This window comes from Oncorhynchus tshawytscha, linkage group LG29 (assembly GCF_018296145.1).
Source record: "Oncorhynchus tshawytscha isolate Ot180627B linkage group LG29, Otsh_v2.0, whole genome shotgun sequence".
In the NCBI taxonomy this organism is placed as follows: domain Eukaryota; kingdom Metazoa; phylum Chordata; class Actinopteri; order Salmoniformes; family Salmonidae; genus Oncorhynchus; species Oncorhynchus tshawytscha.
This window is the reverse complement of record NC_056457.1, coordinates 32,848,107-32,992,285: the sequence shown is the minus strand read 5'-3', so window position 1 is coordinate 32,992,285 and position 144,179 is coordinate 32,848,107. Positions and strand designations below refer to the sequence as shown.

The 144,179-nt window shown below is 44.3% G+C and overlaps 3 protein-coding genes, 1 long non-coding RNA gene and 1 pseudogene across 4 annotated transcripts; 2 read left to right on the top strand and 3 right to left on the bottom strand.

Moving 5' to 3' along the window:
• Positions 1–40,805: 40,805 nt before the first annotated feature.
• LOC121841317 lies at positions 40,806–44,160 on the bottom strand (annotated as a pseudogene).
• A 7,793-nt stretch (positions 44,161–51,953) lies between these two features.
• Positions 51,954–52,589, bottom strand: LOC121841348. Its single transcript, XR_006080321.1, has 2 exons — positions 52,423–52,589; positions 51,954–52,376 (listed from the first exon to the last, which is right to left on the bottom strand). It is a non-coding gene; the product is annotated as an uncharacterized LOC121841348 (long non-coding RNA).
• Positions 52,590–55,113: 2,524 nt separating this feature from the next.
• Positions 55,114–90,714, bottom strand: LOC112227618 (TLC domain-containing protein 4-B-like). Its single transcript, XM_042308897.1, has 7 exons — positions 90,444–90,714; positions 73,424–73,593; positions 70,985–71,074; positions 70,663–70,721; positions 69,076–69,170; positions 57,944–58,017; positions 55,114–56,127 (listed from the first exon to the last, which is right to left on the bottom strand). The coding sequence occupies exons 2-7, from the start codon at positions 73,576–73,578 to the stop codon at positions 55,812–55,814; spliced, it is 789 nt and encodes a 262-aa protein (XP_042164831.1). The 5' UTR covers positions 73,579–73,593; positions 90,444–90,714; the 3' UTR covers positions 55,114–55,811.
• Positions 90,715–91,401: 687 nt separating this feature from the next.
• alg14 (ALG14 UDP-N-acetylglucosaminyltransferase subunit) lies at positions 91,402–95,615 on the top strand. Its single transcript, XM_024392411.2, has 4 exons — positions 91,402–91,580; positions 92,688–92,839; positions 93,398–93,520; positions 94,969–95,615. The coding sequence occupies exons 1-4, from the start codon at positions 91,436–91,438 to the stop codon at positions 95,197–95,199; spliced, it is 651 nt and encodes a 216-aa protein (XP_024248179.2). The 5' UTR covers positions 91,402–91,435; the 3' UTR covers positions 95,200–95,615.
• Positions 95,616–101,352: 5,737 nt separating this feature from the next.
• On the top strand, positions 101,353–129,555 carry LOC112227620 (calponin-3). Its single transcript, XM_042308620.1, has 7 exons — positions 101,353–101,607; positions 120,155–120,276; positions 120,969–121,035; positions 124,273–124,410; positions 125,855–125,971; positions 126,508–126,654; positions 127,856–129,555. Exons 1-7 carry the CDS (start codon positions 101,551–101,553, stop codon positions 128,219–128,221), a joined length of 1,014 nt encoding a protein of 337 aa, XP_042164554.1. The 5' UTR covers positions 101,353–101,550; the 3' UTR covers positions 128,222–129,555.
• Positions 129,556–144,179: the final 14,624 nt, after the last annotated feature.

Here is a 144,179-nt window from a genome sequence, read left to right as displayed (position 1 = left end):
GCTAATGTCTTGGGGTGATTCCAGTTAATCCAGAGAGTGTACGGTCAAGGAAAAATGTTTATATTCAAGAAGTGCTTCAAGGTATGGGAAAATGATATTCTACTAAAGATAAGACATCTTTCTAATGTGATTTTTCAGTCTAGAAATGTATTAATTTACATAACAACAGCAGTGCCTTGCTCAAGGGTACAGAAAGATGTTTCACCTAGTTGGCTGGGGATTCAAACTAGTGACATTTTGGTTACTGGCTCAACGCTAGGCTGCCTGTCGCCTTTGATTCCAGATGTGTTGACAACATATTCAGTTTCTCTTCACACCTCAGAGTCAAAATGTTTGGCGTTGGTAAATGATACTCACATGAATATTCCGATACATCCCATGTTTTCTATTCTCAGTTCAAGAGAGAGAGAGAGAGAGAGAGAGAGAGAGGAGTTTGATTTCACCTCATTTGAACATTCTGTCACGAAGAGGAAATTTTCAACACAAGAAAAATGTCCCATCTCTCATGACAGACAATAAACAGAGTAACCTACCCAAACCTGCTGAAAATAGAAAATAGACCACACCACTCAGTGTGGAGAAAAGGAAGAGAAGACTGCACTTTTTAGAGGAGGAGGGTGGGGACTGGGCAAAGACGGAGGATTTATTAAGCTTGACCTGCAATTCAAAGTAATAAAATCTCAAACAAGAAATAAATAGCTTGCATATCTGAGGGCCAATGCCAAAATAATATGGGTAGGAAGTGTGAGAGAGAGAGTGGGGTGGGAGAGAGAGAGAGAGAGAGAGAGTGGGGTGGGGGAGAGAGAGGGGGAGAGAGATGGAGAGAGAGTGGGGTGGGATAGAGAGAGAGGGGGAGAGAGATGGAGAGAGAGATAGTGTGGGGGGTGAGAGAGAGAGATAGAGGGATAGAGAGAGACACAGAGTAGGGTGGGGGGGAAGTGGGAGAAAGAGAGAGCGGGGAGAGATGAAGGGAGAGAGGGAGAGAGATGGAGAGAGAGAGTAGAGTGGGGGGAGTAAGAGAGAGAGAGAGTAGAGAGAGTGTAATTTTCCCAAATTTGAAACCCTTATTCAAGGGGGAGTAAGAGAGAGAGCGAGAGAGTAGGGGAGAGAGAGAGAGAGAGAGGGGTCGGGGGAAGTGGGAGAAAGAGAGAGAGAGACAGAGTGAGAGGGGCCGGGGGAAGTGGGAGAGAGAGAGAGAGAGAGAGAGAGGGGTGGGGGAAGAGAGAGGGTAGTGGGGGAGATAGCATGTGAGAGAGAGAGTAGGGTGGGGGGATGATGTGTGATGGAGATGGAGATGGTGATGGAGATGGAGATGGTGATGGTGAAGGAGATGGTGATGGTGATGGAGATGGTGATGGTGATGGAGATGGTGATGGAGATGGAGATGGTGATGGTGATGGAGATGGTGATGGAGATGGTGATGGTGATGGTGATGGTGATGGTGAAGGAGATGGTGATGGAGATGGTGATGGTGATGGAGATGGAGATGGAGATGGTGATGGTGATGGTGATGGAGATGGTGATGGAGATGGAGAGATGGTGATGGTGATGGAGATGGAGATGGTGATGGAGATGGTGATGGAGATGGTGATGGAGTGGTGATGGAGATGGAGATGGAGATGGTGATGGAGATGGTGATGGAGATGGAGATGGTGATGGAGACGGAGTGGAGATGGTGATGGAGATGGTGATGGAGATGGTGATGGAGATGGAGTGGAGATGGTGATGGTGATGGAGATGGAGAGTTAAATGATGCTCGGACTAACTGGATCGTCATTGATTGATTCAACAGCCACTGTCCGGTTGCTGATGCATGATGGGTAAGGGCGCAGACCTCACAGACGCATACCATCCGTCAGAGGTAATTAGCGCAAGGTGTGTGTGTGTGTGTCTGTCAGAGGTAATGAACACAGGTCACTGGTGTCACATCACAGAATACCCACGTCTGTGTGAAAGCAGTTCTATTGACAGATCAGACGATGCACGTGACGCCATTGAGGCTATTTTTTTAACGCGCATTACCTCCTGTGTTTGCTGTTCACATGCAGGCAGCAGATTGTTCCTGCCTCGTGGTGCTAGTTACGTAGGACAGTTTCAGTTGGATGTTCCTGCCTCATGGTGCTAGTTACGTAGGACAGTTTCAGTTGGATGTTCCTGTCTCATGGTGCTAGTTACGTAGGACAGTTTCAGTTGGATGTTCCTGCCTCATGGTGCTAGTTACGTAGGACAGTTTCAGTTGGATGTTCCTGCCTCTTGGTGCTAGTTACGTAGGACAGTTTCAGTTGGATGTTCCTGCCTCATGGTGCTAGTTACATAGGCCAGTTTCAGTTGGATGTTCCTGCCTCGTGGCCGCTAGTTACGTAGGACAGTTTCAGTTGGATGTTCCCTGCCTCGTGGCCGCTAGTTACGTAGGACAGTTTCAGTTGGTTCCTGCCTTCCGCTGCCAGTTTCAGTTGGTTCCTGCCTCGTAGTTACGTAGGACAGTTTCAGTTGGATGTTCCTGCCTCGTGGTGCTAGTTACGTAGGACAGTTTCAGTTGGATGTTCCTGCCTCGTGGCCGCTAGTTACGTAGGACAGTTTCAGTTGGATGTTCCTGCCTCGTGGTGCTAGTTACGTAGGACAGTTTCAGTTGGATGTTCCTGCCTCATGGTGCTAGTTACATAGGCCAGTTTCAGTTGGATGTTCCTGCCTCGTGGTGCTAGTTACGTAGGCCAGTTTCAGTTGGATGTTCCTGCCTCGTGGTGCTAGTTACGTAGGACAGTTTCAGTTGGATGTTCCTGCCTCGTGGCCGCTAGTTACGTAGGACAGTTTCAGTTGGATGTTCCTGCCTCGTGGCCGCTAGTTACGTAGGCCAGTTTCAGTTGGATGTTCCTGCCTCGTGGTGCTAGTTACGTAGGACAGTTTCAGTTGGATGTTCCTGCCTCGTGGCCGCTAGTTACGTAGGCCAGTTTCAGTTGGATGTTCCTGCCTCGTGGCCGCTAGTTACGTAGGACAGTTTCAGTTGGATGTTCCTGCCTCGTGGCCGCTAGTTACGTAGGACAGTTTCAGTTGGATGTTCCTGCCTCGTGGTGCTAGTTACGTAGGACAGATCAGTTGGATGTTCCTGCTTCATGGTGCTAGTTACGTTTCAGTTTCAGTTGGTTGTTCCTGCCTCATGGTGCTAGTTACGTAGGACAGTTTCAGTTGGATGTTCAAGCCTCGTGGTGCTAGTTACGTAGGACAGTTTCAGTTGGATGTTCCTGCCTCGTGGTGCTAGTTACGTAGGACAGTTTCAGTTGGATGTTCCTGCCTCATGGTGCTAGTTACGTAGGACAGTTTCAGTTGGATGTTCCGGCCTCGTGGTGCTAGTTACATGGGACAGTTTCAGTTGGATGTTCCTGCCTCGTGGTGCTAGTTACGTAGGACAGTTTCAGTTGGATGTTCCTGCCTCATGGTGCTAGTTACGTAGGACAGTTTCAGTTGGATGTTCCTGCCTCGTGGTGCTAGTTACGTAGGACAGTTTCAGTTGGATGTTCCTGCCTCGTGGCCGCTAGTTCACGTAGGACAGTTTCAGTGGATGTTCCTGCCTCGTGGTGCTAGTTACGTAGGACAGTTTCAGTTGGATGTTCCTGCCTCATGGTGCTAGTTACATAGGCCAGTTTCAGTTGGATGTTCCTGCCTCGTGGTGCTAGTTACGTAGGCCAGTTTCAGTTGGATGTTCCTGCCTCGTGGTGCTAGTTACGTAGGACAGTTTCAGTTGGATGTTCCTGCCTCGTGGCCGCTAGTTACGTAGGACAGTTTCAGTTGGATGTTCCTGCCTCGTGGCCGCTAGTTACGTAGGCCAGTTTCAGTTGGATGTTCCTGCCTCGTGGTGCTAGTTACGTAGGACAGTTTCAGTTGGATGTTCCTGCCTCGTGGCCGCTAGTTACGTAGGCCAGTTTCAGTTGGATGTTCCTGCCTCGTGGCCGCTAGTTACGTAGGACAGTTTCAGTTGGATGTTCCTGCCTCGTGGCCGCTAGTTACGTAGGACAGTTTCAGTTGGATGTTCCTGCCTCGTGGTGCTAGTTACGTAGGACAGATCAGTTGGATGTTCCTGCTTCATGGTGCTAGTTACGTAGGACAGTTTCAGTTGGTTGTTCCTGCCTCATGGTGCTAGTTACGTAGGACAGTTTCAGTTGGATGTTCAAGCCTCGTGGTGCTAGTTACGTAGGACAGTTTCAGTTGGATGTTCCTGCCTCGTGGTGCTAGTTACGTAGGACAGTTTCAGTTGGATGTTCCTGCCTCATGGTGCTAGTTACGTAGGACAGTTTCAGTTGGATGTTCCGGCCTCGTGGTGCTAGTTACATGGGACAGTTTCCGTTGGATGTTCCTGCCTCGTGGTGCTAGTTACGTAGGACAGTTTCAGTTGGATGTTCCTGCCTCATGGTGCTAGTTACGTAGGACAGTTTCAGTTGGATGTTCCTGCCTCTTGGTGCTAGTTACGTAGGACAGTTTCAGTTGGATTTACTTCTCTCAGACATTGTAGAATAAGAGGAAGGAACGTAGTACCAATTATTTATTTTTAAACAGCATCACAGCAGACTAAACCGAGCCTTGTGTTGGAGACATCCTCCGTCATGGAAACAGTTAGAGACATCCGCCGGGGAGTGTCATGGAAACGGTTAGAGACATCCACCGGGGAGTGTCATGGAAACGGTTAGAGACATCCACCGGGGAGTGTCATGGAAACGGTTAGAGACATCCGCCGGGGGAGTGTCATGGAAACGGTTAGAGACATCCACCGGGAGTGTCATGGAAACGGTCAGAGACATCCGCCGGGGAGTGTCATGGAAACGGTTAGAGACATCCGCCGGGGAGTGTCATGGAAACGGTTAGAGACATCCGCCGGGGAGTGTCGTTTATTCTGATGAATAGGAAACAGAATGTGCTGTATTTATTCATTTCTCACTATCCTTTCAGTGGATTCAAAAGCCTCACACTTCTCACTGCGTGTTCATCCCTGTAGCGGATCCCTGCAGCAAACTGTTAACATGAATAAACAGCCTTTCAAATGGTGCTGTCTAGAAAAACCAACAAAAGAGAGACATACACAGGGACAGCGGGCCTCCCCGAGCACAGTCTCAGTGCATGCTGCATGGGTAAAACTCTCTAAGAAGAGGGGATTGTCACCTGGGAGTCAGTTGGTAGGGTTGGCTGGAGAAGCAGAGAACAAGGTGACATTAGTCAAGCCAGCCAGCAGGAGGCAGAGAACAAGGTGACATTAGTCAAGCCAGCCAGCGGGAGGCAGAGAACCAGGAGACATTAGTCAAGCCAGCCAGCGGGAGGCAGAGAACCAGGAGACATTAGTCAAGCCAGCCAGCGGGAGGCAGAGAACCAGGAGACATTAGTCAAGCCAGCCAGTGGGAGGGAGAGAACCAGGGGACATTAAACAAGCCAGCCAGTGGGAGGGAGAGAACCAGGAGACATTAGTCAAGCCAGCCAGTGGGAGGGAGAGAACCAGGAGACATTAGTCAAGCCAGCCAGTGGGAGGGAGAGAACCAGGGGACATTAAACAAGCCAGCCAGTGGGAGGGAGAAAACCAAAGGGAGGCAGAGAACCAGGAGACATTAGTCAAGCCAGCCTGCGGGAGATGGAATGAAAAAGAGTAATGGAAGAAATTAGATTGACAAACAGAGGGAGGGAGGGAGGGAGGGAGGGAGGGAGGGAGGGAGGGAGGGAGGGAGGGAGGGAGGGAGGGAGGGAGGGAGGGAGGGAGGGAGGGAGGGAGGGAGGGAGGGAGGGAGGGAGGGAGGGAGGGAGGGAGGGAGAACGTCAATGTCTGGATGTGGAAGACAGACAGCAGGCTTTTGTCCATTTAGAGAGAGAATTGATCTGATCCTCTTTCTAAAACCACAACAACGTACAACATGCCACAGCAAACACAAATGATTTAACCGTTAGAAGGCAATACAGCTCGAACCTCTTTGAGCTGTATTCCGTGTATGAAATGTCTATACAAATGACATTTATTAATATTATTAATTATTATTATTGTTTATCTTATTATACACCTGCATGTGACCCAGTTAATGTTGTGGTCTGCCTGAAAATGTGTTCTCAACAAAGTGTCTTTGTGTTTACTTGATAGCTACCTACACAAATAGCTAGCTAGAACAGAGTGTTAATAAGATAAATTCATTCAAAAAGATTAAAAGCAATACAAATAAACAGTGTTATAATATTAGAAATTAGAAATTACACATTTCATAAAATAACAAAGGTTTTGGCCAATGTTATTAAGGTATGCCATGACTGACTTGACAAGAGGAATAATGCACTGTCACATTCAGAAATTGCACCATGTGAAGTCTAAAATGACGATTTCCAGGGCACTACAGTTCGGGAACAACTGATGAAGCCTATATAATATATGAAGAGTAGAAACTATAATGACAGATAACTAAATAATATGAAAGTATGGTTCTTTGTTTGCCGCAAATGTACTTTGCATCAAGGCTGAAATAGAATGCAAATGGTGGCCATTCCTTAATCTCTTACACACACACACACACACACACACACACACACACACACACACACACACACACACACACACACACACACACACACACACACACACACACACACACACACACACACACACAAACAGCCCTACTCACTCGTTCCAGGGTTATTTAAAGAAGCCCAATTAAGTGTAATATTAAACATAATCTGTCTATCCACTTTTATCAAAGTTGCAATGAATTCTAAAATGAGTGCAGATCAGTGATGAGGGCGTCTCGCACATTGCACTAACCGTGGACGAAGGGCTCTCTCTTCTTCCACAGTCCAACACCACCCTCTGCTGTAGGTACACATCAGCATGTGACCCAGGCGTCTCGGTCTCTGGTTGGGGCTCTCAGAGCTGTATCGAAGCTTATCGTATAGAGGCGTATTACACTGGTATTACATAGCGTTCCGGAAACTATCTTTATAATCCGTTGCTAAGACAAACATAAATACTGTAGTGAGCATAGTCTGGTAGCTTTGTGCATTCTCGAACACCCTGCATAGGAACAATGAGCTGTGTCAAAGCCCTGAATATCTCAGCAGTTATAATTTTTTCAACTGTTCTTTTATCAAAGAGATTAATAATGAAAAATGAATTACAGAAGGAAAAAAACTTGATGGCTTCAATGAAATGAGGAAGGAGGACTTATAAATGGACAACAATAGATCAGTGAATGAAATGAGGAAGGAGGACTTATAAATGGACAACAATAGATCAGTGAATGAAATGAGGAAGGAGGACTTATAAATGGACAACAATAGATCAGTGAATGAAATGAGGAAGGAGGACTTATAAATGGACAACAATAGATCAGTGAATGAAATGAGGAAGGAGGACTTATAAATGGACAACAATAGATCAGTGAATGAAATGAGGAAGGAGGACTTATAAATGGACAACAATAGATCAGTGAATGAAATGAGGAAGGAGGACTTATAAATGGACAACAATAGATTAGTGAATGAAATGAGGAAGGAGGACTTATAAATGGACAACAATAGATCAGTGAATGAAATGAGGAAGGAGGACTTATAAATGGACAACAATAGATCAGTGAATGAAATGAGGAAGGAGGACTTATAAATGGACAACAATTAGATCAGTGAATGAAATGAGGAAGGAGGACTTATAAATGGACAACAATAGATCAGTGAATGAAATGAGGAAGGAGGACTTATAAATGGACAACAATAGATCAGTGAATGAAATGAGGAAGGAGGACTTATAAATGGACAACAATAGATCAGTGAATGAAATGAGGAAGGAGGACTTATAAATGGACAACAATTAGATCAGTGAATGAAATGAGGAAGGAGGACTTATAAATGGACAACAATAGATCAGTGAATGAAATGAGGAAGGAGGACTTATAAATGGACAACAATAGATCAGTGAATGAAATGAGGAAGGAGGACTTATAAATGGACAACAATAGATCAGTGAATGAAATGAGGAAGGAGGACTTATAAATGGACAACAATTAGATCAGTGAATGAAATGAGGAAGGAGGACTTATAAATGGACAACAATAGATCAGTGAATGAAATGAGGAAGGAGGACTTATAAATGGACAACAATAGATCAGTGAATGAAATGAGGAAGGAGGACTTATAAATGGACAACAATAGATCAGTGAATGAAATGAGGAAGGAGGACTTATAAATGGACAACAATAGATCAGTGAATGAAATGAGGAAGGAGGACTTATAAATGGACAACAATAGATCAGTGAATGAAATGAGGAAGGAGGACTTATAAATGGACAACAATAGATCAGTGAATGAAATGAGGAAGGAGGACTTATAAATGGACAACAATAGATCAGTGAATGAAATGAGGAAGGAGGACTTATAAATGGACAACAATAGATCAGTGAATGAAATGAGGAAGGAGGACTTATAAATGGACAACAATAGATCAGTGAATGAAATGAGGAAGGAGGACTTATAAATGGACAACAATAGATCAGTGAATGAAATGAGGAAGGAGGACTTATAAATGGACAACAATAGATCAGTGAATGAAATGAGGAAGGAGGACTTATAAATGGACAACAATAGATCAGTGAATGAAATGAGGAAGGAGGACTTATAAATGGACAAAATGGAATAGATCAGTGAATGAAATGAGGAAGGAGGACTTATAAATGGACAACAATAGATCAGTGAATGAAATGAGGAAGGAGGACTTATAAATGGACAACAATAGATCAGTGAATGAAATGAGGAAGGAGGACTTATAAATGGACAACAATAGATCAGTGAATGAAATGAGGAAGGAGGACTTATAAATGGACAACAATAGATCAGTGAATGAAATGAGGAAGGAGGACTTATAAATGGACAACAATAGATCAGTGAATGAAATGAGGAAGGAGGACTTATAAATGGACAACAATAGATCAGTGAATGAAATGAGGAAGGAGGACTTATAAATGGACAACAATAGATCAGTGAATGAAATGAGGAAGGAGGACTTATAAATGGACAACAATAGATCAGTGAATGAAATGAGGAAGGAGGACTTATAAATGGACAACAATAGATCAGTGAATGAAATGAGGAAGGAGGACTTATAAATGGACAACAATAGATCAGTGAATGAAATGAGGAAGGAGGACTTATAAATGGACAACAATAGATCAGTGAGAAATGAGGATGAAATGAGGAAGGAGGACTTATAAATGGACAACAATAGATCAGTGAATGAAATGAGGAAGGAGGACTTATAAATGGACAACAATAGATCAGTGAATGAAATGAGGAAGGAGGACTTATAAATGGACAACAATAGATCAGTGAATGAAATGAGGAAGGAGGACTTATAAATGGACAACAATAGATCAGTGAATGAAATGAGGAAGAGGAAGGACCAGTGGACTTATAAATGGACAACAATAGATCAGTGAATGAAATGAGGAAGGAGGACTTATAAATGGACAACAATAGATCAGTGAATGAAATGAGGAAGGAGGACTTATAAATGGACAACAATAGATCAGTGAATGAAATGAGGAAGGAGGACTTATAAATGGACAACAATAGATCAGTGAATGAAATGAGGAAGGAGGACTTATAAATGGACAACAATAGATCAGTGAATGAAATGAGGAAGGAGGACTTATAAATGGACAACAATAGATCAGTGAATGAAATGAGGAAGGAGGACTTATGAATGGACAAAATGGACAACAATAGATCAGTGAATGAAATGAGGAAGGAGGACTTATAAATGGACAACAATAGATCAGTGAATGAAATGAGGAAGGAGGAAGGAGGACTTATAAATGGACAACAATAGATCAGTGAATGAAATGAGGAAGGAGGACTTATAAATGGACAACAATAGATCAGTGAATGAAATGAGGAAGGAGGACTTATAAATGGACAGTGAATGAAATGAGGAAGGAGGACTTAATGGACAACAATAGATCAGTGAATGAAATGAGGACTTATAAATGAAGGAGGACTTATAAATGGACAACAATAGATCAGTGAATGAAATGAGGAAGGAGGACTTATAAATGGACAACAATAGATCAGTGAATGAAATGAGGAAGGAGGACTTATAAATGGACAACAATAGATCAGTGAATGAAATGGAGGAAGTGAGGGACTTATAAATGGACAACAATAGATCAGTGAATGAAATGAGGAAGGAGGACTTATAAATGGACAACAATAGATCAGTGAATGAAATGAGGAAGGAGGACTTATAAATGGACAACAATAGATCAGTGAATGAAATGAGGAAGGAGGACTTATAAATGGACAACAATAGATCAGTGAATGAAATGAGGAAGGAGGACTTATAAATGGACAACAATAGATCAGTGAATGAAATGAGGAAGGAGGACTTATAAATGGACAACAATAGATCAGTGAATGAAATGAGGAAGGAGGACTTATAAATGGACAACAATAGATCAGTGAATGAAATGAGGAAGGAGGACTTATAAATGGACAACAATAGATCAGTGAATGAAATGAGGAAGGAGGACTTATAAATGGACAACAATAGATCAGTGAATGAAATGAGGAAGGAGGACTTATAAATGGACAACAATAGATCAGTGAATGAAATGAGGAAGGAGGACTTATAAATGGACAACAATAGATCAGTGAATGAAATGAGGAAGGAGGACTTATAAATGGACAACAATAGATCAGTGAATGAAATGAGGAAGGAGGACTTATAAATGGACAACAATAGATCAGTGAATGAAATGAGGAAGGGAGGACTTATGAATGGACAACAATAGATCAGTGAATGAAACAACAATGAGGAAGGAGGACTTATAAATGGACAACAATAGATCAGTGAATGAAATGAGGAAGGAGGACTTATAAATGGACAACAATTAGATCAGTGAATGAAATGAGGAAGGAGGACTTATAAATGGACAACAATAGATCAGTGAATGAAATGAGGAAGGAGGACTTATAAATGGACAACAATTAGATCAGTGAATGAAATGAGGAAGGAATGACTTATAAATGGACAACAATAGATCAGTGAATGAAATGAGGAAGGAGGACTTATAAATGGACAACAATAGATCAGTGAATGAAATGAGGAAGGAGGACTTATAAATGGACAACAATAGATCAGTGAATGAAATGAGGAAGGAGGACTTATAAATGGACAACAATAGATCAGTGAATGAAATGAGGAAGGAGGACTTATAAATGGACAACAATAGATCAGTGAATGAAATGAGGAAGGAGGACTTATAAATGGACAACAATAGATCAGTGAATGAAATGAGGAAGGAGGACTTATAAATGGACAACAATAGATCAGTGAATGAAATGAGGAAGGAGGACTTATAAATGGACAACAATAGATCAGTGAATGAAATGAGGAAGGAGGACTTATAAATGGACAACAATAGATCGGTGAATGAAATGAGGAAGGAGGACTTATGAATGGACAACAATAGATCAGTGAATGAAATGAGGAAGGAGGACTTATAAATGGACAACAATAGATCAGTGAATGAAATGAGGAAGGAGGACTTATAAATGGACAACAATTAGATCAGTGAATGAAATGAGGAAGGAGGACTTATAAATGGACAACAATAGATCAGTGAATGAAATGAGGAAGGAGGACTTATAAATGGACAACAATTAGATCAGTGAATGAAATGAGGAAGGAGGACTTATAAATGGACAACAATAGATCAGTGAATGAAATGAGGAAGGAGGACTTATAAATGGACAACAATAGATCAGTGAATGAAATGAGGAAGGAGGACTTATAAATGGACAACAATAGATCAGTGAATGAAATGAGGAAGGAGGACTTATAAATGGACAACAATAGATCAGTGAATGAAATGAGGAAGGAGGACTTATAAATGGACAACAATTAGATCAGTGAATGAAATGAGGAAGGAGGACTTACAAATGGACAACAATAGATCAGTGAATGAAATGAGGAAGGAGGACTTATAAATGGACAACAATTAGATAATTGCGAGTGGGAGAGCTCAGAAGAAGAAAACAAGCTTCCTGTTGACCTTGTCAATGTCCCAAATGACACTCTATTTCCTATGCGCCCTGGTCAAAAGTAGTGCACCCTATTCCCTATGCGCCCTGGTCAAAAGTAGTGCACCCTATTCCCTATGGTCCCTGGTCAAAAGTAGTGCACCCTATTCCCTATGGGCCCTGGTCAAAAGTAGTGCACTATATAGGGAATAGGGTGTTTCTTGGGACGTAGTGCTCATGTCCACCAACTTTGACTGACCGCCTCAGACACATTTCAAAGCATCGCAAATACATTAATAAAACAGCCATTAATAGGACATTATACTGTTTTAATGTTCCATTTCACTCTAGTAATACTAGCTATAATATAGACAGTATCCTCCATTCAGCTATAATATATACAGTATCCTCCATTCAGCTATACTATAAATCATATGTAATTTTATTTGTCACAAATTTTATTTGTCACATACACATGGTTAGCAGATGTTAATGCGAGTGTAGCTAGTGTAGCTATAATATATACAGTATCCGCCATTCAGCTATAATATCTATCCTCCATTCAGCTATAATATCATAGCTCATCTGTAAATAGCCCATCCAACTACCTCATCCCCATACTGTATTTATTTATTTATTTTGCTGCTTTGCACCACAGTATCTCTACTTGCACATTCATCTTCTGCACATCTATCACTCCAGTGTTTAATTGCTATATCATAATTACCTCGCCACTATGGCCTATTTTATTGCCTTACCTCCTTTATCTTACCTCATTTGCACACAATATATATAAATACTTTTTTTTCTAATGTATTATTGATTGTTTGTTTGTTTATTCCATGTGTAACTGTGTTGTTTAATGTGTCGAACTGCTTTGCTTTATCTTGGCCAGGTCGCAGTTGTAAATGAGAACATGTTCTCAACTAGCCTACCTGGTTAAATAAAGGTGAAGAAAAAAAATTAAGAAGAAATACTGGCTATCATCCATTCAGCTATCCTGGCTATCATCCATTCAACTATCCTGGATATCATCCATTCAGCTATACTGGCTATCATCCATTCAGCTATACTGGCTATCATCCATTCAGCTATACTGGCTATCATCCATTCAGCTGTACTGGCTATCATCCATTCAGCTATACTGGCTATCATCCATTCAGCTATACTGGCTATCATCCATTCAGCTATCCTGGCTATCATCCATTCAGCTATACTTGCTATCATCCCATTCAGCTATACTGGCTATCTACATTCAGCTATACTGGCTATCATCCATTCAGCTAAACTGGCTATCATCCATTCAGCTATACTGGCTATCTCCATTCAGTTGTACTGGCTATCATCCATTCAACTATCCTGGCTATCATCCATTCAGCTATACTGGCTATCATCCATTCAGCTATACTGGCTATCATCCATTCAGCTATACTGGCTATCATCCATTCAGCTGTACTGGCTATCATCCATTCAGCTATACTGGCTATCATCCATTCAGCTATACTGGCTATCATCCATTCAGCTATACTGGCTATCATCCATTCAGCTATACTGGCTATCATCCATTCAGCTATACTGGCTATCATCCATTCAGCTATACTGGCTATCATCCATTCAGCTATACTGGCTATCATCCATTCAGCTATACTGGCTATCTACATTCAGCTATACTGGCTATCATCCATTTAGCTATACTGGCTATCATCCATTCAGCTAAACTGGCTATCATCCATTCAGCTATACTGGCTATCATCCATTCAGCTATACTGGCTATCATCCATTCAGCTATACTGGCTATCATCCATTCAGCTGTACTGGCTATCATCCATTCAGCTATACTGGCTATCATCCATTCAGCTATACTGGCTATCATCCATTCAGCTATACTGGCTATCAACCATTCAGCTATACTGGCTATCATCCATTTTGCTATACTGGCTATCATCCATTCAGCTAAACTGGCTATCATCCATTCAGCTATACTGGCTATCATCCATTCAGCTATACTGGCTATCATCCATTCAGCTATACTGGCTATCATCCATTCAGCTATACTGGCTATCATCCATTCAGCTATACTGGCTATCATCCATTCAGCTATACTGGCTATCATACATTAAGCTATACTGGCTATCATCCATTCAGCTATCCTGGCTATCATCCATTCAGCTATACTTGCTATCACCCATTCAGCTATACTGGCTATCTACATTCAGCTATACTGGCTATCATCCATTCAGCTAAACTGGCTATCATCCATTCAGCTATACTGGCTATCTACATTCAGTTGTACTGGCTATCATCCATTCAGCTATCCTGGCTATCATCCATTCAGCTATACTGGCTATCATCCATTCAGCTATACTGGCTATCATCCCTTCAGCTATACTGGCTATCATCCATATCATCCATTCAGCTATACTGGCTATCATCCATTCAGCTATACTGGCTATCATCCATTCAGCTATACTGGCTATCATCCATTCAGTTATACTGGCTATCATCCATTCAGCTATACTGGCTATCATCCATTCAGCTATACTGGCTATCATCCATTCAGCTATACTGGCTATCATCCATTCAGCTATACTGGCTATCATCCATTTAGCTATACTGGCTATCATCCATTCAGCTATACTGGCTATCATCCATTCAGCTATACTGGCTATCATCCATTCAGCTATACTGGCTATCATCCATTCAGCTATACTGGCTATCATCCATTCAGCTATACTGGCTATCATCCATTCAGCTATACTGGCTATCATCCATTCAGCTATACTGGCTATCATCCATTCAGCTATACTGGCTATCATCCATTCAGCTATACTGGCTATCATCATTCAGCTATACTGGCTATCAACATTCAGCTATACTGGCTATCATCCATTCAGCTATACTGGCTATCATCCATTCAGCTATACTGGCTATCATCCATTCAGCTATACTGGCTATCATCCATTCAGCTATACTGGCTATCATCCATTCAGCTAAACTGGCTATCATCCATTCAGCTATACTGGCTATCATCCATTCAGCTATACTGGCTATCATCCATTCAGCTATACTGGTTATCATCCATTCAGCTATACTGGCTATCATCCATTCAGCTATACTGGCTATCATCCATTCAGCTATACTGGCTATCTACATTCAGCTATACTGGCTATCATCCATTCAGCTATACTGGCTATCATCCATTCAGCTATACTGGCTATCATCCATTCAGCTATACTGGCATATTCAGCTATACTGGCTATCATTCAGCTATACTGGCTATCATCCATTCAGCTATCCTGGCTATCATCCATTCAGCTATACTGGCTATCATCCATTCAGCTATACTGGCTATCATCCATTCAGCTATACTGGCTATCATCCATTCAGCTAAACTGGCTATCATCCATTCAGCTATACTGGCTATCATCCATTCAGCTAAACTGGCTATCATCCATTCAGCTATACTGGCTATCATCCATTCAGCTATACTGGCTATCATCCATTCAGCTATACTGGCTATCATCCATTCAGCTATACTGGCTATCATCCATTCAGCTATACTGGCTATCTCCATTCAGCTATACTGGCTATCATCCATTCAGCTATACTGGCTATCTACATTCAGCTATACTGGCTATCATCCATTCAGCTATACTGGCTATCATCCATTCAGCTATACTGGCTATCATCCATTCAGCTATACTGGCTATCATCCATTCAGCTATACTGGCTATCATCCATTCAGCTATACTGGCTATCATCCATTCAGCTATACTGGCTATCATCCATTCAGCTATACTGGTTATCATCCATTCAGCTATACTGGCTATCATCCATTCAGCTATACTGGCTATCATCCATTCAGCTATACTGGCTATCATCCATTCAGCTATACTGGCTATCTACATTCAGCTATACTGGCTATCATCCATTTAGCTATACTGGCTATCATCCATTCAGCTAAACTGGCTATCATCCATTCAGCTATACTGGCTATCATCCATTCAGCTATACTGGCTATCATCCATTCAGCTATACTGGCTATCATCCATTCAGCTATACTGGCTATCATCCATTCAGCTATACTGGCTATCATCCATTCAGCTATACTGGCTATCTACATTCAGCTATACTGGCTATCATCCATTCAGCTATACTGGCTATCATCCATTCAGCTATACTGGCTATCATCCATTCAGCTATACTGGCTATCTACATTCAGCTATACTGGCTATCTACATTCAGCTATACTGGCTATCTACATTCAGTTATACTGGCTATCATCCATTCAGCTACCCTGGCTATCATCCATTCAGCTATACCGGCTATCATCCATTCAGCTATACTGGCTATCATCCCTTCAGCTATACTGGCTATCATCCATTCAGCTATACTGGCTATCACCCATTCAGCTATACTGGCTATCATCCATTCAGCTATACTGGCTATCATCCATTCAGCTATACTGGCTATCATCCATTCAGCTATACTGGCTATCATCCATTCAGCTATACTGGCTATCATCCATTCAGCTATACTGGCTATCTACATTCAGCTATACTGGCTATCATCCATTTAGCTATACTGGCTATCATCCATTCAGCTAAACTGGCTATCATCCATTCAGCTATACTGGCTATCATCCATTCAGCTATACTGGCTATCATCCATTCAGCTATACTGGCTATCATCCATTCAGCTATACTGGCTATCATCCATTCAGCTATACTGGCTATCATCCATTCAGCTATACTGGCTATCTACATTCAGCTATACTGGCTATCTACATTCAGCTATACTGGCTATCATCCATTCAGCTATACTGGCTATCATCCATTCAGCTATACTGGCTATCACCATTCAGCTATACTGGCTATCATCCATTCAGCTATACTGGCTATCATCCATTCAGCTATACTGGCTATCATCCATTCAGCTATACTGGCTATCATCCATTCAGCTATACTGGCTATCATACATTCAGCTATACTGGCTATCATCCATTCAGCTATCCTGGCTATCATCCATTCAGCTATACTTGCTATTATCCATTCAGCTATACTGGCTATCTACATTCAGCTATACTGGCTATCATCCATTCAGCTATACTGGCTATCATCCATTCAGCTATACTGGCTATCATCCATTCAGCTATACTGGCTATCATCCTTTCAGCTATACTGGCTATCATCCATTCAGCTATACTGGCTATCCTCCATTCAACTTAGTGAGTCGGAGTTATAGTAGTAAGGTCTTATTATTCAACTTAGTGAGTTGGAGTTATAGTAGTCAGGTCTTATTATTCAACTTAGTGAGTTGGAGTTATAGTGGTCAGGTCTTATTATTCAATAATCATATAAGACATTGCTCATTGACATTGCTCAACCTCCATATACAACATGAATTGTAAACCTAATTTACATAGGCGATCATATTGGTTGTCTGTATTCAGATTGTCTTAAAGTTGGCTATACTGGGTTTCCTTAGCGACCAACACATTCCCAACGTCAGAGTGTCTTAGTGACAGCGCTCAGCCGAACTCTGTGTTAATTGCGATGCCGTGCTTATTCGTCACGTAAGAAAGCAGCTAGTCTGGCGTAATTACAGGAGGCCTGCGTACCTCCCGATCCATTATTCCTGAGTGCGTGTCACGGCATGCTAATGATCTAATGTATTCTGTTATTGTAATTAGGAGGCTATGCTAATTAATGGAGGATGGAGGGTTAGCATTCAGGGCTCAGGGTGTGAGTCTCAAATGGCACCATATTCCCTGTAGTGAACCACTAGCTGACAGTAGTGCACGATCTAAGGAAATAGGCAGCCTCAGAGAAACAGAGAAACAGGTGGCTCTGCTTCGGGTCTGTGGGTCGCGGTAAAGAGGTTGTAAAGAGGTTGTAGAGGTTGTAGAGGTTGTAAAGAGGTTGTAGAGGTTGTAAAGAGGTTGTAAAGAGGTTGTAGAGATTGTAAAGAGGTTGTAGAGGTTGTAAAGTGGTTGTAAAGAGGTTGTAGAGGTTGTAAAGAGGTTGTAGAGGTTGTAAAGAGGTTGTAGAGGTTGTAGAGGTTGTAAAGAGGTTGTAACGAGGTTGTAAAGAGGTTGTAGAGGTTGTAAAGATTTTGCAAAGAGGTTGTAGATAGGTTGTAACGCGGTTGTAGAGGTTGTAAAGAGGTTGTAGAGGTTGTAAAGAGGTTGTAGAGGTTGTAGAGGTTGTAAAGAGCTTGTAGAGGTTGTAGAGTTTGTAAAGAGGTTGTAGAGGTTGTAGAGGTTGTAAAGCGGTTGTAGAGGTTGCTAAGGTTGTAAGGAGGTTGTAGAGGTTGAAAAGAGGTTGTAGAGGTTATAGAGATGGTAAAGAGGTTGTAGAGGTTGTAAAGAGGTTGTATAGGTTGTAAAGAGGTTGTAGAGGTTGTAGAGGTTGTAAAGAGGTTGTAAAGATGTTGTAGAGGTTGTAAATATGTTGTAGAGGTTGTAAAGAGGTTGTAGAGGTTGTAGAGGTTGTAAAGAGGTTGTAGAGGTTGTAAAGAGGTTGTAGAGGTTGTAGAGGTTGTAAAGAGGTTGTAGAGGTTGTAAAGAGGTTTCAAAGAGGTTGTAGAGGTTGTAAAGAGGTTGTAAAGAGGTTGTAGAGGTTGTAGAGTTTGTAAAGAGGTTGTAGGGGTTGTAGAGGTTGTAAAGATATTGTAGAGGTTGTAAAGAGATTGTAGAGGTAAAAAGGTTGTAGAGGTTGTAAGGAGGTTGTAGAGGTTGTAAAGAGGTTGTAGAGGTTGTAAGGAGTTTGTAGAGGTTGTAAGGAGGTTGTAGAGGTTGTAAAGAGGTTGTAGAGGTTGAAAAGAGGTTGTAGAGGTTATAGAGATGGTAAAGAGGTTGTAGAGGTTGTAAAGAGGTTATATAGGTTGTAAAGAGGTTGTAGAGGTTGTAGAGGTTGTAAAGAGGTTGTAAAGATGTTGTAGAGGTTGTAAATATGTTGTTGTAGAGGTTGTAAAGAGGTTGTAGAGGTTGTAGAGGTTGTAAAGAGGTTGTAGAGGTTGTAAAGAGGTTGTAGAGGTTGTAGAGGTTGTAAAGAGGTTGTAGAGGTTGTAAAGAGGTTTCAAAGAGGTTGTAGAGGTTGTAAAGAGGTTGTAAAGAGGTTGTAGAGGTTGTAGAGGTTGTAAAGAGGTTGTAAAGAGGTTGTAGAGGTTGTAAAGAGGTTGTAGAGGTTGTAAAGAGGTTGTAAAGAGGTTGTAAAGAGGTTGTAACGAGGTTGTAAAGAGGTTGTAGAGGTTGTAAAGATTTTGCAAATTCAAATTCAGGGCTATATAGGTTGTAAAGAGGTTGTAGAGGTTGTAGAGGTTGTAAAGTGGTTGTAAAGAGGTTGTAGAGGTTGTAAAGAGGTTGTAGAGGTTGTAAAGAGTTTGTAGAGGTTGTAGAGGTTGTAAAGAGGTTGTAACGAGGTTGTAAAGAGGTTGTAGAGGTTGTAAAGATTTTGCAAAGAGGTTGTAGATAGGTTGTAACGCGGTTGTAGAGGTTGTAAAGAGGTTGTAGAGGTTGTAAAGAGGTTGTAGAGGTTGTAGAGGTTGTAAAGAGCTTGTAGAGGTTGTAGAGTTTGTAAAGAGGTTGTAGAGGTTGTAGAGGTTATAAAGCGGTTGTAGAGGTTGCTAAGGTTGTAAGGAGGTTGTAGAGGTTGAAAAGAGGTTGTAGAGGTTATAGAGATGGTAAAGAGGTTGTAGAGGTTGTAAAGAGGTTGTATAGGTTGTAAAGAGGTTGTAGAGGTTGTAGAGGTTGTAAAGAGGTTGTAAAGATGTTGTAGAGGTTGTAAATATGTTGTAGAGGTTGTAAAGAGGTTGTAGAGGTTGTAGAGGTTGTAAAGAGGTTGTAGAGGTTGTAAAGAGGTTGTAGAGGTTGTAGAGGTTGTAAAGAGGTTGTAGAGGTTGTAAAGAGGTTTCAAAGAGGTTGTAGAGGTTGTAAAGAGGTTGTAAAGAGGTTGTAGAGGTTGTAGAGTTTGTAAAGAGGTTGTAGGGGTTGTAGAGGTTGTAAAGATATTGTAGAGGTTGTAAAGAGATTGTAGAGGTAAAAAGGTTGTAGAGGTTGTAAGGAGGTTGTAGAGGTTGTAAAGAGGTTGTAGAGGTTGTAAGGAGTTTGTAGAGGTTGTAAGGAGGTTGTAGAGGTTGTAAAGAGGTTGTAGAGGTTGAAAAGAGGTTGTAGAGGTTATAGAGATGGTAAAGAGGTTGTAGAGGTTGTAAAGAGGTTATATAGGTTGTAAAGAGGTTGTAGAGGTTGTAGAGGTTGTAAAGAGGTTGTAAAGATGTTGTAGAGGTTGTAAATTGTTGTAGAGGTTGTAAAGAGGTTGTAGAGGTTGTAGAGGTTGTAAAGAGGTTGTAGAGGTTGTAAAGAGGTTGTAGAGGTTGTAGAGGTTGTAAAGAGGTTGTAGAGGTTGTAAAGAGGTTTCAAAGAGGTTGTAGAGGTTGTAAAGAGGTTGTAAAGAGGTTGTAGAGGTTGTAGAGGTTGTAAAGAGGTTGTAGGGGTTGTAGAGGTTGTAAAGATATTGTAGAGGTTGTAAAGAGATTGTAGAGGTAAAAAGGTTGTAGAGGTTGTAAAGAGGTTGTAAGGAGGTTGTAGAGCTTGTAAGGAGGTTGTAGAGGTTGTAAGGAGGTTGTAGAGGTTGTAAAGATGTTGTAGAGGTTGTAAGGAGTTTGTAGAGGTTGTAAGGAGGTTGTAGAGGTTGTAAAGAGGTTGTAGACGTTGGAAGGAGTTTGTAGAGGTTGTAAAGAGGTTGTAGACGTTGTAAGGATAGTGTAGTTGTAAAGAGGTTGTAGACGTTGTAAGGATAGTGTAGTTGTAAAGAGGTTGTTACAGGTATTAAAATATCTAAGGTGTTATGTGTTACAGGGTCAAGGGTCAAGGGGGAAGACGGTAGTGATAGTAATAATTAGTAATAATAGTAGTAATAATTTCAACACTAAAGGCCTTTACCACCACACAATAATATTAATATGGCCAAATATGAAAATATTTTGCTAAGAAATGTTGCGTTGCGTTGTGCTCTAATTCAGTGGTGTTGCATGTGCTATGTAGCATTGGGATGTTCATATCTAAAATGTATATATTTTTCAATATCCTGTGATCATGTCGTGCCATCCCCCTATATCAGAAGGGTTCATTTTATTTAAATAAAATATTTAACCTTTATTTAACGAGCCAAGTCAGTTAACAACACAGTAGTTCAAGCAGTAGGAAGCTCTCACAACCATTTATATGCAGATGATATAGTCTTATTCTCAGCTGGCCCCTCCCTGGATGTTGTGTTAAACACTCTACATGAAAGCTTTCTTAGTGTCCAACCAGCTTTCTCTGCCCTTAACCTTGTTCTGAACACCTCCAAAACAAAGGTCATGTGGTTTGGTAAGAAGAATGCCCCTCTTCCAACAGGTGTTATAATATATATACCTCTGAGGGTTTAGAGCTTGGGGTAGTCACCTCATACAAGTACTTGGGAGTATGGCTCGACGGTGCACTGTCCTTCTCTCATCACATATCAAAGCTGCAGACTAAAGTTAAATCTAGACTTGGTTTCCTCTATCGTAATCGCTCCTCTTTCACCCCAGCTGCCAAACTAGCCCTGATTCAGATGACCATCCTACCCATGCTAGATTAAGGAGACATAATTTATAGATCGGCAGGTAGGGGTGCTTTTGAGCGTCTAGAGGTTCTTTACCTTTCGGCCATCAGATTTTACACCAATGCTCCTTATAGGAGACATCACTGCACTCTATACTCCTCTGTAAACTGGTCATCTCTATATACCAATACTCCTTAGCAGGCCCACAAGAATGGAATGGTCTACTGTATCAAAAGCTTTGGCCAAGTCAATAACAATAGCAGAAAATATTGCTAAGAATCAATGGCAATGGTGACGTCATTGAGGACCTTTAAGGTTGCAGTGGCACATCCATAACCTGAGCCGAAACATTATTGCATACCAGAGAGAATACTATAGACATCAAGAAAGCCAGTCAGTTGATTATTGACAAGTTTTTCCAACACTTTTGATAAACAGGGGGAAATAGAAATAGGCCTATAACAGTTAGGAGAAACAGGTTAAAAAGGTCAGAGATAGGCTTGGAGAAGGATCGGGACTAGTCGCATTAGAAGGGGTGGGAGATGAGGAAATGTTGGATGGGCAAGGATGCATGTCTGAGTCAAATAGGAATCCTGACGGGATGAGCGCTCAGCCATGTACTTCTTGTCAGTAACAACCACATCATCAAAATGAAGGGACAGCTGTTAGGAGGAGGGTTTATTCTCCAGGTCTTTAACTGCTCCTTAAAGTAACTAACTTTTGCCTTCCAGAAAGCCTGACTGGACTTATTTCTAATTTGCCTGAACGATAGCCAGTCAGCCTGAGTATGCGTGTGCCGAGCTTTTCGCCAAATGCAATTCTTGAGATGGAGTAACTCTGCAAGATCACGGTTGAACCAGGGGCTGAACCAGTTTTTAAATTTAAATTGTCTTTATGGGGGCGTGTTTGTTAACAATACCACTGAAAATATCAAAGAAGAAGTCCAAGCGTCTTTGACAGAGGGGATCAAGCTGATTCTATACCATTTTACAGAGGCCAGGTCATGAAGGAAGGCTTACTCATTAAAGTTTTTTGGCAAGCATCTATGACAATTCAGGACAGGTCGTTTCACTGAGCAGCCATTACGAACACAGGCTGTAAAACAGTGATCACTCAGGTCATTACAGAGAACACCAGGCTGATACCTATCAGGATTATTTGTGAGCATAACATCGAGAGTAGCCTTTTCTGGGTGAGATTGGTAATAATCAGAGAAAAAATTGGGGAGTCCCATTGCTTTAGGACTTGGTCAGGTGGTTTAAGCATGTCACGGTTTTGGTCACCAAGCAGGACAAATTCAAAGTATGCAGGACAGGCCAGGGCAGACGCCAGGGCAGACGGTGAACAGAGAGAGGGGAGGGTGGTGGAGGTATCTGTACCAGACAGGGGGAGACAGACCAGGGAGAGAGGGGGGAGTGTGGTGGAGGTACCTGTACCAGACAGGGGGAGACAGACCAGGGAGAGAGGGGTGAGTGTGGTGGAGGTACCTGTACCAGACAGGGGGAGACAGACCAGGGAGAGAGGGGGGTGAGTGTGGTGGAGGTTCCTGTACCAGACAGGGGGAGACAGACCAGGAAGAGGGAGGGGGGTGAGTGTGGGGTGGAGGTACCTGTACCAGACAGGGGGTGAGTGTGGTGGAGACAGACCAGGGAGAGAGGGGTGAGTGTGGGGGGGGAAGAGAGGGGGAGTCCTGTACCAGACAGGGGGAGACAGACCAGGGAGAGAGGGGTGAATGTAGTGGAGGTACCTGTACCAGACAGAGGGAGACAGACCAGGGCAGACGGTGAACAGATCGCCAGGTGGAATCCAAGCAGCATTGCAGCAGGCAATGGGATTAGGTGTCTCACCCACTTGGGAGAAGCTTTTATTCAGGAGGAAGATTTCTTGTAGAAAATGCCAGTGGATGGTCTCTGACCAGCAGGAGGGGGCTTCAAAGGATGCTTCAAAGACTCCTGCCACTTGTTGGGCCCAAAGGCCTCTACACCTTTTTCTTCACACCTTAGCACTAATTGAATTTGTATCTGGTCTGTCCTTGCAAGCCTGGGAGGCTTTACTCAGCACTCAGTCCCCATTTAAAATAAAATATATCATTGTAATGTACTTTATTTATTTTTCAGTAAGAGAACGTGTAGGAAAAAACAGCATAAGGTGATGTTGGATTTCATTAAGAGTTTACAGTTTCAACAAATCAGGTGTGGAATCCAATATGGTGACATTTTAAAAACGCTCTACAACATCGTTCAAATTGATGCAAATGCAGAACAAATTTATGAGAAGATGAATGAATCGGAAAACGCTAAAAAGGACAATCAAAATCCAGTGTCCAGGAGCTCTGTAAGAAACTTCAGGCCCTCAAATTTAAAAAAGCCTGCGGACCTGATGGCATCCTAAATGAGATGCTCAAACTCACTAGTGCAACATTTTATATTAGCTATATTAAAACTGTTTCATTTGATCCTGAATCCTGACATCTGGAATCAAGGACCCCAGTATTTAAGAACAGAGACAAATTCGACCCTAACAATTAAAGATGAATTTGTGTGAACCATAACCTGGGGAAGGTTTTCTGTAGTATTATAAATGTAAGAGTTCTAAACTAACTCAATAAACACAATGTCTTAAGTAAAAGCCAAATTGGATTTATACCAAAACGTTGCACGACCGATTATATTTATACCCTACACACCCTGATAGATAAACATGTCCACCAAAATAATACCAAAATATACGGTTGCTTTATCGACTAGTTAATAAAGTTTAAATAAAAATGTAATAAAAATGTTGATTTCTAAAAAGCATTTGATTCTATTTGGCAACCAGGTCTGTTCTACAGTTATTGAAAGTGGTGCAGGGGGTAATACATATGACATCCTTCATTCAACTTATACTGGTAATACGTGCAGCATCAAAACTGGCAAGAAAATAACAGAATTCTATAACCTGGGGCGGAGCCTTCGCCAGGGTTGCAACCTCAGCCCCGAGCGCTAAAATATTTACATTAACAAATTGGTCACAATTCTAGAAAAATCCTCAGCCACTGGTGTTAGTCTCCACAATTCAGAGGTTAAATGCCTACTCTTCTCAGATGACCTGTGTCTGCTGTCACCCACAGCACATGGCCTACAGCAGAGCCTGGACCTGCTAGAGCAGTACTGCCAGATCTGGGCCCTGGCAGTAAACCCCCACAGCTAGAGCAGGTCTAGGCTCTACAACACTTTTTTTTTTTTACCTTTTATTTTACTAGGCAAGTCAGTTAAGAACAAATTCAAATTCTTCAAATTCTTATTTTCAATGACAGCCTAGAAACAGTGGGTTAACTGCCTTGTTCAGGGGCAGCTTTGGGATTTGAACTTGCAACCTTTCAGTTACTAGTCCAACGCTCTAACCACTAGGCTACCCTGCCGCCCCATGGCCTACATACAGGCTGGATCTGCTAGAGCAGTACTGCCAGACCTGTTCCCTGGCAGTAAACCCCCACAGCACATGGCCTACAGCAGAGCCTGGACCTGCTACAGCAGTACTGCCAGACCTGGGCCCTGGCAGTAAACCCCCACAGCACATGGCCTACAGCAGAGCCTGGACCTGCTACAGCAGTACTGCCAGACCTGGGCCCTGGCAGTAAAACCCCAAAAAGACTAAAATAATGATTTTTCAGAGAAGATCCAGATGTCAGGGAATTAGACCAATGTTCTCAATTGGTACAAACTATATAGAGTACTGTACACACTACAATTACGTAGGTTTATATATATAGAGTACTGTACACACTACAATTACTTAGGTTTAAAAATATAGAGTACTGTACACACTACAATTACTGAGGTTTATATATATAGAATACTGTACATACTACAATTACTTAGGTTTAAATATATAGAGTACTGTACGCACTACAAATACTGAGGTTTAAATATATAGAGTACTGTACACACTACAATTACTTAGGTTTAAATATATAGAGTACTATACACACTGCGATTACTTAGGTTTAAATATATAGAGTACTGTACACACTACAATTACTTAGGTTTAAATATATAGAGTACTGTACACACTACAATTACTGAGGTTTAAATATATAGAGTACTGTACACACTACAATTACTGAGGTTTAAATATATAGAGTACTGTACATACTACAATTACTTAGGTTTAAATATATAGAGTACTGTACACACTACAATTACTTAGGTTTAAATATATAGAGTACTGTACATACTACAATTACTTAGGTTTAAATATATAGAGTACTGTACATACTACAATTACTTAGGTTTAAATGTATAGAGTACTGTACACACTACAATTACTTAGGTTTAAATATATAGAGTACTGTACATACTACAATTACTTAGGTTTAAATGTATAGAGTACTGTACACACTACAATCACTTAGGTTTAAAAATAAGCTCAACTGAACTGAGAAAGGGCATTCTACGGCAATAAAAACCCAATTCAAATTGAAAACCAATTACACTTTATGGCAGTGAGACAAGATTGCAAAACAAGATTTCACCCAATGGGACAAAAACCCCATTGAAACCCTGCATGCAGAGTTCTGTAAGCTTCCCTACATGTCCAGAGGAAAACTACAAACAAGGCCAATATAAACACAAATAAGAGCAATTACATTTTTGGAAACATCTAAAATACAGTGTCCCCCTCTCATATCATAACCAAGCCCTGCAATGCCAAGAGCTGAGTAAAGAAAATAGTCCCCTCATCCAGCTGGTCCTGGGGCTGAGTTCAAAGTACAGGCTCAGGGAGAACAGCCATGCCATTAAGAAAGGTAGACAGAGAACAACCTGTCTCCCTGTAGAGGAAAGGCTGGGCAACCACTGCACCACAGCAGAACCCGAGACAGCTGCATTTCCAGACAAAAAACAACAACTAGAGAGTGTAATTTCCTCAATTTTGAAACCCTTATTTAAGGTCTCAAAGACCTCTCTGATGAGAATAGACTATCCATCCTGTTGGGCGAAGAAGCAGATAACTGTGGGTTGGCAGTGCACTACATTGCTAAATGCCATAAGAGGAAGGACAGTGTCTGACAGACCAACCATGTCCTCTATGCCATTGTTATTGTCCATTGTATGGTTATTTTCGGTACTGATTGTCCCGTTGAAAATCTTGATTATTATTATTAGTTTTATTAGTAGTATTTTAATTATGTTAATATTGTAAATGAAATCACTTAATTTTGAAAGTACACTTTGACAATATGTACATTACTATATCATGCCAATAAAGCAAATTGACTGATTTAACTGAAAGAGAGAGAGCAAGAGAGAAAGATAGAGAACTAAAGAGAGCGAGAAGGACATATGCCCAGTCCGTGAGCAGAACAACAGGCCCAATACTTGGAGGTGGTCTTGAGGAGGGCCGACCAGGCTCTCCTCCAGATACGACGAAAGCGGCAGACAAACATCTGGGCAGAAGGCATGCCGACCTCCTCTTCCTCCTACTCCGGGAAGAGCGGGGGCTGATACCCCAGGGAACACTCAAAAGGAGATAGGCCCGTGGAAGCGCAGGGAAGGGTGTTGCGGGCGTATTCGACCCACACCAGCTGCTAGCTCCAGGAGGAGGGGTTGGCGGAGACCAGGCAGTGCAGAGTAGCCTCCAGATCCTGGTTGGCTCGCTCCGACTGGCCGTTGGACTGGGGGGTTCCCGAGAAGTTGGAGTGACCGATGAGATGGCGCTGCTAGCAGCTGGGTTACTGAGGGGCTGTGTGGTTACCACCGTGGTTGGCTGCCTCCCAGAGAACCCGTGGAATTGCTCCAGAAAAATGTCCAATGCCCGGGTTATGGTGTTCAGTCAACGTTTGGACCCCCTCCATAAGGCCACAAAGCATTTCCTCGTGCCTCCCGATGGAGGCTCTTTGGGAGATGGCATCGCTTAGTTGGCCCGGGTCAGCTGGGTCAGCCAGTACCAGTTCGTACTATAAGTGTCAGGTTTGAAGGTAAGACCCAGATGCATACTGTGTTGAAGTAACAATGTTTTTACAGCAACAGGGCAGGGAAATGACAGGTCAAGGCAGGCAGGGGTCGATAACCAGAGTAGTGGGGGCAAGGCACAAGACGGCAGGCGTGCTCAGGGTCAGGGGAAGGCAGAGTGGTCAGGCAGGCGAACTCAGAGACAGGACAGACAAGGGTCAAAATCAGGAGGGCGAGAAAAAGAGAGACTGTGGAAAAGCAGGAGCTGAGACAAAAAATGCTGTTTGACTTGACAAACAAGACGAACTGGCAACAGATAAACAGAGAACACAGGTATAAATACACTGGGGATAATGGGGAAGATGGGCGACACCTGGAGGGGGGTGGAGACAATCACAAAGACAGGTGAAACAGAACAGGATGTGACACCTAATGTGATGGTCCGGGCCTAAACCACACAAAAACGACACAAGACACTATGGAACACAAAGCTTTTACTATCTCATCCTGGAATATACAAGGTTTAAAGTCATCTGACTTTGCCCTAAAGAGCAGGAACCTGGACTTTATCAAAGAAATTGGAAATACAGACATCGTCATCCTACAAGAAACATGGTATAAAGGAGAAGGTCCGACTGGTTGCCCTCTAGGTTACAGAGAGCTGGTAGTCCTTCCACCAAACAGGAAAGAGACTCAGGGGGTATGCTAATTTGGTAGGGGGCTGACCTAACCCACTCTATTAAATTAGTCAAAACAGGAACATTTTACATCTGGCTAGTAATCAACAACAGAGAAACATGTCCTCATGTGTGCTACCTATATCCCCCAAATAGAATCCCCATACTTTAACGAAGACAGCTTCTCCATCCTAGAGGGGGAGATCAATCATTTCCAGGCCTAGGGACATGTACTAGTCTGTGGTGACCTAAATGCCAGAACTGGACAAGAACCTGACACCCTCAGCTTACAGGGGGACAAACACCTACCTGATGGTGACAGCATTCCCTCCCCCATACGTCCCCCATAGGCACAACTACGACAACCTTAACCAACAAAAACAGGTCACAACTCCTGCAGCTCTGTCGGACGCTGGGTATGTACATAGTCAATGTTTAGGCTTCGAGGGAACTTGTATGGTATTTTATCCTCATTTCTTCCCTCTCTTCTCTCCTCCTTTCTCTGAGGGGTTGATATATATTAAATAGGGATTCAGGCATTGTGTTAGTGATCCAATTGAGGAGAAACGAAGGGTATCGTTGTACAATATCTCCTGTCTCCTGTCATCAGATTTGATTTTTAAAAAAATGGTTGAGCCCAGCCTCTGTGTCTGCCAGTTGACTACACTATAATAAAATAATACCTTTATTTAACTAGGCTAGCCAGTTAAGAACAAATTATATTTTCCAATGACGGCCTAGCCCAGCTAAACCCTAATGACGCTGGGCCAATTGTGCACCTCCCTACAGGGCCGCCGAATCACAGACAGTTGTGATATAGCCTGGAATTGAACCAGAGTCTATAGTGACACGTCTAGCACTGAAATGCAGTGCCTTAGCCCTCTGCACCACTCAAGAGCTCACCTATCCAACCATAAAAGTCTGAGTCTCATTGCTCCAGATTGTGCAATAAGCTGAGTGCACAAATTGGAAACTGGACTGATTACTTCTCAATAGAAAACCTGACACTCATTTCACATTTACTTTCCCAATCCCTCTCTCGCTCTCTCTCTGCCCCTTTCTCTCCCTATCTCTGTCCCCATCTCTCTCTCTCTCTCTCTCTCTCTCTCTATCCTTCTCTGTCCCCATCTCTCTCTCTATCCTTCTCGGTCCTCATCTCTCTCTCTCTCTATCCTTCTCTGTCCCCATCTCTCTCTGTCCCTGTCCCTCTGTCCCTCTGTGTCTCTCTCTCTGCCCCTCTGTGTCTCTCTCTCTGCTCCTCTGTGTCTCTCTCTGCCCCTCTGTCTCTTTCTATCTGCCCCTCTGTCTCTTTCTCTCTGCCCCTCTGTGTCTCTTTCTCTCTGCCCCTCTGTCTCTCTCTCTGCCCCTCTGTCTCTCTCTTTGCCCCTCTGTCTCTCTCTCTCTGCCCCTCTCTCTCTCTCTCTCTCTCTGCCCCTCTGTCTCTCTCTCTCTCTCTGCCCCTCTGTCTCTCTCTGCCCCTCTGTGTCTCTCTCTGCCCCTCTGTGTCCCCTCTGTGTCTCTCTCTGCCCCTCTGTGTCTCTTTCTCTCTCTGCCCCTCCGTGTCTCTTTCTATCTGCCCCTCTGTGTCTCTCTCTCTGCCCCTCTGTGTCTCTCTCTCTGCCCCTCTGTCTCTCTCTCTCTGCCCCTCTGTGTCTCTCTCTGCCCCTCTGTGTCTCTCTCTCTGCCCCTCTGTGTCTCTCTCTCTGGCTCTCTCTGTCGCTCTGCCTCTCTCTGCCCCTCTGTGTCTCTCTCTCTGCCCTTCTGTGTCTCTCTCTCTGCCCCTCTGTGTCTCTCTCTGCCCCTCTGTGTCTCTCTCTCTGCCCTTCTGTGTCTCTCTCTCTCTGCTGCCCTCTCTGTCTCTCTCTCTGCCCCTCTGTGTCTCTCTCTCTGCCCCTCTGTCTCTCTCTCTGTGTCCCCTCTCTCTCTCTGCCCCTCTGTGTCTCTCTCTCTGCCCCTTCTGTGTCTCTCTGCTCTCTGCCCCTCTGTGTCTCTCTCTCTGCCCCTCTGTGTCTCTCTCTCTGCCCCTCTGTCTCTCTCTCTCTGCCCTCTCTGTGTCTCTCTCTGCCCCTCTGTGTCTCTCTCTCTGCCCCTCTGTGTCTCTCTCTGCCCCTCTGCTCTCTCTGTCGCTCTGTCTCTCTCTCTCTGCCCCTCTGTGTCTCTCTCTTTGCCCCTCTGTGTCTCTCTCTGCCCCTCTGTGTCTCACTCTCTGCCCCTTTGTCTCTCTCTCTGCCCTTCTGTGTCTCTCTCTGCCCTCTGTGTCTCTTTCTCTCTGCCCCTCCGTGTCTGTTTCTATTTGCCCCTCTGTCTCTTTCTCTCTGCCCCTCTGTGTCTCTTTCTCTCTGCCCCTCTGTGTCTCTCTCTCTGCCCCTCTGACTCTCTCTCTGCCCCTCTGTCTCTCTCTGCCCCTCTCTATCTCTATCTCTCTCTCTCTCTCTCTCTGCCCCTCTGCCTCTATCTCTCTCTCTGCCCCTCTCTCTATCAATTCAATTCAATTCAATTCAATTCAATTCAATTCAAGGGCTTTATTGGCATGGGAAACATGTGTTAACATTGCCAAAGCAAGTGAGGTAGACAACATACAAAGTGAATATATAAAGTGAAAAACAACAAAAATTAACAGTAAACATTACACATACAGAAGTTTCAAAACAGTAAAGACATTACAAATGTCATATTATATATATATACCGTGTTTTAACAATGTACAAATGGTTAAAGGACACAAGATAAAATAAATAAGCATAAATATGGGTTGTATTTACAATGGTGTTTGTTCTTCACTGGTTGCCCTTTTCTCGTGGCAACAGGTCACAAATCTTGCTGCTGTGATGGCACACTGTGGAATTTCACCCAATAGATATGGGAGTTTTTCAAAATTGGATTTGTTTTCGAATTCTTTGTGGATCTGTGTAATCTGAGGGAAATATGTCTCTCTAATATGGTCATACATTGGGCAGGAGGTTAGGAAGTGCAGCTCAGTTTCCACCTCATTTTGTGGGCAGTGAGCACATAGCCTGTCTTCTCTTGAGAGCCATGTCTGCCTACGGCGGCCTTTCTCAATAGCAAGGATATGCTCACTGAGTCTGTACATAGTCAAAGCTTTCCTTAATTTTGGGTCAGTCACAGTGGTCAGGTATTCTGCCGCTGTGTACTCTCTGTGTAGGGCCAAATAGCATTCTAGTTTGCTCTGTTTTTTTGTTAATTCTTTCCAATGTGTTAAGTAATTATCTTTTTGTTTTCTCATGATTTGTTTGGGTCTAATTGTGCTGCTGTCCTGGGGCTCTGTAGTGTGTGTTTGTGTTTGTGAACAGAGCCCCAGGACCAGCTTGCTTAGGGGACTCTCCTTCAGGTTCATCTCTCTGTAGGTGATGGCTTTGTTATGGAAGGTTTGTGAATCGCTTCCTTTTAGGTGGTTGTAGAATTTAACAGCTCTTTTCTGGATTTTGATCTATCTCTCTCTCTCTGCCCTCTCTCTCTGCCCCTCTGTGTCTCTCTCTGCCCCTCTGTGTCTCTCTCTGCCCCTCTGTGTCCCTCTGCCCCTCTGTGTCTCTCTCTGCCCCCTCTGTGTCTCTCTCTGCCCCCACTGTGTCTCTCTCTGCCTCCCTCTGTGTCTCTCTCTCTCACTCGCTCTCTCACCTCCAACCACAACCCATGAAACAGCGGGGTCTCATATGACAATATCTGACAATATCAGGTGGAGCAAAAATGCTAAAGCTTTTAAAAGCCTTAAGGCCTTTGTAGCTGGTTCTTTACAGGGCTTTTCATTGCCAACTATAGCTGCAGGGTGGCGATTTGACTACTAATATCACAACAGGGACGGACACGAGTGAACATTTTGCTGAGCCTGAGTCCACATCACAGAACATCAGCCCTCCTACATTGAACACAACAGAGGTAGTATCCCAAACAGCACCCTATTCCCTGTTGAGTAGTACTACACAGGCAATAGGGTGCTGTTTGGGATACTACCTCTGCTGTTGACCAGCGCCCATAGAGAATACCTAGGGAATAGGTTCCATTTAAAACAAAGCAGGGCACCCAGTTCTCGTTCCAGTTCTCTGTTGCCTGTGACTTGAACGAATTGCAAAAATCGCTGAAGTTGGAGACTTTTATCTCCCTCACCAACTTTAAACATCTGCTATCTGAGCAGCTAACCGATCGCTGCAGCTGTACATAGTCCATCAGTAAATAGCCCACCCAATTTAACTACCTCATCCCCATACTGTTTATATTTATTTACTTTTCTGCTCTTTTGCACACCAGTATCTCTACCTGCACATGACCATCTGATCATTTATCACTCCAGTGTTAATCTGCAAAATTGTAATTTTTCGCCTACCTCCTCATGCCTTTTGCACACAATGTAAATAGACTATTTTTTTTCTACTGCGTTATTGACTTGTTTGTTGTTTATTCCATGTGTAACTCTGTGTTGTCTGTTCACACTGCTATGCTTTATCTTGGCCAGGTCGCAGTTGTAAATGAGAACTTGTTCCCAACTAGCCTACCTGGTTAAATAAAGGTGAAATAAAAAAAAATAATAAAAAGATGCTGTTTCAGAAGACCTTTGCTCTAAGCAGACAGGATGTGGTTTTAAAGCCATGACAGATATATGCGCCTCAATCAATTTATTTAGCATTCTTAACATGAGTAACAATAACAATTCTAGCCTATGGAAAGATGACTAGGTTTTACTCCCTCAGCATGAATGCTAGCCTACGACACATTAACACTTTTCCACAGGCAAAAAAAAACAAACCAAAGCTATAATTTGCAATTCTATGCAGATGGAATCTCCTCGGAGATTAGGCTTCCCACGGTGCACCACTTTCTCCTCCTATGTTCTTTATTGAAGCCAACGTACACAGTGGACGACAACTATCAGCCAACGTCATGTTCCTCATCTGGTATCTGTTCTCATCGTGTCTGTAAAATAAGGGAATATATCGGAGGTGAACCAACAGGACACAGAGAAAACTGGCATTATGGAACACACTGTTTGTGCACAAACCACATTTCCACCCTTCAACATTTTGAATACTGACACTGGTTCAGTTGAAAGAAAGAGGGGATTCACAATGGACACAATCAAATAACAATATGCACACGAATACATACACACACGCTCTCTTTGCTGTGTGAATACAGACAGGAGAGACAAGAAAGGATAAAAAGTCCTTCATTTACTCAAATGCAACAGCTGACTGTACGTGCGGCAGGAACCCTAGTGGTTAGAGATTTGAGTCAGTAACCACAAGGTTGCTAGATTGAATCCTTGAGCTGACAAGGTAAAAAAAAAAAATCTGTTGTTCTGCCCCTGAACAAGGCAGTTGACCCCACTGTTCCTAGGCTGCCATTGTAAATAATAATTGGTTCTTAACTGACTTGCCTAGTTAAATAAAAGAAAAATGTCTGTACAGCTGGAATTGTCTGACACCCTGCCAAGCAGCTGCCCTGGAGGAAATGTTGGGAAATCCTAAAACCTAATATTGCATCCGTGGCAGAGCTTTGAGGGTCCACATGCTGGATGCTGGTGTGATGAGGAGCAGGAAAAGGCAGGCCATTCCAGAGCATTGGGATTCAAGCTGTTAAACATCCCGGACAACTGTTAAGGCCAGGTCCCAGTAGGTAAGACCCACAGTCAAATATTCTCTATTTTTCTTTCTACCTCTCTTGCTCTCTCTCAATCCTTCTCGCTCGCTTTCTCTCTCTCTCTCTCTCTCTCTCTCTCTCTCTCTCTCTTTCGCTCTCTCACTCTCGCTCTCTCTCTCTCTTCACTCTTTCCATCTCTCTCTCTCTCTCTCTCTCTCTCTCTCTCTCTCTCACTCTTTCCCTCTCGCTCTCTCACTCTTTCCCTCTCTCTCTCTCACTCTTTCCTCTCTCTCTCTCTCTTACCGTCTCTCTCCCTCTGTCCCTCTCTCTCTCTCTTTCCCTCTCACTCTCTCACTCTTTCCCTCTCTCTCTCTCACTCTTTCCCTCTCTCTCTCTCACTCTTTCCCTCTCTCTCTCTCACTCTTTCCCTCTCTCTCTCTCACTCTTTCCCTCTCTCTCTCTCACTCTTTCCCTCTCTCTCTCTCACTCTTTTTCCTCTCTCTCTCTCACTCTTTCCCTCTTTCTCTCTCACTCTTTCCCTCTCTCTCTCTCACTCTTTCCCTCTCTCTCTCTCACTCTTTCCCTCTCTCTCTCTCACTCTTTCCCTCTCTCTCTCTCACTCTTTCCCTCTCTCTCTCTCTCACTCTTTCCCTCTCTCTCTCTCACTCTTTCCCTCTCTCTCTCTCACTCTTTCCCTCTCTCTCTCTCACTCTTTCCCTCTCTCTCTCTCACTCTTTCCCTCTCTCTCTCACTCTTTCCCTCTCTTCCACTCTTTCCCTCTCTCTCTCACTCTTTCCCTCTCTCTCTCTCTCTCTTTCCTCTTTCCCTCTCTCTTTCCTCTCTCTCTCTCACTCTTTCCCTCTCTCTCTCTCACTCTTTCCCTCTCTCTCTCTCACTCTTTCCCTCTCTCTCTCTCTCACTCTTTCCCTCTCTCTCTCTCACTCTTTCCCTCTCTCTCTCTCACTCTTTCCCTCTCACTCTCTCACTCTTTCCCTCTCTCTCTCTCACTCTTTCCCTCTCTCTCTCTCACTCTTTCCCTCTCTCTCTCTCACTCTTTCCCTCTCTCTCTCACTCTTTCCCTCTCTCTCTCTCACTCTTTCCCTCTCTCTCTCTCACTCTTTCCCTCTCTCTCTCTCACTCTTTCCCTCTCTCTCTCTCACTCTTTCCCTCTCACTCTCTCACTCTTTCCCTCTCACTCTCTCACTCTTTCCCTCTCTCTCTCACTCTTTCCCTCTCTCTCTCTCACTCTTTCCCTCTCACTCTCTCACTCTTTCCCTCTCACTCTCTCACTCTTTCCCTCTCTCTCTCTCACTCTTTCCCTCTCTCTCTCTCTCTTTCCCTCTCACTCTCTCACTCTTTCCCTCTCTCTCTCTCTCACTCTTTCCCTCTCACTCTCTCACTCTTTCCCTCTCTCTCTCTCACTCTTTCCCTCTCTCTCTCTCTCTCTCTCACTCTTTCCCTCTCACTCTCTCACTCTTTCCCTCTCACTCTCTCACTCTTTCCCTCTCACTCTCTCACTCTTTCCCTCTCTCTCTCTCACTCTTTCCCTCTCACTCTCTCACTCTTTCCCTCTCACTCTCTCACTCTTTCCCTCTCTCTCTCTCACTCTTTCCCTCTCTCTCTCTCACTCTTTCCCTCTCTCTCTCACTCTTTCCCTCTCACTCTCTCACTCTTTCCCTCTCACTCTCTCACTCTTTCCCTCTCTCTCTCTCACTCTTTCCCTCTCTCTCTCTCACTCTTTCCCTCTCTCTCTCTCTTTCCCTCTCTCTCTCTCACTCTTTCCCTCTCTCTCTCTCACTCTTTCCCTCTCTCTCTCTAACTCTTTCCCTCTCTCTCTCTCTCTCTCTCTCTCTCTCACTCTTTCCCTCTCTCTCTCACTCTTTCCCTCTCTCTCTCTCACTCTTTCCCTCTCTCTCTCTCTCTTACCGTCTCTCTCCCTCTGTCCCTCTCTCTCTCTCACTCTTTCCCTCTCACTCTATCACTCTTTCCCTCTCTCTCTCTCACTCTTTCCCTCTCTCTCTCTCACTCTTTCCCTCTCTCTCTCTCACTCTTTCCCTCTCTCTCTCTCACTCTTTCCCTCTCTCTCTCTCACTCTTTCCCTCTCTTCCTCTTTCCCTCTCTCTCTCTCACTCTTTCCCTCTCTCTCTCTCACTCTTTCCCTCTCTCTCTCTCACTCTTTCCCTCTCTCTCTCTCACTCTTTCCCTCTCTCTCTCTCACTCTTTCCCTCTCTCTCTCTCACTCTTTCCCTCTCTCTCTCTCACTCTTTCCCTCTCTCTCTCTCTCACTCTTTTCCCTCTCTCTCTCTCACTCTTTCCCTCTCTCTCTCTCACTCTTTCCCTCTCTCTCTCTCACTCTTTCCCTCTCTCTCTCTCACTCTTTCCCTCTCTCTCTCTCACTCTTTCCCTCTCACTCTCTCACTCTTTCCCTCTCTCTCTCTCACTCTTTCCCTCTCTCTCTCTCACTCTTTCCCTCTCACTCTCTCACTCTTTCCCTCTCACTCTCTCACTCTTTCCCTCTCTCTCTCTCACTCTTTCCCTCTCACTCTCTCACTCTTTCCCTCTCACTCTCTCTCCCTCTCTTTCCCTCTCACTCTCTCACTCTTTCCCTCTCTCTCTCTCACTCTTTCCTCTCTCTCTCTCTCTCACTCTTTCCCTCTCACTCTCTCACTCTTTCCCTCTCACTCTCTCACTCTTTCCCTCTCACTCTCTCACTCTTTCCCTCTCTCTCTCACTCTTTCCCTCTCTCTCTCTCACTCTTTCCCTCTCACTCTCTCACTCTTTCCCTCTCACTCTCTCACTCTTTCCCTCTCACTCTCTCACTCTTTCCCTCTCTCTCTCTCACTCTTTCCCTCTCACTCTCTCACTCTTTCCCTCTCTCTCTCTCACTCTTTCCCTCTCTCTCTCCTCTTTCCCTCTCTCTCTCTCCTCTTTCCCTCTCTCTCTCTCACTCTTTCCCTCTCACTCTCTCACTCTTTCCCTCTCACTCTCTCACTCTTTCCCTCTCTCTCTCTCACTCTTTCCCTCTCTCTCTCTCTCTTTCCCTCTCTCTCTCTCACTCTTTCCCTCTCTCTCTCTCTCATTCCCTCTCTCTCTCTCACTCTTTCCCTCTCACTCTCTCACTCTTTCCCTCTCGCTCTCTCACTCTTTCCCTCTCTCTCTCTCACTCTTTCCCTCTCTCTCTCTCACTCTTTCCCTCTCTCTCTCTCTCTTTCCGTCTCTCTCCCTCTGTCCCTCTCTCTCTCTCACTTTTCCTCTCTCTCTCACTCTTTCCCTCTCGCTCTCTCACTCTTTCCCTCTCTCTCTCTCTCTCTTTCCCTCTCTCTCTCTCACTCTTTCCCTCTCTCTCTCTCTCTCTTCCGCTCTCTCTCTCCTCTGTCCCTCTCTCTCTCTCTCTCACTCTTTCCATCTCGCTCTCTCTCACTCTTTCCTCTCTCTCTCTCTCTCTCTTTCCCTCTCTCTCTCTCTCACTCTTTCCCTCTCTCTCTCTCTCTTTACCGTCTCTCTCCCTCTGTCCCTCTCTCTCTCTCACTCTTTCCCTCTCACTCTCTCACTCTTTCCCTCTCTCTCTCTCACTCTTTCCCTCTCTCTCTCTCACTCTTTCCCTCTCTCTCTCTCTCTTTCCGTCTCTCTCCCTCTGTCCCTCTCTCTCTCTCACTCTTTCCCTCTCACTCTCTCACTCTTTCCCTCTCTCTCTCTCCTCTTTCCCTCTCTCTCTCTCACTCTTTCCCTCTCTCTCTCTCACTCTTTCCCTCTCACTCTCTCACTCTTTCCCTCTCTCTCTCACTCTTTCCCTCTCTCTCTCACTCTTTCCCTCTCTCTCTCTCACTCTTTCCCTCTCACTCTCTCACTCTTTCCCTCTCTCTCTCACTCTTTCCCTCTCGCTCTCTCACTCTTTCCCTCTCGCTCTCTCACTCTTTCCCTCTCTCTCTCTCACTCTTTCCCTCTCTCTCTCTCACTCTTTCCCTCTCTCTCTCTCACTCTTTCCCTCTCTCTCTCTCACTCTTTCCCTCTCTCTCTCTCTCTCTCTCACTCTTTCCCTCTCTCTCTCACTCTTTCCCTCTCTCTCTCTCACTCTTTCCCTCTCGCTCTCTCACTCTTTCCCTCTCTCTCTCTCTCTCACTCTTTCCCTCTCTCTCTCTCACTCTTTCCTCTCTCTCTCTCTTACCGTCTCTCTCACTCTTTCCCTCTCTCTCTCACTCTTTCCCTCTCTCTCTCTCTCTCTCTCTTTCCCTCTCTCTCTCTCACTCTTTCCCTCTCTCTCTCTCACTCTTTCCCTCTCGCTCTCTCACTCTTTCCCTCTCTCTCACTCTTTCCCTCTCTCTCTCTCACTCTTTCCCTCTCTCTCTCTCACTCTTTCCCTCTCTCTCTCTCACTCTTTCCCTCTCTCTCTCTCACTCTTTCCTCTCTCTCTCTCTCTCTCTCACTCTTTCCCTCTCTCTCTCTCACTCTTTCCCTCTCTCTCTCTCACTCTTTCCCTCTCGCTCTCTCACTCTTTCCCTCTCTCTCTCTCACTCTTTCCCTCTCTCTCTCTCACTCTTTCCCTCTCTCTCTCTCTCTTACCGTCTCTCTCACTCTTTCCCTCTCTCTCTCTCACTCTTTCCCTCTCTCTCTCTCTCTCTCTCACTCTTTCCCTCTCTCTCTCTCACTCTTTCCCTCTCTCTCTCTCACTCTTTCCCTCTCGCTCTCTCACTCTTTCCCTCTCTCTCTCTCACTCTTTCCCTCTCTCTCTCTCACTCTTTCCCTCTCTCTCTCTCTCTTACCGTCTCTCTCACTCTTTCCCTCTCTCTCCCTCTGTCCCTCTCTCTCTCTCACTCTTTCCCTCTCTCTCTCTCACTCTTTCCCTCTCGCTCTCTCACTCTTTCCCTCTCACTCTCTCACTCTTTCCCTCTCTCTCTCTCACTCTTTCCCTTTTGCTCTCTCACTCTTTCCCTCTCACTCTCTCACTCTCTCTCACTCTCTTTCCCTTTCGCTCTCTCACTCTCACTCTCTTTCCCTCTCACTCACTCAGCAATCATCAACGATCAGCCCACCCTCTTTTCCTGACATCAGTTTAGTAGGCACTGTAAGTAAGTAGCTTGCTTACAATTTGTTTTGATGAGTGATTGTAGAAATAAATAGAGCTATGCTCCCCAAATAAAAAAACATTTTGAGAACATGCCTCCTAAAACGTCTGGCCCTGACACCCACTCTGCACCGGCAGGAGCACCGTGTTGGCCCTGACACCCACTCTGCACCAGCAGGAGCACCGTGTTGGCCCTGACACCCACTCTGCACCAGCAGGAGCACCGTGTTGGCCCTGACACCCACTCTGCACCAGCAGGAGCACCGTGTTGGCCCTGACACACACTCTGTACCAGCAGGAGCACCGTGTTGGCCCTGACACCCACTCTGAACCAGCAGGAGCACCGTGTTGGCCCTGACACCCACTCTGCACCAGCAGGAGCACCGTGTTGGCCCTGACACCCACTCTGAACCAGCAGGAGCACCGTGTCGGCCCTGATACCCACTCTGCACCAGCAGGTGCACCGTGTCGGCCCTGACACCCATTCTGCACCAGCAGGTGCACCGTGTCGGCCCTGACCCCCACTCTGCACCAGCAGGAGCACCGTGTCGGCCCTGACACCCAATCTGCACCAGCAGGTGCACCGTGTTGCTAATTTTCTCTTTATCCTCTCTATTCACCCTTCTTCACATTCAGAACAAGTTTTGAATGTGAAAAAAAAAATTCAGGTGAGATTAATTGAATTTCTGTAGTTTTTCTTAATCATATACCCTTTTCTTTCACATTCATCACACCGAGACCTGTACTTTTATGAATTGACAGAACTACGGGCTGGCTTGCAATGAGCCCTGCCGTGTATTGTGGGTAGTCGTGCAACGGAGCTGATACGGAAGAGGACGTAATCCTGGAGATATTGCTCCATCTGCCGTTCATATAGTCTAGCTACACTTTTATTTGAAGTAGTTTCATCACTAAACCAGAAGATGTTGCTCAAAACACAAACACATCTGATGCAGAAGAAAATATACACCCAATGGTTTCAGAGCCAGTAGAACCAAAATGGAGACCCAATGGTTTCAGAGCCAGTAGAACCAAAATGGAGACCCAATGGTTTCAGAGCCAGTAGAACCAAAATGGAGACCCAATGGTTTCAGAGCCAGTAGAACCAAAATGGAGACCCAATGGTTTCAGAGCCAGTAGAACCAAGATGGAGACCCAATGGTTTCAGAGCCAGTAGAACCAAAATGGAGACCCAATGGTTTCAGAGCCAGTAGAACCAAAATGGAGTTACAGTAAACCTAGTTTAGATGTCAGTATCCTACAGTTAACCTAGTTTAGATGTCAACATCCTAGTTAACCTAGTTTAGATGTCAATATCCTACAGTTAACCTAGTTTAGATGTCAACACATCCTACAGTTAACCTAGTTTAGAGGTCCACATCCTAGTTAACCTAGTTTAGATGTCAACATCCTAGTTAACCTAGTTTAGATGTCAACATCCTAGTTAACCTAGTTTAGATGTCAACATCCTAGTTAACCTAGTTTAGATGTCAACATCCTAGTTAACCTAGTTTAGATGTCAACATCCTAGTTAACCTAGTTTAGATGTCAACATCCTAGTTAACCTAGTTTAGATGTCAACATCCTACAGTTAACCTAGTTTAGATGTCAACATCCTACAGTTAACCTAGTTTAGATGTCAACATCCTAGTTAACCTAGTTTAGATGTCAACATCCTAGTTTAGATGTCAATCATCCTAGTTTAGATGTCAGTTAACCTAGTTTAGATGTCAACATCCTAGTTAACCTAGTTTAGATGTCAACATCCTAGTTAACCTAGTTTAGATGTCAACATCCTAGTTAACCTAGTTTAGATGTCAACATCCTACAGTTAACCTAGTTTAGATGTCAACATCCTACAGTTAACCTAGTTTAGATGTCAACATCCTACAGTTAACCTAGTTTAGATGTCAACATCCTACAGTTAACCTAGTTTATATGTCATCACCCTACAGTTAACCTAGTTTAGATGTCAACATCCTAGTTTTTTGTGTGGACTTCGTCGTAGTAATCGATCACGAAGCGGACTTCGTTCCCACAGCGGGTCCACGATCCAGTCATGACGGTCCAATGGCAACTCATATCTGAAGACAGATACAAATAAAATAAATCAAAAGATCTTATACTGTGAAATGAACTTTGTACGCTTCTCAAGGCACTGCTTCTATCATATCACGCTGGCCCTTTAATTCAGAATGTACTCTGCACATTTAACTTCTTCGCACAAACATTTCAAAGTAGAGGATTACAAAGTTATTGACAGCAATTTTCTCTCACCCCATCCAGTGATGCATTCGAGCCCTAGAAGAGAACTCCTTGGCTTTGCCCCCCAAAACGTTTCAGGGACGGACCGCGTGGACATTACCTAACAAGAAAAGTAAAATGTCAGCCAGAACGAGTCAAAAATATAGTTATTTCTTCCTCATTTCCTCATTCCTCATCAGTCTGTAACACAGTGAAAGCGCAGTTTCAGGGACGGACCGCGTGGGCATTCCCTAACAGGAAAAGTAAAATGTCAGCCAGAACAAGTCAAAAATATAGTTATTTCCTCCTCATTTCCTCATTCCTCATCAGTCTGTAACACGGTGAAAGCTGTTAGATCTGGAGGTCTGATGGGTTATTGAACATTTGGAAAGGCTTCTAAAAAGTATTCTCCATCAATTATGCCTAACTTAAACATAATTAACTATTTTTGATTTATTTAACTAGGCAAGTAAGTTAAAGAACAAATTCTTATTTACAATGACACCCTAGGAACAGCAGGTTAACTGCATTGTTCAGGGGCAGATTTTACTGATTTTTACCTTGCCTGCTCTGGGATTTGATCTATCAACCTTTTGGTTACCGGCCCAACCGACCTGTCACCCCTAACTATAACTAGCTATGACTATTTAATTTTGTACCTTTATTTTACTAGGCAAATGAGTTAAGAACAAATTCTTATTTTCAATGACGGCCTAGGAACAGTGGGTTAACTGCCTGTTCAGGGGCAGAACAACAGATTTGTACCTTGTCAGCTCGAGGATTTGAACTTGCAACCTTTCGGTTACTAGTCCAACGCTCTAACCACTAGGCTACCCTGCCACCTCTACACTCTAACCACTAGGCTACCCTGCCGCCTCTACACTCTAACCACTAGGCTACCCTGCCGCCTCTACACTCTAACCACTAGGCTACCCTGCCGCCTCTACACTCTAACCACTAGGCTACCCTGCGGCCTCTACGCTCTAACCACTAGGTTACCCTGCGGCCTCTACGCTCTAACCACTAGGCTACCCTGCCGCCCACTATGAATAACTAAATCCAGGAATGTCTATTTTCTCTACTCACCTGGCGTGGAGGGCCCCCCACTTCAGATTCTCCTGCCATGCCTGCTTGTTGTTGGTGTTGTGGATCTTGTCTTGTTGACCCAGGTCATCTTCCCTTCAGTGCCACCTGGTGGTGGGGAAGTAAATTGTTTTCTGCTGTTTTAAACCACAGTGCTGCACCATGTTGTCTCCTGCTTCTTGAAAGCACAGACATACAGGCCAACAGACTTCATGCCACAGTCTAGTGAATGTTTCCAGCAGCAACAACCAAAGCCACTCAGGTGACACATAGCAATTTTACATATCAATTTCATAGTCATGGCACGCTTTGTGTAAGAGATATTGAATATTGAAAGCTCAAAAAACCTAGAACAAAAACAATTATAACATTTCTACAAAAAGAAAAGTGTTGGATTCTTCCTCTATCCTCCTCTGATTGGTGATATTTCATTTTCCTAGTCATGGCACGCTCTGCGTAAGAGCTACATGAGAGATCACCATGATGTCACAGACTTAACAGAAAACATTGCAGTCAGAACACATCGCAAGCACTGTTCACAAAAGAGCTCTCCAGCCTTCAAAACAGCTTCTTAGTAGATTTAACCCTTTGTAAATAGCATGACTGTAGGACGATGTAAGCCTATCTAACATCATCAATGTACCCTTACCTTTCCTGAGCCTTAACCTTTCCTGAGCCTTAACCTTTCCTGAGCCTTAACCTTTCCTGAGCCTTAACCTTTCCTGAGCCTTAACCTTTCCTGAGTCTTAACCTTTCCTGAGCCTTAACCTTTCCTGAGCCTTAACCTTTCCTGAGTCTTAACCTTTCCTGAGCCTTAACCTTTCCTGAGTCTTAACCTTTCCTGAGCCTTAACCTTTCCTGAGCCTTAACCTTTTCTGAGCCTTAACCTTTCCTGAGCCTTAACCTTTCCTGAGCCTTAACCTTTCCTGAGTCTTAACCTTTCCTTAGCCTTAACCTTTCCTGAGTCTTAACCTTTCCTGAGTCTTAACCTTTCCTGAGCCTTAACCTTTCCTGAGCCTTAACCTTTCCTGAGTCTTAACCTTTCCTGAGCCTTAACCTTTCCTGAGTCTTAACCTTTCCTGAGTCTTAACCTTTCCTGAGCCTTAACCTTTCCTGAGCCTTAACCTTTCCTGAGCTTTAACATTTCCTGAGCCTTAACCTTTTCTGAGCCTTAACCTTTCCTGAGCATTCCAGAACGTCTGTTCCGAGGAGTAGACCCGGTTCTTATTGGTACCAGCCCCTGGGATCTTAGACTCCTCTCTGTTCATTGGCAGGGGGTGAGTTGGTCTGGAGCTGGGAGTCAGATGGGGGGAGTTGGTCTGGAGCTGGGAGTCGGATGGGGGTGATAATAACATTAGCCAATATGTTGAAACTTTTTTCTTTTAATCAGCTTATATTAAGTGGATTTTCCCCACATCAAGCCTTTCCCTTCACTATTCTTGTTGAACACTGTTCTTGTTGAACACTATTCTTGTTGAACACTATTCTTGTTGAACACTATTCTTGTTGAACACTATTCTTGTTGAACACTATTCTTGTTGAACACTATTCTTGTTGAACACTATTCTTGTTGAACACGGTTCTTGTTGAACACTGTTCTTGTTGAACACTATTCTTGTTGAGCACTATTCTTGTTGAACACTATTCTTGTTGAACACTATTCTTGTTGAACACTATTCTTGTTGAACACTATTCTTGTTGAACACTATTCTTGTTGAACACTATTCTTGAACACTATTCTTGTTGAACACTATTCTTGAACACTATACTTGTTGAACGCTATTCTTGTTGAACACTATTCTTGTAGATCATAAGCACTTTATCCTCTTACTGACCATGTTAGTGGAGTCGATGTCAGTCTGGCCCTGTGCAGCTGCTGTCTTCATAGGACACTCCACAAACTCATAGGCCCAGGCCTGGCGCACCTGAGGCAGCAGCGTGCATCTCTTGTGCAGGGGCATCAGCAGTAGAGTGGTACATGGGGCACTCGGATGGTGGGGTCAACTACTGAGGCCATGGATTTGAGAAGTCAACGTTACAACACAGATCTAGGTAGGTCACAGTCAGGAAAAAGTCCTGCTCCAACGAGATAAGCTTCACAGAATAGAATGTGTTGTCGTCAGAGCGGAACATTGTTTCCTCAACCTGTCAGCTACATACAACACAGATCAGCCAACATCAATCTCCACACAAAATGCAAATGGTAAAAAAATATATATATTTAAAAATATTTACATTTTATTGTCACATACACCAGGTAGGTGCAGTGAAATGTGTTGTTTTATAGGGTCAGCCACTGTAGTACAGCACCCCTGGGGTAAATTAAAGTTAACTTATTAAGTGCCTTGCTCAAAGGGAACATCGACAGACTCTACACCTCTTCGGCTCAGGTATTTGAAACAGCAACCTTCCGGTTGCTTGCCCAACGCTCTAACCGCTAGGCTACCTGCTACCCTTTCAATCTTTATCCACTATAACTAGTAACAATAGTACATGGTAAACAAAGCTCAGGAAAAACAACAACAATAATATATACATACAAATAAATAAATGGTTCTGGCTCAGTGGAGGCTGCTGAGGAGAGGACGACTCATAATAAGAGTTGGCACGGAGCCAATGGAATGGCATCAAACACATGGAAACCATGTATTTGATACCAATTAAATTCTGCTCCAGCCATTACAATGAGCTCATCCTCCCCAATTAAGGTGCCACCAACCTCCTGTGCTCCAGTGTTGTGCCAAAAAGCCCCCCCCCCCCGCCAGAATACCCTGTTAGAATGTCCTTCAAGCCAGTCAGAAACGAGTATTCAACAAGACTTAAAATATGTTTCATTAATTGACGTTATTTGGGCATTTTACCATTACGCTGTCAAACATGGATTTATTGAGAGTGGTCACAAGTGTTTTGATGATACGTCATATGAGGACGGGAACCATCCAGAACATATTCTCTTTTTATGAAGGGCTTCTGTTTCTATGATCCATAAACCCTCTGCAGTGGTCAGTAGTAAACACAGTGAACGGGTGTCAGGTCGCGCAACACATACGTAATCTGGATGTGATTGCAACGTTAATTATGGAAACAGTTCCATAGCAGACCTGTAGGTGTCAATGTAACTCTATAGTGTAAATCAAACCAACGTTTATTGGTCTCGTACACAGTGTTGCAGATTTTAGCGCAGGTGCAACGATAACGATTATATTTCTACCTTCAACAATGCAGCAATATCTAGCAATACAATAACAATATACACATTGTCCAAAATACATATCAGAATGATCAATATCAGAACGAGCAAGAAGAGTCCAGAATTTAAATACGTATATATGTATGTGAATGGTGTGTGTATAGTCAATATTGACAGTGCATGGATAGAAAAGGTGTGGACAGCAGTAGTTATAAAGGATGATCCTTGACTAGAATACAGTATATACATATGAAGAGGACAACAGTAGTTATATAGGATGAACTAGAATACAGTATATACATATGAAGTGGACAGCAGTAGTTATATAGGATGAACCATGACTAGAATACAGTATATACAGTATATATGAAGTGGTCAGCAGGATGAACCATGACTAGAATACAGTATATACATATGAAGTGGACAGCAGTAGTTATATAGGATGAACTAGAATACAGTATATACATATGAAGTGGACAGCAGTAGTTATATAGGATGAACCATGACTAGAATACAGTATATACATATGAAGTGGACAGCAGTAGTTATATAGGATGAACCATGACTAGAATACAGTATGTACATATGAAGTGGACAGCAGTAGTTATATAGGATGAACCATGACTAGAATACAGTATATACATATGAAGTGGACAGCAGTAGTTATATAGGATGAACCATGACTAGAATACAGTATATACATATGAAGTGGACAGCAGTAGTTATATAGGATGAGCCATGACTAGAATACAGTATATACATATGAAGTGGACAGCAGTAGTTATATAGGATGAACCATGACTAGAATACAGTATATACATATGAAGTGGACAGCAGTAGTTATATAGGATGAACCATGACTAGAATACAGTATATACATATGAAGTGGACAGCAGTAGTTATATAGGATGAACCATGACTAGAATACAGTATATACATATGAAGTGGACAGCAGTAGTTATATAGGATGAACCATGACTAGAATACAGTATATACATATGAAGTGGACAGCAGTAGTTATATAGGATGAACCATGACTAGAATACAGTATATACATATGAAGTGGACAGCAGTAGTTATATAGGATGAACCATGACTAGAATACAGTATATACATATGAAGTGGACAGCAGTAGTTATATAGGATGAACCATGACTAGAATACAGTATATACATATGAAGTGGACAGCAGTAGTTATATAGGATGAACCATGACTAGAATACAGTATATACATATGAAGTGGACAGCAGTAGTTATATAGGATGAACTAGAATACAGTATATACATATGAAGTGGACAGCAGTAGTTATATAGGATGAACCATTAAGGTGCCAGGTGTTTAATGGCTCTACAGTATGTACAGAGGGCAGCAGTCTCTGAGGTGCAGGGTAGAGTACTTGGTGATAGCCAGTTATTAATAGTGACTAAGGTTCAGGGCAGAGTACAAAGGCAGAGGCTCACTAGTGATGTCTGTTTAACAGTCTGATGGACTGGAGATAGAAGCTGTTAAATCAGTCTCTCGGTCAGAGTCTCTGTTTATTAGTCTCTCGGTCCTTGATCATCTTTGACATAGTTCTCCACAGAGCTACAGCCTTGTGCTAGGTAACTGCCGAAATAAAATAAACATTTGAGTACACGAGAGATACAAAGAATATTAAAAACAGGTGCTTCCACACAAATCAAATCAATCAAATCAAATTGTATTAATAATAAATGAATATTAATAATTAATACATGTTATTGGTCACATACACATGGTTAGCAGATGATATTGCGAGTGTAGCGAAATGTTTGTGCTTCTAGATCCGACGGTGCAGTAATATCTAACAATTCCACAACAACTACATTTTACACACAAATATAAGTAAAGGAATAGAATGAGAATATATACATGTAAATATATGGATGAGCAATGACAGAGAGGCATAGGCAAGATGCAACAGATGGAATCATAGGCAAGATGCAACAGATGGAATCATAGGCAAGATGCAACAGATGGAATCATAGGCAAGATGCAACAGATGGAATCATAGGCAAGATGCAACAGATGGAATCATAGGCAAGATGCAACAGATGGAATCATAGGCAAGATGCAACAGATGGAATCATAGGCAAGATGCAACAGATGGAATCATAGGCAAGATGCAACAGATGGAATCATAGGCAAGATGCAACAGATGGAATCATAGGCAAGATGCAACAGATGGAATCATAGGCAAGATGCAACAGATGGAATCATAGGCAAGATGCAACAGATGGAATCATAGGCAAGATGCAACAGATGGAATCATAGGCAAGATGCAACAGATGGAATCATAGGCAAGATGCAACAGATGGAATCATAGGCAAGATGCAACAGATGGAATCATAGGCAAGATGCAACAGATGGAATCATAGGCAAGATGCAACAGATGGAATCATAGGCAAGATGCAACAGATGGAATCATAGGCAAGATGCAACAGATGGAATCATAGGCAAGATGCAACAGATGGAATCATAGGCAAGATGCAACAGATGGAATCATAGGCAAGATGCAACAGATGGAATCATAGGCAAGATGCAACAGATGGAATCATAGGCAAGATGCAACAGATGGAATCATAGGCAAGATGCAACAGATGGAATCATAGGCAAGATGCAACAGATGGAATCATAGGCAAGATGCAACAGATGGAATCATAGGCAAGATGCAACAGATGGAATCATAGGCAAGATGCAACAGATGGAATCATAAGCAAGATGCAACAGATGGAATCATAGGCAAGATGCAACAGATGGAATCATAGGCAAGATGCAACAGATGGAATCATAGGCAAGATGCAACAGATGGAATCATAGGCAAGATGCAACAGATGGAATCATAGGCAAGATGCAACAGATGGAATCATAGGCAAGATGCAACAGATGGAATCATAGGCAAGATGCAACAGATGGAATCATAGGGAAGATGCAACAGATGGAATCATAGGCAAGATGCAGTAGATGGAATCATAGGCAAGATGCAGTAGATGGAATCATAGGCAAGATGCAACAGATGGAATCATAGGCAAGATGCAACAGATGGAATCATAGGCAAGATGCAACAGATGGAATCATAGGCAAGATGCAACAGATGGAATAAAATACAGTATATATATATATATATATATTAGATGAGTAATGCAAGATATGTAAACATTATTAAAGTGACTAGTGTTCCATTTATTAGTGGCCAATGATTTCAAGTCTGTATGTGGGTGTCACGCCCTGACCATAGTAAGCTGTTTCTTCTCTGTGTTGGTTGGGGCGTGATAGTGACTAGGATGGGTCATCTAGGTTTTTTTGTATGTCTATGTTGGCCTGATATGGTTCCCAATCAGAGACAGCTGTTTATCCATATCTTCCTCGTTATGTGTGAACATTGGACCCCATATCTTCCTCGTTATGGGTGAACATTGGGCCCCATATCTTCCTCGTTATGGGTGAACATTGGACCCCATATCTTCCTCGTTATGGGAGAAAATTGGACCCCATATCCTCCTCGTTATATTCTGAAAATTTTAATAAAAACAATGAATGTCAAATCATAAAAAGGGAACACATATCTTCACAGATTTGACATGTATTGTAAAAGATTTAAAAGACTGACTGTATGGCCAAAACCATAGACTGACCACACTGTCACAACCATAGACTGACCACACTGTCACAACCATAGACTGACCATACTGCCACAACCATAGACTGACTGTATGGCCACAACCATAGACTGACTGTATGGCCACAACCATAGACTGACTGTATGACCACAACCATAGACTGACAGTAATGACCACAAACATAGACTGACCACACTGTCACAACCATAGACTGACCCCACTGTCACAACCATAGACTGACCACACTGTCACAACCATAGACTGACCCCACTGTCACAACTATAGACTGACTGTATGGCCACAACCATAGACTGACCACACTGTCACAACCATAGACTGACCACACTGTCACAACCATAGACTGACCACACTGTCACAACCATAGACTGACCACACTGTCACAACCATAGACTGACTGTATGGCCACAACCATAGACTGACCACACTGTCACAACCATAGACTGACTGTATGGCCACAACCATAGACTGACCATACTGCCACAACCATAGACTGACCACACTGTCACAACCATAGACTGACCATACTGCCACAACCATAGACTGACCGTATGGCCACAACCATAGACTGACTGTATGGCCACAACCATAGACTGACTGTATGACCACAACCATAGACTGACTGTATGACCACAACCATAGACTGACCACACTGTCACAACCATAGACTGACCACACTGTCACAACCATAGACTGACCATACTGCCACAACCATAGACTGACCACACTGTCACAACCATAGGCCACAACCATAGACTGACTGTATGGCCACAACCATAGACTGACCACACTGTCACAACCATAGACTGACTGTATGGCCACAACCATAGACTAACCACACTGTCACAACCATAGACTGACCACACTGTCACAACCATAGACTGACCATACTGCCACAACCATAGACTGACCGTATGGCCACAACCATAGACTGACTGTATGGCCACAACCATAGACTGATTGTATGACCACAACCATAGACTGACCACACTGTCACAACCATAGACTGACTGTATGACCACAACCATAGACTGACTGTATGACCACAACCATAGACTGACCATACTGGCCACAACCATAGACTGACTGTATGGCCACAACCATAGACTGACTGTATGACCACAACCATAGACTGACTGTATGACCACAACCATAGACTGACCACATGACCACAACCATAGACTGACTGTATGGCCACATCCATAGACTGACCACACTGTCACAACCATAGACTGACCACACTGTCACAACCATAGACTGACCACACTGTCACAACCATAGACTGACCACACTGTCACAACCATAGACTGACCATACTGCCACAACCATAGACTGACCGTATGGCCACAACCATAGACTGACTGTATGGCCACAACCATAGACTGACTGTATGACCACAACCATAGACTGACTGTATGACCACAACCATAGACTGACTGACAACCATAGACTACTGGCCACAACCATAGACTGCCACACTGTCACAACCATAGACTGACTGTACTGGCCACAACCATAGACTGACCACACTGTCACAACCATAGACTGACCACACTGTCACAACCATGTGACACACAACCATAGACTGACCACACTGTCACAACCATGACCACTGCCACAACCATAGACTGACCATACTGTCACAACCATAGACTGACCACACTGTCACAACCATAGACTGACCACACTGTCACAACCATAGACTGACCACACTGTCACAACCATAGACTGACCATACTGTCACAACCATAGACTGACCATATGGCCACAACCATAGACTGACTGTATGACCACAACCATAGACTGACCATACTGCCACAACCATAGACTGACTGTATGGCCACAACCATAGACTGACTGTATGACCACAACCATAGACTGACTGTAATGGCCACAAACATAGACTGACCACACTGTCACAACCATAGACTGACCACACTGTCACAACCATAGACTGACCACACTGTCACAACCATAGACTGACCATAACAAATCATAGACTGACCACACTGTCACAACCATAGACTGACCACACTGTCACAACCATAGACTGACCACACTGTCACAACCATAGACTGACTGTATGACCACAACCATAGACTGACTGTATGACCACAACCATAGACTGACCACACTGTCACAACCATAGACTGACCACACCGTCACAACCATAGACTGACTGTATGACCACAACCATAGACTGACCATACTTTCACAACCATAGACTGACTGTATGGCCACAACCATAGACTGACTGTATGACCACAACCATAGACTGACTGTATGGCCACAACCATAGACTGACTGTATGACCACAACCATAGACTGACTGTATGACCACATTACTGAGTCCTGATGTTCTGATATTGACTATACCAACTCTACCATCGCTTCCTTCCCACATTCCTTCCTTCCCACAATCCTTCCTTCCCACAATCCTTCCTTCCCACAATCCTTCCTTCCCACATTCCTTCCTTCCCACAATCCTTCCTTCCCACAATCCTTCCTTCCATATACCATATTTCCACCCATCAGATCAGTGAACATTGAGGAGAGTTGATAATGAGATTATAAAATAACACGTCAGGGTTTCTACAGTTTAGTTCAACTGAAATGTACAGAGCTTCAATTAACGTTGCTCTATACTGGCAAACATTTAATTTAGAAACGGTTTATTACAATACCTTCTTATAATCCCCTCGACAAACATTTACATTTTATTTTCCTTTTCACAGTGAACATGGTTTGTTAATCACATTGAGGCAGGCTTATGAAATAGAAAACAAACACAACTTAAAAGTTGTAAGAAAAGATCGCTGTGCAATTTAAAATGTGTTAAATTTTAAATTGTAAAAAACTGCAGAACATGACAAGGGAGACTGCAGAACATGACAAGGGACAAATATGATGACTGGGGTATCCTCTTTAATTTCACAGACGATTAAAAATATGCTTCTTTGTTTTCACCATAGAAAATAAAAGTACAATAAAAAAAAGTACACATTAAATCAATAAATCAAAAGTTTTTTTGAAAAGTAAACTTTTCATTTTGGATGAGGACAATGCTAATATTTCTTAAGTGTCCTCACACAAAAACATTTGTCAAATCTACTTTGTTTTTTAAAAAGTAATTCAGTCAGTAAAATGCTAATGTAGTATGACACAACTTTCCATAAGTAATAATCTTAAGTAATTACAAGAAATACATCTTTAATGTGTGTCTGTGCACATTAAACTAAACTGCTCAGAGAAAAGGCAGGCATAATATACGTTACTTGTATCATGAAAACTTTTCCTCATAAATCTACTAAAAAGATACATCATGAATACCTCTTTTACCAAATAAATTATACCTCTTTTACCAAATAAATTATACCTCTTTTACCAAATAAATTATACCTCTTTTACCAAATAAATTATACCTCTTTTACCAAATAAATTATATATCTCCTTAAATATAATAAAAATACACAGAGTGTACAAAACATTAGGAACACCTGCTCGTTCCATGACATGCTGACCAGGTGAAAGCTATGATTCCTTATTCGTGTCACTTGTTAAATCCACTGTAGATGAAAAGGGAGGAAACCGGTTAAAGAAGGATTGTTAAGTCTTGAGAGATAGATTGTGTATCTGTGCCATTCAGAGGGTGAATGGGGCAAGACAAAATATTTCAGTGCCTTTGAACGGGGTACGGTAGTAGGTGCCAGGCACACCGGATGGAGTCACTGGCATCAACATGGGCATCCCTGTGGAACGCTTTAGACACATTGTTGACTCCATGCCTCCGACAAAATTGAGGCTGTTCTAAGGGCAAAAGAGGATGAAACAAAATATTAGGAAAGGTGTTCCTAATGTTTGGTACACTCAGTGTATGTAGATAAACATTGAAGACTTGCTCCAGTACATAACTGGTAATAAATGATATTTCATCCGGTTCAGAAGAAGTTCCTTACACCAAGATCATGGACCAAGGTGAGTGTTATAGTAGCCATTGGTCGAGCTCAGAGGGGACAAACTCATCCAATAACATTGTCTCAGTGGCACCTCATCCAAACAAACTCCAAGTTCCATATTGATCTGATACGCGGTACATACAATTAATTCCAGCATGCACCAGTTGACTGTACATATACATTGGTATTGACAGTATGTGTGGAAAAAGAGAAAAACAACTTGTTACCATGATTACGGTATTTAAACTCTAATACATTATTAAGAGTTTATTATTATATTTTAAATAAATAAATTATTAAGAGTTTATTATTAAATTATTATTAATGTTGAGGACAAAAAGGTCACACGTCTTATATCATCTGAACAAATAAAATCTGAGAGGAATATCAGAATCCAGCTGACAACTCCCACAATGCATTTCCCCATCGCTTCAACTCACACATTCTCAAAGTTTCCCTTTCCACATCTTTTTGGTCAGACAAGCAGCGTGACATATCCTATGGAATAATCCACAAAGTGTACCCATATCAGTCCCATTTTTGATTAAAACAAAAATATCAACATGAATATTTAGAACCAAAATCATCCTAAATTGAACCCGGCTGGACAAATGTAAGGTATCCATTTATGCTTTTCTACTTCAACTTTCCCCAGAGAGTAGGTGGCCCATAGAAGGCCTCACTCTGTTTGAACAATGTGTCTGTGTCTGTCGTTGAGCCAGGGGTCCGTCTGTCTGTATTCTTTGAGCCAGGGGTCTGCGTCTGTCGTTGAGCCAGGGGTCCGTCTGTCTGTATTCTTGAGCCAGGGGTCCGTCTGTCTGTATTCTTTGAGCCAGGGGTCCGTCGGTCTGTATTCTTTGAGCCAGGGGTCCGTCGGTCTGTATTCTTTGAGCCAGGGGTCCGTCGGTCTGTATTCTTTGAGCCAGGGGTCTGCGTCTGTCATTGAGCCAGGGATCCGTCTGTCTGTATTCTTTGAGCGAGGGGTCCGTCGGGCTGTATTCTATGAGCCAGGGGTCTGTCTGTATTCTTTGAGCCAGGGGTCTGTCTGTATTCTTTGAGCCAGGGGTCTGTCTGTATTCTTTGAGCCAGGGGTCTGTCTGTATTCTTTGAGCCAGGGGTCTGTCTGTATTCTTTGAGCCAGGGGTCTGTCTTCTTTGAGCCAGGGGTCTGTCTTCTTTGAGCCAGGGGTCTGTCTCTGTATCAGAGTGTCTCCCTGAGAGGTTTCTTTCAGTTGAACTCACTCGTCTTGGATATAGGTTTGATTGATCTAGATGTCCATCCAGCCTTCTGACAGACAGTCAGTTTGGGTGTAAACAGGAAGATGCTACACCCTGCCCTTCCTCAGCAGACAGACAGCAGATTTTGAATGACACAATTACAACAATAGGTTTTTGCTGCATGGGTTATTTGAGTTGGTTGGGTTTTTTGGGTTGGTTAGGTTGGTTGGGTTAGTTAGGTTGATTAGGTTGGTTAGGTTGGTTGGGTAAGTTAGGTTAGGTTGGGTAAGTTAGGTTGGTTGGGTAAGTTAGGTTGGTTGGGTAAGTTAGGTTGATTGGGTTAGTTAGGTTGGGTAAGTTAGGTTAGGTTGGGTAAGTTAGGTTAGGTTGGGTAAGTTAGGTTGATATGGTTGGTTGGGTTAGTTAGGTTGATATGGTTGGTTGGGTTAGTTAGGTTGATATGGTTGGTTGGGTTAGTTAGGTTGGCTGGGTAAGTTAGGTTGGCTGGGTAAGTTAGGTTACGTTGGGTAAGTTAGGTTAGGTTGGGTAAGTTAGGTTAGGTTGGGTAAGTTAGGTTGGCTGGGTAAGTTAGGTTGGCTGGGTATGTTAGGTTGGTTGGGTAAGTTAGGTTGGTTGGCTAAGTTAGGTTAGGTTGGGTAAGTTAGGTTGGTTGGGTAAGTTAGGTTAGGTTGGGTAAGTTAGGTTAGGTTGGGTAAGTTAGGTTGGCTGGGTAAGTTAGGTTGGTTGGGTAAGTTAGGTTGGTTGGGTAAGTTAGGTTGGCTGGGTAAGTTAGGTTGGTTGGGTAAGTTAGGTTGGTTGGGTAAGTTAGGTTAGGTTGGGTAAGTTAGGTTAGGTTGGGTAAGTTAGGTTGGTTGGGTAAGTTAGGTTGGTTGGGTAAGTTAGGTTAGGTTGGGTAAGTTAGGTTGGTTGGGTAAGTTAGGTTGGTTGGGTAAGTTAGGTTAGGTTGGGTAAGTTAGGTTAGGTTGGGTAAGTTAGGTTAGGTTGGGTAAGTTAGGTTGGTTGTGTCCCAAAAAACTGTTTTTCAAAAACGGTTATTTTATTTGTACTCACCATTTGAACAATAATGAATTCCTCTGTTAAAAATGTAAATCAATAACCTACGGGATTCAGACACGCAGAATATTAAAGAGAGCAAAATTAAGTAAGGGGCTTGACGTTACTTTGGGGAGCATCACACCTTGAGTCTATGGTCTGCAACAAGCAGTAAACGTTTGACTTGGTGAAGTGTTGGGGAAAAACAGATACGTCGTCCCAGACATGCCGTTTTGTGATAAAATGCACAGAAAAATAATTGTCCATGCACAGAAAGTGTTGCTAACAGTTTCACCAACCACTGCCCCAGTTATTGTCCCTTTGTCCACATCCAGCACAATGCTCCAATCTCAAAAGGAAAGCAAAAATGTGCTGCGTCAACTAGCATAAAATTCAGTCCGTGTGAGACTTGGCTTTTGGTGTGTGTTAGTTGACCCTGAAACAGTCAGGTACTAATCCAATTGTGCACTAAAAAAAGGGGGGACAGTGGTTCAATGGGTTTACCCAAGCCATTCCATCAACCATCCCCTTTTTGCTTCTTAGTCAGTCTTTCCATTCTCTCGTGTCTCCACGTTGTGCCGTCGGGCCGAACACATGACCTTGTAGCAGCCGCGGGCGATCTTGTGCATCCACATGACGTTCATGACATCCAGCGAGACGCTGGAGATGATCCAGGCGGCGCGGCCTTCCGGCGGGACGCGGTAGAACGCTTCGGTGCCGTACACGGACCACATGCGGCTGTAGTAGAGGGGCATGACGGCGATGCGAACCAGGAAGAAGACCAGGGCCATTGCCATTCCGTTAGCAATGTTGGGCTTGGAGGACTTGGGGTAACCTAACACTTCAAAGAACCAGCTGGAAGACAGTCAGAACAACAATGTAAAGAACGACAGTCAGAACAGCAATGTAAAGAACGAGTCAGTCAGAACAACAATGTAAAGAAAGACACAGTCAGAACAACAATGTAAAGAACGACACAGTCAGAACAACAATGTAAAGAAAGACACAGTCAGAACAACAATGTAAAGAACGAGTCAGTCAGAACAACAATGTAAAGAAAGACACAGTCAGAACAACAATGTAAAGAACGAGTCAGTCAGAACAACAATGTAAAGAAAGACACAGTCAGAACAACAATGTAAAGAACGAGTCAGTCAGAACAACAATGTAAAGAACGACACAGTCAGAACAACATTGTAAAGAAACAGTCAGAACAACAATGTAAAGAATGAGTCAGTCAGAACAACAATGTAAAGAAAGACACAGTCAGAACAACAATGTAAAGAACGACACAGTCAGAACAACAATGTAAAGAAAGACACAGTCAGAACAACAATGTAAAGAACGAGTCAGTCAGAACAACAATGTAAAGAACGACACAGTAAACAAATTGACACAGTCAGAACAACAATGTAAAGAAAGACACAGTCAGAACAACAATGTAAAGAACGACACAGTCAGAACAACAATGTAAAGAACGAGTCAGTCAGAACAACAATGTAAAGAACGACACAGTCAGAACAACATTGTAAAGAAACAGTCAGAACAACAATGTAAAGAATGAGTCAGTCAGAACAACAATGTAAAGAAAGACACAGTCAGAACAACAATGTAAAGAACGACACAGTCAGAACAACAATGTAAAGAAAGACACAGTCAGAACAACAATGTAAAGAACGAGTCAGTCAGAACAACAATGTAAAGAACGAGTCAGTCAGAACAACAATGTAAAGAACGAGTCAGTCAGAACAACAATGTAAAGAAAGACACAGTCAGAACAACAATGTAAAGAACGAGCAAACTGAGGTTTAACTTTGGGCCTAACAGGATTCAAACAACATATCTTTCACATGTGTGAACATGAAAAATGCCCAGTAAAATCAATATATGAAAATCGTAAACATGGGTGTATGGGACTTGGCTTTAAACAAATCAACCCTCAAGCATGCCTCATTTTGACACCAAAGGCATGTTTTTTTTTTTTTTACCATAGCCCAAAAATGGTTTATTCAATTATTCCAATTGTTCATGACTTTGTCAATCAACTTGTTCTTAATAAAATACTAAATCATTGTGTAGTATTTCTGTATCAATATGGACGTTTGGGGTCATTTTGACTCCCCTAAGATTGTGCTTTTCTACACCACGTACCGTATGACTATGTACAAAACCAAAATTACCTTATTTTTGTGCATATAAAAATCTGCCAATGGTATAAATACTTAATAGAACTGCAAAACAGAACTCAGATACGCTGTAAATCTACACAGCTGTAGTGGTGTGTATTTCCCCGAATCAGCCCCGATCGTGGACTACAGGAAAAGGCGGGCCGAACAGGCCCACATTAACATCAACGGGGTCGAGAGTTTCAAGTTCCTTGGTGTCCACATCCCCTGGCTGACAAGGTAAAACTCTGTCGTTCTGCCCCTGAACAAGGCAGTTAAAAATACATCTTTATTCTTATTTACATTTTTTACATTGACGGCCTACCGGGGAACAGTGGGTTACACCGTCAATGTAAGTAAGAATTTGCTCTAAACTGACTTGCCTAGTAAAATAAAGATGTTTTTTTTTATGTTATTTTTTATAGAAAGTTCAGGCCTCAGAGTGTGGGGTGGTACCTACCATACACATAATAAATATGTTTATATACAGTACATCTTATACATACCGCTGGTTCACACACGGCGTGGAGAACTCTGCAAGCAGACGGAAGTTAGCAAAATAAGGCAACATCCCTTGTCCCTGGAAGAAGAACAAGGTAAAAAGACAAACCGAAAGAAACAATGAAACAGGAAAGAAAAGGGAGTCAAAATGTTTTCATTTGGTCGAACATCACATCAGTATGGTTCAAGTGAGGCCTTCACACCGTTTGTGCCCAGAAAGATTCATCCATCGTCAATAACAAAAGAACACAAGGCATGTGATAATTTTTTGAAAAAAAAAAAAAAAAAAAAAAATGGGGGGTGAGTTAAGATCTCACTTTCACCATACTGAACTTTTCAGCGCATAAACGTACATTTCAGGATCACTCAATATTAAGGTACAAAAGATAAATGTATTTTCCAATGGCAATAACAAGCGGGAAAACGTGCTCTCAAACAGCCTTGGTATTACATACCGTACGTACGTGAGGGTTATAACTCTGCTACAGATATCTTGGTGAAGAGACATTTTGTTCTGTCAGTGCTGAACCAAAACTGAGATTAAGGAGACATTTTCAGATCTAAAATTAAATCATTGAAATCACTTTCTGAATATAGGTCGGCTCTTCTTCTATTTTTCAGATCAAACAGAAAAAGTCTCGTCCCTCAGGAGACTCAGCTAACTTCTGAAGGATTTATAGGTTCCATTTAATTTGTTGTTCTATTTCATCTCCAGTAGACCCTAATAAACCCAGTCATATGATTTAGGGTCTATTTGAGATGAGAACAGCTATGAGAACAGCTATGAGGCTTCAGTACCGAAAGACCACGGGAAGTTAAAAAGGGTGCCACTCATTGAAAAGTTTGAGTTTTGCCAGTGAAACAGCTAAATTATAAACCCCTTCACACAAACCGTGAATAGGATAGCACCACTGCTAACAACATAGTGTGCGCATACAGCCAGGATTGTATGAGTAGACATTCAGCCACTAGCCAAATGTGCCATGATTAGCCATGCTTAGCCATGATTAGCCATGATTAGCCATGATCAGCCTTGATTAGCCATGATTAGCCATGATCAGCCTTGATTAGCCATGATCAGCCTTGATTAGCCATGATCAGCCTTGATTAGCCGTGATTAGCCTTGATTAGCCATGATTAGCCATGATTAGCCATGATTAGCCTTGATTAGCCATGATTAGCCTTGATTAGCCATGATTAGCCATGATTAGCCATGATTAGCCATGCATACAGTGCATCCGAAAAGTATTCAGCCCCTTTGACTTTTCCCACATTTTGTTAAGTTGCATTGTTACGCTTTTTTTTCTCCCATCAATCTACACATAATACCCCATAATGACATAGCGAAAACAAGGTGTTAGAAATGTTTGCAAATGTATACAAAATAAAAAATAGAAATACCTTATTTACATAAGTATTCAGACCCTTTGCTTATGAGACTCGAAATTGAGCTCAGGTGCATCCTGTTTCCATTGATCATCCTTGAGATGTTTCTACAACTTGATTGGAGTCCACCTGTGGTAAATTCAATTGACTGGACATGATTCGGAAAGGCACACACCTGTATATATAAGGTTACTTTAACGGTTTTCTAGTGGTGATGAAGGAGAGTCGGACCAAACTGCAGCGTGTCGATTGCGATCCATATTTATTAAACAAAACGTAAACACGACTAAACACTAAACACTACAAAACAATAAACGTAATGAAAACCGAAAACAGCCTATCTAGTGCAAACTAACAGAGAGTACAAGTAAGACACTAAGGACAATCACCCACGACAAACTCAAAGAATATGGCTGCCTAAATATGGTTCCCAATCAGAGACAACGATAAGCACCTGCCTCTGATTGAGAACCATTCCAGACAGCCATAGACTTTGCTAGACAACCCACTAAGCTACAATCCCAATACCACCACCAAAACCCCAAGACAAACACACCACAATTACAAAAACCCCATGCCACACCCTGGCCTGACCAAATACATAAAGATAAACACAAAATACTTTGACCAGGGCGTGACAGAACCCCCTAAGGTGCGGACTCCCGAACGCACCTCAAAACAATAGGGAGGGTCCGGGTGGGCGTCTGTCCATGGTGGCGGCTCCGGCGCGGGACTTGGACCCCACTCATTTAATGTCTTAGTCCCCTCTCCCTTCGTCCCTGGATAGTCCACCCTCGCCGCCGACCATGGCCTAGTAGTCCTCACCCAGAACCCCACTGGACTGAGGAGCAGATCGGGACTGAAGGACAGCTCGGGACTGAGGCAGCTCGGGACTGAGGGGAAGCTCGGGAGTGAGAGAAAGCTCGGGAGTGAGAGAAAGCTCAGGAGTGAGAGGAAGCTCAGGAGTGAGAGGAAGCTCAGGAGTGAGAGGAAGCTCAGGAGTGAGAGGAAGCTCAGGCAGGTCAGGCAGGTAGATAGATCTACCAGCTCCTGGCTGGCTGGTGGTTTCAGCAGATCCTGGCTGACTGGCAGATCTGGAAGATCCTGGCTGACTGGCAGATCTGGAAGATCCTGGCTGACTGGCAGATCTGGAAGAGTCTGGTTGACTGGCAGATCTGGAAGAGTCTGGTTGACTGGCAGATCTGGAAGAGTCTGGCTGACTGGCGGATCCTGGCCGACTGGCAGATCCTGGCCGACTGGCACTACTGGCAGATCCTGGCCGACTGGCACTTCTGGCGGATCCTGGCTGACTGGCACTTCTGGCGGATCCTGGAAGACTGGTGGATCCTGGCTGACTGGTGGATCCTGGCAGACTGGCGAATCCTGGCTGACTGGCGGATCTAACTGATCCTGACAGACTGGCGACGCTGGGCAGACTGGCGGCGCTGGGCAGACTGGCGGGCTGGGCAGACTGGCGGCGCTGGGCAGACTGGCGGCTGGGCAGACTGGCGACGCTGGGCAGACTGGCGGCGCTGGGCAGACTGGCGACGCTGGGCAGACTGGCGGCGCTGGGCAGACTGGCGATGCTGGGCAGACTGGCGATGCTGGGCAGACTGGCGACGCTGGGCAGACTGGGAGCACTGGCTGCGCTGGGCAGACTGGCGGCACTGGCGGCGCTGGGCAGACTGGCGGCACTGGCGGCGCTGGGCAGACTGGCGGCACTGGCGGCGCTGGGCAGACTGGCGGCTCCTTGCAGACTGACAGCTCCTTGCAGACTGACATCTCCTTGCAGACTGACATCTCCTTGCAGACTGACAGCTCCTTGCAGACTGACAGCTCCTTGCAGACTGACGGCACCTTGCAGACTGACAGCACTGGCTGCTTCATGTAGACTGACAGCTCTGGCTGCTCCTTGCAGACTGGCAGCTCCATGCAGACTGGCAGCTCTGGCTGCTCCATGCAGACTGACAGCTCTGGCTGCTTCATGCAGACTGGCAGCTCTGGCTGCTCCATGCAGACTGACAGCTCTGGCTGCTCCATGCAGACTGACAGCTCTGGCTGCTCCATGCAGACTGGCTGCTCCATGCAGACTGGCAGCTCTGGCTGCTCCATGCAGACTGACAGCTCCATGCAGACTGGCAGCTCTGGCTGCTCCATGCAGACTGGCAGCTCTGGCTGCTCCATGCAGACTGGCAGCTCTGGCTGCTCCATGCAGACTGACAGCTCTGGCTGCTCCATGCAGACTGACAGCTCTGGCTGCTCCATGCAGACTGACATCTCTGGCTGCTCCATGCAGACTGACAGCTCTGGCTGCTCCATGCAGACTGCAGCTCTGGCTGCTCCATGGGCTTCTCCATGCAGGCTGGCAGCTCTGGCTGCGCTGAACAGGCGGGAGACTCCGGCAGCGTAGGAGAGGAGAAAGGCTCTGGCTGCGCTAAACAGGCGGGAGGCTCCGGCAGCGCTGTAGAGGAGGAAGGCTCTGGCTGCGCTGAACAGGCGGGAGACTCCGGCAGCGCTGGAGATGAGGAAAGCTCTAACAGCGCTAGAGAGGCGAGGCGCACTGTAGGCCTGATGCGTGGTGCTGGTACTGGTGGTACTGGACCGAGGACACGCACAGGAAGCCTGGTGCGGGGAGCTGCTACCGGAGGGCTGGGTTGTGGAGGTGGTACTGGATAGACCGGACCGTGCAGGCGCACTGGAGCTCTTGAGCACCGAGCCTGCCCAACCTTACCTGGTTGAATGCTCTCGGTTGCCCTGCCAGTGTGGCGAGGTGGAATAGCCCGCACTGGGCTATGCAGGCGAACCGGAGACACCGAGCGCAAGGCTGGTGCCATGTAAGCCGGCCCAAGGAGACGCACTGGGGACCAGATGCGTAGAGCCGGCTTCATGGCATTTGGCTCGACGCTCAATCTAGCCCGGCCGATACGCGGAGCTGGAATATACCGAACCGGGCTGTGCACCCGCACTGGAGACACCGTGCGCTCCACAGCATAATACGGTGCCTGCCCGGTCTCTCCAGCCCCCCGGTAAGCACAGGGAGTTTGCGCAGGTCTCCTACCTGGCATTGCCATACTCCCTGTGAGCCCCCCCCCAAGAAATTTTTGGGGCTGACTCTCGGGCTTCCATCCGCTCTGCCGTGCTAGCTCCTCATAATGCCGCCTCTCTGCTTTTGCTGCCTCCAGCTCGGCTTTGGGGCGACAATAATCTCCAGGCTGATCCCAGGGTCCTTTACCGTCCAGTTCTTCCTCCCATGTCCATATCTCCAGGTGGTGCAACCTCTCCCACTGTAGCTGCTGCTGCTCCTGCTGCTGCTGCCTCTGTTGCCTCTTCTCCTGTTGCTCCTTTGGGCGGCTACACTCCCCTGGTTTAGCCCAGGGTCCTCTCCCGTCGAAGATCTCCTCCCATGACCAGAAATCCTTGGTGAGCATCTCCTTTTCGGCTGCTCCTGCCTGTTGACACGCCGCTTGGTCCGTTGGTGGTGGGTGATTCTGTAACGGTTTTCTAGTGGTGATGAAGGAGAGTCGGACCAAACTGCAGCGTGTCGATTGCGATCCATATTTATTAAACAAAACGTAAACACGACTAAACACTAAACACTACAAAACAATAAACGTAATGAAAACCGAAAACAGCCTATCTAGTGCAAACTAACAGAGAGTACAAGTAAGACACTAAGGACAATCACCCACGACAAACTCAAAGAATATGGCTGCCTAAATATGGTTCCCAATCAGAGACAACGATAAGCACCTGCCTCTGATTGAGAACCACTCCAGACAGCCATAGACTTTGCTAGACAACCCACTAAGCTACAATCCCAATACCACCACCAAAACCCCAAGACAAACACACCACAATTACAAAAACCCCATGCCACACCCTGGCCTGACCAAATACATAAAGATAAACACAAAATACTTTGACCAGGGCGTGACAGTTACACAGTTGACAGTGCATGTCAGAGCAAAAACGAAGCCATGGGGTCGAAGGAAATGTTCGTAGCGCTCCGAGACATTATTGTGTCGAGGCACAGATCTGGGGAAGGGTACCAAAACATTTCTGCAGTGTTGAAGGTCCCCAATAACAAAGTGGCCTCTATCATTCTTAAATGGAAGAAGTTTGGATTCACTAAGTGTCTTCCTAGAGCTGGCCGCCCGGCCAAACTGAGCCATCAGGGGAGACGGGCCTTAGTGAGAGAGGCGACCAAGAACCCGATGGTCACTCTGACAGAGCTCCAGAGTTCCTCTGTGGAGATGGGAGAACCTTCCAGAAGGACAACAATCTCTGCAGCACTACACCAATCAGGCATTTATGGTAGAGTGGCCAGACTGAAGCCACTCCTCAGTAAAAGGCACATGACAGCCCACTTGTAGTTTGCCAAAAGGCACCTGAAGACTCTCAGACCATGAGAAACAAGATTCTCTGCTCTGATGAAACCAAGATTGAACTTTTTGGCCTGAATGTCAAGTGTTACGTCGAGAAGAAACCTGGCACCATCACTATGGTGAAGCATGGTTGTGGCAGCATCATGTTGTGGGAATGTTTTTCAGCGGCAGGGACTCGGAGACTAGTCAGGATCGAGGGAAAGATGAACGGAGCAAAGTACAGAGAGATTATTGATGAAAACCTGCTCCAGAGCGTTCAGGACCTGAGACTGGGGTGAAGGTTCACCTTCCAGCAGGACAACGACCCTAAGCACACAGCCAAGACAACGCAGTAGTGGCTTCGGGACAAGTCTCTGAATGTCCTTAAGTGGCCCAGCCTGAGCCCGGACTTGAACCCGATCAAACATCTCTGCACAGCCCTGAAAATAGCTGTGCAGCGACACTCCCCATCCAACCTGACAGAGCTTGAGAGGATATACAGAGAACAATGGGAGAAACTTCCCAAATACAGGTGTGCCAAGCTTGTAGCGTCATACCCAAGAAGACTCAAGGCTGTAACTAAAAATGTACTTAAAAACAAAGTACTGAGTAAATGGTCTGAATACTTTAAATGTGATACTTCAGGTTTTTCAGACATTTCTAAAAACCTGTTTTTGGTTTGTCATTATGGGGTATTGTGTGTAGATTGATGACGATTTTATTTTTATTTAATCCATTTTAGAATAACGAGGTAATGTAACAGAATGTGGAAAATGTCAAGGGGTCTGAATACTTTCCAAATGCACTGTATAAGAGCCATGTGGTTATAGGACGGTACTGTAGCAGACCTCTGGGCCATTAAACCCCTCACATGAGCAGCAGTTAAGGGTCTCTCTCTCTCTCTCTCTCTCTCTCTCTCTCTCTCTCTCTCTCTCTCTCTCTCTCTCTCTCTCTCTCTCTCTCTCTCTCTCTCTCTCTCTCTCTCTCTCATATGTTATTTATTTCAGGCCTAACACAGGCTACGATTATCCAAATAGGACACTCCAAAAGGGGAAACTTACCTTTTAACAAAAGTTCATAAATAGCATGTACTCAGTCTCAAGATATGGACGTGTCAGGACACAATGCATTTGCTTCAAGTTTATACCAGAGCGGATATGAACTTTCCCCAGCATCTCTATGCTAATACCTCTAGATACTGGTAAGTCCATACTGTTACTGGACAGATAGGTCAGTGTAGCAGACAAGACAGGAAGGATTCAGTCCAGACGAGTCAGCCCGTTTTACATCCTACAAAACCTCATTTGAATTTGGTCAGTTTTTTTTTTTGCTTGAATGTTTTGCTGGTAATTGTGGGCCTAAATTATTTTAAGAAATCATATTAGCAAAGGATAAAGATAGACAGACAGATTAGGGGGGGGGGGAGTTTAACTATAGTTACAAGCAACAAAAAGAAGCAACAACAACGTTGATAGTTTAGCATGAGTTCTTGAACTCAAACAGCAATCAAATATTAGCCTATGAATTAATTTGCTTGTTTAGCAAGTTATTTTACCACAAGTTCTGTAGTATAGCCTTATTGTTTTCCCACTGATCTAGTATGACATAATAACAGAACACAATCTGCAATAGAACAGCTGGTTTAACTAACAATATGTCACCGAATTAGCTACATGGGGAGGCAGGGGAGCCTAGTGGTTAGAGCGTTGGACTAGTAACCGGAAGGTTGCAAGTTCAAACCCCCGAGCTAACTGTTGTTTTTCCCCCGAACAGGCAGTTAAAACCACTGTTCCTAGGCTCTCATTGAAAATAAGAATTTGTTCTTAACTGACTTGCCTAGTTAAATAAAGGTAAAAAAAACATACTCACATATACCAGCTTTGATACAATTCTTATTTTAAATCACACAAAAAAGTAAGTCAATCAATTAGTAAATTATGAATTAAATTGGATGGTAGTGAGGGTTTTATGTTGATTAAGATCTTCATGTTGACTAAGCAGTCACGAATGTCCAGTGACAGTACGGCCTTAACCACCGTGTCATCTGTCCTTCTGATCGCCTGTCAGTTGTAGCAGCAAGACAATTTAACCACATGGTCAATTATCTTACGAAGTAGAAGTATTGCGGTCTTCAACAACACCATTCATTTTGCTCCGTTGTTTTAACATAATGGACTTTCTGTCTCTAGAGAGAAAGGTTTAAAAAAAAAAAGACATTTACAAATGCATTGCACCTCCGATAGGGAGCTTATTGCTTATGCAATGCATATACTGTACATTATGGTACTTCAAGTGTATTCATTTAATCCAGTTGGGTAGGAATACAATTCGCATACAATGCTAAGGGATAATTATTGTAAAAAGGTTTAAGGATTTGGGTTGGCATGAATCACGGCCTGATCTTTGCCTTATTGATGAGCCTAGTGGTTAGAGCGTTGGGCCAGTAACCGAAAGGTTGCTAGATCAAATCCCCGAACTGACAAGGTAAAATTCTGTCGTTCTTCCCCTGAACGAGGCAGTTAACCCACTGTTCCTAGGCAGTCATTAAAAAATAAGAATTTGGTCTTAACTGACTTGTCTAGTTAAATATAAAGGTTAAAAACTTCAAACAGAGACGGTTGAAGTTAAGTAGGCGAGCCCTCACAGAGCTATTATGGGGCATTACAGTGAGCACACGTTCACAGACGAGATGCATTTCAGCATCATCCACGGCAAAGTGGTATCATTAACATTTCAGTTGTTTTCAAGAGCCCTTTGCCATAACAGACAAGTGAGAAGAAACCGTGGAAATAGTGGGGTGGAGAGTGTGAGAGAAAGGAGACAGAACAGTAGGAGGTAAGTTGTTTTGGCATGCACACACAGTACTGTTAAGACCTGGGAAAGCCAGGAGAAAATGGAGGCATGCACAGCTCAGCTCAATCCAGCTCTATATAAGGCTGAGTCAGTGAAAGAAAAGCAGGATATTTTAATGGGAAGGAGATGATGAAGGGAAAGGCAACAAGGGTGTCGGCCACTACCATCACTAAGCATTCCATGCAAAAAAATACCAACACTGTCACCATAGCCATAATCATGAGCTATAGAACCAGGTGACCAGGAAGACTACAGACCAAGGGTGAACAGCAGTGACCTGGATGACTGGGCTCAAAACCTGTTTCAGCATTATAACTAGTTGTTATAGTCTCTTTAACCAGCATACAACCTGTTTCAGCATTATAACTAGTTGTTATAGTGTCTTTAACCAGCATACAACCTGTTACAGCATTATAACCAGTTGTTATAGTGTCTTTAACCAGCATACAACCTGTTTCAGCATTATAACTAGTGGTTATAGTGGCTTTAACCAGCATACAACCTGTTATAGCATTATAACAAGTGGTTATAGTGGCTTTAACCAGCATACAACCTGTTTCAGCATTCTAACCAGTTGTTATAGTGGTTATAACCAGTATATAACCTGTGTCAGCATTCTAACCAGTTGTTATAGTGGTTATAACCAGCTGTTATAGTGGTTATAACCAGCTTCTGTGTCACTGTCCAGTCAAACGAGACCAGTTGCTTGACAAGACAGTGCTGATGAAGCATGGTCATACCTGATACTCAACGATATCAAACCTATCAAATATTCTTTCAATCCAAACTAAATCGCTAACGATCATCCTGAACACAAAATAACACAAACTTCTCGAACCGTAACCACAACCCTTGTCATAACAAGAGACAGTCAACAAGCAACTCTGTAACTGATGTAACTGATTTCCTGCTCTTCTTTTCAACAGCTGAGGACTAGCTAATGAGAGGCACTTAGAAGATCATGTAAAACTAGTGCCAGTAGGTTAACATCACATGTTCTCATTAGCAGAGTCCAAGCGGAGCTAACAGGAGCAAAGCTGTGTTAGCTAGTTAGCATCACTCACCCTCCCTGCCCTGTGTTCAGCATCACTCACCCTCCCTGCCCTGTGTTCAGCATCACTCACCCTCCCTGCCCTGTGTTCAGCATCACTCACCCTCCCTGCCCTGTGTTCAGCATCACTCACCCTCCCTGCCCTGTGTTCAGCATCACTCACCCTCCCTGCCCTGTGTTCAGCATCACTCACCCTCCCTGCCCTGTGTTCAGCATCACTCACCCTCCCTGCCCTGTGTTCAGCATCACTCACCCTCCCTGCCCTGTGTTCAGCATCACTCACCCTCCCTGCCCTGCGTTCAGCATCACTCACCCTCCCTGCCCTGTGTTCAGCATCACTCACCCTCCCTGCCCTGTGTTCAGCATCACTCACCCTCCCTGCCCTGTGTTCAGCATCACTCACCCTCCCTGCCCTGTGTTCAGCATCACTCACCCTCCCTGCCCTGTGTTCAGCATCACTCACCCTCCCTGCCCTGTGTTCAGCATCACTCACCCTCCCTGCCCTGTGTTCAGCATCACTCACCCTCCCTGCCCTGTGTTCAGCATCACTCACCCTCCCTGCCCTATGTTCAGCATCACTCACCCTCCCTGCCCTGTGTTCAGCATCACTCACCCTCCCTGCCCTGTGTTCAGCATCACTCACCCTCCCTGCCCTGTGTTCAGCATCACTCACCCTCCCTGCCCTGTGTTCAGCATCACTCACCCTCCCTGCCCTGTGTTCAGCATCACTCACCCTCCCTGCCCTGTGTTCAGCATCACTCACCCTCCCTGCCCTGTGTTCAGCATCACTCACCCTCCCTGCCCTGTGTTCAGCATCACTCACCCTCCCTGCCCTGTGTTCAGCACTCACTCACCCTCCCTGCCCTGTGTTCAGCATCACTCACCCTCCCTGCCCTGTGTTCAGCATCACTCACCCTCCCTGCCCTGTGTTCAGCATCACTCACCCTCCCTGCCCTGTGTTCAGCATCACTCACCCTCCCTGCCCTGTGTTCAGCATCACTCACCCTCCCTGCCCTGTGTTCAGCATCACTCACCCTCCCTGCCCTGCGTTCAGCATCACTCACCCTCCCTGCCCTGTGTTCAGCATCACTCACCCTCCCTGCCCTGTGTTCAGCATCACTCACCCTCCCTGCCCTGTGTTCAGCATCACTCACCCTCCCTGCCCTGCGTTCAGCATCACTCACCCTCCCTGCCCTGTGTTCAGCATCACTCACCCTCCCTGCCCTGTGTTCAGCATCACTCACCCTCCCTGGCCTGCGTTCAGCATCACTCACCCTCCCTGCCCTGTGTTCAGCATCACTCACCCTCCCTGCCCTGTGTTCAGCATCACTCACCCTCCCTGCCCTGCGTTCAGCATCACTCACCCTCCCTGCATTCAGCATCACTCACCCTCCCTGCCCTCACCGTCACACAGCTGTTCACCTTTAGCTGTATCTTTCCCATCATGCCTGCATGTTCTGCTATTGGACAACAGGGAACTCACCAGTACATAGTAGTAAGCATACAGTGCAGCCAGGTGATGCACTACAAAGAACTTGTCGCCTATCGCCTTCCAATAGTAAAATATTATCAGCAGATCTGGAACACAAAGGAAAAGAGCAACACAACAGTTAACTGAGATCATGTTGCAGCAGGTGAACAAAAAGCTGTGTTCAGAAATGAAACTAAAACAAAAAAAATGTACAGTCAAAAAGGAAATAGCCGATGTTCCCGATGCCGATACCCAATGTCGCCGAAGTGTGGCTAAAGATGGTCGAGGATGGCCTGTAATGAACGAGGAACGGTGAAAGAAAGCCTGGTAAATCAAATCAAAGTTTATTCGTCACGTGCGCCGAATACAACAGGTGTAGTAGACCTTACAGTGAAATGCTTACTTACAGGCTCTAAACAATGGTGCGGGAAAAAAAAAGAGAAAAGAAAGTGTGTGTGTGTGTGTGTAGGTAGGTAAAGAAATAAAACAACAGTAAAAAGACATTTGAAAATAAGAGTAGCAAGGCTATATCCAGACACCTGCAGGCTGATTGAGGTAGTATGTACATGTAGGTATCGTTAAAGTGACTAAGCATGTAGTGAACAAGGAATGGTGAAAGACAGCCTGTCGGAATGGTGGAAGACAGCCTGTCAGAACGGTGAAAGACAGCCTGTCAGAACGGTGAAAGACAGCCTGGTGGAACGGTGAAAGACAGCCTGGTGGAATGGTGAAAGACAGTCTGTCAGAACGGTGAAAGACAGCCTGTCAGAACGGTGAAAGACAGTCTGTCAGAACGGTGAAAGACAGCCTGGTGGAACGGTGAAAGACAGCCTGTCAGAACGGTGAAAGACAGCCTGTCAGAACGGTGAAAGACAGCCTGTCAGAACGGTGAAAGACAGCCTGGTGGAACGGTGAAAGACAGCCTGTCAGAACGGTGAAAGACAGCCTGTCAGAACGGTGAAAGACAGCCTGTCGGAACGGTGAAAGACAGCCTGGTGGAACGGTGAAAGACAGCCTGTCAGAACGGTGAAAGACAGTCTGTCAGAACGGTGAAAGACAGCCTGTCAGAACGGTGAAAGACAGTCTGTCAGAACGGTGAAAGACAGCCTGGTGGAACGGTGAAAGACAGCCTGTCAGAACGGTGAAAGACAGCCTGTCAGAACGGTGAAAGACAGCCTGGTGGAACGGTGAAAGACAGTCTGTCAGAACGGTGAAAGACAGTCTGTCAGAACGGTGAAAGACAGCCTGTCAGAACGGTGAAAGACAGTCTGTCAGAACGGTGAAAGACAGTCTGTCAGAACGGTGAAAGACAGCCTGTCAGAACGGTGAAAGACAGCCTGGTGGAATGGTGAAAGACAGTCTGTCAGAACGGTGAAAGACAGTCTGTCAGAACGGGGAAAGACAGTCTGTCAGAACGGTGAAAGACAGTCTGTCAGAACGGTGAAAGACAGTCTGTCAGAACGGTGAAAGACAGCCTGTCAGAACGGTGAAAGACAGTCTGTCAGAACGGTGAAAGACAGTCTGTCAGAACGGTGAAAGACAGCCTGGTGGAACGGTGAAAGTGTGTATGCGACTAAAGTGTGTCCGTGCCGATCTTACCAGATATGAGGTAGCCTGTTGTCATGCCAACATTTATCTTCACAAGTGTGGGATCTCCCCTGTTGGCAGAAAAAGACGAGAAAAACGTTCAACACATCACAACAGGGTCCTATATAACATACAGTAACAGTGTGTACACAACACTGTGCCTCCATCACACACTACGACAGAGCAACAGGGTCCTATATAACATACAGTAACAGTGTGTACACAACACTGTGCCTCCATCACACACTACGACAGAGCAACAGGGTCCTATATAACATACAGTAACAGTGCTGTGCCTCCATCACACACTACGACAGAGCAACAGGGTCCTCACCAGACGGGGTCTTCATTGACAGCGTCGTCAAACAGCAGGATGTAGAGGCAAAAGAACCCCACTACCAGGGCATGGAGTGTGGACACCGTCCTAAAACACATAGAAATCTTGTCAAATCTGTGATGAAACACACACACACACACACCTTGTCAAATCTGTGATGAAACACACACACACACACACCTTGTCAAATCTGTGATGAAACACACACACCTTGTCAAATCTGTGATAAAACACACACACACACACACACACCTTGTCAAATCTGTGATGAAACACACACACCTTGTCAAATCTGTGATAAAACACACACACCTTGTCAAATCTGTGATGAAACACACACACACCTTGTCAAATCTGTGATGAAACACTTTTTAATAAGTGATGCAGATTAAGCGTTTCAGAGCGCAGGAGGGCGCAGGGTGAATTAATTATCTGGTTGCACGGCCACCGGCAGACAGATTCAGCCCAATTAGAGAAGGAGATGAAACGCTGTTCAGGGGTCAGTCAGTCACTCAGATATCAGAGAATCAGGCAGTCAGACAGACAGCAGAGCGTCAGTCAGTCAGAGGAGAATCAGTCAGTCAGAGGAGAGTCAGTCAGTCAGAGGAGAGTCAGGCAGTCAGAGGAGAGTCAGACAGTCAGAGGAGAGTCAGGCAGTCAGACAGACAGCAGAGGGTCAGTCAGTCAGTCAGAGGAGAGTCAGGCAGTCAATCAGAGGAGAGTCAGACAGTCAGAGGAGAGTCAGGCAGTCAGACAGACAGCAGAGGGTCAGTCAGTCAGAGGAGAATCAGTCAGTCAGAGGAGAGTCAGTCAGTCAGAGGAGAGTCAGACAGTCAGAGGAGAGTCAGGCAGTCAGACAGACAGCAGAGGGTCAGGCAGTCAGAGGAGAATCAGTCAGTCAGAGGAGAGTCAGTCAGTCAGAGGAGAGTCAGTCAGTCAGAAGAGAGTCAGACAGTCAGAGGAGAGTCAGGCAGTCAGACAGACAGCAGAGGGTCAGGCAGTCAGAGGAGAGTCAGGCAGTCAGAGGAGAGTCAGGCAGTCAGAGGAGAGTCAGGCAGTCAGAGGAGAGTCAGGCAGTCAGACGAGAGTCAGTCAGTCAGAGGAGAGTCAGTCAGTCAGAGGAGAATCAGTCAGTCAGTTAGACAGCAGAGTCAGTCAGTCAGTCAGTCAGATATCAGTCAGTCAGATATCAGTCAGTCGGTCAGTCATATCAGTCAGTCAGTCAGTCAGATATCAGAGTCAGTCAGTCAGATATCAGTCAGTCAGTCAGATATCAGTCAGTCAGTCAGATATCAGTCAGTCAGTCAGACAGCACAGTCAGGCAGATGGCAGAGAGTCAGTCAGTCAGATTGCAGAGAGTCTGACAGTCAGATAGCAGAAAGTCTGGCAGTCAGATGGCAGACAGTCAGATGGCAGAAAGTCTGGCAGTCAGATGGCAGAGAGTCTGTCAGTCAGACAGCACAGTCAGGCAGATGGCAGAGAGTCAGTCAGTCAGATTGCAGAGAGTCTGACAGTCAGATAGCAGAAAGTCTGGCAGTCAGATGGCAGACAGTCAGATGGCAGAAAGTCTGGCAGTCAGATGGCAGACAGTCAGATGGCAGAGAGTCTGGCAGTCAGATGGCAGACAGTCAGATGGCAGAGAGTCTGGCAGTCAGATGGCAGACAGTCAGATGGCAGAGAGTCTGGCAGTCAGATGGCAGAGAGTTTGACAGTCCGATGGCAGAGAGTCTGTCTGTCTATCTGTCTGCCAGTCTGTCTGCCAGTCTGTTCATCTCTCCTCCTGGCCATTGCCACGGGCCAGACCAGACAACTACAGAACCTTCACAGCCAGGGTCATCTGAGGGTCATCTGTAATCTTCAAAACAGCTGTGCCTTTGCAGACAGACAAGTCAATAGTCCATAGATAATACATGGCCGGTTGTAATAACTGAGAATGTGTGAGGTGGTCATGACATCATAATGGTTGATTCATGGAACATTCTTGGAATACATGATGTCATAACAGTGTTTACGGCAGATCTTTTGATAAGAGCATCTGGTGCGATTTTTATTTATTTAACCAGGCAAGTCAGTTAAGAACAAATTCTTATTTACAATGACGGCCTAGGAACAGTCGGTTAACTGCCTTGTTCAGGGGCAGAACGACAGATTTTTATCTTGTCAGCTCTGGGATTCTATCTTGCAACCTTTCGGTTACTAGTCCAATGCTCTAACCACTAGGCCAACAGCGGCCCCAGATAAGGAGCCACATTGAGTAAATGACCTGTGTAATGACCTGTGTAATGACCTGTGAAAACACCTGGGTGACTTGAGGCATTGACAAATTAACAACAATAACACAGTTATAGCAGACTGTCAAAACTGGCATGTATGTAGTGACACATGAAGGACGATCATATGATATCAGTGTTGCAGCCAGTAGCCAATGTTCTGTACCTTGAGTTCCATTCCACTTTCTGCTGGTCTGCTAGGCGTAGGAAGCCAGAACTGGCGCGGGGGGAGACCCAGGGACTGACCCGGTGGAAGAGCCACTGGAAGGAGAGGAAACTGGTGACCAAGATAACTAGGATCAGCTGGCTGAACAGGTCCATGGCTGCCCAACCCCACTGGAGAGAGAGAGAAGAGAGGAGAGAGGAGAGAGGAGAGAGGAAGAGAGGAGAGAGGAAGAGAGATAGAGAGGAAGAGAGGAGATAGGAGAGAGGAAGAGAGGAGTGAGGAAGAGATGAGAGAGGAATAGAGGAAGAGAGAGAGAGAGGAAGAGAGGAAGAGAGGAGAGGGGAGAGAGGAAGAGAGGAGAGGAGAGAGGAGAGAGGAGAGAGGAGAGAGAGAGAGGGAGAGAGGAAGAGAGATAGAGAGGAAGAGAGGAGATAGGAGAGAGGAAGAGAGGAGAGAGGAAGAGATGAGAGAGGAATAGAGGAAGAGAGGAGAGAGGAAGAGAGGAAGAGAGGAAGAGGAGGAAGAGAGGAGAGAGAGAGAGAGGAAGAAGAGGAAGAGAGGAGAGAGGAAGAGAGGAGTGAGGAAGAGATGAGAGAGGAATAGAGGAAGAGAGGAGAGAGGAAGAGAGGAAGAGAGGAGAGGGGAGAGAGGAAGAGAGGAGAGAGAGGAGAGAGGAAGAGAGAGAGGAAGAGAGGAGAGAGGAATAGAGGAAGAGAGGAAGAGAGGAGAGAGGAAGAGAGGAGATAGGAAGAGAGATAGAGAGGAAGAGAGGAGATAGGAGAGAGGAAGAGAGGAGTGAGGAAGAGAGGAGTGAGGAAGAGATGAGAGAGGAATAGAGGAAGAGAGGAGAGAGGAAGAGAGGAAGAGAGGAGATAGGAAGAGAGATAGAGAGGAAGAGAGAGGAGATAGGAGAGAGGAAGAGAGGAGAGAGGAAGAGAGGAGTGAGAAAGAGATGAGAGAGGAATAGAGGAAGAGAGGAGAGAGGAAGAGAGGAAGAGAGGAGAGAGGAGAGAGAGGAGGAAGAGAGGAGAGAGGAGAGAGGAAGAGAGGAAGAGAGGAAGAGAGGAGAGAGGAAGAGAGGAGATAGGAAGAGAGGGAGAGAGGAGAGAGGAAGAGAGGAAGAGAGGAAGAGGAGGAGAGAGGAAGAGAGGAGATAGGAAGAGAGGGAGAGAGGAGAGAGGAAGAGAGGAAGAGAGGAGAGAGGGACGAGAGGAGATAGGAAGAGAGGGAGAGAGGAGAGAGGAAGAGAGGAAGAGAGGAGAGAGGAAGAGAGGAGATAGGAAGAGAGGGAGAGAGGAGAGAGGAAGAGAGGAAGAGAGGAAGAGAGAGAGGAAGAGAGGAGAGAGGAAGAGAGGAGAGAGAGGAGATAGGAAGAGAGGAAGAGAGGAAGAGAGGAAGAGAGAGAGAGATAGGAAGAGAGGAAGGAGAGGAAGAGAGGGAGAGAGGAGATAGGAAGAGAGGAAGAGAGGAAGAGAGGAAGAGAGGAGAGAGGAAGAGAGAGGAGAGAGGAGAGAGGAAGAGAGGAGATAGGAAGAGAGGGAGAGAGGAGAGAGGAAGAGAGGAAGAGAGGAAGAGAGGAAGAGAGGAGAGAGGAAGAGAGGGAGAGAGAGAGAGGAAGAGAGGAAGAGAGGAGATAGGAAGAGAGGGAGAGAGGAGAGAGGAAGAGAGGAAGAGAGGAAGAGAGGGAGAGAGGAGAGAGGAATAGAGGAAGAGAGGAAGAGAGGAGAGAGGAAGAGAGGAGATAGGAAGAGAGGGAGAGAGGAGAGAGGAAGAGAGGAAGAGAGGAAGAGAGGAGATAGGAAGAGAGGGAGAGAGGAGAGAGGAAGAGAGGAAGAGAGGAAGAGAGGAGAGAGGAAGAGAGGAGATAGGAAGAGAGGGAGAGAGGAGAGAGGAAGAGAGGAGATAGGAATAGAGGAAGAGAGGAGATAGGAAGAGAGGGAGAGAGGAAGAGAGGGAGAGAGGAAGAGAGGGAGAGAGGGAGAGAGGAGAGAGGAGGAGAGAGAGAAAGAGTCTTTAAACATTAAAATACAATTTATAAAATGATCACATTTTCACATAAAACACACTGTTACAAACAGACATAATACACTGACATATTGACTAGATAAATACTCCAACAGTCTATAAAGAGAGATTGATTCTTCATCTGTCATAGTCCAGCATAAATTTCCTGTATTATATTTAAATGCTTATTGTTTGAATGTACATATTGAAAGGTTTCATCAGATAATTGATTCCATTTATTTATTGCTCTGTAACTAAATGTTATTTTGCTTATTTCTCTTTTCTGTCTGGATAACACATAGATGGTGGACAATCTATTCATAGTATTTAGTAAATGTCTGTCTCTTACCAACTGAATACCATTGTGAATAGAGTTTGGGCGTTTTTAAATTGTGTATATTATGAAATAAAATAAGCATGTTTTTTTTTAATTATTTGTTGACTGATGACCAACCAGGAGCATTGTGTGTGACTGCAACAGAAGAACCGTATCTCCACCTTAAAACCATCCTTGCTGCTTTGTTCTGTGCAATGTGCAGCCTCCTAATCTCACTTGCTGTTGCATTCTCCCAGATCACAGAACGGTAGTTCACCTGACTCCCAATTAATGCTTGGGTTTTTGCTTAAGAATCTTTCCCGGTAAATATTTAGCTATCCTTCTGATCATGCATACAGTTGTACATTTTTTTTTACATAGATTATTTATTTAAGACAACCAAGATAAGCAGGTTTCTAGCTGCACTCCTAGAGTTTGGTTTCTGACACTTCCTCAATGTGTACTCCTCCCATACTTCATTGTATCCCATGCTGTGTTGATCTGTTCCTAGTGGAACAGACCAACATAACGTTGTGGTTTTCTTGGTGTTTAAAATAAGTTTGTTCCGGCAAACCCACTCCCTGATATTTCCCATATCCTCTTGTAGAGCTTGCTGTACCTGTTGAACCAAATGTCTTGCTGTATAAATTGTAGTATCATCTGCAAATATAGTAGCTTGAGTTTCAGATAAGGCATAGGGAAGGTCGTTAGTATATATTAAGTAAAGAAGTGGCCCAAGGCAGAGAGGGTGGAGAGGAGAGAGAGAGGCAGGGGGGAGAGAGAGAGAGAGAGAGAGGCAGGGGAGAGAGAGAGAAAGAGAGAGGCAGGGGAGAGCGAGAGAGGGAGGGCAGGGGAGAGAGGGCAGAGGAGAAAGAGGGAGGGAGAGGGCAGAGAGGAGGCCATGGGAGAAGGAGAGAAGGGGAGGGGAGGGAGGGAGGGAGGGAGGGAGGGAGGGAGGGAGGGAGGGAGGGAGGGAGGGAGGGAGGGAGGGAGGGAGAGTTGAATGAAAGGTCAGATAGATTCAACTAAATAGGGGAGTGGAGAAGCTAGGTGCTCAAGGCTGAACTAGGGGAGTGGAGAAGCTAGGTGCTTTAGGCCGAACTAGGGGAGTGGAGAAGCTAGGTGCTTTAGGCTGAACTAGGGGAGTGGAGAAGCTAGGTGCTTTTTGCTGAACTAGGGGAGTGGAGAAGCTAGGTGCTTTAGGCTGAACTAGGGGAGTGGAGAAGCTAGGTGCTTTAGGCTGAACTAGGGGAGTGGAGAAGCTAGGTGCTTAAGGCTGAACTAGGGGAGTGGAGAAGCTAGGTGCTTAAGGCTGAGGAGCCAACAGCGGGTCACAATTCACCTTGTATTATTTCATTTGTTAAGCACTTTTGAAAAGCATCTAATTAATGAAGTTTGATGGATCGCAAGAGGCACACTGACACAAACAGAGGAAGCGCTGTGGATAATAAAGTGTTTGTGGCAATGCTGACATTATTGCCAGGGACAGGGTCCAGGCAAGGAATAAACAAAAGAGTTGACCTAGAACATGGAGCCAAGGTATTACGCCAGAGACACTGGAGTAGATCATTGCTGATCTATACAATGTGTTAGGCTATAAACACAGGGTAGGCTAAATATTACAATACCTGTGTAGATATGGTGGGCCTGTCATTGGCTGGACTTTAGGGTTGTCGGCTATCGTTTGTTCTTCTGTAGTTCTTGTCACTTGGCCACTCCCTGTGCCTCTGGGTGATGGTGGCTTCGTCAGGTAGATTTGTCACGATGATACTATGATATGCAATGTCATTCGATGGTCTTAAAGTGACAGTACATGATTTCAAGTCCTACGTATGTATTATTGTCTGAGTAGAGCGCAAGACACCATCTGTGTATGTATTATTGTTTGAGTAGAGCGCAAGACACCATCTGTGTATGTATTATTGTTTGAGTAGAGCGCAAGACACCATCTGTGTATGTATTATTGTTTGAGTAGAGCGCAAGACACCATCTGTGTATGTATTATTGTTTGAGTAGAGCGCAAGACACCATCTGTGTATGTATTATTGTGGTACTGGCTTGAAGAAAGAAGATTGCCAGTTGTTTTTTTTAACCTGTAACTGAACCAAGTTTATTGTAATACAATTGTATATTTTTCATAGTTTTTGCCTGGTCCATTGTATTGCTCATGATCCAACCGGTGGCCTGTCATCACCTGTCTTGTACTGGTTGAGATGGTCCCCGTCACCAACTGTCTCGTACTGGTTGAGATGGTCCCCGTCACCAACTGTCTCGTACTGGTTGAGATGGTCCCCGTCACCACCCGTCTTGTACTGGATGGAGATGGTGCCCCTCATTAAAGAGCAACTGGCGTAGCCTGGTAGTTGAGCTCTGTCAGGTAACCCTAATTGGCAGGTGTAGCTGTGGCAAACGCTTAATACATCTGACCATATAGGCCCTATGCATCACACAAAACACTTGGTTTCCATTGAGCTTGAGACGATGTCAGCAGACTGGAAGGCGAACTGTAGCACACAACAGTGATCCCTGGAGTTCTACGGGAAGTATCCATAGAGATAGGTTCCTCCTCCTGCAGAATCTTCCTTTCGGAACCGTGCAGCGTACAAGGAGCTCATCCGTACAGATAAGCCTTTGGCTCCAACAAGAGCCAGCTCAGCAGACACCACTTACACACAGTGCAGTCTCTATGCAGAGGAGAACCCGAACAACTGGAGATTATCGTGGTTGCAGCTGCGATTGGACACCCTAGATCATCAATTCCTGATGCTGCTGCGATTGGACACCCTAGAACATCAATTCCTGATGCTTCTGCGATTAGACACCCTAGAACATCAATTCCTGATGTCCTACTGTACTATGTTGCCACATGAATTCCGTCAGTAACCATTCACGCAGTAAAATGCAGCTGCTAAGCATGTTAGTTCTGCTCTCCAAATATGTTTCTGTCACTTCAGGTAACAACATTTACAGTCATGTATTATTACTGCCTATTACGGCCTATATTATTACTGCCTATACCAGTCGATAGGCTACTCGGCTTTTACACTGCGAATCCCCCCCCTGTGCAAGGGACTATTATTGTGTCCTGCAGGTTCAGCCCACCAGCTCCAAGCTCCCAGCCCCCAGCGCCCAGCTCCCAGCCCCCAGCCCCCAGCTCCCAGCTCCCAGCCCCCAGCGCCCAGCTCCCAGCCCCCAGCCCCCAGCCCCCAGCTCCTAGCCCCCAGCCCCCAGCTCCCAGCCCCCAGCCCCCAGCCCCCAGCTCCCAGCCCCCAGCCCCAGCTCCCAGCCCCCAGCCCCCAGCTCCCAGCCCCAGCCCCCAGCTCCCAGCTCCCAGCCCCCAGCCCCCAGCTCCCAGCTCCCAGCTCCCAGCCCCCAGCCCCCAGCTCCCAGCTCCCAGCCCCCAGCCCCAGCCCCCAGCTCCCAGCCCCCAGCTCCCAGCCCCCAGCCCCCAGCTCCCAGCCCCCAGCCCCAGCCCCCAGTCCCAGCCCCCAGCCCCCAGCCCCCAGCCCCCAGCTCCCAGCCCCCAGCCCCCAGCCCCCAGCTCCCAGCTCCCAGCCCCCAGCCCCCAGCCCCCAGCCCCCAGCCCCAGCCCCCAGCCCCCAGCCCCCAGAGCCCAGCTCCCAGCCCCCAGCTCCCAGCCCCCAGCCCCCAGCTCCCAGCTCCCAGCCCCCAGCCCCCAGCCTCAGCTGTAAAGCCTTTATCCAGCAGCAGCAGTGTTAGGGCTATGACCCCTGAGACAGCCTGTCTCAGCCACAGCACTGATGTGTGGCAATAAAACAGACAGATCCTGCCACTCAGAGATACACGCATCAGCATAGCTTCCGCAGCGCAGAAAGAACAATGAACGAACGCAATCACAGAGGACATCTGCTGTAGCTTCGGGTGACTCTCCCAGTGAGCTAGATCAATCACTGTGGTTTACAATAAAAAAAAGGTCCTGAAGGACGGAGTCATCAAATCAAATTGTATTTGTCACATGCTTCGTAAACAACAAGTGAAACTAACAGTGAAATGCTGACTTCCCAACAACGCAGAGACAGAAAATAGAGAAATAATATAAAGGTAATAACATGTAATAATAAAAGTAATAATAAATACAAGATGAGTAACGATAACTAGGCTATATACACAGGGTACCAGTACTGAGTAATGATAACTAGGCTATATACACAGAGTACCAGTACTGATTAATGATAACTAGGCTATATACACAGGGTACCAGTACTGAGTCAATGATAACTAGGCTATATACACAGAGTACCAGTACTGAGTAATGATAACTAGGCTATATACACAGAGTACCAGTACTGAGTAATGATAACTAGGCTATATACACAGAGTACCAGTACTGAATAATGATAACTAGGCTATATACACAGGGTACCAGTACAGTAATGATAACTAGGCTATATACACAGTACCAGTACTGATTAATGATAACTAGGCTATATACACAGAGTACCAGTACTGATTAATGATAACTAGGCTATATACACAGAGTACCAGTACTGATTAATGATAACTAGGCTATATACACAGGGTACCAGTACTGAGTCAATGATAACTAGGCTATATACACAGGGTACCAGTACTGAGTCAATGATAACTAGGCTATATACACAGGGTACCAGTACTGAGTCAATGATAACTAGGCTATATACACAGGGTACCAGTACTGAGTCAATGATAACTAGGCTATATACACAGGGTACCAGTACTGAGTAATGATAACTAGGCTATATACACAGGGTACCAGTACTGAGTCAATGATAACTAGGCTATATACACAGGGTACCAGTACTGAGTAATGATAACTAGGCTATATACACAGGGTACCAGTACTGAGTAATGATAACTAGGCTATATACACAGGGTACCAGTACTGAGTCAATGATAACTAGGCTATATACACAGGGTACCAGTACTGAGTCAATGATAACTAGGCTATATACACAGGGTACCAGTACTGAGTCAATGATAACTAGGCTATATACACAGGGTACCAGTACTAAGTAATGATAACTAGGCTATATACACAGGGTACCAGTACTGAGTCAATGATAACTAGGCTATATACACAGGGTGCCAGTACTGAGTAATGATAACTAGGCTATATACACAGGGTACCAGTACTGAGTAATGATAACTAGGCTATATACACAGGGTACCAGTACTGAGTAATGATACTAGGCTATATACACAGGGTACCAGAACTGAGTCAATGATAACCAGGCTATATACACAGGGTACCAGTACTGAGTAATGATAACTAGGCTATATACACAGGGTACCAGTACTGAGTAATGATAACTAGGCTATATACACAGGGTACCAGTACTGAGTAATGATAACTAGGCTATATACACAGGGTATCAGTACTGAGTAATGATAACTAGGCTATATACACATGGTACCAGTACTGAGTCAATGATAACTAGGCTATATACACAGGGTACCAGTACTGAGTAATGATAACTAGGCTATATACACAGGGTACCAGTACTGAGTAATGATAACTAGGCTATATACACAGGGTACCAGTACTGAGTAATGATAACTAGGCTATATACACAGGGTACCAGTACTGAGTCAATGATAACTAGGCTATATACACAGGGTACCAGTACTGAGTAATGACAACTAGGCTATATACACAGGGTACCAGTACTGAGTAATGACAACTAGGCTATATACACAGGGTACCAGTACTGAGTTAATGACAACTAGGCTATATACACAGGGTACCAGTACTGAGTAATGATAACTAGGCTATATACACAGGGTACCAGTACTGAGTAATGATAACTAGGCTATATACACAGGGTACCAGTACTGAGTAATGATAACTAGGCTATATACACAGGGTACCAGAACTGAGTCAATGATAACCAGGCTATATACACAGGGTACCAGTACTGAGTAATGATAACTAGGCTATATACACAGGGTACCAGTACTGAGTAATGATAACTAGGCTATATACACAGGGTACCAGTACTGAGTAATGATAACTAGGCTATATACACAGGGTACCAGTACTGAGTAATGATAACTAGGCTATATACACAGGGTACCAGTACTGAGTCAATGATAACTAGGCTATATACACAGGGTGCCAGTACTGAGTAATGATAACTAGGCTATATACACAGGGTACCAGTACTGAGTAATGATAACTAGGCTATATACACAGTGTACCAGTACTGAGTAATGATAACTAGGCTATATACACAGGGTACCAGAACTGAGTCAATGATAACCAGGCTATATACACAGGGTACCAGTACTGAGTAATGATAACTAGGCTATATACACAGGGTACCAGTACTGAGTAATGATAACTAGGCTATATACACAGGGTACCAGTACTGAGTAATGATAACTAGGCTATATACACAGGGTATCAGTACTGAGTAATGATAACTAGGCTATATACACAGGGTACCAGTACTGAGTCAATGATAACTAGGCTATATACACAGGGTACCAGTACTGAGTAATGATAACTAGGCTATATACACAGGGTACCAGTACTGAGTAATGATAACTAGGCTATATACACAGGGTACCAGTACTGAGTAATGATAACTAGGCTATATACACAGGGTACCAGTACTGAGTCAATGATAACTAGGCTATATACACAGGGTACCAGTACTGAGTTAATGACAACTAGGCTATATACACAGGGTACCAGTACTGAGTAATGATAACTAGGCTATATACACAGGGTACCAGTACTGAGTTAATGACAACTAGGCTATATACACAGGGTACCAGTACTGAGTAATGATAACTAGGCTATATACACAGGGTACCAGTACTGAGTAATGATAACTAGGCTATATACACAGGGTACCAGTACTGAGTCAATGATAACTAGGCTATATACACAGGGTACCAGTACTGAGTAATGATAACTAGGCTATATACACAGGGTACCAGTACTGAGTAATGATAACTAGGCTATATACACAGGGTACCAGTACTGAGTAATGATAACTAGGCTATATACACAGGGTACCAGTACTGAGTCAATGATAACTAGGCTATATACACAGGGTACCAGTACTGAGTAATGATAACTAGGCTATATACACAGGGTACCAGTACTGAGTCAATGATAACTAGGCTATATACACAGGGTACCAGTACTGAGTCAATGACAACTAGGCTATATACACAGGGTACCAGTACTGAGTAATGATAACTAGGCTATATACACAGGGTACCAGTGCTGAGTCGATGTGCAGGGGTACGAGGTAATTGAGGAGGATATGCAAATATAACTAGGAATAAAGTAACTAGGCTACAGGATAGATAATCCATCTTCACAGTGGAGGTGTCATAATACCCATAATACCTAGCGGTCAAATAGGGAAATGGTTCCAATCATTTTTCCACCATTCCCTGTTCCCATAGCGATTTTTAGAAACACTTCAAATAAAAGCTGTGTTTCGCGTAGGTTTAGCCTGGCGTGACGTTTTGACAACCGTGTAAATCTCTCTAGGACAAAGACTACTTTCATCAATATAATCGTCTCTATTTACTCTCAGACTCAAAAAATGCTAATTAACATCAAAGTTGATATCATGCAAAACTACAAATCTCTGCAAGCTACTGCGCATCAATTTAAATCTTGTTCACAGAATTGTCCATTTAAAGAAATGGAGCCAATTTATGAATTACTACATTTAGCTAGACAGTTAATCCAGAGATTCTTTAATTAATTTATTAATTTATTTATAATATATATATATATAAATATTTTTGCCTCGTTTTTCTCCCCAATTGGTAGTTACAGTCTTGTCTCATCACTGCAACTCCCGTACGGACTCGGGAGAGGCAAAGGTCAAGAGCCATGCGTGCTCCGAAACACAACCCAACCAAGCCACACTGCTTCTTGACACAATGCCCATCCAACATGGAAGCCAGCCATGAAACATCATACACCTGGCAATCTGGTCAGCATGCACTGCACCTGGCTCACCACAGGAGTCGCTAGTGCACGATGAGACAAGGATATTCCTGTCAGACAAACCCTCCCTAACCCAGACAACACTGAGCCAATTGTGCGACGCCCCATGGGCCTCCCGGTCGCGGCCGGCTGCGACAGAGCCTGGGCTCAAACCCAGAATCTCTGGTGGCACAGCTGGCACTGCAATGCAGTACCTTAGAGTACTGTGCCACCCAGGAGGCTGATGAATCCATAGATTCTTACCTTTTCCTCGATTCGGCAGTCTAGTCCAGATCATCATGGCATTTGTAGTTCTTTATGATAGCCACATTAGCAGCTAATTAGCCTTTCATTTTGGGGGATAAATACAGGCGAATCACCTTGTCCTAGATAGATTTACACAGTTATCAAAACATCACACCAGGGTAAGCCTACATGAAAGATATTTTATTTTAAGTGTTTCTAAAATCCCCTATGGGAAAAATGAATGGTAGAAAATGATTGGAACCATTTCCCTGTTTGACCGCTATGTTTTATGGGTAATGTGACTCATACTGTGATACTTTATAAATAGTAGCAGAGGCATATGTGATGATGCAAAAAAAAAGCTAGGGCAAAAGGGGTCTATGCAGATAGTCAAATAGTTAACCAAAAAGATACCTGGACTAACTATTTATCAGTCTTATGGCTTGGGGGTTAGAAGCTGTTCAGGGTCCTGTTGGTTCCAGACTTGGTACCACTTGCCGTGCAGTAGCAGAGAGAACAGTTTATGACTTGGGTGGCTGGAGTCTTTGAAAACATGTTGGGTCATCCTGGGAGAGTTAGTATGTGTGTGTGTGTGTGTGTGTGTGTGTGTGTATTTATTTGTTGTTGCTTCTCTTTAATACTACAAGCTTAGACTGTAAACTCTCCTTCCAGACTCACATTAAGCATCTCCAATCCAAAATTAAATCTAGAATCGGCTTCCTATTTCGCAACAAAGCATCCTTCACTCATGCTGCCAAACATACCCTCGTAAAACTGACCATCCTACCGATCCTCGACTTTGGTGATGTCATCTATAAAATAGCCTCCAACACTCTACTCAACAAACTGGATGCAGTCTATCACAGTGCCATCTGTTTTGTCACCAAAGCCCCATATATTACCCACCACTGCAACCTGTATGCTCTCGTTGGCTGGCCATCGCTTCAAATTCGTCGCCAAACCCACTGGCTCCAGGTTATCTACAAATCTCTGCTAGGTAAACCCCCGCCTTATCTCAGCTCACTGGTCACCATAGCAGCACCCACCCATAGCATGCGCTCCAAAAGGTGCATCTCACTGGCCATTCCTGTGTCGAATTGCTATATTGTAATTACTTCGCCATCATGGCCTATTTATTGCCTTACCTCCCTTATCTTACCTAATTCGTACTCAATGTATATAGATTTTTTATATTATTATTGACTACATGTTTGTTTATTCCATGTGTAACTCTGTGTTGTTGTATGTGCCAAACTGCTGTGCTTTATCTTGGCCAGGTCGCAGTTGTAAATGAGAACCTGTTCTCAACTAGCCTACCTGGCTAAATAAAGGTAAAATGTAAAATTTTAATTATGAAGTTAGGTTCCCAATCTGGGCTAGCTAAAGCTACCTCATAGCTAGCCACCAAGCCATTTAATGCCATCAATCAAGTTAGTTAGACAAGCTGGCTGCTCTATCTTAGCTGGCATGCTTGGTAGACTTTAGAAAAGCAAGCACGCAAGCAATTACTAAGTAATTAACTATTTACTAAGTGAATAAGACTCATATTTTAGCAGAGATGCAGAGAAGCATATTTCGTTTCTTTAAGAAAAAACTTCAGGAGGATAGGCAGCTCAAGAGGTATAATTAGATATGCATAAAAATAAACGTTTTTTTTACATAGAATTAAGCATAATGATTATGGCTCTAGATTGCTAACACTTACTTGTTTAACCCATGTTTAACCCATGTTTAACCCATGCATAAATGCAGAGAACCACTGGGTGGTCATTATGCCTGATGTCCAACATATGTATTTTGTTTTGCCGATTTTTCATTTTCCATTCATGTGCTTCACTTTTCAACTAGCTAAAAGCTAGCTGGTTGGAGTCTGTGTGTGTCCTTCTGTTTGTACGACCACTCGTTAATGCATGCGGTACACAGAGCGCACAGCAGCCTAGTGTGGCATTCCCTAACGTAGTGTTGCTCCATTGACAATGAATGACTTCCGCCAGAAAGCAAAATGAGTTTGATGATTCATTGCACAACATTAGACGTTCCCCTCCGCGGGAACCCAAACCCATCCAAATGTGGCCATGCATCTGTAAGAAACCAATTCAAAACATTCCGAATCGCCGTTTCACTAACGTATTTTACTCCTCATTTTTTTCTGTCTTATTCAGAAAATACCTCTAATCTGATGTGCCTGAACTGATGCGTCCTTCAGCCTATCAAACGTTTATGCATATCACAGAGTATGATATTGATCTACATGTCAGATGACAACTATGCACACAGTGTGCGAGATGCAGCTCGCCAACGAGAGGTAGGCCTACCCTATCCCTTCTAATATTCGTAGACTGCATGATCTTCAAATCAAATTTTATTAGTCACATGCGCCGAATTTTAATGGTAGGTTTATTTGAACAGTGAGAGACAGAATAACGACAACAAAAAAACGCATGTCAAAAATTTTATAAATTGATTTGCATTTTAATGAGGGAAATAAGTATTTGACCCCCTCTCAATCAGAAAGATTTCTGGCTCCCAGGTGTCTTTTATACAGGTAACAAACTGAGATTAGGAGCACACTCTTAAAGGGATTGCTCCTAATCTCAGTTTGTTACCTGTATAAAAGACAACTGTCCACAGAAGCAATCAATCAATCAATCAGATTCCAAACTCTCCACCATGGCCAAGACCAAAGAGCTCTCCAAGGATGTCAGGGACAAGATTGTAGACCTACACAAGGCTGGAATGGGCTACAAGACCATCGCCAAGCAGCTTGGTGAGAAGGTGACAACAGTTGGTGTGATTATTCACAAATGGAAGAAACACAAAAGAACTGTCAATCTCCCTCGGCCTGGGGCTCCATGAAAGATCTCACCTCGTGGAGTTGCAATGATCATGAGAACGGTGAGGAATCAGCCCAGAACTACACGGGAGGATCTTGTCAATGATCTCAAGGCAGCTGAGACCATAGTCACCAAGAAAACAATTGGTAACACACTACGCCGTGAAGGACTGAAATCCTGCAGCGCCCGCAAGGTCCCCCTGCTCAAGAAAGCACATATACATGCCTGTCTGAAGTTTGCCAATGAACATCTGAATGATTCAGAGGACAACTGGGTGAAAGTGTTGTGGTCAGATGAGACCAAAATGGAGCTCTGTGGCATCAACTCAACTCGCCGTGTTTGGAGGAGGAGGAATGCTGCCTATGACCCCAAGAATACCATCCCCACCGTCAAACATGGAGGTGGAAACATTATGCTTTGGGGGTGTTTTTCTGCTAAGGGGGCAGGTCAACTTCACCGCATCAAAGGGACGATGGACGGGGCCATGTACCGTCAATTCTTGGGTGAGAACCTCCTTCCCTCAGCCAGGGCATTGAAAATAGGTCGTGGGTGGGTATTCCAGCATGACAATGACCCAAAACACACGGCCAAGGCAACAAAGGAGTGGCTCAGAAGCACTTTAAGGTCCTGGAGTGGCCTAGCCAGTCTCCAGACCTTAGTCCCATAGAACATCTGTGGAGGGAGCTGAAGGTTCGAGTTGCCAAACGTCAGCCTCAAAACCTAAATGACGAAGATCTGCAAAGAGGAGTGGGACAAAATCCCTCCTGAGATGTGTGCAAACCTGGTGGCCAACGACAAGAAAGGTCTGACCTCTGTGATTGCCAACAAGGGTTTTGCCACAAAGTCATGTTTTGCAGAGGGGTCGAATACTTATTTCCCTCATTAAAATGCAAATCAATTCATAACATTTTTTGACGTGCGTTTTTCTGGACTTTTTTGTTGTCTCTCACTGTTCAAATAAACCTACCATTAAAATTATAGACTGATCATTTCTTTGTCAGTGGACAAACGTACAAAATCAGCAGGGGATCAAATACTTTCTTCCCTCACTGTAACAGGAGTAGACCTTACAGTGAAATGCTTACTTATGAGCCCCTAACCAACTATGCAGTAAAAACATATATATACTGTATATCTCCAGTGGGGAGAACAAGTATTTGATACACTGCCGATTTTGCAGGTTTTCCTACTTACAAAGCATGTAGAGGTCTGTAATTTTTTATCATAGGTACACTTCAACTGTGAGAGACGGAATCTAAAACAAAACTCCAGAAAATCACATTGTATGATTTTTAAGTAATTAATTTGCATGACATAAGTAGCGGCGGCAGGGTAGCCTAGTGGTTAGAGTGTTGGACTAGTAACCGGAAGGTTGCAAGTTCAAACCCCCGAGCTGACAAGGTACAAATCTGGTAAAATTTTAAAAATTGGATCACCTACCAACCACTAAGAATTCCAGCTCTCACAGACCTGTTAGTTTTTCTTTAAGGAGCCCTCCTGTTCTCCACTCATTACCTGTATTAACTGCACCTGTTTGAACACGTTACCTGTATAAAAGACAACTGTCCACACTCAATCAAGTGTGACCTGCACAAGGCTGGGATGGGCTACAGGACTATAGGAAAGCAGCTTGGTGCAATTATTAGAAAATGGAAGAAGTTCAAGGTGACGGTCAATCACCCTCGGTCTGGGGCTCCAGTAAAATAAGAATTTTTTATTTAACTAGGCAAGTCAGTTAAGAACAAATTCTTATTTTCAATGACAGCCTAGGAACAGTGGGTTAACTACCTGTTCAGGGGCAGAACAACAGATTTGTCAGCTCGGGTATTTGAACTTGCAACCTTTCGGTTACTAGTCTAACCACTACGCTCTAACCACTAGGCTACCCTGCCGCAATAGCAAGTATATATAGAGGGGGGTACCGATACTGAGTCAATGTGCGGGGGCACCAGTTATTTGAGGTAATATTTACATGTAGGTAGAGTTAAAGTGACTATGCATAGATGATAAACAGAGAGTAGCAGCTGCGTAAAAGAGGGGGGGGAGGGCAATACAAATAGTCTGGGAGGCCATTTGATTAGGTGTTCAGGAGTCTTATGGATTGGGGGTAGAAGCTGTTTAGAAGCCTCTTGGACCTAGACTTGGGACTCCAGTACCGCTTGCCATGCGGTAGCAGAGAGAACAGTCTATGAGTAGGGTGGCTGGAGTCTTTGACAATTTTTAGGGTCTTCCTCTGACACCGCCTGGTGCTCTCTGAACCAACTATATTAATTTGGGCACAGGTTGAAAAGCGCATAAACATTTATGGCAATTTAGCTAGCTAGATGGCTGTTTGGCAACCAACTTTAAGGTGTATTACCACTACCAACTGGACTGGAGAGTGGACCTCAGTTCATCTTTCAATCACCCACGGAGGCGGGACTTGCAGCGCATCAAGCGTCACAAATAGAAGCAAGTTCTGTTTTACATGATGAGCACACTGCTCATGTCACTTAAAATAAAACTTGGTTCTATTTGTGAAGCTCAATGCACTGCAAGTCCCGCCTCTCCCATCTCCTCAATGGTTTTTAGGAGCATGCATGTGCACATGCATGTTGATTTTGTCCACCCACACCAGACGCCATCAGACCAGATTAAAATATCAAAACTAACTCTTAACCAACTATATTAATTTGGGGACAAGTCAAAAAGCATTAAACATACGGCAAAACCCAGCTGATTAATCAAATTACATTCTAAACTGAAGATTATGATTAGGTGATTATTGGAGTCAGGTGTGTTAGCTGGGGCAAAACAGTGACACCAATCAGACCCTGGAGAACTGGAATCAATCTGGGTTTGGGGTTTTGCTTGCATGCATCACCCAACCTGGCATTACAGGAAGGATACTGGGAGGCTGAGGACAACATCAGCAAACCAACTGCATAATCTGGCATCCCCATCATCAAATCATATAGCTCCAGTGGGTTGTTAGAAGCACCAGTCGCTGTCATAAACGGGCACACTCCGTTGTGAAGGAACTCTCCGAGCTGGTTTAATCAATGTCTTTGTTTTGTTAATTTACCTAATTGTTATATCTACTTAAATGTTTTCTCTTTATGGCTCCCGACTGGCGTAGAGGTTTAAGGCACTGCATCTCCGTGTTAGAGGCGTCACTGCAGACACCCTGGTTCGACTCCATGCTGTATTACAACTGGCCGTGATTGAGAGTCCCACAGGGCGGCACACAATTGGTCCAGCTTCGGTGTAGGCAGTCATTGTATATAATAATGTGTTCCTAACTGACTTGCCTACTTAAATAATGGTTAAATGAAGAAAACAACATATTGTAGGCCTATACTGCAAATGTGTAGCCAACAAATGAAACACTAAATCCTGCGCATGTGTATATATACAGTATATGTAATGTAGCGTAACATTAAAACGATGCAGTTATATCGTGGTAGATGCGTTTACAATCAAAGATAATTCAGTCAATGTATCATTCCTTTATCATTTTCATTCGGATATTTTCAACCAATATAACTAACAACGTTCACGAACCAGCTCACGTTGCATTGCACGAACGGCATTTCTTTCACTGTAATTGTAATTGTAACATAGCGTATGGTTCAAAATCATAAACGAACAGCCTAAGAGACACACGTGAACAGTCAGGTTTACCTTTCTTCAGGCTTCCATGTAGATCTCTGTTCCGAACTCAACTGGTTTGTGATGGTGCGAAGGCATGGCAAATTCTGTCTGATGCCATGTTATGTTTAGTACTTTTAATATAGCTCTCTCGGAGCCTACAAGTCCGATTTTACCGTGCAAAGGGGAACCGTAGTTCTAAACTGCATTGCACAGAATGATAAATCCACCCCACATAACGCGCAAATTGACAGCGGTGTGGGATGCAGCGAAACTGACGCTCGCTTATGGAAGTGATGGGGAGGTTACAGTAGGGCAGGGCACTTCGATCATTTGGGGATCGAACTACAGCTACATTCTTAAAGAGATAGGCCTATTCACATCCACCCCCTCCCTCCCAACACACACACGCGTTAATGAAATTAATGTGAATTTGCTAATATCAATTTAACTCCCTTGGGGGGGGGGGGTATGGCCTACCAGGTGGTTTAGACTAGGGTGGACAATTCCAGTCCTTGGGGGCCTGATTGGTGACACAGTTCTGTGCTGACCCACGCTCAAGCAATACATAGGCTAATATTGTTTGAGATTTGGGGTTGCATGGCTCCCCAAACCAGTCCACCAGGCCTATTAAAATAAAAATATGCTTCTGGGAAGATTTATCCCCCACAGCCGTCCTTCTTGCATGTTCTGGTTCAATGTAGTAGAAACTGTTATTATTGAGATTATTATATTGACAGGTTATGACATGACAGTATGGCCATCAAATACAATGATTTAAGCCACATGACGGGATGTTGCATTTTGTGGTCTGGATGCTGACTTGTTTTGTTGAATAAATTCAACAACGCCAAAAAACGTACTTTATTAATGGTTAAAGCTTACTTAAAATCAATCTCAGCAGTTTGGTTTCCCCCGTTGACATCCATTTTATTGTTGCTTAGACCGTTTCCAGGAAACTGTACATACATAACGCTTTTGCGCTCCGCTCCAAATGGTCCAAACGAGAGTCCGTAGTAGCTATCATGGCAGTGTTGTTAGGACTATTCACAGGACTTTGTTTTACAGTGATTTGTGTTATAGTGCGGCTTCTGATTGTGATTCGTTCTGGATCAAAATGTAAACCTGGAGAGAAAGGTCCCGTCTGCGTGCTTATCGTTGCTGGATCAGGTATCAGCATTTTAAAAGTAACGTTAGTTAGCTAACTGGCTAAGCTAGCAGCAGGTACTGAAGCGTCCGAGACAATCCTTTGCTTTTTGGAGCATTTATGAATATTTTATCAATTACTAGGCTTTACTCTTTACTTTACACTTAATTGGCATTTCTTGCTGCCTTTATGCTAGTTATTAAACTACAGAGTAATAATAAATAATCGCGTGGTAATAATATAGCTATTATTAGGGCTGACGTCACCAATAACAAACATGACGTGGCGGGTAAAATGCGGAAGAGATCAGCTCCTTTAAAGCTAAATGTATTTTTTTTATAGTCTGTAACATTATAATGCGCAGTCAGTGTTTTTTTTTTTTTTTTGTCAAAACATCACGTTTTGACTTTCTTTAGAAACACTATTTTGCTTGTCTGCGAGTAAATGTAAATTGCACCAATATACGGATGATACTGTTTTGTTCTCTAAATTAGTGCCCTCTCTGTGAAACTCGCCGTTTGTGAACTGCAGCATGCTTTCGATTCCATACGAAACTTGTTTGTTGACATTAAAACAACGTTTGTTATCCAAGTCTCATAGTATGGACCCCACTGACTTGCATAATGTAGCCTATAGGCTAGCTTGAGTGGAGCACAAATTGATTGATGCATATAGATAAAAATAGATAGATAGATAAACTAGGTAAACTAACTAAAACACGGATTAACCTTGGTTTCTTATTTAGAATAGTCCTGTTTGACTTTTGACAACAGGACGAAGATTGTACAGGCGACACTCCTGCCAGTCCTAGATTATGGTGATATAATATGTCTCCTCTGTTTTGGGCCAAACTGCTTTTAGTTATAGTGCTGCTCATTCCTTCAGGATATATTACAGCAGGGCATCCTGGTTAATTAGGTCCCTTTAAGCCTTTAATACCGGTTCATTGTGAAAAGTACTTGTAAAATCTAAGAATAATACTTTGTATATACTTTGTTTTAAACTGTTTGGATTGTTGTAACACAGAGCACCATTGGAAAAGGAGACCCAGGGGATAATATTAGTGCTCGCTTCTATTGACCATGTAGCCTATGTTACATCTATGCATTTATTGTGTTTTTTTTCTTCAGGGGGACACACCACTGAGATCCTGCGACTGATGGAGAGTCTCTCTCAGTCCTACAGCCCAAGACACTATATAATCGCAGACACAGACAAGATGAGTGAAGACAAAATACGCACCTTTGAAAACTCAAAGAAAGACACTGGTTCAAAAGGCCAGGTAGGCCTACAGCCTCTTACACATTTAAGTAGCATAGTTCTTGAGTAGCCGATTTCAGACACCGTCATCAACTGCCCTTCAAAATAAGGAAAACATGGACAAATGGAGGTCTCAAGATCCCTGTTTCTTACTGCACTGTTACCGTTTTTTGAAATATGAATTCCTCTCTGTAATAGAATTGTCTTACATAACAACATTTTTTTTTTTTTAAGGATCTTTATAAGTCCACTTCTATTCAAATGAACATCTTATGTTGTTAAAATTCTCATTGAGATGAGATTCTGATCTGTAGTGTAAATCGAGTTCTCAGTGCAAGTCCTGTCCTCACCACTAGATGGCGTCAACTCCCTTTTCTTTCTTTCTTTCTTTGGTGTAACAAAACTTCCCATCACTAGGCTACTTGCCATTGGGATAGATTTCTCTCTGTATATAGTCAGTATTGCTTGTGGTACCTGTCCCTGCTGTAACTTGTATATTTTAGCCTACTTTGTCCTATCGATGTACCTGTGAGATTTAAGCTAGCCGTCTCCATTTTATCACTTCCTTCTCTTCCGTCAGTTTACCATCCAGAGGATCCCTCGAAGCCGTGAGGTGCGGCAATCCTGGAGTTCCTCTGTGATCTCCACTCTGAACGCCCTGCTCTACGCCGTTCCTCTGGTGTTCAGGCTCAGGCCAGACATGGTAGGCTGAATCATAATATATCATCTAGCCTTGTTAGGCCAGTCATGGTAGGCTGAATCATAATATATAATCTAGCCTTGTTAGGGCAGACATGGTAGGCTGAATCATAATATATCATCTAGCCTTGTTAGGCTAGACATGGTAGGTTGAATCATAAAAATCATCTAGCCTTGTTAGGCCAGACATGGTAGGTTGAATCATAATATATCATCTAGCCTTGTTAGGCCAGACATGGTAGGTTGAATCATAATATATCATCTAGCCTTGTTAGGCCAGACATGGTAGGTTGAATCATAATATATCATCTAGCCTTGTTAGGCCAGACATGGTAGGTTGAATCATAATATATCATCTAGCCTTGTTAGGCCAGACATGGTAGGTTGAATCATAATATATCATCTAGCCTTGTTAGGCCAGACATGGTAGGTTGAATCATAATATATCATGGTACTGTTGTCTGTGTACTGTACACTGCTTTATCCCATTTAGTCTCTGACAGTGCTTGCTTACAAGCCCTTAACCAACAATGCAGTTCAAGAAATAGTTAAGAAAATATTTACCAAATAAACTAAAGTAACACAAAATAACGAGGTTATATACAGGAGGTACCGAGTCAATGTGCAGGGTACAGGTTAGTAATGAGGTTATTTACAGGAGGTACCGGTACCGAGTCAATGTGCCGGGGTACAGGTTAGTAATGAGGTTATATACAGGAGGGACCGGTACCGAGTCAATGTGCCGGGATACAGGTTAGTAATGAGGTTATATACAGGAGGGACCGGTACCGAGTCAATGTGCCGGGGTACAGGTTAGTAATGAGGTTATTTACAGGAGGTACCGGTACCGAGTCAATGTGCCGGGGTACAGGTTAGTAATGAGGTTATATACAGGAGGGACCGGTACCGAGTCAATGTGCCGGGGTACAGGTTAGTAATGAGGTTATTTACAGGAGGTACCGGTACCGAGTCAATGTGCCGGGGTACAGGTTAGTAATGAGGTTATATACAGGAGGGACCGGTACCGAGTCAATGTGCCGGGGTACAGGTTAGTAATGAGGTTATATACAGGAGGGACCGGTACCGAGTCAATGTGCCGGGATACAGGTTAGTAATGAGGTTATATACAGGAGGGACCGGTACCGGTCAATGTGCTGGTTAGTAATGAGGTTATATACAGGAGGGACCGGTGCCGGGGTACAGGTGAGTAATGAGGTTATATACAGGAGGGACCGGTGCCGGGGTACAGGTGAGTAATGAGGTTATATACAGGAGGTACCGGTACCGAGTCAATGTGCCGGGGTACAGGTTAGTATGAGGTTATATACAGGAGGTACCGGTACTGAGTCAATATGCCGGGGTTACAGGTTAGTCGAATAATAGGGCTTGTGAGTGTCATGCTATATAAACGTGTGATCATCTCTCTGTGTCTCTCTCTCTCTGTTGTTTCAGGTGCTGTGTAACGGCCCTGGGACCTGCGTCCCTCTGTGCGCGGCAGGACTTCTCCTGGGCCTCCTGGGATTGAAGAGAGTCCTGCTCGTCTACGTTGAGAGCATCTGCAGAGTGGAGAGCCTATCCCTGTCCGGGAAGATCCTCTATCACATCTCGGACTACTTCTTTGTGCAGTGGTCCACCTTGAAAGACAAATACCCCAAATCAATTTACCTCGGAAGGATAGTCTGACTCTGAATAGACTATCTGGGGGGACTAACCTTTTTGTTTTTACTAATACTATTTCATCATGTTACAAACGGGAACACTTTGCTCTGATAGATCATGTTTAATAGTTCGCCTGCTTGATGGACTGTGATGTACATTTTTTCTACAAACTACAATGTGAATACTTTGGAACATCGAGCCCTATACATAATCTATACATAATATATAGATAATCTATACATAATAACTACATAATAACTATGTAAAGCTCTTTTGGACCACTTCAATGTGTTATGAAATGGTGCTTTTATTATATGGTGCTGTGTACAGTGTAAAGAAATACTAAATGTTATTATTCATACCTGATATGTAGCTACAGTAGATCTGACTTGAGTGAGGTGTTGGTGTCACTACCATTGTGAATAAATTACATTACCTAAGCTTTCTGGTTTTGGATTCAACCCGATAAAGATAATCAGAGAGAACACCCAAAAACAATATGCTGAAGACATGACGCTGAAACCAGCTGTTATCCTGTCTAGTGATATGACAGGATGGTGTTATCCTGTCTAGTGGTATGACAGGATGGTGTAGTGCTGTCTAGTGGTATGGTAGGATGGTGTAGTCCTGTCTAGTGATATGACAGGATGGTGTAGTGCTGTCTAGTGGTATGACAGGATGGTGTAGTGCTGTCTAGTGGTATGACAGGATGGTGTAGTCCTGTCTAGTGATATGACAGGATGGTGTAGTGCTGTCTAGTGGTATGACAGGATGGTGTAGTGCTGTCTAGTGGTATGGTAGGATGGTGTTGTGCTGTCTAGTGGTATATGACAGGATGGTGTAGTGCTGTCTAGTGGTATGGCAGGATGGTGTTGTCCTGTCTAGTGGTATGACAGGATGGTGTAGTCCTGTCTAGTGATATGACAGGATGGTGTAGTGCTGTCTAGTGGTATGGTAGGATGGTGTAGTGCTGTCTAGTGGTATGGTAGGATGGTGTAGTCCTGTCTAGTGGTATGGTAGGATGGTGTAGTGCTGTCTAGTGGTATGGCAGGATGGTGTAGTGCTGTCTAGTGGTATGGTAGGATGGTGTAGTGCTGTCTAGTGGTATGGTAGGATGGTGTAGTCCTGTCTAGTGGTATGACAGGATGGTGTAGTGCTGTCTAGTGGTATGGTAGGATGGTGTAGTGCTGTCTAGTGGTATGACAGGATGGTGTAGTCCTGTCTAGTGATATGACAGGATGGTGTAGTGCTGTCTAGTGGTATGGCAGGATGGTGTAGTGCTGTCTAGTGGTATGGTAGGATGGTGTAGTGCTGTCTAGTGGTATGGTAGGATGGTGTAGTCCTGTCTAGTGGTATGGTAGGATGGTGTAGTGCTGTCTAGTGGTATGACAGGATGGTGTAGTGCTGTCTAGTGGTATGACAGGATGGTGTAGTGCTGTCTAGTGGTATGACAGGATGGTGTAGTGCTGTCTAGTGGTATGACAGGATGGTGTAGTGCTGTCTAGTGGTATGACAGGATGGTGTAGTGCTGTCTAGTGGTATGGCAGGATGGTGTAGTGCTGTCTAGTGGTATGACAGGATGGTGTAGTGCTGTCTAGTGGTATGACAGGATGGTGTAGTGCTGTCTAGTGGTATGACAGGATGGTGTAGTGCTGTCTAGTGGTATGACAGGATGGTGTAGTGCTGTCTAGTGGTATGACAGGATGGTGTAGTGCTGTCTGGTCAGGATGGTATGGTAGAATGGGATGGTGTAGTGCTGTCTAGTGGTATGACAGGATGGTGCAGTGCTGTCTAGTGGTATGACAGGATGGTGTGAAACCAGCTGGTGTGTCCTGTCTAGTGGTATGGTAGGATGGTGTAGTGCTGTCTAGTGGTAAGACAGGATGGTGTAGTGCTGTCTAGTGGTATGGCAGGATGGTGTAGTGCTGTCTAGTGGTATGACAGGATGGTGTAGTGCTGTCTAGTGGTATGACAGGATGGTGTAGTGCTGTCTCGTGGTATGACAGGATGGTGTAGTGCTGTCTAGTGGTATGACAGGATGGTGTAGTGCTGTCTAGTGGTATGACAGGATGGTGTTGTCCTGTCTAGTGGTATGACAGGATGGTGCAGTGCTGTCTAGTGAGATGACAGGATGGTGTAGTGCTGTCTAGTGAGATGACAGGATGGAAACCAGATGATGACAGGATGGACAGAAACCAGATGATGTAGAGTTGTCAAGAGATTTGTTTGCATATATAGTGTATGTGAACACCCCTTCAAATGACTGGATTCGGTTATTTCAGCCACACCCGTTGCTGATGGGTGTATAAAATCCAGCACACCGCCATGCAATCTCCATAGACAAACACTGGCAGGAGAATTGCCTTACTGAAGAGCTCAGTGGACTTTCAATGTGACACTGTCATAGGATGCAACATTTACAACAAGTCTGTTACTCAAATTTCTGCCCTGCTACAGTGGCCCTGGTCAACTGTAAGTGCTGTTATTGTGAACTGGAAAGTCTAGGAGCAAGAACTACTCCGCAAGTTAGTGTTGGCCACACAAGCTTACAGAATGGTAGTGCTGAAGCGTGTAGTAAAGTTACAAATGTACTGTCCTCGGTAGCAACACTGACTACCGAATTCCAAACTGCCTCTGGAAGCAATGTCGGCACAAGGGACTGTTCATCAGGAGCTTCATGGAATGGTTTTCCATGGCTGAGTAGCCAAGTGTTGGCTGGAGTGGTGTAAATCACCCTGCCAAGTGTCGGCTGGAGTGGTGTAAATCACCCTGCCAAGTGTCGGCTGGAGTGGTGTAAATCACCCTGCCAAGTGTCGGCTGGAGTGGTGTAAATCACCCTGCCAAATGTCGGCTGGAGTGGTGTAAATCACCCTGCCAAGTGTCGGCTGGAGTGGTGTAAATCACCCTGCCAAATGTCGGCTGGAGTGTAAATCACCCTGCCAAGTGTCAGCTGGAGTGGTGTAAAGCTTGCCACCATTGGACTCTGGAAACGCGTTCTATGGTGTGATGAATCACGCTTCACCATATGACAGTCCAACGGACTAATCTGGGTTTGGCAGATGCCAGGAGAACACTACCTGCCCGAATGCACAGTGCCAACCTTAAAGTTTGGTGGAGGAGGAATAATGGTCTGGGGCTGTTTTTCATGGTTCGGGATAGGTCCCTTGGTTACAGTTAATGATACAGCATACAATGACATTCTAGACGATTCTGTGCTTCCAACATTGTAGCAACAGTGACAATGCTCTAAGCGAGGTCCATACAGAAATGGTTTGTAGAGATTGGTGTGGAAGAACTTGACTTGGCCTGCACAGAGCCCTGACCTCAACCCCATCGAACACCTTTGGAATTAATTCAAACACCGACTTCGAGCCAGGCCTAATCGCCCGACTTCACTAATGCCCTTGTGGCTGAATGGAAGCAAGTCCCTGCAAAAATGTTCCAACATCTAGTGGAAAGCCTTCCCCGAAGAGTGGAGGCTATTATAGCAGCAAAGGGGGGGACCAACTCCATATTAATGACCATGATTTTGGAATGAGATGTTTGACGAGCAGGTGTCCACATACTTTTGGTCATGTAGTGTATATAACTGACTCACCACACACAGACCATATCTTTTGAAATCTGAGCCATTTTGAAGTTCATCTCTAAGAGGATGACACAAGAACCCCCCCCCCAGCTGACAAGGTAAGAATCTGTCTTTCTGCCCCTGAACGAGGCAGTTAACCCACTGTTCTTAGGCCGTCATTGTAAATTTGAACTGGTTCATAACTGACTTGCCCAGTTACTAAATCGAGCAGTATAGCTGACCATTTAGGAAGCTTGACTATAACTTAATAACAGACTTTATGAGAATTGATAATCCATATATATTAAATTAGACTGCACCAATATGGAGCAGAAGTGTGACTCTGCCCAGCTCCTATATGACTGCTCTGCTCCTGTGTGACTCTGCTCTACATGACTGTGTAACAGTATAGCTTGTAACAGTATAGCCTCTCCTAGCCCCTATCTGGGCTCAAACCAGGGATCCTCTGCACACATAGACAACTGACACCCATCGTTACCCATCGCGCCACAAAAGCCGCGACTCTTGCAGAGCAAGGGGAACAACGACTTCGAGGTCTTAGAGCGAGTGATGTCACCGATTGAAACGCTATTAGCGCGCAACACCGCTAACTAGCTAGCCATTTCACATCTGTTACATCAGCTCCTGTATGACTCTGCCCAGCTCCTATATGACTCTGCCCAGCTCCTATATGACTCTGCCCAGCTCCTATATGACTCTGCCCAGCTCCTATATGACTCTGCTTCTATATGACTCTTCCCAGCTCCTATATGACTCTGCTCCTATATGACTCTTCCCTGCTCCTATGACTGACTCTTCCCAGCTCCTATATGACTCTGCTCCTATATGACTCTTCCCTGCTCCTATATGACTCTGCTCCTATATGACTCTTCCCAGCTCCTATATGACTCTGCTCCTATATGACTCTTCCCAGCTCCTATATGACTCTGCTCCTATATGACTCTGCTCCTATATGACTCTTCCCAGCTCCTATATGACTCTTCCCAGCTCCTATACTGACTCTTCCCAGCTCCTATATGACTCTGCTCCTATATGACTCTTCCCAGCTCCTATATGACTCTGCTCCTATATGACTCTTCCCTCCTCTGCTCCTATATGACTCTGCTCCTATATGACTCTGCTCCTATATGACTCTTCCCTGCTCCTATATGACTCTGACTCTGCTCTGCTATATGACTCTTCCCAGCTCCTATATGATATGACTCTTCCCTTCTATATGACTCTTCCCAGCTCCTATATGACTCTGCTCCTATATGACTCTTCCCTGCTCCTATATGACTCTTCCCAGCTCCTATATGCCTCTTCCCTGCTCCTATATGACTCTGCCCAGCTCTTATATGACTCTGCTCTGCTCCTATATGACTCTGCTCTGCTCCTATATGACTCTGCTCCTATATGACTCTTCCCAGCTCCTATATGACTCTTCCCTGCTCCTATACCAGGTGGAGTGTTGAAGATTATGAAGCTTCAGTTCTAAAATATTACCTGTAAACCTGACACTGACAAACTGCATACTTTCAAACAAGGTCCCTTTATACACACCGCAAAGGTTGAATGACAGTGGAAGATCGCAATCTCAACAAAGACAACGTGTGTGTGTGCGCCATGCCCTTCCACCTTGGATGGAGGCAAAGGGACCAATACTGCTTATTATGGACTCAGGGCTTCCAGTGTATAGCAGCTTGGCTGCGACTATTACACCAATAACATGCAAGGCAACCACCCGAGATGTAATTGATCTTTCCAGTGATGTATTAGACCTCCAGAGCAGCTTACAGAAGCACGTATGTTTGAGTGCCTTGCTCAAAAGCACATCCACAGATTTTTTTCACCTAGTCAGCAGCTCAAGGATTCAAACCAGTGACCTTTTGGTTCCCAGCCCTATGCCCTTAACCTGGGGCGGCAGGGTAGCCTAGTGGTTAGAGCGTTGGACTAGTAACTGGAAGGTTGCACTGTTCCTAGGCCGTCATTGAAAATAAGAATTTGTTCTTAACTGACTTGCCTGGTTAAATAAAGGTACAAAAAAATCAAAAACTGCTAGCCTACCTGCCACCCTGTGCAATCTATAAGAGGAACCTAGATCAGGTTGATCAATATAGGCTTATTATCAATACAATCTAGATCAGGTTGATCAATATAGGCTTATTATAGGGAATGCACATGTGTAATTTTAGTACCCTACAGATCAAACACATTTATTTTACCTTTATTTAACTAGGCAAGTCAGTTAAAAACAAATTCGTATTTACAATGATGGCCTAGGAACGTAAATACATGCATAACTTACATATACTGTACATGTATAACATATAGGCTATTGTGCTTCGATTGCTGGCTTTTTTTCCATTCTGAATAACTGAACTGTGTAGCCACAACATCATGTCAAACCAAATGCTCAGTAATAATAGATAACATGTAGGATTGTTCTTGTTGAAATGAGGAGCATAAATCACTTCTATATAAATGCGCAGTAGTAGCAGCCTCCAACAATGATCAGAGGGCATGTATATTCAGCTCATTTGATTGGCTCTGAAGTGTTCCGTCAATAGTCTTGCGACATTTTTTCAACAAATAAAAAGTTGGTTTTGAAGTGGAGACGTTTCAGTGTCCGACGGGACACTGCGGTACTCACACGCCACCACATCTGCACGGATTTGAACTCCTCTTTTGGACTGACTGAACGGGACCCAGAAGTACGCTGTTCATTGAGTGTTACAAAGTAACCGAACGGAATCGTTTCAGCTACATTGTAGCAAGGAATATTGACTTTTAAATCTCGAACAAAGATGACTTCATTCAATAAGGGACCAGCCTACGGATTATCCGCAGAGGTGAAAAGCAAAGTGAGTAAGGAACCCGACCAGTAGTTAAATAATTAGTTTTGGGGTATTAATAACCACATGGTTTATTATCGACGTTTTTGAACTAACCAGCTGAACCAACCCGGTCTGCTGCTGCGCGCTACAGTCAGGTCAGGATACAGGTAACGGTTTCAACTCAACTCTGCTATATGAAAGCGCCGTCGTACATCGTGGAATAGAGTTTATTCGGCTGGATAAGTCTACTGGCAGAGTATTTGTTCCGAGACGGATGTTTATTCGATTCTGATGCACAATTGTGGTTGATAGGCTACATAGAAACTTAGACTAAAAGTAGAAAATAGTTTGCCAGGAGTTTCTCTCACATCAATTAAGATAGGCAGGCCTAAATGTACGAAATATTTCAATTAGACCAGTCACTGGAAGTGGCATGAATGGAAGCCAAGTCAATTCATTGTTCGTAGCAGAGAGACATTAAGTAACGTAGGGGGGCGATGGATAGGCTATGCCCCCACATTTCAATTGGGCAACCAATGGGGAGTGAATATGACTTTCAATCAAATGTATTTATCAGCTGATATCTCAAAGTGCTGTACAGAAACCCAGCCTAAAACCCCAAACAGCAAGCAATGCAGATGTAGAAGCACGGTGGCTAGGAAAAACTCCCTGGAAAGGACAGAACCTAGGAAGAAACCTAGAGAGGAACCAGGCTATGAGGGGAGGCCAGTCATCTTCTGGCTGTGCCAGGTGGAGATTATAACAGAACATGGCCAAGATGTTCAAATATGACCAGCAGGGTCAAATAATAATAATCACAGAGGTTGTCTAGGGTGCAACAGGTCAGCAACTCAGGAGTAAATGTAAGTTGGCTTTTCATAGCCGACCATTCAGAGTATCTCTACCACTCCTGCTGTCTCTAGAGAGTTGAAAACAGCAGGTCTGGGACAGGTAGCACGTCCGGTGAACAGGTCAGGGTTCCATAGCCGCAGGCAGAACAGTTGAAACTGGAGCAGCAGCACGACCGGGTGGACTGGGGACAGCAAGGAGTCATCAGGCCAGGTAGTCCTGCGGCATGGTCCTAGGGCTCAGGTCCTCCGAGAGAGCGAGAGAGAGAGCATACTTAAAATTCACGCAGGACACTGGATAAGACAGGAGAAATACTCCAGATATAACTTTCCATTGTAACACTGTATATTATTATACCTTTAAATCAGTGAGGAACACAGACTGAGACCACGGTCTCTTTTACAGCTGGGCCCTGACCAAGGTGTCTTTTACAGCTGGGCCCTGAATACGGTCTCTTTTACAGCTGGGCCCTGACCAAGGTCTCTTTTACAGCTGGGCCCTGACCAAGGTCTCTTTTACAGCTGGGCCCTGACCAAGGTCTCTTTTACAGCTGGGCCCTGACCAAGGTCTCTTTTACAGCTGGGCCCTGACCAAGGTCTCTTTTACAGCTGGGCCCTGACCAAGGTGTCTTTTACAGCTGGGCCCTGACCAAGGTCTCTTTTACAGCTGGGCCCTGACCAAGGTCTCTTTTACAGCTGGGCCCTGACCAAGGTCTCTTTTACAGCTGGGCCCTGCGTATACATGTTAACACATACAGTTTAGGTACAATAATTAAGAAACTAAACAAGACAAACTAAACGATCACAGATAACACACAAAATTATAATAATTAACAAATAATAATAAATACAGCATATTTAATTTAAATACAACAGATTTCATTTACACATAAGTTGTTCTACTAACAACACAAGAACTTGCATTACCGAAACAATTAACTGTACAGCTGTCAGTCAGATGTTGGAATAGGTTCATTCATGTCAATTTAATAAAAACGTATTATTGTTTATTAAAGCCACACTCCTGAATGTGTTTCAATGACAGCCCATAGAAGTGAGAGAAATGTAACCACTTTCAAGTTGCGTAGATGGAGTTATGGATGCAGGCACTTACAGTCAGTCCATGAGAGATCACAATGGTAGTTTTTATACACATTTACAACAACAACTAAAGCTAAATATTGAGGTTATTAAACAACCCTATATTCTGTCTTACATTCAAGACTAGACAGTTAAAGTGAACCTAGTTATACTCAATGGGTATGTAATTAGTTGAAATGACTTATTGAATAGTTGGAAATAATGTGGATTGTATAGGTTGGCTGTCTGGATACTGTCAAGCTGTGTTCAGGAGAAACGATCAGCTTACTAGGAAATCATTAGAGGAATTCATAGGTTTATAGAACATTGGTCTCCTAGGCTACCAAGAGTTGTCTCTCTCTCTCTGTAGGAAATGACTGAATCCTGACGTCATCGGTCAGCCTACCCATCGAAAACAGGCAGTCAAGGCCGGAGGAGATAGGCCCATGTTTAACGTGTTAGTCGGCTATGTGAAACTGTCTCATGTTTACAGTTTATGTCTACCCACTCTCTGTTTGCTTTGATAGCATTGGTGCCAACAGCAAGCAAACCAAGCGTTCTCTCCAGATAAAAGATCAGCAGACTGTCATGGTCTACTTCCTGTTGGCCAATGATGAAAATATCAGGTTAAAAGAGAGAAGACAATGGGCACTTTTCAACAAAGCTGAAGGAGTTTATTGACCAGGACAATGACTTGTGAACAACACAGTGGAATCTGGGATACTGGAAGTGTGTTGTCAGTTAGCAGAAAGCTGATCATCGACAGAAACCTATCAAGTGTTGTTGGAGTAGCTTTCAAGTGACATAGTTTGATGTCGACTTTTGACACACTGAGTCAGTAGTTTGTCAAACGTCAGCAGATGTCAATGTCTCAAGCTCTGTCTGAATACAGAACAGAAGCTGGAGGAACCAGCATGCTATTAATGAATCTGTTGTAACAATAACCTGTGCTGAGGTCGCATTGAGGCTTAGAATGCCTCAGTGATCCATCTCTATCTCCGGCATCCCCAGAGTCTCACATTGACACACTTCCTGAACATGAGAAACTGGAACCTGGAAACCAAGGTTACCGGCAACAAATCCGAAAGATCTCTAATTCACTGAGCTACAAGTCTGACATCTCTCTTTCACTGTCTTTCTCTCACCATTCTGTTGGACCATGAGTTTTGTCCTTTTGAGAAGTCTCTCTACTGGAAGATGGGATATTATGAGAACAGATTGACTGAGCTGTGGTTCCAGACAGGGTTAAAAATCCTGTGTCTCAAACCATCTCTCTCTCTGTGTTTGTTTTGCATTAATGAGACCAGACCATCTCATTCCTCAAAGGCCCAGTGCAGACAAATATGTCCTGTGTGTTTAATATTCATTTACACACTGAGGTTGGAATAATACTGTGAAAATGATTATAATGACCTTTTAGTGTAAGAGCTATTTGAAAAGACTGTCTGAAATCTCTGCCTCTTTTGTCCTGCCTGGTGACGTCACCAGCCGGTAAATGAGTTAATAGGCCAATAAGAAAGAGTGTTCCAAACCTCTGCCAATAACAGCTCGTTTTCAGTTTCCCCCTCCCCACTCAGACCAGTCCTAGCAAAGTTCTTGCTTGAGAAATTACTCTTTGCTAAGAAAAAATAAGTTTGTTTTCAATTAAAATGGCCAAAAATAATCACAGTAAGATATTTCATTTTTACCCAGAAATGATTTGATATTGAGATAAAAAGATGTATTGGTCCTTTTATTAACTACTTAGTGGCCCCTGTTTATGTTTGCGGTGGTATGACAAGCTTTTGGGTGAGGTAATCTTCTAAACCTCGACTGAAATCAGATGAGCGAGAGTAGTTCAACCAACGCCGGGCTGGCCCAGCCGGGAAAACATTTTAAATGGAAATATCGTGTGCTTTCCGGTATATTCCAGGGTGGCTGCCAACACCGGCTTTAGTTGAGAGCTGCTTGTGTTAATATACACTGGATTCTGACGGCTGGAAATGAAAAGCAGCTTGGTTTTCTAATGTACATACGTGTTAATCTTGAAAGATGACCAGCATCTGTCAATCAACCACACACACACACACACAGCGGTCTAAGGCACTGCATCTCAATACATAGAGGCATTACTATAGTCCCTGGTTAGAATCCAGGCTGTGTCACATCCGGATGTGATTGGGAGTCCCATAGGGTGGTGCACAATTGGCCCAGCGTAGTCCGGGTTTGGACGGGGTTAGGCCATCATTGTAAATAAGAATTTGTTCTTAACTGACTTGCCTAGTTAAACATGGACACACTTGAATTAAGAAGAAACAGCATAGAAAGAAAGCTTCATTTTTGTAACGGTCGTTGTGTTCAAAGTTACTTTCCCTCAGCTCATTTTCTTTATCTTAGTCCTTCAAATCATCATGTCAATCAATAGTAATCAAACAACCCTGAAGTGCTGTCCAGCTGGTCACCACCACTCTCCGGGGGTTGAAGTGTGGACCAAATGTCTGACTGGTGTTTCCTTGATCTTACTTCTCAAGTGTTTTAAAATAGAACAGGAATTCCCTCTGGAGCCTTGGAACACATGAACACACTGTTACATCTTTTCTACAGCAGTTGGAGGGAACTTCAAGATGAATTATTTATCCAGTTCTTGAGGTCACTGCTCTTGTTAAGGGTAAAGCTTTCCACTAATCTGGTGCTTTCAACGTGAAAGAGAGAGTTGTTATTGAGGCCAGAAGGAGTTTGGTTACCAGTGGACACCAACCGGTCTTCAAGGCATTCCGAGTCGATCACCAAACATTTCTGTAGAAAAGCCAACTCTAATTGCATGCGCTATCTTTTGTTTTGTTTTTGTGCTGAGCTGTTGGCGGTAGGTGTACTTGACACAGAAACCCTGTTCACTGAGTAGGCAAAGTGTTCCTGTTTTGAACTATTTAATTTTGCCTGAAAAGACAAATTCTGCCTACCCAGTGGACCAAGAGGTCTGTGGATAAATCCTGTGTGCCTGCTACACCGGCCAATCAGATGGCTCCAGTCATAGCTTGCTTCCAAGAGCCTGGTCACTGCCAAGTTTGATGCTAGCCTACGTGAGATTTTCTAACTTTTATCAAACCCCGATCAGAGAGAGAGAGACTGGGAAACAATACAGCAAAGAGCTGCTGTTTTTTATGAGTTCAAGTTTTTATTCCCCGGTTTCATTCAACTCTATTAGAAAATGTGCTTCTCCCTCCTTCCACTCGCAATGCAGCTGCAATGAATGAGTAGCCAAGTCTATCGATGCCCTGCGTTTTTATTATTACTAGCAGCTCGTCGTGTCTATTTTAATATTGAGTTTCTCACGTTCTCTGTTCGTAGGAACAACCATGAATTTGTGCATGAGGCAGATGTGATTCGATACGAGTGTCCCCTCTCTAGTCCGTCTCACCGGAGGGGAGAGCAGGGACCGTGAGAGGCAGATGTGGTTTGATTCGATACGAGTGTCCCCTCTCTAGTCCGTCTCACCGGAGGGGAGAGCAGGGACCGTGAGAGGCAGATGTGGTTTGATTCGATACGAGTGTCCCCTCTCTAGTCCGTCTCACCTGAGGGGAGAGCAGGGACCGTGAGAGGCAGATGTGGTTTGATTCGATACGAGTGTCCCCTCTCTAGTCCGTCTCACCTGAGGGGAGAGCAGGGACCGTGAGAGGCAGATGTGGTTGTGATTCGATTCGAGTGTCCCCTCTCTAGTCCGTCTCACCTGAGGGGAGAGCAGGGACCGTGAGAGGCAGATGTGGTTGTGATTCGATTCGAGTGTCCCCTCTCTAGTCCGTCTCACCTGAGGGGAGAGCAGGGACCGTGAGAGGCAGATGTGGTTGTGATTCGATTCGAGTGTCCCCTCTCTAGTCCGTCTCACCGGAGGGGAGAGCAGGGATCGTGAGAGGCAGATGTGGTTGTGATTCGATTCGAGTGTCCCCTCTCTAGTCTGTCTCACCGGAGGGGAGAGCAGGGATCGTGAGAGGCAGACCCTGTGCTGCCCCCTACCTCCATTGAGACCAATGCCGTATTCAAAACAATTGGAAACTCCGAAATCTCAGACTTCTGACTTCAGTGCGTTCAATACAACTGGGAACTCTGAAGAAAAATGAAATTCGACTGGGAAAAATAATTTTTCAATGGTCATCCAACTCGGAATTCAAAGTCGTAAACTCTGGCATCTTTCTAGAGCTCTGACTTTTCGACCTGAAGATCACTGACGTCGTGATTTGACCCCCCCTCGAGTTCACCATTCTCCTGAAGCCATCATGCCCATCAGATGCAGGTACCATCCAGTAAAATAAAAAAGCAAATTATTTAAATTTATGTTCTACGGTGCCTCGCAACTGCTACACCAACTGATCTATTCTGTTATCAAAGCTTGAGTTTTGAAATACAATCTGGTCTGAGAAGAACAATATTGGCAGGCCAGTATAGCCAATATAGTGTGGTAATGTATTAGACCTACTGCGCAAACCTTATTCCTCCAGAACTGTTTTTATCCCATAAGAATCTAAGCTCTGTCTAGCTAAATGGGATTGTTTTAAGAAGGTCATACCAAGGATCACTTAGTGCCCAGTCCATTACTGGGACCAAGCTTCCTGCCATCCAGGACCCATATACTAGGCAGTGTCAGAGGAAGGCCCAAAAAAATAGTCAAAGACTCCAGTCACCCAAGTCATAGGCTGTTCTCTCTGCTACCGCACGGCAAGCGGTACCGGAGCACCAAGTCTAGTTCCAAAAGGCTCCTTAACAGCTTCTACCCCCAAGCCATAAGACTGCTGAACAATTAATCAAATGGCCACACAAACTATGTACAATGACCCCGCCACCTTTGTTTTTACACTGCTGCTACTCGTTGGTTATTATCTAACCACTAGGAGGTAGGTAGCCTAGTGGTTAGCGCGTTGGACTTATAACCGTAGGGGTTGCAAGATCGAATCCCCACAGGTCGAGCCCTATCTGAGCATGTGCTCTGCACAGGTTGAGAGAGCGCTGGGTTGGGGTGTTCCCATTCTATTTCCCTCCATGCATTTGGTTCAGGCTGGATCTCCCTTTCACAGTGAGATTCTGATTCCTTGTGTTGTCATATTAAGCCCAGTGATGCTGTTTTGGGGTGAATGGGAAGTGAGCCCTTTTCCTGAACCATTGTTCAGCTTTTTTTAAATTTCAAATTCCTGTCCAGCAAGATAAATAGTGGGGTTTTCACCAAACTTGACTTGTTCAACTTGGATGATTCTTTGGGAAGGATACTGTTATCTTGTGCACGTATGTGTTTGTGATAACGCTATTGTCCGTTACAACAAGTTAAAGACTTGATGGAAAATGATTGACTCTGGTGGGCTTTTTTGTTAGGTCAGGGAACATACCAGTAATATATATGTTTATTAAATGGCAAAAACAAAAAGCAAAAGCAGACCAAACACGTTGGTCCTTTTTAAAAACCTGCTGTGCTTATAGCTTGTGAAAAATGTGTGTTGACTCAGGATGATAAATGTTGTTTGTTTTCCAACAGTAAGGCTGTTTTCCTAAAGAAGTTAAATCCTCTTCGTGTTTTTGTTTCCTTTTAGGTTTTATTGAACCTTTTCACTTTTTTTAATTGAACTTTTACTACGATACTGGTATCGTCCCAGCTCTACTTTTTGGTATGAAAAACTTGGTTATGCAGTATGTCTCAAGTTAAGATTTGGCCTAAATGTGGTTATTTTACGATATGTCCATGCTTGGTTTCATTTCAGCTACATTGCTTTAGGAAAGTATTCAGACCCCTTGACGTTTTCCACATTTTGTTACATTACAGCATTTTTCAAAACAATGTATAAAAAAAAAAAATCCTTATCTACACACAATACCCCATAATGATAAAGTAAAACAGGTTTTTAGAAATGTTTGCTAATTTATAATAATAAAAAATAAAAAAATGTAAATATTACATTTACATAAGTATTCAGACCCTTTACTCAGTACTTTGTTGAAGCACCTTTGGCAGCCTCGAGTCTTCTTGGGCATGGGTTGACAAGCTTGACACACCTGTATTTGGGGAGTTTCTCCCGATCTTCTCTGCAGATCCTCTCAAGCTCTGATTGGTTGGATGGGGAGCGTTGCTGCACATATATTTTCAGGTCTCTCCAGAGATGTTTGATTTGGTTCAAGTCCAGGCTCTGGACATTCAGAGACTTGTCCCAAAGCCACCCCTGCATTGTCTTAGCTGTGTGCTTAGGGTCATTGTCCTGTTGGAAGGTGAACCTTTTCTCTGGAGCAGGTTTTCATCAAGGATCACTCTGTACTTTGTTCCTTTCATCTTTGCCTCGACCCTGACTAGTCTTACCAGTCCCTGCCACTGAAAGACATCCCCACAGCATGATGCTGCCACCACCTTGCTTCACCATAGTGATGGTGCCAGGTTTCTTCCAGTGGTGACGCTTGGCATTCAGGCCAAAGAATTCAGTCTTGGTTCCATCAGGCCAGAGAATCTTGTTTCTCATGGTCTGAGAGTCTTTAAGTGCCTTTTGGGAAACTCCAAATGGGCTGTCATGTACCTTTTCCTGAGGAGTGGCTTCCGTCTGGCCACTCTACCATAAAGGCCTGATCGGTGGAGTGCTGCAGAGCTGCTTGTCCTTCTGGAAGGTTCTCCCATCTCCACAGAGGAACTCTAGAACTCTGCCAGAGGGACAATCGGGTTCTTGGTCACCTCCCTGACCAAGGCCCTTCTCCCCCGATTGTTCAGTTTGGCCGGGCGGCCAGCTCCAGGATGAGTCTTGGTGGTTCCAAACTTCTATTTAAGAATGATGGAGGACACTGTGTTTTTGGGAACCTTGAATGCTGCTGCAATGTTTTGGGGTACCCTTCCCCAGATCTGTGGCTCGACACAATCCTGTCTCTCCATCTATTTTGTGAAATGCCTCCTGCAGCAAAGCACCCCCACAAATGATGCTGCCACCCCCATGCTTCACTGTTGGGATGGTGCAAGCCTCCCCCTTTTTCCTCCAAACATAACGATGGTCTTTATGGTCAAAACAGTTCTATTTTTGTTTCATCAGACCAGAGGACATTTCTCCAAAAAGTATGGTATTTGTCCCCATGTGCAGTTGCAAACCGTAGTCTGGCTTTTTCGTGGCGGTTTTGGAGCGGTGACTTCTTCCTTGCTGAGCGGCCTTTCTGGTTATGTCAATATAGGACTTGTTTTACTGTGGACATAGATGCTTTTGTACCTGTTTCCTCCAGCATCTTCACAAGGTCCTTTGCTGATGTTCTGGGATTTATTTGCAATTTTCGCATCAAAGTACGTTCATCTCAGAGACAGAACGCGTCTCCTTCCTGAGCGGTATGACGGCTGCTTGGTCCCATGGTGTTTATACTTGCGTACTGTTGTTTGTACATATGAACGTGGTACCTTCAGGCGTTTGGAAATTGCTCCCAAGGATGAACCAGACTTGTGGAGGTCTGCAATCTTTTTTCTGAGGTCTTGGCTGATTTGTTTTGATTTTCCCATGATGTCAAGCAAAGAGGCACTGAGTTTGAAGGCAGGCCTTGAAATACATCCACAGGTACACCTCCAATTGACTCAAATGATGTCAATTAGCCTATCAGAAGCTTCTGAAGCCATGACATCATTTTCTGGAATTTTCCAAGCTGTTTAAAGGCACAGTCAACTTAGTGTATGTAAACTTCTGACCCCCTGGAATTGTGATACAGTGAATTATAAGTGAAATAAACTGTCTGTAAACAATTGTTTGGAAAAATGGCTTGTGTCATACACAAAGTAGATGTCCTAACCAACTTGCCAAAACTATAGTTAGTTAACAAGACATTTGTGGAGTGGTTGAAAAACGAGATTTAATGACTCCAACCTAAGTGTATATAAACTTCTAACTTCAATTGTGTATAAACATTTCTAGTTTACTTCATATTTCTATCACATCCAATCTATTCACATTATGCTGAATGTTTTCAGAGCTAACGGATAGTGGTTAAATATTAATGAAAACCAGCTGGACAGTACTTGGTCATGTGTGTGATTTGAACAAATGGTTAATCAAGTGGGGGTCATTCTGGTCAACGAATGTTCTGGTTTCATTCTATCGGTGAAGCTCCCGGTTAGAGATGACCTCATTTATATAAGATATTGTGTAAATGGGAACGGTCACTTAATTGTAAGAAACTTTATGAATTGACTTTGACGTGTTAATTAAAAAAGAGAGTAACAACACCGGACTGGATACTGATTTAAACAGCAAATTGCCTCGACAGTGGTGTATCTATCCGACATTGAATTGATCGTGTTGGACTTCTTAGGCCTTCTGTACCTCAAAACCTTCTCCTTCCAGATGTTTCTGCAGCGTCATCGGGAAATGCTTGGGCTACAGAGTTGGGGGTGGTGAGGAGGGGTTCCTGGCAGCATTCCTAGAGAAGGACTGCTGTGCTGAGAGAGAACTGAAGAAGAAGAAAAAAATCTCTCCTCTAAATCTTCCCTGATTTCTCTCTGAGGAGGCTCAGTGTGTATTCTGGTGATGGTAGGATGTCTAGCTGCAATCAGTCAGTGGCACAAAAAGCCTCAAATGAATTCCTGTAAATGACAGTGTGCTCTCAAGCTGTTCAGAAAGGAGGGACAAGTTCCTTCCACTCCTCCCAGTCTTTTCATTGAGCCAGAGCACCACTTATGTCCTTTTACGAGATGGGGGGGCATTTGAAGATTTGCCCTTTCGTCTGTTATTAAGTTGAGAGCAGGGCCTCATTTCTGACATCATATTTCAGAGGGAAATGGACACACTCACACACACACACACTCACCAATTGCTTCAGAGAGGGCACGTATTTCTGTTGAGTGCTTTGACATCCCAGCTGACAGGCTTTCGTGTGTGTGTGGGCTGGGGGGGATTTTGCTACAAGTTTATGGGGTTTTAGTGTCACAGAGTGGTCCTGAAAAGCTGTCGTTTACCTCACTGTTTTTATTAGCAGCCGGTCAGTAGAACGCTTGGTTTGCATTGCTGGCCTGTAAAGTGAGGGGGGAAAGTATTTGATCCCCTGCTGATTTTGTACGTTTGCCCACTGACAATGAAATGATCCATCTATAATTTTAATATTGGGTTTATTTGAACAGTGAGAGACAGAATAACAACAAAAAAATCCAGAAAAACGCATGTCAAAAATGTTCTAAATTGATTTGCATTTTAATGAGGGAAATAAGTATTTGACCCCCTCTCAATCAGAAAGATTTCTGGCTCCCAGGTGTCTTTTATACAGGTAACGAATAAACCTACCATTAAAATTATAGACTGATCATTTCTTTGTCAGTGGGAAAACGTACAAAATTATCAGGGGATCAAATACTTTTTTCCCTCACTGTATATGACACCCCCCTTGAAGCCCAGTATTGGCATTCGGTGCTAACGAGGTAACTCCATGCACAGGGAATAAACTGTGTTTAGCAGTATATCTGCACAGGGAATAAACTGCATTTAAGCTGTTCATTGTGGAGGAACAATGTGTAAAAAAAAAAGAGTGGAGGTCAGATGTCTCTTTCCTCTGTGACTCGATCATAAAGAGGAGTCTGTGTGACTGACTCAGTGTGGATGACTAGTGTCTGTGATGTGCTCGTTGAAAGGCCATGTTTATAGGACGTAGGCCAATGTTGAAGTGCTGTTTACAGTGGACTCTGAGCTGTTTATAATGGACTGTGAGCTAATGGGTGACTGCAGCTGCTCATCCGACAGTAACATATAAAGAACAGTTAAATTTACGCCTCTGTTTGACATTGTAGAAAAGTCCTGGAAAATCTCCATGACATTATTCAATCCAACTGTGGGTCATTTACTGAACAGTACTTACTCATTGACACTGAAGTACTGTACATTACAGCACAGGAAACACTAGTGGCAGAACAAATCTTTTTTTCTCCCCCATGTAGGCCTACCATTTTTAGCAGATCCTGTACATCTGCGTACACAAATGAGATTGTGTGTCAGTGAATATATGCTACGCTGTGTGTTTGGCAGCTTGTCATTTAAGGATGGAGCATGGTAAACGCTCCAGGGAGCCAGTGGGGATGTGTTCAAGCCCTTAACTTATCGTCTTCAGTGTGTGTATACAAGTGTGTGAGAAAGAGCGGAAGCAGCTGGAGAAGAAGAAGAGCATGCAGCTGTAATTGGCTTCGCATTCACTTCCTCTGATGGCTTTCTATCCATGATGTCAATAGCATCACTTCCTCTGATGGCTTCTATCCATGATGTCAATAGCATCACTTCCTCTGATGGATTCTATCCATGATGTCAATAGCATCACTTCCTCTGATGGCTTCTATCCATGATGTCAATAGCATCACTTCCTCTGATGGCTTCTATCCATGATGTCAATAGCATCACTTCCTCTGATGGCTTCTATCCATGATGTCAATAGCATCACTTCCTCTGATGGCTTCTATCCATGATGTCAATAGCATCACTTCCTCTGGTGGCTTCTGTCCATGATGTCAATAGCATCACTTCCTCTGGTGGCTACTATCCATGATGTCAATAGCATCACTTCCTCTGATGGCTTCTGTCCATCCATGATGTCAATAGCATCACTTCCTCTGATGGCTTCTATCACCATGATGTCAATAGCATCACTTCCTCTGATGGCTTCTATCCATGATGTCAATAGCATCACTTCCTCTGGTGGCTTCTATCCATGACCATGATGTCAATAGCATCACTTCCTCTGGTGGCTTCTATCCATGATGTCAATAGCATCACTTCCTCTGATGGCTTCTATCCATGATGTCAATAGCATCACTTCCTCTGATGGCTACTATCCATGATGTCAATAGCATCACTTCCTCTGATGGCTTCTATCCATGATGTCAATAGCATCACTTCCTCTGATGGCTACTATCCATGATGTCAATAGCATCACTTCCTCTGGTGGCTTCTATCCATGACCATGATGTCAATAGCATCACTTCCTCTGGTGGCTTCTATCCATGATGTCAATAGCATCACTTCCTCTGGTGGCTACTATCCATGATGTCAATAGCATCACTTCCTCTGATGGCTACTATCCATGATGTGGCTACAATAGCATCACTTCCTCTGGTGGCTACTATCCATGATGTCAATAGCATCACTTCCTCTGGTGGCTACTATCCATGATGTCAATAGCATCACTTCCTCTGTGGCTACAATATGTCAATCACTTCCTCTGATGTCAATAGCATCACTTCCTCTGGTGGCTACTATCCATGATGTCAATAGCATCACTTCCTCTGATGGCTACTATCCATGATGTCAATAGCATCACTTCCTCTGGTGGCTACTATCCATGATGGTGGCTACATCCATGATGTCAATAGCATCACTTCCTCTGGTGGCTACTATCCATGATGTCAATAGCATCACTTCCTCTGGTGGCTACTATCCATGATGTCAATAGCATCACTTCCTCTGGTGGCTACTATCCATGACCATGATGTCAATAGCATCACTTCCTCTGGTGGCTACTATCCATGATGTCAATAGCATCACTTCCTCTGATGGCTACTATCCATGATGTCAATAGCATCACTTCCTCTGGTGGCTACTATCCATGACCATGATGTCAATAGCATCACTTCCTCTGGTGGCTACTATCCATGATGTCAATAGCATCACTTCCTCTGATGGCTACTATCCATGACCATGATGTCAATAGCATCACTTCCTCTGATGGCTACTATCCATGACCATGATGTCAATAGCATCACTTCCTCTGGTGGCTACTATCCATGATGTCAATAGCATCACTTCCTCTGGTGGCTTCTATCCATGACCATGATGTCAATAGCATCACTTCCTCTGGTGGCTTCTATCCATGATGTCAATAGCATCACTTCCTCTGATGGCTTCTATCCATGATGTCAATAGCATCATCACTTCCTCTGGTGGCTTCTATCCATATCCATGACCATGATGTCAATAGCATCACTTCCTCTGATGGCTACTATCCATGATGTCAATAGCATCACTTCCTCTGATGGCTACTATCACCATGATGTCAATAGCATCACTTCCTCTGATGGCTACTATCCATCCATCACCATGATGTCAATAGCATCACTTCCTCTGATGGCTACTATCCATCACCATGATGTCAAAGCATCACTTCCTCTGATGGCTACTGTCCATCACCATGATGTCAATAGCATCACTTCCTCTGATGGCTACTATCCATGATGTCAATAGCATCACTTCCTCTGGTGGCTACTATCCATGACCATGATGTCAATAGCATCACTTCCTCTGATGGCTACTATCCATGATGTCAATAGCATCACTTCCTCTGATGGCTACTATCAATGATGTCAATAGCATCACTTCCTGGTATTATACAAATGTTCCATCCCGCGTAACACCATATTTCCCACCAAAACCAGAAGTGTCATTCAAAAGCATATAAATATGATGATTTGATTAGAGTTTTTATCAGCATGAAGATTCAAACCTGGTGCTACCTGAGCCTAATGAGACATATATTAACAACATTTAATGAGCCCTACATTAACCACATTTAATGAGCCCTACATTAACCACATTTAATGAGCCCTACGTTAACCACATTTAATGAGCCCTACGTTAACCACATTTAATGAGTCCTACGTTAACAACATTTTAATGAGCCCTACGTTAACCACATTTTAATGAGTCCTACGTTAACAACATTTTAATGAGCCCTACGTTAACATTTTAATGAGCCCTATGTCAACAACATTTAATGGGCCCTAGCCCAAATGATTGTCCGTTGACCAATACATATGTGATATAAAAGTCCATTGATGTAGCTAGCTATAAGCTCTCTTGGGTAACTAAATGAAACTAGCTCGCACAGGCTAATCTTTTGGAGTGCGAACTGTAATACTGTACCATATTATACTGTATTATAAGGACTGGAATTAGGCACCTCGTTCAAACCATGATGAAGCAGAGGAGAACATGTCATTCTGGTGCAGCTCATGCGGCCTACAAAATTACAAGTATAGGCTAGTTAGATTGATTTTAATTTTAAAATATAATAGGGCCTATTTGTATAATTAGTAGGCTGACACACATATACATATTTCATATTTCCCCTAATGTTATTAGCCTGCCTCCTCTTTCTCTCTCTAATGTTGCTTAATTTCTTCCTCGCTTTCAACAGTTAAATGAAATACGTTTCGTTGTCCTCATCTTCATCATTCAAATGACATCCTTGAATAATATAGGACTAGAATTAGATGCAGAAGGCTTCCACTTGTCTTCATAAAGATTGAATGGTTATCGGTCTGAATCAATAACTGCTATTAGGTGTACCACATTCACTCTTCTTTCAATCTACCCCTGAGTTCAATAGGCTGCTGTATTTAACATTCAGCAAACAAGAGCTTGCGTCCCTCTTCTAATAGTCTACTGATATAACAAATGCTAATAAAATTATGTCCAGCAAGCTATTCTAGTCTAGCTTTTCCTGCATGGGACCACAAGAGCTAAGGAGCATTTTGTTTTAAAGGAGAGCGGCCAGTGGAGCACAGGTCTGTCCGTGTTGCACAAGAGGCAGAGGCTGTAACTTAGATGAGTAATATCCATAACCCATCATTCATTAGCTAAATATAAGGCTAAGAATGTATTTTAATGTATTACCTGAAAGAGGCAGGCTAGGGCATTTATATACTCTATAGGGCTTTATTTCAATCTAGAACAGGAGTATCTATTTTGAGTTGCAATTTGAATGGTTGATGGAGAGAGAGAAACTGCGAGAGAGTCCCCTAATTTAAAGCAAAGATATTCGAGTGATAGGCTGTTTTAAAACTCTGCAGCTGCAATTTAAAAATAATAATCTTTACAATTAAAAAACAAGGTGACCCCTGAAAGCCAGATGGAGATGGGTAAATTAAACGTGCATTCGGTCTTTATATTACTGTAGCGTAGGCCATGCCGCAGAAGATGTAGGCCTACCTGGCTGTAGAGAAAGCCAAATGGGAGATGGGTAAATTAAACGTGCATTCGGTCTTTATATTACTGTAGCGTAGGCCATGCTGCAGAAGATGTAGGCCTACCTCGCTGTAGAGAAAGCCAGATGGAGATGGGTAAATTAGAACGTGCATTCGGTCTTTATATTACTGTAGCGCCAGATGGGAGGGGTAAATGCTGCAGAAGATGCTGCAGAAGATGTAGGCCTACCTGGCTGTAGAGAAAGCCAGATGGAGATGGGTAAATTAAACGTGCATTCGGTCTTCATATTACTGTAGCGTAGGCCATGCTGCAGAAGATGTAGGCCTACCTGGCTGTAGAGAAAGCCAGATGGAGATGGGTAAATTAAACGTGCATTCGGTCTTTATATTACTGTAGCGTAGGCCATGCTGCAGAAGATGTAGGCCTACCTCGCTGTAGAGAAAGCCAGATGGAGATGGGTAAATTAAACGCGCATTCTGTCTTTATATTACTGTAGCGTAGGCCATGCTGCAGAAGATGTAGGCCTACCTGGCTGTAGAGAAAGCCAGATTTAGACATTGCATGTAATAATTTACCGGTTTCTCTCAGTTATTTATTCCGTGAAAAGGGAGTGGTTTAGGGTGGTAGGTCTCGGTAACCAGAATCCCTCCAATAAACTCTAATCACGTCCTCTCAGAGCTGTGTGCTGATGTCTGACGCTGGGAGAGCACACTGTCCTTACAGCATCAGGCCACACAATGAAACGACCAGTGTCGTATCATATCCAGATACTGGCAATAGCTTAGGACTAATACACAATGAAACGACCCGTGTCGTATCGTATCCTGATACTGGCAATAGCTTAGGACTAATACACAATGAAACGACCCGTGTCGTATCGTATCCTGATACTGGCAATAGCTTAGGACTAATACACTCCAGGAAAAGATAGATCAGACCAGTCAATAAATGCCTTGATTTTTCTTTTATTTCTTTTTTTATTTTATTTTTATTTTCTTTTAAGCAGAGGCCTATGGTCCATTTAGTGCACTACTTTAAGCAGAGGCCTATGGTCCATTTAGTGCACTACTTTTAAGCAGAGGCCTATGGTCCATTTATTGCACTACTTTTAAGCAGAGGCCTATGGTCCATTTAGTGCACTACTTTTAAGCAGAGGCCTATGGTCCATTTAGTGCACTACTTTTAAGCAGAGGCCTATGGTCCATTTAGTGCACTACTTTTAAGCAGAGGCCTATGGTCCATTTAGTGCACTACTTTTAAGCAGAGGCCTATGGTCCATTTAGTGCACTACTTTTAAGCAGAGGCCTATGGTCCATTTAGTGCAATACTTTTAAGCAGAGGCCTATGGTCCATTTAGTGCACTACTTTAAGCAGAGGCCTATGGTCCATTTAGTGCACTACTTTTAAGCAGAGGCCTATGGTCCATTTAGTGCACTACTTTTAAGCAGAGGCCTATGGTCCATTTAGTGCACTACTTTTAAGCAGAGGCCTATGGTCCATTTAGTGCACTACTTCTAAGCAGAGGCCTATGGTCCATTTAGTGCACTACTTTTAAGCAGAGGCCTATGGTCCATTTAGTGCACTACTTTTTTTAAAACTTTTTATTTTTTTTACCCTTTTTTCTCCCCAATTTCGTGGTATGAAATTGTTAGTAGCTACTATCTTGTCTCATCGCTACAACTCCCGTATGGGCTCAGGAGAGACGAAGGTTGAAAGTCATGCGTCCCACGATACACAACCCAACCAAGCCGCACTGCTTCTTAACACAGCGTGCATCCAACCCGGAAGCCAGCCGCACCAATGTGTCGGAGGAAACACCGTGCACCTGGCAACCTTGGTTAGCGTGCACTGCGCCCGGCCCGCCACAGGAGTCGCTGGTGCGCAAAGAGACAAGGACATCCCTTCTGGCCAACCCCTCCTTAACCCGGACGACGCTATGCCAATTGTGCGTCGCCCCAAGGACCTCGTGGCCGGTTACGACAGAGCCTGGGCGCGAACCCAGAGCCTCTGGGTTCCACTGCGCCACCCGGGAGGCCCCTTAGTGCACTACTTTTAACAAGAGGTCTATGGGCTATAGGCCTCTTGTTAAAAGTAGTGCACTAAATGGACCATAGGCCTCTGGTTAAAAGAAGTGCACTAAATGGGGAATAGAGTGCCATTTGGGACAAATCCGTAATCTCTGCCCCTGACAGCACCGTAACAGCACCGTAACAGACTGGCTAGCTGACATCTGAAGTGTACAGATTCTTCTCCAAGGGGAAAAACGATGTTCTAATATAAACACCATGCAAACCTGGCGCGTTATATTTCCCTCCCGTAGCTGATTTGGTCAGTGAGTGTTTGCATGTCCTGCGTTCGTTCGTTGTTGTGATCTGACACGTGTGTGTAAATCGAGAGAAACTGGTGATTATGGAACACGTGGACCTCTCTGCTGAGTTTATTGCTGTGAGATGGGATTTTTTTTGTCTGCGTTCCTTCGTTCAAAGCAGCTTGAGACATTTTCACATCTCTTAACCCTGTCAAATTACGCAATACAACTATCGGAAGGATATATTTAATGAGACAGTTGATGACAGTTTTTAAAGGGAAAGGTGTTGTTATAAAGATACTAGAGTCTCATGTGACCGACCTGAACATAGTATATGGCCAGGACATGAGAGATATGGCTTTAAGTTCCAAGATTACAAAGATAGTAACTTTTACTAAGACGCTAACTGTTCTCAGATCGCAGGGAAATATGACATGCAAAAGGAGGAGGAGCTTCGGTTCTGGATCGAGGAAGTGACGGGGATGGCCATAGGAGAGAACTTCCAGAAGGGTCTGAAGGACGGAATCATCCTGGGAGAGTAAGTGTGTGTGTGTGTGTGTGTGTGTGTGTGTGTGTGTGTGTGTGTGTGTGTGTGTGTGTGCTGATACTGACAGAGGATTGGTGTGTGTGTGTGTGTGTGTGTGTGTGTGTGTGTGTGTGTGTGTGTGTGTGTGTGTGTGTGTGTGTGTGTGTGTGTGTGTGTGTGTGTGTGTGTGTGTGTGTGTGTGTGTGTGTGTGTGTGTGTGTGTGTGTGTGTGTGTGTGTGTGTGTGTGTGTGTGTGTGTGTGTGTGTGTGTGTGTGTGTGTGTTTTCTGAGCTGATACCGACAGAGGATTGACATTGCAGGCAGACGTGTGTGTGTGTTGTGATCTGTAGCTGATGTTTGCTGGGTGGAAACACTGACATTGATTTTACATGAGTAATCAATCACACTCCTGTCACTGCCCACAGATTGATTAGCATCTGGTCTATTTCCCATTCCAGTGGAAAACACATTTGATACACATGTCCATACATACATATTGTCCTCCCCAAGATTCACTTGTTAAAACTACTATCAGTTTGTCGTAAGATGTCATTTTTACATTGAACATGTGTGCTTTAATGAACATGAGTACTTTAATAATGAACATGAGTACTTTAATAATGAACATGAGTACTTTAATGAACATGAGTACTTTAATGAACATGAGTACTTTAATGCACGACTCCTTCACTCCTTTCCCCCAGATTGATAAACAAACTGCAGCCCGGCTCGATAAAGAAAATTAACCACTCACAACTGAACTGGCACAAGGTAGGCTAATGCTCTGAACTGGCACAAGGTAGGCTAAATGCTCTGAACTGGCACGAGGTAGGCTAAATGCTCTGAACTGGCACAAGGTAGGCTAAATGCTCTGAACTGGCAGAAGGTAGGCTAATGTACTGAACTGGCACGAGGTAGGCTAATGCTCTGAACTGGCACGAGGTAGGCTAATGCTCAGAACTGGCACGAGGTAGGCTGATGCTCTGAACTGGCAGAAGGTAGGCTAGTGCTCTGAACTGGCACGAGGTAGGCTAATGCTCAGAACTGGCACGAGGTAGGCTGATGCTCTGAACTGGCAGAAGGTAGGCTAGTGCTCTGAACTGGCACGAGGTAGACTAGTGCTCTGAACTGGCAGAAGGTAGACTAAAGCTCAGAACTGGCAGAAGGTAGGCTAATGCTCTGAACTGGCACGAGGTAGGCTAATGCTCTGAACTGGCAGAAGGTAGGCTAATGCTCTGAACTGGCACGAGGTACGCTAGTGCTCTGAACTGGCAGAAGGTAGGCTAATGCTCTGAACTGGCAGAAGGTAGGTTAGTGCTCTGAACTGGCACGAGGTAGGCTAATGCTCTGAACTGGCAGAAGGTAGACTAATGCTCTGAACTGGCAGAAGGTAGACTAATGCTCTGAACTGGCAGAAGGTAGACTAATGCTCTGAACTGGCAGAAGGTAGACTAATGCTCTGAACTGGCAGAAGGTAGACTAATGCTCTGAACTGGCAGAAGGTAGACTAATGCTCTGAACTGGCAGAAGGTAGACTAATGCTCTGAACTGGCAGAAGGTAGACTAATGCTCTGAACTGGCAGAAGGTAGACTAAAGCTCTGAACTGGCAGAAGGTAGACTAATGCTCTGAACTGGCAGAAGGTAGACTAATGCTCTGAACTGGCAGAAGGTAGACTAATGCTCTGAACTGGCAGAAGGTAGACTAAAGCTCTGAACTGGCAGAAGGTAGACTAATGCTCTGAACTGGCAGAAGGTAGACTAAAGCTCTGAACTGGCAGGAGGTAGACTAATGCTCTGAACTGGCACGAGGTAGGCTAATGCTCTGAACTGGCAGAAGGTAGGCTAATGCACTGAACTGGCACGAGGTAGGCTAGTGCTCTGAACTGGCAGAAGGTAGACTAATGCTCTGAACTGGCAGAAGGTAGGCTAATGCTCTGAACTGGCAGAAGGTAGACTAATGCTCTGAACTGGCACGAGGTAGGCTAATGCTCTGAACTGGCACGAGGTAGGCTAATGCTCTGAACTGGCACGAGGTAGGCTAATGCTCAGAACTGGCACGAGGTAGGCTGATGCTCTGAACTGGCAGAAGGTAGGCTAGTGCTCTGAACTGGCACGAGGTAGGCTAATGCTCAGAACTGGCACGAGGTAGGCTGATGCTCTGAACTGGCAGAAGGTAGGCTAATGCTCAGAACTGGCACGAGGTAGGCTAATGCTCAGAACTGGCACGAGGTAGGCTGATGCTCTGAACTGGCAGAAGGTAGGCTAGTGCTCTGAACTGGCACGAGGTAGACTAGTGCTCTGAACTGGCAGAAGGTAGACTAAAGCTCAGAACTGGCAGAAGGTAGGCTAATGCTCTGAACTGGCAGAAGGTAGGCTAATGCTCTGAACTGGCACGAGGTAGGCTAATGCTCTGAACTGGCAGAAGGTAGGCTAATGCTCTGAACTGGCACGAGGTACGCTAGTGCTCTGAACTGGCAGAAGGTAGGCTAATGCTCTGAACTGGCAGAAGGTAGGCTAGTGCTCTGAACTGGCACGAGGTAGGCTAATGCTCTGAACTGGCAGAAGGTAGACTAATGCTCTGAACTGGCAGAAGGTAGACTAAAGCTCTGAACTGGCAGGAGGTAGACTAATGCTCTGAACTGGCACGAGGTAGGCTAATGCTCTGAACTGGCAGAAGGTAGGCTAATGCACTGAACTGGCACGAGGTAGGCTAGTGCTCTGAACTGGCAGAAGGTAGACTAATGCTCTGAACTGGCAGAAGGTAGGCTAATGCTCTGAACTGGCAGAAGGTAGACTAATGCTCTGAACTGGCACGAGGTAGGCTAATGCTCTGAACTGGCACGAGGTAGGCTAATGCTCTGAACTGGCACGAGGTAGGCTAATGCTCTGAACTGGCACGAGGTAGGCTAATGCTCTGAACTGGCACGAGGTAGGCTAATGCTCTGAACTGGCACGAGGTAGGCTAATGCTCTGAACTGGCACGAGGTAGGCTAATGCTCTGAACTGGCACGAGGTAGGCTAATGCTCTGAACTGGCACGAGGTAGGCTAATGCTCTGAACTGGCAGAAGGTAGGCTAATGCTCTGAACTGGCACGAGGTAGGCTAATGCTCTGAACTGGCACGAGGTAGGCTAATGCTCTGAACTGGCAGAAGGTAACTAAAGCTCAGAACTGGCAGGCTCATGTCTTCGTCAAACGTTACCTCAGTGTATGGTGTTGTTCACACCCTTCCATAATAATATGAACACTTTTCCTAAGAAAGCACAGAAGCCATTATGGCTGTTCACGTCATTAAACACCATTTAAGACCTGTTACAATGTCCTGCCTGGAGAATAAGTGGATTCATTCATTAAGCCTTCATCTGTCTCTCTCTCTCTCTTTCTCTCTCTGTCTCTCTCTCTTTCTCTCTCTCTCTCTCTTTCTCTGTCTGTCTCTCTCTTTCTCTCTCTGTCTGTATCTCTTTCTCTCTCTGTCTGTCTCTTTTTTCTCTCTCTCTGTCTCTCTTCCTCTCTCTGTCTGTCTCTCTTTCTCTGTCTCTCTCTGTCTCTTTCTCTCTCTCTGTCTCTCTTTCTCTCTCTCTGTCTGTCTCTTTCTGTCTGTCTCTCTGTCTCTCTCTCTCTCTGTCTGTCTGTATCTCTTTCTCTCTCTGTCTGTATCTCTTTCTGTCTCTGTCTGTCTCTCTCTTTCTCTCTCTGTCTGTCTCTCTCTTTCTCTCTCTGTCTGTCTCTCTTCCTCTCTCTGTCTGTCTCTGTCTCTCTCTCTGTCTGTCTCTCTGTCTGTCTCTCTTTCTCTCAACACCTTTAATGAGTTATTACTTCCGGATGTTTTTCCCTAAGCCCCTCCCCATCCCTGCTATGCCCCTCCCCGCCCCCTCTGTGTTCTGGGGCCTGTTCGGGAGGATGTAACATCGCAGAACATTCAGATATGGTGTAGTGTAGAAGGGATTGTCTTGTCAGATAGAATAGGGAATAGTACCAGCTCTGTAACCCGTGTTGTTGTTCCCCCAGCTTGAGAACCTTGGCAACTTCATCAAAGCCATCCTGGCCTATGGCATGAAGCCTAATGACATCTTTGAGGCCAACGACCTGTTTGAGAACGGCAACATGACCCAAGTCCAGAGCACATTGCTCTCCCTGGCCAGCATGGTGAGGGGGGGGTACACTTTCCTACATGTTTTCTGTGATAATACTTTTTAGTTTTTCAAAACATACAAGAAGACATGTTATGGTAATTAGTGTATACTGGGACAGCTACAGTATAGTGTTACCAAGACATTCTGATGGGGTTCCTTCTCTGCTGACAGCTACAGTAAAGTGTTACCAAGACATTCTGATGGGGTTCCTTCTCTGCTGACAGCTACAGTAAAGTGTTACCAAGACATTCTGATGGGGTTCCTTCTCTGCTGACAGCTACAGTAAAGTGTTACCAAGACATTCTGATGGGGTTCCTTCTCTGCTGACAGCTACAGTAAAGTGTTACCAAGACATTCTGATGGGGTTCCTTCTCTGCTGACAGCTACAGTAAAGTGTTACCAAGACATTCTGATGGGGTTCCTTCTCTGCTGACAGCTACAGTAAAGTGTTACCAAGACATTCTGATGGGGTTCCTTCTCTGCTGACAGCTACAGTATAGTGTTACCAAGACATTCTGATGGGGTTCCTTCTCTGCTGACAGCTACAGTAAAGTGTTACCAAGACATTCTGATGGGGTTCCTTCTCTGCTGACAGCTACAGTATAGTGTTACCAAGACATTCTGATGGGGTTCCTTCTCTGCTGACAGCTACAGTAAAGTGTTACCAAGACATTCTGATGGGGTTCCTTCTCTGCTGACAGCTACAGTAAAGTGTTACCATTCTGATGGGGTTCCTTCTCTGCTGACATTAAAGTGTTACTTCTGATGGGGTTCCTTCTCTGCTGACAGCTACAGTAAAGTGTTACCAAGACATTCTGATGGGGTTCCTTCTCTGCTGACAGCTACAGTATAGTGTTACCAAGACATTCTGATGGGGTTCCTTCTCTGCTGACAGCTACAGTAAAGTGTTACCAAGACATTCTGATGGGGTTCCTTCTCTGCTGACAGCTACAGTACAGTGTTACAAGACATTCTGATGGGGTTCCTTCTCTGCTGACAGCTACAGTATAGTGTTACCAAGACATTCTGATGGGGTTCCTTCTCTGCTGACAGCTACAGTAAAGTGTTACCAAGACATTCTGATGGGGTTCCTTCTCTGCTGACAGCTACAGTATAGTGTTACAAGACATTCTGATGGGGTTCCTTCTCTGCTGACAGCTACAGTAAAGTGTTACCAAGACATTCTGATGGGGTTCCTTCTCTGCTGAAGCTACAGTATATTTCTGATGGGGTTCCTTCTGTGCACATTCTGATGGGGTTCCTCTTATCTAGTGTTATTCTGATGGGGTTCCTTCTCTGCTGACAGCTACAGTATAGTGTTACCAAGACATTCTGATGGGGTTCCTTCTCTGCTGACAGCTACAGTAAAGTGTTACCAAGACATTCTGATGGGGTTCCTTCTCTCCAAGAGACTTGTAAGCATCAATATATTTCCACATTCTTATCTCATTCCATAGGCAAAGACCAAAGGCATTCACACATCGTGTGACATTGGTGTAAAATATGCAGACAAACAGAAACGCCATTTTGATGACAAGAAGATCAAGGCTGGACAGTGTGTCATCGGACTGCAGGTAGGACATGCTGGGGATGATGTGTGATAGGTTGTTCTGTTACTGGATGTGACGATACAATACAATGTGTCGGTTTTGTTCATTGTTGTACCTTTCAGTATTTTGCCAGTGGAAATACTCCCGATAATAGAATGTTTATATGTAGCTTATTTGACTGATTCTTCAAATGTAATACATGCACAATCGCTCTGTAATGGAGTTCAGACACCTGTAATGGAGTTCAGACACCTGTAATGGAGTTCTGTAATGGAGTTCAGACACCTGTAATGGAGTTCAGACACCTGTAATGGAGTTCAGACACCTGTAATGGAGTTCAGACACCTGTAATGGAGTTCAGACACCTGTAATGGAGGTCAGACACCTGTAATGGAGGTCAGAGGTCAGACACCTGTAATGGAGGTCAGACACCTGTAATGGAGGTCAGACACCTGTAATGGAGGTCAGACACCTGTAATGGAGGTCAGACACCTGTAATGGAGGTCAGACACCTGTAATAGGCCTATTCAGCTAATGGTTCTATGTTCCTGCGTGTTTAGATGGGGACCAACAAGTGTGCAAGCCAGGCTGGTATGACAGCGTACGGGACCAGGAGACATCTTTACGACCCAAAGACCCAGACAGACAAGCCTTACGACCAGACCACCATCAGTCTGCAGATGGGCACCAACAAAGGAGCCAGCCAGGTAAAGCCAATGATGTATTTTAACACTACCCGTATGTCTACGGGTGGAACCCACACAGTTGCTTTCACAGTGGTCCACTTCCCCTTTTGAAACCATGATGGAACCTATGTAATGGAAGGAACTACCCAGCAAGTGCCACTCTCAAATGAGTTGGGGGAATGTAACAGGGAGCCAGGGGAGTGTAACCGGGAGTTGGGGAATGTAACAGAGAGTTGGGGGAATGTACCAGAGAGCCGGGGAATGTAACAGAGAGTTGGGGGAATGTAACAGAGAGTTGGGGGAATGTAACAGAGAGTTGGGGGAATGTAACAGAGAGTTGGGGGAATGTAACAGAGAGTTGGGGGAATGTAACAGGGAGTAACAGGGAGTTGGGGGAATATAACAGAGAGTTGGGGGAATGTAACAGAGAGTTGAGGTATGTAACAGAGAGCCAGGGAAATGTAACAGAGAGTTGGGGGAATGTAACAGAGAGTTGGGGAATGTAACCGGGAGTTGGGGAATGTAACCGGGAGTTGGGGGAATGTAACCGGAGTTGGGGGAATGTAACCGGGAGTTGGGGGAATGTAACCGGGAGTTGGGGGAATGTAACCGGGAGTTGGGGGAATGTAACCGGGAGTTGGGGGAATGTAACCGGGTTGGTTGTAACCCGGGTTGGGGAATGTAACCCGGGAGTTGGGGAATGTAACCCGGGAGTTGGGGGAATGTAACCCGGGAGTTGGGGGAATGTAACCCGGGAGTTGGGGGAATGTAACCCGGGAGTTGGGGGAATGTAACCCGGGAGTTGGGGGAATGTAACCCGGGAGTTGGGGGAATGTAACCGGGAGTTGAGGGAATGCAACAGAGAGTTGGGGGAATGCAACAGAGAGCCGGGGAATGTAACAGAGAGCCGGGGAATGCAACAGGGAGTTGGGGAATGCAACAGAGTTGGGGAATGTAACAGGGAGTTGGGGGAATGTAACAGGGAGTTGGGGGAATGTAACAGAGAGTTGGGGGAATGTAACAGAGAGCCGGGGGAATGTAACAGAGAGTTAGGGGAGTCTAGATATACTTTGCACATCACCATAATCACATTGTTGATATAATAATACTCATAGTTGTCTTGAAGAAGACCATCCAGGTCAATATTCCTGCCTTATAACTGTTTTCTTGGAAATCTCCTAAATGTGTCCCTGTCCTCGCATCTTCTCCGCTCCTCTCCTAGGCCGGTATGTCCTGCCCGGGAACGCGTCGTGACATCTTCGACAATAAGCAGGTGCAGCAAGTGGACAACTCCACCATATCCTTGCAGATGGGCACCAACAAGGCAGCGTCCCAGAAGGGCATGAGTGCATATGGCCTAGGACGCCAGGTGTACGACCCCAAGTACTGCGGCTCGCCCACCGAGCCTGTCATTCATGCCGACGGGAGCCTGGGCACCAACTGCTCAGAGATCAGCGACAGTGACTATCAGGCTGAGGAGTTCCTCCACGAGGGAGGGGGGGAGGAGTACCCAGTGGCTTATCATGAAGAGGACGACTACAGCGACGTGGCCCACTACAACGAGGTCGACCAGGGCATCGACTATTAGGGCTGTCCCCTCAGGGCCATCCGGCACTAGCCTGGTCCCAGATCTGTCTGTGCTGCCAGGCTAATCCGGCTCCACCATAACAGCCGCTAGACGGAACAGTTAGACAGTGTATTTTATCCACGACAAACAGATCCAGTCTTTTTCCTCGGTAGCCTTCTTTTTATTGTTGTTTTCAAATTGAAGCATAAGAGAGGAAATATTGCCTTGAGTTCATTACTTGTTCACCTCCTCCCAACTCTTCTTCCATTATGAGCAGCAGTGGTTTCAGTCAGTTAAAGTTAAAGTCCTGAGATCCAGTGTTTAGGGTGTGTGATATTAGGATTCAGAACATTCCTTCTAAATCGACTGTTACATTATGAGGTATGGGACATTGTGGACGTAAATGTTGTATCATCTGCAGCCATTTCATGTTTTTTATCCCCAGACTGCTTTACTCATCCCTTTTTAAAGGAATTCACACAATTAAAATTAAAAGGTTTACCAGCTGCTTTTATCCTTTTTAAATGTTTACCCATCTCCTAGCCAACCTAAAAGGACCAATATTACTCTCTTTATTTTATTGATACAAATCAAAGTGAGTGGAAAATGTTGAGGAGTCAGGACATTTTAATCTATTTCATTTTAGCAGGTTTCAATCTCAACCAAATGGACCATTTTAGCTTTTTCCTGAAATCCTGAAGTGAGTACGTTCTAATGGCTTTTTCATTAGACCAGATGACCAAACCAGAATGTTCTGCTTGTATTGCATACAGTATGGCTCATCTTATCACACCATGTTATTTAACCAGGAAAATAGCCTTGAGGTTAGAAACCTCTTTTTTTCCCCCGATCGTGACCTGGCAAGAAATCAGCAGGAAGTAGTCAGTGTACACACACAACACAATACATTAAACACTATTAGAATGGTCAATTACATTCCCTTTTCTATCAGAGTGTTAAACTCAGGCAGCGGCACCATCACTTCCTGTTTTAAAGTATTTTGTAGTTTGTTCAAAGTCCAAGAAATGTTGTAGGAGAATGATTGTTTCCCCCATTTCTGTCCTTTCCCTAGGAACTGACTGTGAGTGGAGACTGTAGGATGGTGATGGTGCTAGTCAGGAGAAAATACATGTATTACAAGCACTGCCTTGTACACAAATATGTACCAATGCCTTCTGGTAGGAAGTGAGGGCCATTTCACCATGTTATATAGTTGACAGGGATGGGTGAGTGGTCTTGCATTAGTTATGGATTATGAATCCAACACAGATTTAAAAAATGGCCCTCGCACAAGATCTTTCCTAACTGACATAGAAAAACAAGATTTGTTCCTGAAAAATAAAAATCTAATTTCAGCTTCAGTTTCTTTGTCAAAATGTTCAATGTGCTGTTTGAAATGCAGCTGTTCATCTAAATACATGCCTAGGTACTTATAAGAAGAGATGCCCTTCTGATCAATTGGCCATTTAAAGTTCAAATCTGCAAATGACTCCATTTGTCTGCTTTGAGGTTAGACAAAACGACGAGTCTTTCTGGAATTAAGCACAGTTTCAGGTGGAAGGGTTGTTTCAGAACGGCATCCAAAGCCAGTTGCAAATCCTGCAAAACATTCTCAATTTTAGAGGCACAATTGTGTCATACAGTTAACATGTTCACCAACATAATTAATATACGGTGTGAAAAGGACCGGCCCTAACATCGACCCTTGAGGGACACCTTTCCTGAGCTGTCGAAACTCTGACTTCATGCCCTCATGAGCCATACACTGGGTTCTGTCAGAGAGATGGTTTTGGAACCAACTCTCCAGCACCAAAACCAGCAGGGCTCATGTTCTTATTACCCCCATAAATCCTACTCTATTTATCACCATGTCTAATTATAAACCAGGGCTGTGTTTGAAACGGCAACCTGTTCTCTATAATATAGTGCCTTACTTTTGAGGGGGTTTTGGAAAGCAGCTCTCTGTCTGAATTGATGTCCCACAGTTTTCTGTAGGCCACTATGTAACCACAGTCAGTCTCAGAAGCAGAACAAGTCAGCAAAAGAAAGTCACAGGCTTTGTCTGTAAAGGCATCATATTCACTGTGCACTAGGGCCCATAGTGCACTAGTCAACAGTAGTGCACTAGTCAACAGTAGTGAACTAGTAAACAGTAGTGCACTAGTCAACAGTAGTGCACTAGTCAATGGTAGTGCACTAGTCAACAGTAGTGCACTAGTCAACAGTAGTGCACTGGTCAACAGTAGTGCACTAGTCAACAGTAGTGCACTGGTCAACAGTAGTGCACTGGTCAACAGTAGTGCACTGGTCAACAGTAGTGCACTAGTCAACAGTAGTGCACTGGTCAACAGTAGTGCACTGGTCAACAGTAGTGCACTAGTCAACAGTAGTGCACTGGTCAACAGTAGTGCACTAGTCAACAGTAGTGCACTGGTCAACAGTAGTGCACTAGTCAACAGTAGTGCACTAGTCAACAGTAGTGCACTGGTCGGTCAACAGTAGTGCACTGGTCAACAGTAGTGCACTGGTCAACAGTAGTGCACTGGTCAACAGTAGTGCACTGGTCAACAGTAGTGCACTGGTCAACAGTAGTGCACTGGTCAACAGTAGTGCACTAGTCAACAGTAGTGCACTGGTCAACAGTAGTGCACTGGTCAACAGTAGTGCACTGGTCAACAGTAGTGCACTGGTCAACAGTAGTGCACTAGTCAACAGTAGTGGACACAGCCATTAACTGAAAAGAAAATGTCCTCAGTAGTGCACTGGTCAACAGTAGTGCACTGGTCAACAGTAGTGCACTGGTCAACAGTAGTGCACTAGTCAACAGTAGTGCACTGGTCAACAGTTGTGCACTAGTCAACAGTAGTGCACTGAAGGGAATGGAATATGCCATTATGGACACAGCCATTAACTGAAAAGAAAATGTCCTCGTGTCCCTTCATACATCATGTACTCACCGTTTAGTTGTTTACCATTTTTAACTTAATCATTTAAAATGTTAACGGCTCATCTCTCTGTTTGCTTGTATATGTTTGTGTGGCCAGAAGAAAGAAACCCTTGCATTAATGCTGTCTCAGGAATGATTTTTCATGATTAACAGTTCCGATGGCTTGGTTGGCGATACAAGCCGATAAACAACCATGACAGAGGACTAGCAGATCAGAGGACTAGCGGATCAGAGGACTAGCGGATCAGAGGACTAGCGGATCAGAGGACTAGCAGGATCAGAGGACTAGCGGATCAGAGGACTAGCAGATCAGAGGACTAGCAGATCAGAGGATAGTGGGAGAGGACTAGCGGGATTAGAGGACTAGCGGGATTAGAGGACTAGTGGATCAGAGGACTAGCAGATCAGAGGACTAGTGGGATCAGAGGACTAGCAGATCAGAGGACTAGCGGATCAGAGGACTAGTGGATCAGAGGACTAGCAGATCAGAGGACTAGTGGATCAGAGGACTAGTGGATCAGAGGACTAGCAGATCAGAGGACTAGTGGATCAGAGGACTAGTGGATCAGAGGACTAGCAGATCAGAGGACTAGCGGGATTAGAGGACTAGTGGATCAGAGGACTAGCAGATCAGAGGACTAGCGGGATTAGAGGACTAGTGGATCAGAGGACTAGTGGATCCTCCTGCATCCATAGAAACATTAGACGTCAAACAGGTTAAGCTTGCTGCTCTCTCTTCTTATGCAGAAGAAAGGCTGATCTGAAAGCAAAGTGATGAGTGAACTAGCATTCCTCTTGAGTTATGGGAAAGGGATGGTTCAGTGAATCAGTTCTGAGGGTAGCTGTCTGTGTGTCCTTTCTGAGGGTAGCTGTCTGTGTGTCCGTTCTGAGGGTGGCTATCTGTGTGTCTGTTCTGAGGGTGGCTGTCTGTGTGTCCGTTCTGAGGGTGAGTGTCTGTGTGTCCATTCTGAGGGTGGCTGTCTGTGTGTTGGACGGGGCTGTAGAGCGTTAGTGTTGGACAATGGTTGTCTCCTTTTTTCATCCCTAGTCAGTTGGCTACTTGGGAATAATCTGCGCTTTGTGTGAGAGCTGTGGAATCCGAGATGAAACCGCAAGACTCAAGAGAATGCAGTCCAAAAAAGGTGGTTACCGCAGTAACACGGTAGGAAGACCTTGAAGGGAAGGCAGAACTCCAACCAACCAGTCCTGCAACTGTCTAGATACCCCCCGACCCCTCTCTCTCTCACACACACACACACACTCACTCACTCACTCACTCACTCACTCACTCACACACACACACACACACACAAAAGCTCACACACCTCAACAGATCCTGCTCAGACAGCCTGTGTACTGAAGGTTTTTAAAACAATGTGGAGTAACCTTGGTTAGTCATGGACTGTTAGTGTTTAAGCGGCTTCCATTCGGTCTTGATTAATGTCCATATTTGTGTTGTCTTTTGCTCAGTCACAGTAACCTGAGAAGGTTTACCAATGAGTTGAATAGGGAACAGAGAAGGTGCACACGCAGTTTAAAACCACAGACCCTCCATTTGAATCCTACTTAAAAGTAGTTCATCAGGATTCAAACAGAGGAGCTGTAGTTTTAAACTGCTTTTATCTTCATCTCACATTACAAACTGTGCATATTTCTTTAAAATAATGACCATAATGTTCAAAGACAACAATAACTCATTCATGTATCTATTTCTAGTGTTTTCATATTACTGGAGTGGTTCTGCAGTGTAATGTTGGGGCAGTGGGCTACCCGTTGGGGCAGTGGGCTACCCGTTGGGGCAGTGGGCTACCTGTTGGGGCAGTGGGCTACCCGTTGGGGCAGTGGGCTACCCGTTGGGGCAGTGGGCTACCCGTTGGGGCAGTGGGCTACCCGTTGGGGCAGTGGGGTAGCCTTGCGGTTAGAGTGTTGGGCCAGTGACCGAAAGGTTGCCAGATCAAATCCCTGAACTGACAAGGAAAAACATCTGTTGTTCTGCCCCTGAACAAGGCAGAGGTGCTTTGAGTCATGGCACAAGGAGCAGCTAGCTGGTGGCCTACTGTTCCCCGGTAGGCCGTCATTGTAAATAGGAATTTGTTCTTAACTGACTTGCCTAGTTAAATAAAGGTTAAATACAATAATACAAATAAATGTGATAGAGCCAGTCTGGGATCTAATGACACCTGATGGATGGCTGGTTTCCTCCAATGACAATAGAAAGGGAGAATGAGCCTTTCCCAGCTAGCCTCCCTCTGAGGTCTGAACTTTATTAGCTGAGAGCTCCAGCTAGCTGCTCCTCGTGCCGTGACTCAAAGCACCTCTCCTGGGATTTGGGAATGGAGGAGATGAGGAATGGGGGTGGGTGAAGGAGAATATATTTCAGTCTCGTGGGAGAGACACATGGAGGCTAGCTGTGGGTGTGGGTGTGGGGGGGGACCATTTCCTGCAGCTGACGGGCTGCTACTCATCATGAGATCTGCTGGGGAGGCCAAGGCCCTGATCCCAGACCAGATCCATCCCCTGCTGAGGAGGCCAAGGCCCTGATCCCAGACCAGATCCATCCCCTGCTGGGGAGGCCAAGGCCCTGATCCCAGACCAGATCCATCCCCTGCTGAGGAGGCCAATGCCCTGATCCCAGACCAGATCCATCCCCTGCTGAGGAGGCCAAGGCCCTGATCCCAGACCAGATCCAGTGGAAGGCTGTTAACAATGCACATACTAAAAGGCTGCAGGATATTAGGGTCATGGGTCACATCCAAGATACAGTGCATCCTGCTACAGATGCAATGTCCAGCGTCTGGCTTGAAGGACCAAAGCATGTCATCACCTTCTACATAGGATGCTGTACTAAAGTTCTCCCACAGCCTCTGGTGAAGGAGTAGAGCTTCTATTATGCCTCTCACTAGCCTAGCGTGCTAACCATTAGCCCTGTGTGTGAAACCATGTGTATGTGACCAATACCATTTGATTTGATTTGATTTGAAATCCAAGTTGTGTCTTCATTTAGGAAGAGAGGTATGTGGCTGGTGCTGATATAAGCCAGCTGAGAGGTGTATGAGAGTCATTCAGTCATACAGCCATTATCTGTAAATGACTTGTTTCTCAGTCCAGTAGTTAGAGCTCATTTCCTTGCATGTTGACATTGGGTGAGACAAGGCAAATGTTCACCACTGGGGGAATCGAGAAGGAATATGGTTTCTGTACAGCCCAACCACCACTGGTTTCTGTACAGCCCAACCCCCACTGGTTTCTGTACAGCCCAACCACCACTGGTTTCTGTACAGACCAACCACCACTGGTTTCTGTACAGACCAACCACCACTGGTTTCTGTACAGACCAACCACCACTGGTTTCTGTACAGCCCAACCACCACTGGTTTCTGTACAGCCCAACCCCCACTGGTTTCTGTACAGCCCAACCCCCACTGGTTTCTGTACAGACCCAACCACCACTGGTTTCTGTACAGACCAACCACCACTGGTTTCTGTACAGACCAACCACCACTGGTTTCTGTACAGCCCAACCCCCACTGGTTTCTGTACAGCACAACCCCCACTGGTTTCTGTACAGCCCAACCCCACTGGTTTCTGTACAGCCCAACCCCACTGGTTTCTGTACAGCCCAACCACCACTGGTTTCTGTACAGCCCAACCACCACTGGTTTCTGTACAGCCCAACCACCACTGGTTTCTGTACAGCCCAACCACCACTGGTTTCTGTACAGCCCAACCACCACTGGTTTCTGTACAGCCCAACCACCACTGGTTTCTGTAGGCCCAACCACCACTGGTTTCTGTACAGCCCAACCACCACTGGTTTCTGTATGGCCCAACCACCACTGGTTTCTGTATGGCCCAACCACCACTGGTTTCTGTATGGCCCAACCACCACTGGTTTCTGTATGGCCCAACCACCACTGGTTTCTGTATGGCCCAACCACCACTGGTTTCTGTACAGCCCAACCACCACTGGTTTCTGTATGGCCCAACCCCTACTGGTACCCGCTTCAGATGTGGGAACTCCTTCAAGACGGTTGGAAAAGCATTCCAGGTGAAGCTGTTTGAGAGAATGCCAAGAGTCTTCAAAGCTGTCATCAAGGCAAACTTTGAAGAATCTGAAATATAAAGTATATTTTGATTTGTTTAACAGTTTTTTGGTTACTACATGATTCCATATGTGTTATTTCATAGTTTTGATGTCTTCACTATTATTCTACAATGTAAAAAATAAAGACAAACCCTTGAATGAGTAGGTGTGTCCAAACCTTTGACTGGTACTGTATATAAAACTCAACAGTTGTCACGGGAAACTAGGTGCGTGAGGAAGATTCAGGCGCAGAGACCTAATAGTTCCACAGGAAGAAGTGCACTTTAATATCCACCGAAAACCGCCCACAACACAGGGCGCGGAAAATGTGGACCAACCCAAACACGCAGGGTACCAGGTCCGGAGCACGAACACCAAACATCATACACACGTAACATATGAGTAACCCCGCACAAAACAAGGCCGGGTAGCCTAGCTAAAAATAAGGAAGCCCATCAAGCAAACACAAAAGACAGAGGTGCAACTAATAAGACAAAACAAACAGAAAACGAAGAAGGGATCTGCCGGTGACTACCACCTCCGAACACCGGCCGAGTTGGCGTAGGTCTAGCCTGTAAAGAGTACCATACCATTTCAGTCACGATCCTATCTAACCACACAAACCGGTCTAAGTTGTTTTTCACACCTGGTCCCTTTCAGACAGTTTTTGTGAACTCAATGCGGGTCCGCTCGAGTTTGGAACAACCTGCAGCAAAGTACTCCAACACCGTTTCACCATATCCCCTCACATTGGTAATGAGGTGTAGGTTTTCAGAACAAAAATGTAGGCTGTTTTTGGATATTGATCAGCAATCGTCAAGGATTGTTCCAACATATTTGTTGAGTTTTTAGTTTAGATCATTTTCTATATGAATTAAATGAATGAATGAATAATCTTATTATTTTTTAAATGTTTTATTGTGTCAAATCGCTGATTGGCAACCCATCCCTTCTGGGGTTATTTGACGCGTAAACAAACATAACAATAATTCACTGTGATAATTAAATCATAATTCTTCTTCCGGTGTTCTCTGCATTGTACATCGCATAAGGAGTGAAAAACTAATGTAAAAATCAAACCTCCACCCATTTTTTTTCATATTGCATCAACAGTTGTTTTTTAATCATATCTATGTCTCCCTTACTTTGGTTTTCATACAGATGTTCACAGTCAGACTGTTGAAAAGGGTATTTCAGTTGCCTAGTCTCCCCCTATGGACAGATCGCATTGAAAAACATTACTAGCTATTCTGGTAGTTGTCATATCCAACAGTCTATTCCATAGTCTCACCATACAGGCCTTCCATCTCCCCTCACAGGGTTCCCAGCCCGTCCAACAGTCTATTCCATAGTCTCACCATACAGGCCTTCCATCTCCCCTCACAGGGTTCCCAGCCCGTCCAACAGTCTATTCCATAGTCTCACCATACAGGCCTTCCATCTCCCCTCACAGGGTTCCCAGCCCGTCCAACAGTCTATTCCATAGTCTCACCATACAGGCCTTCCATCTCCCCTCACAGGGTTCCCAGCCCATCCAACAGTCTATTCCATAGTCTCACCATACAGGGTTCCCAGCCCGTGTCCCCTGTTATTGCAAGTATAGGTGCAAACTTGTGGACACCTTAAAAAGTAACGTACTACTCTGTTATGGACATGTTTGTTTTAAAATACCTCTTAGCACCCCACACTCACACCTCTTAGCACCCCACACTCCTGCTGAATAGTCCAGAACAGGACACGCGCATGTCTGAAACAGTTTAGAATACGTAGCATAACCAATATCTTAGTGTTTGTTTTTCCTATAACTCCCCCAAGAGCTCTACTTCCTGAGTCGGCCAGGTCAGATGTTCCGTACAGAAAAGGTCATATGTTCATCAATAAAAAGACACAAATGTTTATAATTGCGTGTAAACTGAAGAATGTCTTCACCAAAACAAAACTGAAAAACATTTATCTTAGTACCTGGTTTTCTAAAATACATTATCTGTGTTTTAGTCTGGTTGAACACCAGTCTCCATGTTTTACACCAACTGACTGCACATAATAACATGTTCTGCAGGTCTTGTTCAGTTTCTGACATCAAAATAACATCATATGTAATAAAAAAGTTTGAATATTGTAAGAAGACCAAAACATCTTTGATGAGAATCACAACATCTGGTACAAAAGCAATTCTAGCTCTTAAAGGGTCAGTAGCCTACATTAGGTGTAACTTTTTTAATTTACAGCATTGTTTAATCTGCGGTTATTCTTCTGCTATTTATTCTATTAGTAATAATATTTACATGTTAATAGTATCGAATGATTACAATTATCGTTTAAGTAAAATTAAACTATTAGCTTCCAAAATGTAAGTTAACTCAGCAAAAAAAACTAAATGTCCCTTTTTCAGGACCCTGTCTTTCAAAGATAATTTGTAGAAATCCAAATAACTTCACAGATCTTCATTGTAAAGGGTTTAAACACTGTTTCCCATGCTTGCTCAATGAACCATAATAATTAATGAACATGTACCTGTGGAACGGTCTTTAAGACACTAACAGCTTACAGACGGTACGCAATTAAGGTCACAGTTATGAAAACTTAGGACACTAAACAGGCCTTTCTACTGACTCTGAAAAACACCAAAAGAAAGATGCCCAAGGTCCCTGCTCATCTGCGTGAACGTGCCTTAGGCATGCTGCGAGGAGGAATGAGGACAGCACAATAAATTGCAATGTCCATACTGTGAGACGCCTAAGACAGCGCTACAGGGAGACAGGACAGACAGCTGATCGTCCTCGCAGTGGCAGACCACCTGTAACAACACCTGCACAGGATCGGTACATCTGAACATCACACCAGCGGGACAGGTACAGGATGGCAACAACAACTGCCTGAGTTACACCAGGAACGCACATTCCCTCCATCAGTGCTCAGACTGTCCGCAATAGGCTGAGAGAGGCTGGACTGAGGGCTTGTAGGCCTGTTGTAAGGCAGGTCCTCACCAGACATCACTGGCAACAACGTCGCCTATGGGCACAAACCCACCGTCGCTGGACCAGACAGGACTGGCAAAAAGTGATCTTCTCTGGCGAGTCTTGGTTTTGTCTCACCGGGGGTGATGGTCGGATTCGCTTTTATCGTCGAAGGAATGAGCATTACACCGAGGCCTGTACTCTGGAGCGGGATCAATTTTGAGGTGGTGTGTCCATCATGGTCTGGGGCGGTGTGCCACAGCATCATCGGACTGAGCTTGTTGTCATTGCAGGCAATCTCAATGCTGTGCGTTACAGGGAAGACATCCTCCTCCCTCATGTGGTACCCTTCCTGCAGGCTCATCCTGACATGACCCTCCAGCATGACAATGCCACCAGCCATACTGCTCGTTCTGTGCGTGATTTCCTGCAAGACAGGAATGTCAGTGTTCTGCCATGGCCAGCGAACAGCCCGGATCTCAATCCCATTGAGCAAGTCTGGGACCTGTTGGATTGGAGGGTGAGGGCTAGGGCCATTCCCCCCCGAAATGTCCGGGAACTTGCAGGTGGCTTGGTGGAAGAGTGGGTAACATCTCACAGCAAGAACTGGCAAATCTGTTGAAGTCCATGAGGAGGAGACACACTGCAGTACTTAATGCTGCTGGTGGCCACACCAGATACTGACTGTTACTTTAGATTTTGACCCCACCTTTGTTCAGGGACACACTGTTCCATTGCTGTTAGTCACATGTCTGTGGAACTTGTTCAGTTTGTCTCAGTTGTTGAATCTAGTTATGTCCATACAAATATTTACACATGTTAAGTTTCTTTTTTTGCTAAGTTTAGGTAGATCTAGCTGTCCGAAAACACGTTCTGATGAAATGGCTTGTCCGGCATTTTGTAAAGTAGAAATATTGGTGTGCAAAAGAGCAGAAAAACAAAACAAATATGGGGATGAGGTAGGTAGTTGGTTGGATGAGCTATTTACAAATGGACTATGTACAGTTGCAGTGATCGGTAAGCTGCTCTGACAGCTGATGCTTAAAGTTAGTGAGGGAGATACTGTATATGTCTCCAACTTCAGTGATTTTTGCAATTCGTTCCAGTCATTGGCAGCAGAGAACTGGAAGGAAAGGCGGCCAAAGGAAGTGTTGGCTTTGGGGGTGGACCAGTGAAATATACCTTCTGAAGCTCGTGCTACAGGTGGGTGTTGCTATGGTGACCAGTGAGCTGAGATAAGGCGGAGCATGACCTAGAAAATACTTATAGTTGACCTGGAGCCAGTGGGTTTGCCGACGAATATGTAGCGAGGACCAGCCAATGAAAGCATACATGTCATGGTGGTTGGTAGTATATGGGGTCTTTGGTGACAAAATGGATGGCACTATGATAGACTGCATCCAATTTGCTGAGTAGATTGTTGGATGCTACGGGAGTCTGGAAGGAGAGTTTACAGTCTAGCCAGACACCTAGGTATTTATAGTTGTCCACAAAGAAAGAGAACTCAGTTATTTGCCTCCCCACAGAGTTCCCTTTAAAGAGGACTATATGTGAAACCACTTTACATTTGGAGAGGTTTGGTACACTGAAGAAACATATAAATGCAACATGTAAAGTGCTGGTCTGGTTTCATGAGTTGAAATAAAAGATCCCAGAAATATTCCATACGTACAAAAAGCTTATTTTTTTTATAAAAAGCTTAATGTTGTGCACAAATTAGTTTACATCCCAGGTGTGGCATTTTGAGAATTTGTATTTAAAAAAAATAAAAAATAGGAAAAACGTTGGAAATAGATAGCTTCTACTCCTCAGTTTATTGAAAAGTCATTGAAAACAAAATCTGTTTTTTCAAATGTTTAATTGTTGTTTAAGTTTTTGAGAGTTGGCTTCCCTCCAGTGCTCAAACCATCCATTTGGACCAGGCCATCACAGGCCTGGTTGAGTCTGGGTATAAAGCAACCTATCCATCCTTCAGCAGCGTCACCATGCAGTCAGCCCTCCCTCCCTGCAAGCCCTGGCCTGTGTTGTCCTTCGACACCTTTCCATAGAGTGCGCTCTGTCCTGTTCCCTGAATAACAGCTCCTTTCAATGGTTTTGTTGGATGGGAATTTTGGACCCAGCAGCCCCAGCTGCCCCAACCCCACCAGCTGATGAGGAAGGTACTGTAGGTCCTCAGGCCTGTTGCCTTTCTAAGAACCAGATGACACCCAAAACGCTGAGGTGCTGGGAATGACTCAAATGATTGGTTATGTGATTCCCTAATGCACATGGTATTGATAAACAAGACATTTGTCTAACCGCAGAGCTGAAGCGATGAGGTCGCCTGCTAACCTTTGACCTCAGAGCTATCACTGTAGCGTGGGAAAGACAAAAGCAACAGTGGCTGAAGAGCATGCTGGTATTTTAAAACGTAGCCGGCGACAGCATTCCTGGCTCTAATCTAATAGAGAAACTCAGCAAACAGCCGCTCTGTAGGTTGTGGAGGTTACTACCACCAAGGCTAGGGCACCAAGATAAGGACATGACTCCGACACCCAATCAGAGTTGAGAACTGCTCTGTGGGAAGGGCGTGGTTGGATGAGGATTAGACAATGGAAAAACGTGTGATTCACCGGGACCAGGGAGTCAGAATCACTACCATGGGAGAGCTAGCGAGATGGGATACATTTTTTGATTGATGATTAATTTAAGACATGATATCAATTATCTGTGCACAAAACAAATGTTTTACATTAAACAAATTAAATGCATTGGACGATTAAATGCATAATTTGCACTCATAACAAACAGTGTTCACCTTGTAACGCTACACAAATAATACACTTATCCTTCCCCTCAAGGCTTTAAAAATAAATTGCAATGTCAAAAAACTCTGTGTATATCCTATAGCCAGTACACTTCAGTGTGAGCACAATTTTTTTTTTATCTCTCTCTCTCTCCCTCCCTCTCCCTCTCCCTCTCCCTCTCTCTCTCTCTCTCTCTCTCTCTCAATTAAATTAAATTGACTTTATTGACATGGCAAGTTCATTATTACTTACATTGTCAAAGTATACATATAGAAAAATAAAATATATATTTATATATAAATAAATGGTGGGACAAACAGCAGTAATAATAGTAGTAGTGGACATGGGATTACCATTAACAACAACTACAACAACAATATTAATGAGAACAACAATACATTAAAGCAATGGTAGTAGACCAGTGTCAACCTGACTGAGAAGACACATGACCTGGTAGTAGACCAGTCTCAACCTGACTGAGAAGACACATGACCTGGTAGTCGACCAGTCTCAACCTGACTGAGAAGACACATGATATGAAATACAAAACAAAACCAGATGGGAAATATTATCGACATTACATTGCATTTTTCACTGGCTTTTTTTTCTCTCTCTCTCTCTCTCTCTCTCTCTCTCTCTCTCTCTCTCTCCCTCTCTCCCTCCCTCTCTACAATGTCCTATTATGACAAACTCAAGTCTCTAAGGCTAACAGGACAGGTGTCTGTGTACTCTGTAGTGTTGGGACCATCTAGTGGAGAAGACATGTTTAGTGTAAGGACATGGACAAGCAGACCTCTTGTGGTGGCTGGGAGTACTACTGATCACCAAAAGTTGAACATAACATCTGGGTCATCTTGAAATGGCATCATACATTATGTTTGAACAGTACAATGCAGTACTCAATGCAATGAAAGGGCAGTGTGACCCTATCTATCTATCTATCTATCTATCTATCTATCTATCTATCTATCTATCTATCTATCTATCTATCTATCTATCTATCTATCTATCTATCTATCTATCTATCTATCTATCTATCTATCTATCTATCTATCTATCTATCTATCTATCTATCTATCTATCTATCTATCTATCTATCTATCTATCTATCTATCTATCTATCTATCTATCTATCTATCTATCTATCTATCTATCTATCTATCTATCTATCTATCTATCTATCTATCTATCTATCTATCTATCTATCTATCTATCTATCTATCTATCTATCTATCTCACTCTTCCTCGGTGTCCACATCCCTAAGGACATATCATGGTCCAAACACACCAAGACAGCCGTGAAGAGGGCACGACAACATCTCTTCCCCCTCTCAGGAGACTGAAAAGATTTGGCATGAAGCCTCAGATACTCAACAAGTTCTCCAGCTGCACCATAGAGAGGCTCCTGACTGCCTGCAACTTTTATGTCTCATCACGTACACTGCTGCTTCTGTTTATTATCTATCCTGACGTCCAAGTCACTTCATCCCTATCTATATGTACACATCCACCTCAATGACCTCGTACCCCTGCACATTGACTCAGTACTGGTACCCTGTGTATACAGCCATGTTATTACCTCGTACCCCTGCACATCGACTCGGTACTGGTACCCCGTGTATACAGCCATGTTATTACCTCATACCCCTTCACATTGACTCAGTACTGGTACCCCCCTGTGTATATAGCCATGTTATTACCTCATACCCCTTCACATTGACTCAGTACTGGTACCCTGTGTATACAGTTGTCATTTATTACCTGGTACCCTGCACATCGACTCAGTACTGGTACCCCGTGTATACAGCCATGTTATTACCTCATACCCCTTCACATTGACTCAGTACTGGTACCCTGTGTATACAGCCATGTTATTACCTCGTACCCCTGCACATCGACTCAGTACTGGTACCCTGTGTATACAGCCATGTTATTACCTCGTACCCCTGCACATCGACTCGGTACTGGTACCCCGTGTATACAGCCATGTTATTACCTCATACCCCTTCACATTGACTCAGTACTGGTACCCTGTGTATATAGCCTAGTTGTCATTAACTCAGTACTGGTACCCCGTGTATATAGCCAAGTTATCATTAACTCAGTACTGGTACCCTGTGTATATAGCCTAGTTGTCATTAACTCAGTACTGGTACCCTGTGTATATAGCCTAGTTATCATTGACTCAGTACTGGTACCCCGTGTATATAGCCTAGTTGTCATTGACTCAGTACCGGTACCCTGTGTATATAGTCTAGTTATCATTACTCAGTACTGGTACCCTGGTTATATAGCCTAGTTTTCATTGACTCTGTATTGGTACCCTGTGTATATAGTCTAGTTATCATTACTCAGTACTGGTACCCTGTGTACATAGCCTAGTTATCATTACTCAGTACTGGTACCCTGTGTATATAGCCTAGTTATCATTACTCAGTACTGGTACCCTGTGTATATAGTCTAGTTATCATTACTCAGTACTGGTACCCTGTGTATATAGCCTAGTTGTCATTATTAACTCAGTACTGGTACCCTGTGTATATAGCCTAGTTGTTATTAACTCAGTACTGGTACCCTGTGTATATAGCCTAGTTGTCATTAACTCAGTACTGGTACCCTGTGTATATAACCTAGTTGTCATTGACTCAGTACCCTGGTACCCTGTGTATATAGTCTAGTTATCATTACTCAGTACTGGTACCCTGGTTATATAGCCTAGTTTTCATTGACTCTGTATTGGTACCCTGTGTATATAGTCTAGTTATCATTACTCAGTACTGGTACCCTGTGTACATAGCCTAGTTATCATTACTCAGTACTGGTACCCTGTGTATATAGCCTAGTTGTCATTAACTCAGTACTGGTACCTTGTGTATATAGCCTAGTTATCATTACTCAGTACTGGTACCCTGTGTATATAGCCTAGTTGTCATTAACTCAGTACTGGTACCCTGTGTATATAGCCTAGTTGTCATTAACTCAGTACTGGTACCCTGTGTATATAGCCTAGTTATCATTACTCAGTACTGGTACCCTGTGTATATAGCCTAGTTGTCATTAACTCAGTACTGGTACCCTGTGTATATAGCCTAGTTGTCATTAACTCAGTACTGGTACCCTGTGTATATAGCCTAGTTATCATTACTCAGTACTGGTACCCTGTGTATATAGCCTAGTTATCATTACTCAGTACTGGTACCCTGTG

Coding starts and splice junctions, on each gene's coding strand:
- alg14 (XM_024392411.2), top strand. CDS start 91,436: ATGGCAGTGTTGTTAGGACTATTCACAGGACTTTGTTTTACAGTGATT. Junction 91,581..92,687: donor GCTTATCGTTGCTGGATCAG/GTATCAGCATTT, acceptor TTTTTTCTTCAG/GGGGACACACCACTGAGATC. Junction 93,521..94,968: donor TCAGGCTCAGGCCAGACATG/GTAGGCTGAATC, acceptor CTGTTGTTTCAG/GTGCTGTGTAACGGCCCTGG.
- LOC112227618 (XM_042308897.1), bottom strand. CDS start 73,578: ATGGACCTGTTCAGCCAGCTGATCCTAGTTATCTTGGTCACCAGTTTC. Junction 69,171..70,662: donor AACAGGCTACCTCATATCTG/GTAAGATCGGCA, acceptor TTTGTGTTCCAG/ATCTGCTGATAATATTTTAC. Junction 56,128..57,943: donor ACGCCGTGTGTGAACCAGCG/GTATGTATAAGA, acceptor ACTGTCTTCCAG/CTGGTTCTTTGAAGTGTTAG.
- LOC112227620 (XM_042308620.1), top strand. CDS start 101,551: ATGACTTCATTCAATAAGGGACCAGCCTACGGATTATCCGCAGAGGTG. Junction 101,608..120,154: donor CCGCAGAGGTGAAAAGCAAA/GTGAGTAAGGAA, acceptor AACTGTTCTCAG/ATCGCAGGGAAATATGACAT. Junction 121,036..124,272: donor CACAACTGAACTGGCACAAG/GTAGGCTAATGC, acceptor TTGTTCCCCCAG/CTTGAGAACCTTGGCAACTT.